Source organism: Schistocerca gregaria, chromosome 2 (assembly GCF_023897955.1).
Source record: "Schistocerca gregaria isolate iqSchGreg1 chromosome 2, iqSchGreg1.2, whole genome shotgun sequence".
In the NCBI taxonomy this organism is placed as follows: Eukaryota; Metazoa; Arthropoda; class Insecta; order Orthoptera; family Acrididae; genus Schistocerca; species Schistocerca gregaria.
The window spans coordinates 514,359,878-514,504,056 of record NC_064921.1 but is presented as its reverse complement, the minus strand read 5'-3'; the positions used below and the strand labels follow the sequence as shown (position 1 = coordinate 514,504,056).

The following is a 144,179-nucleotide window of genomic DNA, read 5'->3' as shown; positions in this document are numbered from 1 at the left end:
GCTCCAAGTCGGCCAGTTTGACTTCCCATCTCTATTAAAGAGAGAAGCAAAAGTAGCGTATAATTAACGACCTAGTAAAAAAATTAAAAAAATAATCTCAGAATGCTGGTAGGATACGAGGAAAGGTGAGAGTAGCCTCTAACAATACGTGCGGCGAAGACTGAACGTCAGGTAGTGAAAGTCCAGCGCTGACACATACATTTAGCAAGTCGCATAATATCGGCGCTGTAACGGGAAGTATCACTTTTTTTATTTTTCTTATCGTAGCTCGTAGCTTTACACTAACTAGACACGTGACTGTCGCGAACCATGTACCGTGTGGAAAGCAAACTCGCCAGGTCGACAGCTAAACCTCTGCAAGTAACGCGAGCCCAAATCATCACCGATGAACAAAGTGAAATTTTTCTTGCACTAGAGCACAGAATAAAATATAGTTTGTAATCAAAATTCTGGTCCTGAAAAGCGAGGCAACTGCTGTATTCAAGAATCGGCGTCACTAAAGCTTCGCTGTCCATATACGAATTGACAGTTCGCCCGTCTGGTTTGACATTTATTTTTTGAGCAGGAAACCCACTATCCACATATTACATGTGAGCAGCGACCATATGTATCAGCGATCCGTACGAACAGAATCGCTGCCACTCTCTGACTACGTCTCCACATCGCTGGAGTGATGGGTACTGGACTCTAGATTTTCAGAGCACACTTGCAAAATCAGCTACACTCGCAGAACCGCGTTGCAGTGAAAATACTCTGCCTCACAAGAAAGAGAAGAAATGAAAAGAGAGAAGCACCCAGAAGGAGTGGTCGGTTATCACCGCAACTTCGTACACGTTGCAACGTCGGCCGGTATTCAAGTGATGAGACTAGTAATTATCTGTGACACGCTATGACGGCCACCAGAGTGTACTAGTGTCGTTCGGTGTTTAGTGCTGCTACCAAAGCGTGGTAGAAATTATAGGGGCGTGGACAGTATTCATATGTTGAGTGACCACTGTGAAGGAAACGAAAGTGTACACGTGTGTGACAGCGTTATCAGAGATTAGCAGCAGCCGACTAGGTAATTACCGTCCCACGCGAATCAACACAACAACACAAATGGCTGCGTCTGGAGCGATGTTATGCCATGGAAGCATCGGCTGCTGGGGAACGGCGTTGCATTGTGTTCAATGCTGACTCTCGGTTCTGCAGTACCCTAGATGACCTTCGAATATTGGGGGTGACGTGCAGAAAGGTCCCACTCTCCCAATGTTTTGGAGAAGCACGGCGGTGTTACTGCTGATGTTATGGAGTGAGGAGCCATTAGGTATATGTGTGTGAATTCCTACGGGACGAAACTGCTGAGGTGATCCGTCCCTAGACTTATACACTGCTTAAACTAACTTAAACTACCTTACGCTAAGAACAACAAACACACTCATACCCGAGTAAGGACTCGAACCTACGCCGGGAGGAGCCGCGCAATCCGTGACATGGCGCCTCTAACCGTGCGGGCACTAAGCGCGTCTCCATCAGGCATGACTTCAGGTCATGTCTGATAGCGGTTAATGGAACGCTGACACCAGAGATGTACGTCACAGCCGTCGTACATCCTTTAGCGTTGGATCTAATGTGACACTATGGTGGTGCCATTTTTCAACATGGCAGTGTTCTTCCACATATGACACGTGTTCATGAAGTGACTGCGTGATGCTGAGGTACTCCCTTGACCAGCGAGAAAGACAGATCTGTCCTCAATATAAGTCAGTATTCTTGTGGAAGTGCACTCATGTTAATGGACAACGCATTATCATTAAATTTTGTTTAAACAGTTATTTATGCCTACTTGACAGAAGCGCCTTTTGGTACTCTTTACAATTGTGGAGTCTGCTAACACATGTGACTACTTTTAAATTACTAAGGTACGTAGTTCTTAACAGCATTTGCAATCAACATTTGAATAATGTTACTGGCAAAATAATAAACTGTCCATCAAATAAATACAAGTAAAACAAAATATGAGGTATTCATGCTATATTCATTTGTTGGGTAATTGTGGCTGACATGGTGTTCTGACAAACATTGCACAATGAAACATATAAACGACGTCATAAATCAATAAAGAAAATAGATACGGACGAGTGGGTTTCAGCTATGATAGCTACAGTTCAATGCTGTCATCTGATATATTGCGTGATGAAATAACATGACGTAATTAAAAGCTGTTGATTCAGAATAATTGTGTAAATGGTTATTTGCTGTGAAACATTAACTTCTGAAGTTTTAAAGGTATTGAAATTTTGTCGTATCATTGGGTGCGCTTCATTTTACTGGATCGCCGATGTACTTAGATTTGTATTAATAACTGGTTGTATATTATTATCGACTCTCAAAGAGCTGTGAGGAGCCACAAAGGCCATGCGAGCAACAGCCGCCCAAATTCTCATATTCGGGACTTGCCTCCTCGCCGGCCGCTGTGGCCAAGCGGTTCTAGGCTCTACAGTCTGAAACCACGCGATCAGTCATCGGTCGCAGGTTCGAATCCTGCCCCGGGCGTGGATGTGGCTCAAATGGTTCAAATGGCTCTGAGCACTATGGGACTTAACATCTATGGTCATCAGTCCCCTAGAACTTAGAACTACTTAAACCCAACTAACCTAAGGACAGCACACAACACTCAGCCATCACGAGGCAGAGAAAATCCTTGACGGGAATCGAACCCGGAAACCCGGGTGTGGGAAGCGAGAACGCTACCGCACGACCACGAGATGCGGGCGTGGATGTGTGTGATGTCCTTAGGTTAGTTAGGTTTAAGTAGTTCTACGTTCTAGGGGACTGATAACCTCAGATGTTAAGTCCCGCAGTGCTCAGAGCTATTTGAACAAAAATTTTAATGAGGGCTAATGACCTCCAAGTACCAAATTACATGCGAACTATATTTATGCCTTCCGTGCACTAAACTTTGCCTACATACTTCATCACTCGTATCTTAAATTTACCAAATTACTTCTTACACAAAATAGAAGTAATGCCCAAAATTCTTGAAAAAACTGTACATCAAATAGTCTTATTTAAACACTTATATTAATACACACCATGTTTTCCACTCAGAAGGTGCATTTCTCCCACTGTTACCGTTTATAACATTTTTCTCGTCAGTGTGAGTATGTTTTGAATCTAACTTTTTCCGCTTCTTCACCTGCTCAACTTCTAGCCCTCTTTCCTTGTTCAGCAACGGACTCTTCCGTTTATAGACTTTTAGATTACAGAAACGCGCACTTTCTTTCTTCAACAACACCGTTTATTTCTTTTGCAGGCTGCAAATTTTTAATTTCTATGTCTACAAATACATCTGCGTGATCACTCTGCTATTCAAAATAAAATGCCTGGCAGAGGCTTCAGTGAACCAACTTCAAGCTGTCTCTCTACCGTTCCACACTCGAACGGTGCGTGGAAAGAACAAGCACTTAAATCCTTTTGTGCGGGCCCTGATGTCTCTTATTTTATCGTGATGATCATTTCTCCCTATGTAGGTGTGTGCCAACAGAATGTTTTCCTGATCTGAGGAGAAAACTGATAATTGAAATTTCATGAGTAGACCCCGTCGCAGCGAAAAACTCCTTTGTTGTAATGATTGCCACCTCAATTCACGTATCATGTCTGTGGCACTATTTAGTGATAATACAAAACGAGCTGTCATTCTTTGTACTTTTTCGATGTCACCCTGACACAGATCCCACACCGCACAGCAGTATTCCAGAATAGGGCGGACAAGCGTTGTGTAAGCAGTCTCTTTGGTACACCTGTTGCACCTTCTAAGTGTTATGCCAATGAATCTCAGACTTTGGTTTGCTCCACCCTCAAAATTATCTATGTGATTGTTCAAATTTAGGTTATTTGTAACTGTAATCCACAAGTTGTTGTTGTTGTGGTCTTCAGTCCTGAAACTGGTTTGATGCAGCTCTCCATGCTACTATATCCTGTGCAAGCTTCTCCATCCCCCAGTACCTACTGCAACCTACATCCTTCTGAATCTGCTTAGTGTAGTCATCTCTTGGTCTCCCTCTATGATTTTTACCCTCCACGCTGCCCTCCAATACTAAATTGGTGATCCCTTGATGCCTCATAACATGTCCTACCAACCGATCCCTTCTTATGGTCAAGTTGTGCCACAAACTTCTCTTCTCACCAATCCGATTCAATACTTCCTCATTAGTTATGTGATCTACCCATCTGATCTTCAGCATTCTTCTGTAGCACCACATTTCGAAAGCTTCTATTCTCTTCTTGTCCAAATTATTTATCGTCCATGATTCACTTCCATACATGGCTACACTCCATACAAATACTTTCAGAAATGACTTCCTGACACTTAAATCTATACTCGATGTTAACAAATTTCTCTTCTTCAGAAACGCTTTTCTTGCCATTGCCAGTCTACATTTTATATCCTCTCTACTTCGACCATCATCAGTTATTTTGCTCCCCAAATAGCAAAACTCCTTTACTACTTTAAGTGTCTCACTTCCTAATCTAATTCCCTCAGCATCACCCGACTTAATTCGACTACATTCCATTATCCTCGTTTTGCTTTTGTTGATGGTCATCTTATATCCTCCTTTCAAGACACTATCCATTCCGTTCAACTGCTCTTCCAAGTCCTTTGCTGTCTCTGACAGAATTACGATGTCATCGGCGAACCTCAAAGTTTTTATTTCTTCTCCATGGACTTTAATACCTACTCCGAATTTTTCTTTTGTTTCCTTCACTGCTTGCTCAATATACAGATTGAATAACATCGGGGATAGACTACAGCCCTGTCTCACTCCCTTCCCCACCACTGCTTCCCTTTCATGTCCCTCGACTCTTATAACTGCCATCTGGTTTCTGTACAAATTGTAAATAGCCTTTCGCTCCCTGTATTTTACCCCTGCCACCTGCAGAATTTTAAAGAGAGTATTCCAGTCAACATTGTCAAAAGCTTTCTCTAAGTCTACAAATGCTAGAAACGTAGGTTTCCTCTTCCTTAATCTAGCTTCTAAGATAAGTCGTAGGGTCAGTATTGCCTCACCTGTTCCAACATTTCTACGGAATCCAAACTGATCTTCCCCGAGGTCGGCTTCTACTAGGTTTTCCATTCGTCTGTAAAGAACTCGCGTTAGTATTTTGCAGCTGTGACTTATTAAACTGATAGTTCGGTAATTTTCACATCTGTCAACACCTGCTTTCTTTGGGATTGGAATTATTATATTCTTCTTGAAGTCTGAGGGTATTTCGCCTGTCTCATACATCTTGCTCACCAGATGGTAGAGTTTTGTCAGGACTGGCTCTCCCAAGGCCGTCAGTAGTTCCAATGGAATGTTGTCTACTCCAGGGGCCTTGTTTCGACTCGGGTCTTTCAGTGCTCTGTCAAACTCTTCACGCAGTATCTTATCTCCCATTTCATCTTCATCTACATCCTCTTCCATTTCCATAATATTGTCCTCAAGTACATCGCCCTTGTATAGACCCTCTATATACTCCTTTCACCTTTCTGCTTTCCCTTCTTTGGTTAGAACTGGGTTTCCATCTGAGCTCTTAATATTCATACAAGTGGTCCTCTTTTCTCCAAAGGTCTGTTTAATTTTCCTGTAGGCAGTATCTATCTTACCCCTAGTGAGATAAGCCTCTACATCCTTACATTTGTCCTCTAGCCATCCCTGCTTAGGCATTTTGCACTTCCTGTCAATCTCATTTTTGAGACGTTTGTATTCCTTTTTGCCTGCTTCATTTACTGCATTTTTTATTTTCTCCTTTCATCAATTAAATTCAATATTTCTTCTGTTACCCAAGGATTTCTACTAGCCCTCGTCTTTTTACCTACTTGATCCTCTGCTGCCTTCACTACTTCATCCCTCAAAGCTACCCATTCTTCTTCTATTGTATTTCTTTCCCCCATTCCTGTCAATTGCTCCCTTATGCTCTCCTTGAAACTCCATACAACCTCTGGTTCTTTTAGTTTATCCAGGTCCCATCTCCTTAAATTCCCACCTTTTTGCAGTTTCTTCAGTTTTAATCTACAGGTCATAACCAACAGATTGTGGTCAGAGTCCACATCTGCCCCTGGAAATGTCTTACAATTTAAAACCTGGTTCCTAAATCTCTGTCTTACCATTATATAATCTATCTGATACCTTTTAGTATCTCCAGGGTTCTTCCATGTATACAGCCTTCTTTTATGATTCTTGAACCAAGTATTACCTATGATTACGTTTTGCTCTGTGCAAAATTCTACCAGGCGGCTTCCTCTTTCATTTCTTTGCCCCAGTCCATATTCACCTACTACGTTTCCTTCTCTCCCTTTTCATACTACCGAATTCCAGTCACCCATGACTATTAAATTTTCATCACCCTTCACTATCTGAATAATTTCTTTTATTTGATCATACATTTCTTCAATTTCTTCGTCATCTGCAGAGCTAGTTGGCATATAAACTTGTGCTACTATAGTAGGTGTGGGCTTCGTATCTATCTTGGCCACAATAATGCGTTCACTATGTTGTTTGTAGTAGCTTACCCTTACCATTTTCCTATTCATTATTAAACCTACTCCTGCATTACCCCTATTTGATTTTGTGTTTATAACCCCGTAGTCACCTGACCAGAAGTCTTGTTCCTCCTGCCACCGAACTTCACTAATTCCCACTATATCTAGCTTTAACCTATCCTTGAATTTACAGCCAGCGTGAGGGAGCGGTTCTATATAATTGCTAAATATGGAGCTATTGTATCAGCGTACTCTGAGGGGAACCTGACTGGTATACAAACTGGACCTTTATTAAGTGATTTAAGCTGCTTTGTTGCAAAAAATGGCTCTGAGCACTATGGGACTTAACATCTGAGGTCATCAGTCCCCCAGAACTTAGAACTACTTAAACCTAACTAACCTAAGGACATCACACACATCCATGCCCGAGGCAGGATTCGAACCTGCGACCGTAGCAGTCGCGCGGTTCCAGACTGTAGCGCCTAAAACTGCTTTGTTACACCGAGGATATCTACTTCTATGGCAGTTGTTCTTGATTCAGGGGTATTTACTTAGTCTTCTTTGGTGAAGGAGTTTCTGAAAACCGTGTTTAATAACTCTGCTTTAGTGGCACTGTCATCAGTGACTTCATCCTTGTTATCGGACAGTGAAGGTATTGACTGCGTCTTGCCACTGGCATGCTTTGTGTATGACCGGAATATCTGTGGGTTTTCTGCCAGATTTCGTGACAGAATTTCGTTGTGGAAATTATTGAATGCGTCTCGCATTAAAGTGCGGGCTACATTTCCAACTTCTGCAAAAGTTTGTCAGTCTTGGGGAGTTTGCGTTCTTTTAAGTTTGCATGCCTTTTTTTCGCTACTTCTGCAACCGCGATCGGAAACGTTTTGTGTACCATGGGGGATCAGTACCACCACTTATTAATTTATGTGGTATATATCTTTCAATTGCTGTCGATACTATCTGTCTGAAATCATTCCAAAATTTTTCTAAGCTCACATGATCAGATCGGAGGGAGTGAAGACAGTCTCTTAAAAAGGCGTTAAGACCAATTTTATCAGCTTTTTTAAATAGATGCACTGAGAACAGTGTTTCTTTTTTATGGCTGTAGGTGTTACGGTATTTAGTCTAGCAGCAACTGGCTTGTGATCGCTAATCCCTGTATTCGTCACAACATTCACTACTCGTCCAGGGTTATTTGTTGCTAAGAGATCAAGTATGCTTTCGCAATCATTTACCCTTCGGGTGGGCTCATGAACCACTGTTCAAAATAATTTTCGGAGAAAGCATTCAGTACAATTTTGGATGATGGTTTATACCTATCTCCGTCTTTAAACGTAGAATTTTTCCAGCATACTGAGGGTAGATTGAAGTCACCATCGACTATAACTGTATGAGTGGGGTACCTATTTGAAATGAGACTCATGTTTTCTTTGAACTGTTCTGCGAGTTCTGAGTCGGAGGGGTAAAAAAACGATCCAATTAATAGTTCAGTTGGATTGTCGGGTATAACCTCTACCCATACTATTTCGCAGGAACCATCTACTCCAATTTTACAAGGCAAACTGCTTCTGGCAGCAGTAAATACTCCGCCACCAGCTGCAAATTAATGTATCCTTTCTGAACACTGTTCGATCGTTTGAAAAAATTTCGGCTGAACTTATTTCCGGATTTAGCCAGCTTTCTGTACTATAACTATTTGAACTTCAGTGCTTTCAATTAGGGGTTGGAGCTCTGGTTCTTTCCCAACACAGCTACCACAATTTGGAACTACAGTACCGATAGTTTATGCAACTACCTTACTGTGTTTTACCTGCCCCTTTTAGACGGATGCCCTTTCTGTGGTTCCCTGAGACCCTCTAACCTAATAAAACCGCCCAGTCCCTTCCACACAGCCCCCGATACACGTACAGCAGCCTCCTGTGTGTAGTAGACTCCTGACCTATTAAGCGGAAACCGGAAACCCACCACCCGATGGCGCAAGTCAATGGGTCACAGGAACCGCCTGAGTCTCCGATTCAGATCTTCCACACGGCTGTACACCGAAGGACCACAGTCGGTTCTATCAACGATGCTGCAGATGGTGAGCTCCGCCTTAATCTCGGAAGCAAGACTGGCAGTCTTTAACATTTCCGCTAGCCGCCCGAAACCAGAGAGAATATCCTAGTATCCAAAGCGACACACGTCATTGCAACAGACATGAAAAAATGGTTCAAATGGCTCTGAGCACTATGGGACTCAACTGCTGTGGTCATTAGTCCCCTAGAACTTAGAACTACTTAAACCTAACTAACCTAAGGACATCACACACATCCATGCCCGAGGCAGGATTCGAACCTGCGACCGTAGCAGTCCCACGATTCCGGACTGCGCGCCTAGAACCGCGAGACCACCGCGGCCGGCACAACAGACATGAGTCACCACCTGCAGTTGGCTGCACCCTGTTCTCTTCATGGCATCCGGAAGCTCCTTTTCCACATCCAGAACGAATCTCCAAGATATGCACACGGAGTGCACACTGGCTTCCTTCCCTTCCTGGACAGCCATGTTCCTAAGGGGCCCCATTACGCGTCTAACGCTGGAGTCGCAGCTCCCAGCAAGCCCACCCTCTGCGAGTGCCCAGACCTTGCGGACTGAGAAACCTCCTCTGGAAGGGGGTGGACGACTTCATCCGGCTTAGAGACAGCGTCAGCCACAGACAAAGCCTCAAGCCTATTCGTCAAAGAAACTGGGGACGGCCTACGATCGGACCCACTCGACCACGGGTGAGAGGTCAACTTCAACGCAGGCAGCACCTGGCGCGGCCACAGCAGTGGGCCGATCGGGGGACACGTGCGCTGTGCTCGACGTCCCTCGCGTCGCCGTGTCCGACCCCCACAGTGATGCCCCTTGGCAACAGCCTCAAGCTGTGACGGAAGCCAGCTCAGCTGGCGCCTATACACAGCAATCACAGTTCCTATCCACTGCTGCAGTCGCTCCTGTTTGAAACTCGTAAAAATATGTAACAAACGAGCTGTCTTCTCGGCTTATTAAGAGCAGAAATTCGAAGTGCTCTCTCACCAACGGTCTAACCGACACTGAGCTACACTAACCAAAACAAACAAAAGCCTGTACGATACAGGAGTCGATAACATCGGCGGTACTGTACGCTACACTGTTATTAAAATACAAACAAAAGGTTGTGCCTAGTAAGCACTCGACCACGCAAGAAATTACAAAAATAAGCTAGTAACTACACAGGCATCTGTAAATAAGTCACTCCTGTTAGACGCTCGTAAAAATATATAACAAATAAACGGTGTCCTCGCCTTGTTAGCAGCAGGAACACAGGGTGCTCTGTCTCTGACGGTCTATCCGACCCCTTTCTAAACACATCGCCCTCAAATGATCAGTTTCAACGCCCCTTTCTTTTTCCACGATATTTATATGCCTGACTGCGGACAACATCCTATTGTAAATACCCCGGTAACCAGTCCTTGAGGGTATTGACACTTCCAGCGGACGATTTAAAAGCGTCAACACAGCGAGCTTACGCACACAAATATCCGCCATCGACCCACTTCCATGTTTCAAACTTGGTCCGTTCAGGAACTCATTCTGAAGTCGCGTTTGCTTCACATCAAAAAAATAGTTAAAATGGCTCTGAGCACTATGGGACTTAACAGCTGAGGCTATCAGTCACCTAGAATTCAGTACTACTTACACCTAAGGACATCACACACAGATTGCCAGAGGCAGGATTCGAACCTGCGACCGTAGCGGTCGCGCGGTTCCCGACTGAAGCGCCTAGAATCGCTCGGCCATACCTGCCGGCGCTTCATATCATTTCAGAATTTGGCTTCATGAAGCACTGAAACCTGTGCATTGCCTTCGAGATTTCCTTTAGCGAACTTAATTTATGTCTCTTCCGACATTCCTCTCACAAAATAATCTCCACATGTAGCAATAAAATCAGATGTGTGGTATTTCCCATCATCCCCATAACACTTTCTCATTGCTGAATTACCCCATGGAACGACTATCACAGTAGCAGTCTGATTCGTTGCTGAAGCATTTAATTCTGCCATACATCTTCATTCTGCTGTTGCCACTGCAAAATTTGGTTATTAATTTCTGCTTCCAACTTTTTCATATTTTTCACCACCTCTTTTCCTCACACTGTCACTCTATCAGACAAATTGTTAATAGAAATAGTGGTCACTTCCTCAAGTGCCTTTGGCCTCAGCACACAATCCTTAATATAATCATCCAGCTCGTAATATATCCATTCCAACTTGCTCCCTAAATGTTTTTCCGCTCTCTGAGGCCTACCTCAGAAATTTTGCCCCTATAGCTTCTAATTTACTATGAACCAATCATCACTTTTATAGCAGATTTAATTTTATTCACCTTAGCTTATACCCTTTCTGGTACACTAGTCTATACTTGTGATGTGGGTACTGTAAGATTGGTTGTTTTGGGGATGGAGACCAGACAGCGAGGTCATCGGTCTCATCGGATTAGGGAAGGACGGGGAATGAAGTCTGCCGTGCCCTTTGAAAGGAACCATCCCGGCATTTGCCTGAAGCGATTTAGGGAAATCACGGAAAACCTAAATCAGGATGGCCGGACGCGGGACTGAACCGTCGTCCTCCCGAATGCGAGTCCAGTGTCTAACCACTCGCTCGGTGCGTACTGTAAGACCTTCGGTACACACACCATCAGATTATTTGACTTGTCGCTCTAACGAAGTAGGCGAGTGTCAGCAATATGTCTCGTGGTCTTATCGTGGCGTGTTTATCTTCTGCCGTTAGGTCAAACGACAGAAATGCCACTTGCACGCTTAGAGTAGCACATTGACAGTGACCAACTTCAAACAGAATTTTATTAATTTTCACACGCATTTATTAAAATAATAACAAGCATAAAATTACTTGATTCTGGATGCTATTTACAATTGACAATCTGAAGTTCCTTTGGTCTTGGTACGTTAATCTTTTTGTCACATATCTTAATAGGCGCAGACTGAAACTTGACTATAGACTGGTACAGACTAATGCAGACTCGTACAGACTGGTGCAGACAAATGCAGACTGACTAATCGGAGGTCTGTACACTCATTATAATACCTCGTGCGTTCGGGTATCACTGCACGAGTGTGATCCGCGAGGAGAAAAGGTTCTATGTTAGGAGCAATCTTATTGGCTGTGTTATATATTAATACGCGGATCGGTGGAAGCAGAATTTGGTCCGTCTGTAAGGCAGTGCCATCTCGTAGTGCGGAGATGGACGAGCGCTGCGCCAGTACTGTTGTGCTTCGCGGGGCGCGCTCTAGTGGGAAAGTTGTCTATGCGCTGACTACGCGGAACTATGTACACAACACTACTAAACTTATTTCTCTTTTTATTGAATCTCTCAGTGTACCCAGTACCTCCATTTCAGAGTTCCAATTTTTCACAATTTCCCTCAACCACGTCACTGAACTCCACATCGCCCATTCTGATTCCGGACTATTTGCCCCTCTAGAATCATTCTGATTGCAGGTTCGAATCATGTCTCATCATGGATGCGTATGATGTCCTTAGGTTAGTTAGGTTTAAGTAGTTCTAAGTTCTAGGGGACTGACGACCTCAGAAGTTAAGTCCCATAGTGCTCAGAGCCATTTGAACCATTTTGAATCACCCCTATCAATATCTCCACATACAGAGTTTGGACTAACTGGCTGACTAACGTTATCTGAACTACACACGCTGGGTGACTGCTTAATTGTTCTAAGCTATATCAGTTATAACGACACTGCAGGTTCACATCATTTAACATTATCGGCACAAGTACTTAACTTATCTGTCACGCTGGGTGCTCCTACTCTACTGCTGCTGCCTGGACTGCCGATGCTGATAAACTCGAAGTCGCCGGCGGTGTCCCGCGTTGCCCTGGACGCCACTGTTGCTATGCCGCCGCCTAGGTCTGCGTAGCTGCTGGGCGCTGCAGACTCCCAATTCAGCACGCTTTGGGTAGATTTGGTGGTGAACCTCCCCACACCTAGCTTTGGTACTGATTCTCATGCATGCAACTGCTGCAAAATTTTATGCTTGGAGCCCCCACGCAAATTGCCTACCATGCGACAGATTTGGGAGCTGAATCACAGAATAATGTAACGTGTTGGAATTACAGCTGCAGTTCTAAAGGGATTAGACTCATATCCTGGAAGAGCCTCTAATTGCGACGTACCTAACAGTTACTGCGGAGTAGTTGCTCTGCCTAACAGCATCCCAAATGCGAAACCAGTGACGACTTTGCCTGACATTGCTCATACCTTAAGTATTTGGGCTGTGTACGACTATATTTAAAAAGAATAGCTCGATGTAGTCAGAGGGTCGAGCCGTACACATCTGCCTTCATGCTCCATAGCTAATTTGCGGCAAGTAATAACCTACTGATGTGAGTCTGCAGTCAAATAGCCTATGGAGTTGGCTAGAATTAGAAATTAACAAAATACACAGAAACACAAAATGAAAGTTAAATGATTAATTTAATAACAAGGGCTCCACTCAACTCCTGTATTTAATGTACATGACAGAGAACTATGCTAAGTAAATTTTATTCAAAAGAGGACATCTCATACAAATGGGAAGTGGTACTACGATATTCAGTTAAAATACAGACAGAAAATTCCATAATTAAAAACAGTAAACATACGTCCAGAATAATACGAGACTGGTAACAAAATTCCCAATCTAAATAGTCATGGAAGACTCACAAAAACTAAGTTCATTTCCTGACCACAACACATGAAAGATTTACCAGCTGAAAATAGGTCATAGTACAACACGATGCACAAATTAACGTACATGGTACGAAGAACAGTAACTCATTCTCTCTCTGTACTCAGTTATGTAAATCAAGCGGCAAAATTTAGTCTCGAAATATAAAGACCTTTCCAAGCGGCCGTTCAAGACTGAGAAACAATCATCTACATGACTGAATCATGCACTTTACTCTGGATAGGTCTGCATTCTTGCAGAACTCGACACGAAGTATCGCGAACCGCTCCCTTGAGCTCTTCTCTCGCAGTCTTCACTTGACTCCTGTAGTGTTCAGCTACTGTTTACTTTTCCATTGGCTGAAGGCCAACTCCACCAAAAATACATCCTTCTTACATGGTACACACATGATTTGGTTCATCTTTACCAGTTTCCCGCACTAAGCTAATATTTTACCACAATATTAAGTAAAGAAATGTTATAAATATTCGTTCACACTTAGCACATTCACAATAAATATAAATACTGGTTTTTCCATAAATAAGTAAGCCAGTATTCTTGCACAAGCGCATTCATGTTAAATGTCAAAGAATTGTCGTTAAATTTTGATAAAACAATTATTTATGCTTTCTTAACAGAAGTGTCTTTTGGTTCTCTTTTCAGTTCTGGTGTCTCCTAACAAACGCGATTGACCATTTTCAAATTAGCGCTGTTTTTAGAAAAAACTCAATTAATATCTAGATAAAGCTACTAACAAAGTTGTAAACTATTAATTAATTAAAGAACAAGCACGACAAAATGTGAGGTATTGATGCTGTATTCATTTGCTGTGTAATTGTAGCAGATATTATGTTCTGACATTTGCATAATGAAACGTATATAAATGACGTGGCAAATGAATAAATAAAGTAGATACAGATGAGTAGCTTTCAGCAATGATAGCTATAATGCAAGGTTATCATCTAAGGTATCGTATGTTGAACTTGCATGAAGCGATTAAAAGTTTTAATTAAGAGTTTTGCTGCGGATGTTAGCGGTGGAATATTAACTTGTGTAGTTTTAAAGATATCGAATTATTGTCGTGTCATTGGATGCGCCTCATTTTTTCTGGGATCGCCGATCTATTCAGATATGTATTACTATCTGGTTGTAAATTATTATGGACGCTCAAAGAGCTGTAAGGAGCCATCTTGTAGTTAGTCTCAGAGCCTGTCATTGCTGGAGAATTGTCTCCTGCACAAAGCCATGCGAGTGACAGCTGTCTAAATTCCCAGCTTTCGGACTTACCCGTTCCGGTGACGCTGCCCTTATCTGCACCTGGCCCGCCGCAACAGATCAACCAGCAGGGCTTGCCCCGGTCCGCTCTGTGTCATGGGCCCGCTAGCATTCAGCCATGCATCAGGCTCATCTCTCTTCAATACCACGGCTAGGTGTAGAAATAGCTCGCAGACATACTCGTAACGCTATATTCGGAATGGACTACTAGGGAGGCGATTGGTGGCCACAGAGTACTAGCTGTCGACCCAGATGTTGTGTTGCTTGACCTCTCTCTTGTTCGTCGACCTGAACTACAAAGACACCATTCTGCGGAGTGGGTCGGTGAGGCTCCTTGTTTTCACCTACTTTGGATGACGCTCATGAACAGCCTATGTTCCTGACTGCCGATGCTGTATTACCTCGTATTCGCTGTAAACATTGCTCCCAGCCTGAGGTTGCAGTGACTGGTGAACAGAAAAGAACCTACAGATTCCAGAAGACCTTGAAACACATTGATGACGTATTTAGGAAGATCAGCAGTTCGAATTTTGTTTCTCGTTGTTCAATTATTCAGGCTTATGCATTTCTTCCATCGAGTGTTAAACGGGTGGAATCGGAAATGCGGCTCGCCTAGCTGCGTTAATTTGTTTGTGAATCCTGTGTTGATGTAATCCTACAAGAAGTTCAGTTTACTTGCTTTTCACTTCCTGGTTTTTGCACTGTGTTTAATGTGGCTCCCAAATGTTCCACGCCAACTGCCTTGTTTTTTAGGTAAAGCATTCCCATTGGAGGGTTGAGGTTCTTTATAATGGTAGAGGAATAGGACGTACTTTTCTTCACCTGACCTTGATCTTCCTTTACACACAGACCAATTCCGAACGCACTTTAGACCCTTCCCGATTTTATAAGGAAATAGTTCTCGCAGAGCATTTTGACAGGTGATTTTCAAACAACTGCTACCGACAGGTGATGTACAAGGTTGATGGATCATTGGGACACGCAGTTTACCCGAAACATACACACACTGAATTGTATTTACAGGCCGATAGTTGATATCATCCGGCTCAGCGTGAAGGGGTACTTCGTACGTTGGTACACAGGGCACATGTCATTTCCGACACTGAGACTTTGCCGGCTGAGCTGGCCCATATTGAAGCTACATTTCGTCAAAATGGTTATAGTGAAAGACAGAGTGAACTTGCGTTGCGCTGTCGACAAACTGTGCATCGGGTGACTGGTGTTAATACTGAGTCGACATCTAAGTTTACTGCCTTTTTGCCTTACGCACGAACTACGTCCAACAAGATCGGTCGTATTTTACAGAAATACGATGTGAAATGTATTTTCCGACCTCCATCTAAAATTAGAGTGCTTATGGTTTGTGTTAAGAATGATCTCGCTTTGCGTAAGACGGGTGTACATCGCATTCCTTGTAGCTGTGGCAAAGCATACATTGGTCAGACTATCAGGACCGTGGAAGACCGAGGTACTATCTAAAAACGGCACACACGGTTACAGCAGCCATGTAGATCTACTATGACCTATCATTGTTCGGATACTGGTCACCCTATGTTATATAAAAATACCGAGATATTTGCATGCGCGTCCAGCTATTCGGACAGTGTTATTAAGGAAGCTGTTGAGATTAAATTAGCGAGCAACCTCTTAAACAGGGATGGCGGTTTTTGCTTAAACTCTGCTTGGAATCCTGCTCTCTCCCTTATCAGAAAATAGAGAGAGAGAGAGTCAATATTAGCTCACCTGCTGGTTCGTAGTCTTTCATTATCGATACCGCTGACTTTGGTCATCTTTGGCTTGAAAATGGCGGGGTGTGCTCCTGCCGAAATATCGGCGGTCGCTATAAATATTATCTGGCTAAATTCTCATAAGTTGTTTGAAAATTGCATACGCCAAGAGAAACTCAGGTCTCACATTGATAGGTGATGATTTTAAATGTTTGTTTCATCCTTGGGATCAGTCTCACAATTTTAATTTCTGTCAGGAAGTGCAAGATTTATTTCGTTGTTTGCAACTGCAAGACTTTCGGTCAGTGAGCAACTCTTGTCAAATTTACCGATTTTACTGCTATTTCTAGCAGCAGTCTTGGCAGATTTTATTTATCCGATTGTACGCGTAACAGGATTTTGGCCGTTGATGTCATCCCTGCCAGCTTCATGAACCACTGCTTACTGACTGTTACTTTAAATCAAGAGCGTCAGTCGATAAAATCGTTTCGATCGCCTTGGATGCTGAGTGTGATGCACCGTCGACAATCCTTACTAGATCAGCTGATCTGGGAAGTCTGAGATTGTTGTCTCCGTTCGACTGCGCGATACGCCTTCATTTTGGAATGGTGGATTCAACTGGCAAAGCCGAGGCTCCGACAAACGTTGATATGATTCTACAGCGATAGGGGAGCGGGAACTTCGGAGGACGCAATAATTATAATGTCCTCTCTCCTATGTGACCTTTACGATAGCGCTCATTAGGCTCCCTTACAGATTGCGGGCATCCGGAGTGTAAAGGCGCGATTGCTACAACTGAAGCAGCGTCAAACGGACGTGAACTGGTCGCGGCAGAGACAACATCCTCGAGAATTTGCTGGGCACCCACGTCAGCACGTTGTGCTCTGTGTGCTGTGTTCGCAGCCTTCCTCGCTACGACCGCTGGAAAGATCATTCAGTTGCAACACTTAACTCGAATAAGCCAAAGCTATTTCGATCGAGCGCAGAGCGTCAACTGGCCTTTACCACCGTTCTCCACGCTGTGCTATCCTGCAACCGTGAAAGTATCAGCGCAGGCACGTACAAAGATTGTATTATTCCTGTTCATAATTTTGTGTATACCTATGTGCTTTTTGCTTGAATTTTCATTAGCCCAATTGACGTGCAGCCATTTTGTACCACTATCATTTGGTACCGCTATTATTTAGTACTATAGAAACATTTCACTGTATTGGGAAGACAACTGTCCTAGGGGCAGCCTCCCCGTCACCCTTTCCTTGACCTTTGTGCTTGAGTCGCTGCCTGCTGCAAGCGGCTTATAATTATGGCACTAATGACATCCATTACGTTGGCGACCCACAATCTTCTTACCGTTCCCTCCGCAGACGTTGCTTCTGCAGAAGCGCCTAATAGACACTCGCTTATTAAGTTCTCAGAAAAGCCGCTACAGTACTCCACAGAAAACGAGATTCTCAAGCCCAAACGAGAGCACCAAGTATCTGAGCCATAAGCCGACAAACCAACGAGGAATACATGGAATCCGTATATCGGAAATTGAGGAAGGTACGTCATGTCTACTAGCTTTTGCCTGTTGCTGTAGTCAGCAGTCACGTTTTACCTATGGAAGAGCCAAGTCTCTTCCTATTTATGGATATCATAACCTCTTAAATATGTCAGAACCAGGAAACTGAGTGATTTCCACAGCAACCAAACCAAACTAAAATACGCTTTGTGGGTGTCGTCGCAGCAGGATCGCCACTGATTATTTCGGCAAGTAAATGTGGCTCTCAAATATCTTGGACATGGTGAAAGACAATTCTTCTTTAGGAAACAAAATCAATGTACGGGACCAATGAAATCTTCATCGATAGTGTTCTGAACAACATCCCTAGTAATCAGTCTGGACTTACATATGGGAAAGTTTCATTAGACTGAAACTTCTGGACTCTTATTACGTGGAAAAGGCGTGTCACATGTTCTTGCCGCTAACTGGAACAGTCCGGATCCCAATAACGCACTTTACGGTTTATAATTCTGACTTAATTGCGACAGTTAATACTACTGGAGAGTATACTTTTGTACCTCTGTTCTACTGCAGCACAAGATTATAATGGTCAAGGTAAAGATTTTCAGTACTGAGGTTCAATCGCGGGACGTACTAATATCGTTCGCTTGTTGACCTATTGGATCTGCAGCTCTTGTCCTTTCTTTCCGTATTTGCAGTTAAATTATAGAACATGGGTTCTGTCTTTTTGCAAAAAATACTTCTACTTACTCCGGGTTCGATTCCCGGCGTGGTCAGGGATTTTCTCTGCCTCGTGGTGACTGGGTGTTCTGTGCGGTCCTTACGTTAGTTAGGTTTAAGTAGTTCTAAGTTCTAGGGGACTGATGACCATAGATGTTAAGTCCCATAGTGCTCAGAGCCAGCCACTTCTTCTTACTCAAGCATATTTTAGCACCTATGTACCATCATCAGCGGGTTTTTTGTTTATTGAAAATCTGTAAGAAGTCAAAATATTTTAGGTTATAACTGATTTAACAAAGTGAGGCCTAAAGAAAATTTTGTTCGTTTTGATTCTTACCGTGGTTTTACCATATGTTATTTTGCAGGACCAAGACATCTGTGAACCAGATGATCTAAATGTAAATTTCATCGCCAGCTTAATACATCCCTTGATTTTTAAAAGAAGTGATTATTGGCTTGTCAAAATATTTTGCGTATGTATTTGTTACAGCTCATTTTTTTTGTGACTGGTCCTTCTTATTTTGGATTCTGAGAACACTGCACACACACACACACACACACACACACACACACACACACACACACGCACACACACACACACACAATAATGAAATTTATTTTTTTACAATCCCCTTTTTACTTCGCGAAATGGGGTAAGCATTATGTTGTGTTTCCTAGCCACGTCGGCGTTGTCCTGTTCCCGAGAGAGATTGGCGCCTACTTTGAATTTTATTTACTTCTTTCCTGTGTGTGTGTGTGTGTGTGTGTGTGTGTGTGTGTGTGTGTGTGTGTAAGCTCCTTTCGCTGTTTGTGTAGCATTTTTGGTAAAGTTTCTTTAATGAGTTGCACAATGTTCGTTTACAGAGTGTAGTATTTTTCATTTAAAACACGTTTGCCTTCTGCTACTGCCTTCTGTATATGGAAGTTGTCTTCTAATGTCAGTTTGTGGTGTAGGCTGTGGCTGGGTTTCAGTATTCTTAAATATGTTTCTGAAGTAGTATTTATATATGTATCCATTGTAATGATTATGGGCTATTAGGTGGTCAGCAAATGTTCTACGGACGCTGCCACTTCTTAGGCCTCTGAAGTTATCTGAGTATCTTGTTTTAAAGTTCATGTATGTTTGTCTTATGTACACTGACTGACAAGTGCTGCGTCTGAGTTCATATATTCCTGATCAGTTGTGGGTGTTTCCTGTGTTCTCAGCTGGGGTGTGTTATGTTGTTTGTCCCGTGTCTCCTTGAAGTCCCTGTTTCTTCAATATGTTGCCTATTCTGTGTACAATTTTGTTATTGTATGGGAGTATGTGCCGTTTTATTTTGTGTGTGTGTTGTCGAATTGTTGTGTCTTGCATATGTGTTCACTGTTTGTATGTTGTGTTGCTCTGTGTTGCGTGAGGTTTTGTGTGTGTGTTGTGCTTTCGTTCCCTTTCTGTTTACAAATTGGTTGGTTTAATTTCTCTATCAAATGTGGCTTGTAACCTTTTCCCTCTGTTATCTGTTTTAGTGTGTTTAGCTCGTGTGTGTAATTCAGTTTGCTTACGGCTGCTCTGTTCAATCTGTTGAGCATGAATCTGAAGCTTGCTTGCTTGTCACTGGGTGGTTTGACAGATTGAGAATTGTGGTGTTCGTGATTGTCGGTTTCCTGAATATTGTGAAATCGTGGGTGTCGTTCGTTTTTCGTATGGTGAGATCCAAGAAATTTATTGCGATGTTACATAACTTGTAGGAACATGAAACGTATTGACCTTGACGCTCTAACAGCCGATTGCTCAGAAATCTCATGGCATCAAATAATCAGAGAACCTGCAATCGATGGCAAAATTAATGAACTTGGTGATAAACTCACTGCCCTCTATGACAAACATGCACCTGTGCGCACAGTCCGTGTAAGAAAATCTCCTGCTCCATGGCTGACAGCTGAATTACGTCAAATGATGACTAATAGGGATGCTGCCCACAGGCGTTTTAAGGCAGATCCGAAACCCGAGCGTTTCGAAGAATATAGAAAGCTACGGAACAGAGTGAAACAATGCATTCGCAATGCCAAAATCAGGCACGCTCGCTCCCTTGTATGCAGCGATCTGACACCCACGACTCTATGGAAGAATCTCCGTAGCTTGGGGGTCGGAAAGGCAAAATCGGAAACTACTTTTCATGTGTCAGCTAACGAATTAAATGAATTCTTCTCTGCACCTCTGAATACCAGCACGGCTGATAATTACCGTCCACAAGAATCCCCAAACAGGATAACTAACAACGATACCTTCCATCTAAAACATGTAACAACAAATACGGCAAGAAAAGCAATAATGAGAATCTCTTCTGATGCAATAGGCAACGACAGTATCGGTATAACCATGAATAAGAATGTTGCTGATATCTTAGTACCTGTCTTAACTGACATATTTAATTTTTCCCTCGTGAACGGAATATACCCCACTGCATGGAAAAGAAGCATAATTCGACCCATCCCTAAGATCGAAAACCCGCAACTGCCTAGTGATTACCGACCAATTAGCATACTGCCTGCTGTTTCCAAAGCACTTGAATATATTGTTTATGACCAAATCACTGAACACTTGCATGAATTCAGTCTATATGACAAATTTCAATCCGGTTTCCGTAAACATCACAGCACAAACACTGCTCTAATTAAAGTAACTGATGACCTGAAATATGCCATCGACAATCGAAAGGCAACAATATTGACGCTACTGGACTTCAGCAAAGCTTTTGACACTGTCAACTTTGACATATTACTCAGAAAAATGCAACAGCTTAATTTCTCTGATAGTGCAATGAGCTGGTTTGAAAGCTACTTAAAAGACAGACAGCAATGTGTTGTCTTCGCAAATGAAAAATCTTCCTGGAAACATGTTTCTTCGGGAGTGCCACAAGGATCAGACTTAGGACCACTTTTGTTTTCTTTATATGTCAACGATATTTCGTCGGTTTTGTCCTCCTGTAAACATCATTTCTATGCCGACGACCTCCAGCTCTACCTAAGCGTCAAACCTGAAGACGTAAACACTGCAATCGCTCTGATGAATGATGATCTGTCTTCAGTAGTGACTTGGGCGAAAAACCTGGGGCTTAAATTAAATGCAAAAAAGACGCAAGTAATCTTAATAGCCCATCAGAAATTAATAAGTTCAGATTTCCGCGAACGGCTACCTCCTATTCTGCTCGAAGGTACTCCAATACCATATCAGAAAACAGTGAAGAACTTGGGTGTAACTTTGGACGAGCATCTCAACTGGGCGGAGAATACAGTCGCAGTGTGCCGAAAGACGTCTGCTTGTCTCTATGCTCTCAAAAAGTTTCGGAACATATTCCCACAGGACTTGAAACGCCAGCTCGTGCAAGCACTCGTTCTACCGAACCTCCACTATTGTGATGTGATTCAACAAGGCATGAGTAGTGAAAACAAAAGACGGCTAGAGCTAACCATGAATGCCTGTGTCCGTTACACCTGCAACATTCGCCGATATGATCATGTTAGTGCTTCATACTCCGAGCTAGGGTGGCTGCGGCCGGACAAACTGCGTGACTACCACACTCTATGTCTACTTCACCGACTCCTCATCGCGCAATCACCCCAGTATCTAGCCTCAGAGATTAAAAACCTGTCATGCCATCATAATCGAAACACGAGGTCACTCTTATCTGGTATCCTAACTGTGCCCACTCACAAAACAAAAACTTTTGCAAACTCCTTCTCAGTTGCCGCTGTCCGCCTCTGGAACAAACTGCCCGTTAACTTGAGGAAAATTCAATCTCCTGTTGCTTTTAAGAAGAAGTTGAAGCATTTCCTACTATCATCCGCATAAAATTCTCCACAAAGTTAATGTGCAAGGCCAATCCTCTCATCTGTCAAATAGCAAACCTAGCGTCTCCTATCTTGCTCCTGAGATGCCTTCCTCTTCATCTATCTCTATTAGCCACGCAGTCTCCTTTTCCTTTATATTTTCCTTAAGTATGTTTCATCATGTCTCTCTATTCTTCTCCTCCCTTCACCATGAGTCTCCCTCATACTCCCTGCTGCCAGCACTCCTATCTAAAATCTTTCTCTTCAATAATGTATTCTTCGAGGTGTACCTTTCTAATTGTTTATCTCACTTTTTGTATTAGATGTAGTTTAACATGCCTACTAAAACATATGACTGTAAAATAAGTAGAATGCCTGGTTAGATGTAAGAGAGGGCCTGATGGCCCTAATCTTGCCAGGTTAAATAAATAAATAAATAAATAAAATAAATAAATAAATAAATTCAAATGGCTCGGAGCACTATGGGACTTAACATCTGAGGTCATCAGCTGCCTAGAATTTAGAACTACGTAAACCTAACTAACCTAAGGACATCACAAACATCCATGCCCGAGGCAGGATTCGAACCCGCTATATTAGCGGTCGTGCAGTTCCAGACTGAAGCGCCTAGAACTCCTCGACCACAACGGTCGGCAGTGTGATGTTTGTTTCTGTTCCTGATGTGAGGTGAATTTTTGGGTCTTAGTTGTTTATTTCCTTGTGTAGCTGTTGCATATGTGTGAGTGGTTCATCAATTAATCATATTACGTCATCGACATAACGGTATCAGTATATGACTTTGCATTTTTTGTCTCATTATGTGTGTGAAGATCCTGTTCTCTAGGTGTCTCATTAATATGTTGGCTAGAGGCCACCAGTTGGTGACCCCATTGGCAGCCCTTCATATTGGGACTAAAATTGTTAGTTGAGCATAAAGTAACTTTGTGCTGTTATGGTCTTGAGTATGGTTGCTACTTCACTAATGTGAGAGACTGGTGTGTTTCCTTGTTGTTTTAGCCTATCTGTGGTGATGTTAATTATTTCATTAACTGGAATACAAGCGTGCGTTTTTGTGACATCAAATGATATGAGGCTTCCTGTATTTGTTATGTCTATGTTCTTTATTCCATCGACTAGTTGCATTCAGTTATCTAGGTTTCTGTTGTTTTCAAAAGCGTATGTGTTCTTTAGTAAATTGTGTGTATGATGGGCTAGGTGGTATAATGGAGCAATTCCGAAGTCGATGATGGGCCTTAATGGGGTATGTTTATTGTGTACCTTTGGTAAGGATTTTAGAGATGGTGCCTTTGGATTTTTTCGTTTTATCTGGCCTTTTGAGAATGTATTTTTGGTGTTTTTGTGTTTGTTGGATGTTTCTCTGATATCTTGCTGTTGGGTCACTGATCAGTTTGGTAATGTTGTTCGAATGTTTTATCTATGTATTCCTTTTCATTCATAATCACAATTATATTCTCTTTGTCTGCTTTTGTTGGTATGGCGTTGTTTTAGCTTGTTAGGTGTGATTCCTCTGGTGTTTTTTCGTTACAGAATACGGTGGATTTGCTGACCACCTAATAGCCCATAACGACCACCTAACTACAATAGAAACATATTTAAAAATACTGAGATCCAGCCACAGCATATAGCACAGACAGACAATACAAGAGAACTTACACATAGAGAAGGCAATAGCAGAAGGCAAACACGTTTTTAATGAAAAACACTACACTCTGCAAATGCACATTATTTAACAAGTTAAAGGAACTTTACAGAAAAGGCAACACAAACACCGAAAGGAGCTTACACACACACAAACACAAACACACACACACACACACACACACACACACACACACAGAGAGAGAGAGAGAGAGAGAGAGAGAGAGAGAGAGAGAGAGAGGAAAAGTAAACAAAATCCAAATTTGGTTCCAAATTATCTCGGGAACAAATGAACGCCCACAGGGTTTGCAAACACAACATAGTGCCCATCGCATATTGCGAAGTAAAAAGGCGTTTATACAGATATAAATTACACTAATATGTGTGTGCAGTGTCCTCGGAATCGAAAATAAGAAGGACCCGTCACAAAAATAAAACCATGAGTAAATGCGCAGAACATTTTCACACGCCAAAAATCACATTTTTAAAAATGAAGGGATGTGTTAAATTGCCGATAAAATTTATATTTGCATCATTTGGTTTTCAGACGACAAGCTATCACTGCGGGATACCAATGAGTTGATCCTGCAAAACGACATAATGTAAAATCAGTATCGGATGACAAACGAAAAAAAACTTTCGTTAGGCCTCACTTTGTTAAGTCAATTATAACCTAGAATATTTTAACTTTTTATAGTTTTTCAATAAACAATAAAAGCTACAGATGATGGCTCAGAGGTGCCGAAACAGCCGGCCGCGGTGGTCTTGCGGTTAAGGCGTTCAGTCCGGAACCGCGTGACTGCTACGGTCGCAGTTTCGAATCCTGCTTCGGGCATGGATGTGTGTGATGTCCTTAGGTTAGTTAGGTTTAAGTAGTTCTAAGTTCTAGGGGACTGATGACCTCAGATGATAAGTCCCATAGTGCTCAGAGCCATTTGAACCATTTTGCCGAAACATGTTAGGGTAAAAAAAAAAAAAAAGCAATCTGTTTGCCAAAAGGCGGAACCCATATCCTATAATCTTTCGGGTACTGAATGTGACTTTTTACCAGTTGCCAATAATCCACGCACATGAAACTTCCTACATTGCTCAATTGCTCGTATTCCTTTGCTCAATTGCTCGTAATCCTAATAAACTGTCCTATAAATATACTGGCGTGCAAAACATAAGGACGAAAGTAACTTCCAAGTGATGTGTCTCTGCCAAGAAACATTACTCGACGACCCTTGGCCTACGAATAGATAGGAGTGCTACAGTATAGTTCAGGTCGTAACTGAAATAAATACACAATGAGGAAGACTGAGATGACAATTTATTCTAGGACCATAATTACACGAAAGTCACCGTGATTTAAGATGGTTGCCTGAACATTACAGAAGGCTGGATATGGAGTAATACCCACGGACGCCAACGCGCTCCCACGCTGGCGCATGGTCGGTAAGGAGTTCCTGAGGCAGGGCCTCCCATTCCTCCGCCAGCATGGCTGACAACTCCTCGATGCTCGTTAGCTCTTGTGCACGTGCTGCAGTTTATCTCCCCAACACATCTAACATGTACTTGGCCGGCCGGAGTGGCCGCGCGGTTCTAGGCGCTACAGTCTGGAACCGCGAGACCGCTACGGTCGCAGGTTCGATTCCTGCCTCGGGCATGGATGTGTGTGATGTCTTTAGGTTGGCTCGAATGTACCCTCGAAGATATTCGCATGGGGGATTTCCGTCTGTGTCACGTCTGCTGTGCAGCGAGCTACGTTAATTTAGGTATTAACTGTATTTTTCTTACTTGTCACTTCTTCTTCCGTGTGTTTTTGTTTTTAATAAGCTTTAATTGTCGAGCGCTATTAATAGTGTTCCATAGATTTCGTGTTTGTTTTGAATACAGTCAGAGAGAGTCCCTTTAGTCAGCCATAGAGCCAGTAGTGCTAGTGTTTGTTTTGAATACAGTCCAGAGACAGGTAGTGCTATTTTCATTGTTTTCTACAACAAGTGTCTAGTAACCACAGTTTAGTCAACTGTCGGCCGCCTTTAGTGAATTAGCAGTCTAGTTAAAAGTTGATTAACTCTCTATAGTCAACTGATTTCTAGGGATGGATAGTAGGTGTGACTGCTGTGTACAGACGCAGGAGGAGCTGGCCACTGATCGTGAACATCTGAACGTGTGTTGGTAGAGGTCAGCCGTCTTCAGGCTGCTGCCTCGGAGTGTAGCGACAGCGGGGAGTCTGGTGCGTCGCATGGTACACCCAAGGTGTTACATTCTTCACCCACTGTCCCTGCTGTCGAGACATCTTCGCGGGTACCAGGCGCAGTTGGGCCACTCTCTCCCCAAGGAGAGTGGCGGGTTCAGCGGTGTTAGCGGCGCACGGGACGGAGGGTCAATGTGGAGGCTGGCCGTGTGGCATCGCCCGCTCTGCCTGTAAGTGGACATGTGACCGCTCCTTCAGTAAGGTCCGAGCAGGCACACGGGGGGAGGGGTTTATTAGTGATTGGGAGCTCCAACGTTAGGCGGGTGATGTAGCGCCTTAGGGAAATAGCGGTAAGGTCAGGGAAGAAGGCCAGTGTTCACTCTGTCGGCTTGCCGGGGGGTCTCATGCGAGATGTGGAGGAGGTCCTGCCGGCGGCGATGGAGAGCACTCGGTGCATCCGACTGCAAATGGTTGCTGATGTTGGCACCAGTGACTCCTGCCGTCTGGGTTCAGAGGTTATCTCAGTTCATACAGGCGGTTGGCGGAGTTGGTGAAGGCGGAAATCCTCGCTCGCGGGGTGGAATCAGAGCTAACTATTTGTAGTATCGTTCCCAGAACCGATCGTGGTCCTCTGGATTGGAGCGGAGTGGAAGGCTTAAACCAGAGGCTCAGATGATTCTGCGGAGATCTGAGGGTGCAAATTTCTCGACCTCCGCTATCGGGTGGAGAAAAGTAGGGTCCCCCTGAATACATCAGACGTGCACTACACGCAGGAAGCGGCTACAAGCATAGCGGAGTACGTGTGGAATGCACATGTGGGTTTTTTAGGTTAGAGAATTCTCTCCCTAGGCCCGAAAAGACGCCTCCTGAGACGCGGCAAGGTAGAAGTAGGGAAAACGCAACAGGGAATAACAACATTAATCTGCTAATAGTAAACTGCAGAAGCGTCTATAGAAAGGTCCCAGAACTGCACTCATTAATAAACGGTCACAATGCCCACATAGTACTAGGGACAGAAAGTTGGCTGAAACCAGATGTAAACAGTAATGAAATTCTAAACTCAGATTGGAATGTATACCGCAGAGACAGTATGGACAGTGAAGGGGCAGGCGTGTTTATAGCGATAAGAAGTGCGATAGTAACGAAGAAAATTGACGGAGATCCGAAATGTGAAATAATTTGGGTGAAGGTCACGGTTAAAGCAGGCTCAGACATGGTAATTAGATGTCTCTATAGCCCCCTGGCTCAGCAGCTGTTGTGGCTGAGCACCTGAAGGATAATTTGGAAAATATTTCGAGGAGATTTCTCCATCACGGTATAGTTCTGGGTGGAGATTTGAATTTGCCGGATATACCGGCTGATCAAAAAGTCAGTATAAATTTGAAAACTGAATAAATCACGGAATAATGTAGATAGAGAGGTACAAATTGACACACGTGATTGGAATGATATGGGGTTTTATTAGAACCGAAAAAATACAGACGTTTAAAAAATGTCTGACAGATGGCGCTTCATCTGATACGAATAGCAATAATTAGCATAACAAAGTAAAACAAAGCAAAGATGATGTTCTTTACAGGAAATGCTCAATATGTCCACCATCATTCCTCAACAATAGCTGTATTCGAGGAATAATGTTGTGAACAGCACTGTAAAGCATGTCCGGAGTTATGGTGAGGCATTGGCGTTGGGCGTTGTCTTTCAACATCCCTAGAGATGTCAGTCGATCATGATACACTTGCGACTTCAGGTAACCCCAAAGCCAATAATCACACGGACTGAGGTCTGGGGACCTGGGAGGCCAAGCCTGACGAAAGTGGTCGCTGAGCACATGATCATCACCAAACGACGCACGCAAGAGATCTTTCACGCGTCTAGCAATATGCGGTGGAGCGCCTGCTTTTAATAAAACCCCATGTCACTCCAAGCATGTGTGTCAATTTTTAACTCTCTATCTACATTATTCCGTGGTTTATTAAGTTTTCAAATTTATACTGACTTTTTGATCACCTGGTAGAGTGGGAGACTCAGACGTTCATAACGGGTGGCAGGGACAAATTTTTTTAAGTACTTTATCTGAAAACTACCTTGAACAGTTAAACAGAGAACCGACTCGTGGCGATAACATATTAGATCTTCTGGTGACAAACAGACCCAAACAATTTGAAACAGTTAACGCAGAACAGGGAATCAGCGATCATAAAGCGGTTACTGCATCGATGATTTCAGCAGTAAATAGAAATATTAAAAAAGGTAGGAAGATTTTTCTGTTTAGCAAAAGTGACAAAAAGCCCATTTCAGAGTACCTGATGGCTCAACACATAAGTTTAGTCTCAAGTACACTTAGTGTTGAGGATCAGTGGAAAAAGTTCAAAACCATCGTACAATATGTATTAGACGAGAATGTGCCAAGCAAGATCGTAAGAGATGGAAAAGAGCCACCGTGTTACAACAACCGAGTTAGAAAACTGCTGCGGAAGCAAAGGGAACTTCATAACAAACAAAAAGGTAGCCAAAGTCTTGCAGACAAACAAAAATTACGCGAAGCGAAATGAAGTGTGAGGAGGGCTATGCGAGAGGTGTTCACTGAAGTCGAAACTAAAGTTCTGTGTACTGACTTGGCAGAAAATCCTAAGAAATTTTTGTCTTATGTCAAAGCGGTAGGTGGATCAAAAGAAAATGTCCAGAGACTCTGTGACCAAAATGGTACTGAAACAGAGGTTGATAGACTAAAGACCGAAATACTAAATGTCTTTTTCCAAAGCTGTTTCACAGAGGAAGAATGCAGTGTATTTCCTTATCTAGATTGTCGCACAGATGACAAAATGGCAGATATCGAAATAGACGACAAAGGGATAGAGAAACAATTAAAATCGCTCAAAAGTGGAAAAGCCGCTGGACCTGATGGGATACCAGTTCGATTTTACACAGAGTACGCGAAGGAACTAGTCCCCCTTCTTGCACCGGTATACAGTAGGTCTCTAGAAGAGCGTAGCTTTCCAAAGGATTGGAAAAGGGCACAGGTCATCCCCGTTCTCAAGATGGGACGTCGAACAGATATTTTTAAAAAAATTTCGTGTAACCGATACATCGACATTTAAAGGTAGGTTATCGGCTCTCCACATATCGGGAAAATGTATTGATTAATCAATATATCGGCGGACAACGTATTGACGTACCAGCCCATAAAAATATTGGCTTCACATTGTAAATATACTAACAGGTTTAGAGCTGTACATTAAAGTATTGAGTTGTTATTAGATATTCCGTACGCCAAGAAACTAGCAGCCTGGCTATTCCCCTTAAAGCAAGAATTGAAAGTTAAACTATGTACGTTTACACTTGGAGATAACCACTTTGGTAACAATGGTAACTACATGAAAGTGGCACAGTTAAATGTGACCGATGGCTCCGTCGCTCGGTTTCGTCTCACCAGATTTGCCCGGCACACTTGACGTCGACTTCCCTGTTTTTTCATTTCTCCCAATGCCAGTGCCCTAGCAGCTGCAGTAGTGTAAAAATGGTGTGGTGAAGATAAACGTTGCAGTTTCTGTTGATAGTGAAATGCACCGATTAGGTCAACACTTACCCTCACACGTCTCCGCCCCCAGCAAAGCCCAGATTTGTCGTTTCGATTTTTGTTCATCATTTTCAGCAACTGATTTGAAAAATCTAATGTGAAGAAATAGCACATTAGTTGGCTTTTTCTTTTAACGCAACAAGCGTGATATTTCTTCACATCAGAAACTTGTTCTATTCACACCGGCACCCCCCAGCGCAATCGGACTTCTTTTTTGTGTCGAACATACTTGCTTACACCGTCAGAGAGAGAGAGAGAGAGAGAGAGAGAGACTGGACGTGATGAAAGCTCAGAAAGTAGTTAGACTCCATCGCACAGTGACAGTAAAATTATGTTCTTCTACAGTTTCAAGAGAACAACTTCAAATATGTACTGAAAATTGTAAAAAAAAGTAATGTAAAATGAAAATATCATTACTCAATAACGGCGTTTTTATATCGATACATCGATATATCGCCGAGGGAGCTACCAAAGATGTATATCGATATATTAAAAAAGAACATAGGTATATCGATAGAGCGATATTTTATCAATAGCCCTAACTCCAACATCTCGCCATATGAGGGTACGCAAAGCGCCCCAGAGGGAAAATGCAACCACATGTTTATTATTCCCAGTAAAGCGCGATGCAGGTACGACGGGTAACGGTGTTCCCTCAGAAGTGCCCAACTATGTTTTTTGGCGTATGCCGAGAACTAATTATGTTGTGTTACCTGTGCTGCCACCCTTTCCAAGTGAAAGACTGTCTGAGTCCACCGACGTGGAAGTAAGAAACGAGCAGTTACACATAGACAAGATGAAGCTAACGGAGTCTAAAAAGTATAGTGTGTATCTAGATTAGTTTCCCTAAACATCAACAGAAATAAATTATGTGAAGTAAGAGCTCTTGAAGCTCTTCTGACATAGATTCAGCGATTCCATTGAATATCAACGTTCGGATTGCAAACACCGGTGCTACATTAAGAACAGTGCTTCTTACAGGAACTAGTCAACGCACGCCGAACGGAAGAATCACTGGAGCCTCCATTCCAGAGCCTGAAGAACAGGAAATACATAAATCGCTTGGTGGAGTCATTGCTATCTAATTGCGACTATCTGCCCTCCTGCATTCGGCGTCGCCTTACACGCCTCAGCATGACATTTTATAGTTAGAATTAAATAGGCCTAACTTATTTCGTATTTCATTGTTTAACCCGTATGTAATGCGGCACACTGAATATTTCACATCTGCTTCCTAATTTCAATCTTCACTTGCACGATGTAAGAGGAAGACTAAACAAAGCAAACAAAATAATGAAACATTTAAACAAGAAGACAAGCAAAATCTGCAAATAAACACGATATCTCGATCTAACTTGTTACAATACTACACAACACTCTGGAAGAATGTGCAAGGTATAGGTCGTTCTGTCTGAACCAGTTAGCAACGTAGACTTAATAACGTTGTAGGAACTACATAATCAGTGGAGAAATGATAAAATATGAATCAAATATTTCAAAAATAGGAATACTTGATTTCATAAATATGTTCTGGCAAAGTGATTATATACCTGAAGAGTAGAATACAGCCCACATATGGCCAATTTTTAAGAAAGGGAACACACGAATGTCAGAACTATAGAGGCATTAGCCTTCTGAGTTCTTGTTAAAAATGCTTGCGAGAATTTTAACAAAACGACAATCGACAATCGCTGAAACTGTTTTATCTGATCCCCAACATGGTTTTCGTAAAGGCAAGTCATGATTGGACTGTGTTTCCACCGTGAGACCACTAATACAAAGACGTTGTGAATTAAATATACCAAATTTCTGGCCTTCATTGACTACGAAGAGGCCTTTGATAAATTAAATCGAAACAAACTGTGGGAATTTTAAGAAATAGAGGGACTCCATGGCATCTTATAAGAGCTGTACAGGGTTTACAAGGTAGTCAAAGGTGTACCTTCTCATCCATTCTTTAATGTATAACAACGATGTGACCACAGATTGGTTACAGCCAGTAAAACATTTTAAAATTAACGATGTGGATGTTCGTACACTACTTTTTGCTGATGACTAAGTAAGTGTTAGTCAGAATGAAAATTACATACAAGAAGCTGTCTTTAATTTAAATAAAATAGCTAGAGAATACAGTCTGAATGTTTCCATCACAAACACAAAATCAATGACATTTTTGGGGTACCTGCCCATATGAAATAAGACTCAAACTGATAAATGCAAACACCGTTTACACAGATGATACAAAAATGACACGTAGAGTATTTACATAGGAAATTATTACATTTTTGTTGCGCCAAGGTAATTACATTAACCAAACGGGAATCGAAGTGTTTCTGCCGAGGTACTTTCAACAATTGACGAAAATTAATTTTGAATTTGTAGTTGCACTCTGTCACTTGTAACTGAAAAATTTTTCAAAATTTGCCGATTATCTTTTATTAAAAAAACACTCTCATGATGCTGAATGTGAAGTTTCATATTTGTAAAGCAGAAAGATGACCCTGCTGTAAATACTGGAAACCAATGATCATATTACACAGAATGCCAGCTTATCATTAAATGATCAAATTCAGTTTCCTTTTTACCTCTTGTCAATTAAGTTTTAGTTACAAAGACTACTTTTAAATTGTAAATTGTACATTATTTACCTCTACAAAGAACTTTGTTTCCTTTTTTAGTTAACATAATTACTTTGTGTGACAAAAATGTAATACTTTCCTATGTTAGCACTCTAAAAGCCATCACACTACAATCTTCTACGTAAATAATATCTGTGTAAGTTGCACATAATTGTATCTGTGTTTGCACCATTGAGTTGTCAGTTGATGATGAGAGAAGGATGCCGAAAGTCAATTCCTGACCAAGCAAATATATTTTTGCCTAACAACAAGAAGTGTTACCTATTTCTAATAGTAATAAGTAGTTTCCACAATGCTGGGAAGTAACTTGGGGTAGAATGTCGAAGGCCTTGATGGATTAAGTGGTTGTGACTGGCTTCCCACTAAGGCGCATGGCATCAAACTCTAGGGGGTGGCAGCTCTCCTAAGGGAAATTATCCGAAAATGATTTTCCTGAACGGATCTCCTCTTGCCTTCGAACTGCATTTTTCTCTCATTAATGCTCAAACAATTTCTCCTTCTAAGAGCCTAAGCTACTGCCTGTCGATGAATCTGCTTGATTCCAGCCTCTACCTTTTATGAGGTCTGGAATCTTAATGTGGCTCTTTGATCTACTTAAGCACCAGTGAATGTTTATCCCTAATGATGGGAAACAGCAGAACCACTTCCTTCTTAAATTTTCAAAAACTGGTGCAACATATTCAGATAGTCACTGTGTGCTTCATCTCTGTATGAGCTGTAAGAGATCGACATTGCATCACTAATATCTGGCATGGGCACTCCGGCTAATCATCTACTGGTCTACTTCATTGGTCTCTCAGAGCTCAGACAAGCATGACAGTGATGCTCTCAAATTACAGTTAGTCAGATCATCTGAGTGTCAGTAGTAGGGGAAACTTCGTTTCAGCGCATTTCGTTAGTGTGGGTTGCCCATATCAGGGGCAAGTATACATTTAGGGGTAAACCTATTGTTCTCTTTAGACTGACAGGCCTTAACCTATTGTTCTGCTGAGTGGATTATGACCCCCTGGGGATAATCTGGCCTTCTGAGAAACCTTCCCCCACCCCCCACCTCTCCTACTCCCCTCCCAACCCCTAAGGAAACCACCAACCCCGGCCCCTTCCCCATGCTCATACAGATACACTTTCAGGCCTGACTTACTCAAATAGCCCTCTCCCACTCTATCAATTTGATTGTCTAAATAAATCATCGATCAATTAATTAATGTCCTTCTCCTTTGGTAAATTCTGCAATCCTCCGCTCCACCCACCCAAGCTGGAAATTGGTGGTTCTGTTCTGAAGAGGAAGGAAGTCACGACACGAAATCCAATTACGTAGCAGATAGTACATTGTTTATTTACAAAAATTCAATTTGCAGGGGTTATACCTCCCTTTCTCATCATATTCTGCTGTTTGGGAAGATACAGGTCTTGTAAAATACTTCGAAAACAAGTAATTAAATAGATCGCTTTTTTTTTAATTCTAAACATGCAAGGTATACTGTTATGAAACACCCTTCAGACGCAGTTACACTGTTAAGAATCATTAGATCGTGAAGCATGCCCCGTCCACCATTGGCTGTCTGCTCCCCCACACAGAGTACTGGCTTGCACCACTACACAATAAGGTTGCTCGGGGTCCCACAAAGTGATGTGTCCTTCAGCGGCCGCACCATGCACCAGTGTCCAAGAGGTGTCTGTTCAGGCCACATGACTGACAGACTGTCTTGGAAATAGTCCCCCGCTCTATCAGATAATAAGACGAGTAAATTAAATCAGTACCGTTTCTGTGGGACAATTTTTCCTTCCTTCCCATTTGTGGATACTGAGAATGGAATATTTGGCGGGATTCGATCCTACAACAAGTGGGTTTCCAAACCCTACTTGATCTTTATTCCCCCTGGCATCCTATCAGTGGGTAACAGCACAGTTAAGTCATTCAGTGGGAAATCCATCATGTTGGAGGTAACTGAAAATTTCAAATTTCAGCTCAGTTGCATGCCATGTCCTTAGAAAATTTATGTGAGGGGCTAAATGGATGCATGCTCAAGATACGTAAGTATCGAAAACAAAAAATTGATCATTTGGGAATTTAATGTAGGAATTGGGTTTTTAAGGCAACACAGTATCCCTAAATTGTTCCTCTCCCCTAAATTTGGAAGGAGGTGGAAGGGTCTAGCATGTGATGAAATAGTAACAATAACAAATAATCCTGCAAGACAGATGTGTACTCACAATACAACTATCAGAAACATTAAACTGAGCAATAAGGAATTTGACATTGTGATTGGATTCCTAAAGCTCTACAGAATTTCTAAATTGCTGCTCTCCACTACATTCAGAAGGAGGAGGAAGGGTCTACCACATGATGGAATAGTAGCAACAATAACAAATGCCTCTGCAAGACAAAGACCACTACGATGTGTTGAGAAGCATTAAAAATGACCAAATAAAACCATCCCATCCGTAGCAGTAGTTGCTGTGGCTAGGCCTCAAAGATCGCTATCAGTCGGGAATTTGACTTCGCAATTGGATTATTAAAGCACCGTAGAATTCCTATATTGGTTCTCTCTGCTACATCCAGAAGGAGGGTGAGGAGGTAGGATCTACTGCATGATAGGATAGAGACATCAGCCAAGACCATTGCAAGACAGAGTCCTCTACAATTTATTGAGAAGCACTAAACACAACGCACTTAAGCTACAATCCAGTGTGTAGCAGTATTTGCCGTGGGGTAGATGTCAGAGATCACTGAAAACACTCACACATTCCTTGCACTCGTGTCTTGACGTCCAGACACAGTGTACCAAACATCCTCCCATGAACTGTTTAAGGGCATAGCATGCAACTGAGTTGAAATTTGAAATTTTCAGTTACCTTCAGTGTGACGAACTTCCTACCAAATAATTAGCTGTGCTGGTACCCACTGATAGGAGGCAAGGGGGAAAAATCATGTAGGGTTTCGAAATCAGGCACTTACAGGATCGAATCCCACCAAATATTCCACTACTAGTATCCACCCATAGGAAGCAAGGAAAAATTGTCCAACACAAAGAATACTGATTTCATTAATTAGTCAATCAGTCTGGTAGAGTGACGGAATATTTACAAGACATCTACAGTTGGGGGTTTATCACATAAATACTGGTTTGCTTGCAGTTCAATACGACCTGCAGTGGCACGCTACAGGACGAGAAAGAGAGAGAACTGGTGTTCTGACAGGAATTTCTCGGGTATCAAATATCAAAGGGTTGCAACCACCTGACGCTTTTGTTCGTGCATTAGCGTGACATCCGGTCTGTCAGTCGCAAAGCTCGAGCTGACGCCTCTTGGACACCGGCACGTGGCATAGCTGCTGACAGACTCGTCACTTTGCGGTACTGCGAGCCGCCTGTGTGTGTGGCAGCGCAAGCTGGCGCTCTGTGCGGGCTGCTGGACAGCTGATGGTGGACAGTGCAATGCTTCGCGATTTAAAGACTTTTAACAGTCTAATTACGTGTTATGTGTGTCTCATGACAGTATTCCTGGTGCAATCGAAACAAAACAAAAAAGCTATTGATGTAATTACTTCTTTTCGATGTATTTTACAAAACTTGCATCTTCTGAAACAACAGACAGTGATGACCAAGAGAGATACAATACCTGCAAATTTAATTTTTTATAAATAAATAATATACCATCATCTGTATAATTGAATTTCCTGTTATGAGGTCCTTCCTCACCAGCAGAGAACCATCAACTTCCTATTGTGTGTGTGTGGGGGGGGGGGGGGCGGGGGTGAAGTTGGAGGGCCAGTAGTGGTATTTACCAGAAGCGAAGGGGTTAATTAATTGATAAATTAGTCAATCAAACTGATACAGTGGGAGGGGGCTACTCGAATAAACCAGGCCTCAAAGTGTATCTGTATCAGTGAGGGGGAGGGGGGCAGGGTTGAAGGTTTCCTAAGGCATTGGGAGGAGGAGGAAGGGGGGGGGGAAGAGGGACATGTGGGGGGAGATATGAGGAGATGTTTTCTCTGAAGCACAGATTACCCCAGGGGCCATAATCCAGAAAGCAGAACAGTATGTTCAAGACCAGTCAGTTAAAAGAGAACGATAGGTTTGCCTCTGAATGTAGGCCCCTGATATAGGCAACCCACACTAACGAAATGCGCTGAAACGAAGTTTGCCCTGCTACTGCTGTCAAGTGGAACCAGGCAAGTTGAACTTTCCCCATTCTTTTCAACTTGATACAAGACATGACGTTAGCCATTGTATAAAGAAATTTTAAAAATATATGGCTGAAGATTGTACCATCAGTCCTCACATACTGAACAGCCATCATCCCATTTCCCATAGAAGATATATGCAAAAGTTGATGTCAACCAAGCTGTTTGTTATGGAAGTGTATGAATAACGTGCAGAAAACCTTTACCAATGACCTTTAAGCAACCATTACAAATCTACAGAAGATAACTGGTGCCGTCATTTCAATATTTTGGAGTCTGTAGATAAATGCCAAAGCTCGAAGTGTGTGTCTCTTTTCTGGCCGCCTTTGGTCGGTACAGGACAGTGATTAATGAAACTTCCTCACCTTCTGCACTGTAAAAGTTGGTAATTTTTGGCTTTCGAAACAGAAGCTGCACAACCACACTTCGGAATTATTTTATTAACTTCATTTTTTTCGACTAGTTTCTGGGTCACAGAACCATTCTCACCACTCGTTACTGTGTACTGCTAGGATGTCGACCTGAACTTAATGTTCATAGAAGTGATCCCACATTACTATAAACGTGTAGTCTAACTGTACTAGTAATTGTGCCTGATTGCAGATCTACATCTTGGCTCTACACGTGAATGAGCGATAAGAAAGGAAGTGCGACCCCAAATCCGGTGTATATACAAAATCTAAAAATGAAGTAGTAGAGTTTTAGTTTCCAAAAGAAATAATTTATCAGATAAGGATCTGCAAATAGAATTGCTCGTCGAAAAAATCATGGAAGACATTACTATTCGTTAAAAGGCTTTGGTGACATTAGCAATTCCTCAACAGAGGAAAGTCCACTGGACCTGACGGGATACGAATTCGATTCTACACAGAGTACGCGAAAGAACTTGGCCCCCTTCTAACAGCCGTGTACCGCAAGTCTCTGGAGGAACGGAAGGTTCCAAATGATTCGAAAAGAGAACAGGTAGTCCCAGTCTTCAAGAAGGGCCGTCGAGCAGATGCCCAAAACTATAGACCTATATCTCTGACGTCGATCTGTTGCAGAATTTTAGAACATGTTTTCGGCTCGAGTATAATGTCGTTTTTGGAAACCCAGAATCTACTATGTAGGAATCAACATGGATTCCGGAAACAGCGATCGTGTGAGACCCAACTCGCTTTATTTGTTCATGAGACCCAGAAAATATTAGATACAGGCTCCCAGGTAGATGCTATTTTTCTTGACTTCCGGAAGGCGTTCGATACAGTTCCGCACTTTCGCCTGATAAACAAAGTAAGAGCCTACGGAATATCAGACCAGCTGTGTGGCTGGATTGAAGAGTTTTTAGCAAACAGAACACAGCATGTTGTTATCAATGGAGAGACATCTACAGACGTTAAAGTAACCTCTGGCGTGCCACAGGGGAGTGTTATGGGACCATTGCTTTTCACAATATATATAAATGACCTAGTAGATAGTGTCGGAAGTTCCATGCGGCTTTTCGCGGATGATGCTGTAGTATGCAGAGAAGTTGCAGCATTAGAAAATTGTAGCGAAATGCAGGAAGATCTTCAGCGGATAGACACTTGGTGCAGGGAGTGGCAACTGACTCTTAACATAGACAAATGTAATGTTGCGAATACATAGAAAGAAGGATCCTTTATTGTATGATTATATGATAGCGGAACAAACACAGGAATCAGTTACTTCTGTAAAATATCTGGGAGTATGCGTGCGGAACGATTTGAAGTGGAATGATCATATAAAATTAATTGTTGGTAAGGCGGGTACCAGGTTGAGATTCATTGGGAGAGTCGTTAGAAAAGTAGTCCATCAACAAAGGAGGTGGCTTACAAAACACTCGTTTATCAATACTTGAATATTGCTGATCAGTGTGGGATCCGTACCACATCGGGTTGACGGAGGAAAGATCCAAAGAAGAGCGGCGCGTTTCGTCACAGGGTTATTTGGTAACCGTGATAGCGTTACAGAAATGTTTAGCAAACTCAAGTGGCAGACTCTGCAAGAGAGGCGCTGTGCATCACGATGTAGCTTGTTCGCCAGGTTTCAAGAGGGTGCGTTTCTGAATGAGGTATCGAATATATTGCTTCCCCCTACTTATACCTCCCGAGGAGATCACGAATGTAAAATTAGAGAGATTAGAGCGCGCACAGCGGCTTTCAGGCAGTCGTTCTTCCCGCGAACCATACGCGACTGGAACAGGAAAGGGAGGTAATGACAGTGGCACGTAAAGTGCCCTCCGACACACACAGTTGGATGGCTTGCGGAGTATAAATGTAGATGTAGATGTAGATGTAGCCGCATTTCGACACTGAAATGTATCAATAACAGGTGAAATTTTGCGCTAGACAGGACTCGAAACAGTTTTTCGCACTGTATACAAGTGACAGCCTTAACCACTCTTCTTCTTCTTCTTCTTTTTCTCTCTTTCTCTGTCTCTCTCTCTCTCTTTCTGTCCATCTCTCTTTCTATCTTTTAACACTCATACCTTAGTGATCTTATGGTGCATTAAGGGAGCAGAGCGGTCAACTTTAGGCTGGTGGCTGCAGGGTGGGGAAGGGGGATGAAACCCGAGGACTGGCCACGATTCCTCCACCATCCCATCCCGTACTGCCCCCTCACATTGGCTTTTTTTCCCTTCGACTCCGAAATTTAGGATATAACTTTAATACGATGTATATCTCTTGTACAGTAGATACTGCTAAAAATTTGAATAACATAAAACCATGTCAATATCAAATAAAATTTTAACCCACTTGCTCGTGTGTCCATCTTCCAGAAGGTAGGTGATCTCAAAACATCTAAGAAATGAAATCAGAGAAATTGAAACTCCTACAGCTATATTTCTCACTCAACAACTTCACAATCGAAGGAAATCACAATAAAAATCTTTTACTTGCTAGATGCCTTATAGAAAATAAAGGCGAAATGAGTATGGCACGAAAATTGTATTTCATTCAGTTGTAGTCAGACGGTCCAAAAAGTAAAAATCCATCAAGCCATCCTACACACACGCTTCCCATATTAGAATTGTGCTCACTGGTACCAGGTCGATAACTATTTCTACTCGTGTCAAAATCCACGAAAGGGGTCGTCCCCTGCCTGGTACCGAGAGAGGTGGCGCAGTGGTTAGTGTAGTGGACTCGCATTCGAGAGGGCGACGGTTCAAACCCGTTTCCGGCCATCCTGATTTAGGTTTCCCGTGATTTCCCTAAATCACTTCAGGTAAATGTCGGGATGGTTCCTTTGAAAGGTCACGACCGACTTCCTTCCCCATCTTCCCCTAATCCGATGGCACCGATGACCTCGCTGTTTGGTTCCAATTCCCCAAACCAACCTAACAACCCCTGCCTGGTACTGGCCCAACTGTGAAGAGGGGGTGGGGGAGGGTTCACGAAGACACTGCAGAAATAATTTACAAACAGTTGTTGATACAGAGGATTGCACTCAAATGTTCTATGACTGTCTTGCAGGCCTTGTCAGTAGGCAAGAAAAATCTCCTCTTCATCCCAGAATAAATACTAAATTGACATACTTTTAAACAACGTGACAATGTGAGTATTCGCGGTAGTAAAGTAAGTATCTTCAGAGGACACTATGACCTGAGAAGGCAAGCAGCCAATATTCGGCGTTTAACACTCCTGGCATAATATCATGTGAGACACAGATGTGATCGAGACAACTGTCAGAGTGACTGGTGAGATACGTGTGGCGGGCACAGTCTCCTTGCAAAAATGGTTCAAATGGCTCTGAGCACTATGGGACTCAACTGCTGTGGTCATTAGTCCCCTAGAACTTAGAACTACTTAAACCTAACTAACCTAAGGACATCACACACATCCATGCCCGAGGCAGGATTCGAACCTGCGACCGTAGCAGTCGCACGGTTCCGGACAGTCTCCTTGCGTTTTCTACCAAGTATCAATGAGAAGCAGGTCCCACACCAATATCCGAAGTTCTTGGTAAGTCTAAAAGTGTGAGACCTGGTCTTTGGGGTAGGGCGCGCAGTTCAATTGTAAGTAGGCTGTTAAGGTTTTTATGTTGGTAACGCCACGTAGTGCTCTGTATGAAAATCACTGGCTGTGCTGTGTGCAGTCTGTGGCTAGTTTGCATTGTTGTCTGCCATTGTAGTGTTGGGCAGCTGGATGTTAACAGCGTGTAGCGTTGCGCAGTTGGGGGTGAGCCGCCAACAGTGGTGGATGTGGGGAGAGAAATGGCGGAGTTTTGAAATTTGTAACACTGGAGGTCATGAACTGCTATATATATTTTGACTTTTGATGATATTAAGGTAAATACATAGTTTGTTCCCTATGAAAATCTTTCATTTGCTAACTATGCCTATCAGTAGCTAGTGCCTTCCGTAGTTTGAATCTTTTATTTAGCTGGCAGTAGTGGCACTCGCTGTATTGCAGTAGTTCGAGTAACCAAGATTTTTGTGAGGTAAGTGATTTGTGAAAGGTATAGGTTAATGTTAGTCAGGGCCATTCTTTTGTAGGGTTTATTGAAAGTCAGATTGCGTTGCGCCAGGAAAATATTGTGTGTCAGTTTAAGAACAGTCATGTATAATTGTTCAAAGAGGACGTTTCAGAATTCGCCGCTGAAGAAATGCTGATGATATCGACCGAGAAAGAGGTGGGCAATTTCCTCCAAGTACAGCTGTGATCCCTCGTGACATTTGTCGGTTCCTGACTGGGTCATAGACGTTAATAATACATGTTCCCAGTGCTGTGATCGTCAGCGATCTGGCTGATGAGACTTGAGTCATTTCTTCAATTCCAATACTGTCACAATCTAGTATCACCTTACCACTGTCATTCTATTCGCTCAGTGTTATATATTTTGCATAACCATGTGTTTGTATGCTGTTCATGTATTCCAAATGTGACAGGAAGTCGTTTAATCATCTGATCCAGTTTTCTGGTCTGTTGTTCAGCCAAATAAACGCTTTGCCATCAGTGGAACTACTTAGATGGTGGTGGTGCACTAACACGCTGCTATGCTGTTAGCTGAGGAGGGGAAGGGGAAAGGGTTGTGATGGAATGGTAGCACACAGCATATGAAAGTTAGTTGTTGTGAGCCGGTCCACTTATTACAGACCTGAGGCAATGGACTGAAGGCTCCATCTTCAAATAGGTTGAAGGAAATCAAGGTCTGGTATGTGTAGTGTCAGAGACTTGGCCCAAGCACCAGGCACTTGGGTCCCGTGTGGATACTGACACATTCAGGGAGTATCACCAGAAATCCAAAACCATTTAAAATCGGCAGCCAGTACAACTCTGTCCACAGAGCTGTCTGTCAACACGTAAGCAGTAGTACTACTAAAGGAGAACGACATGACCTAAAGAAGAGAGATCTTTTTCGACCCAGTGAACATGTAAATAGTTGTTGAAAGATCTTAATGGCTTTAAACGCACTTGATCATTGATACGTATCAATGGTAGCAGCTGAACATTTATGCCAGACCGCGACTTGAACACTGATTTTGCCTTTTACCTAAGCAGTCACCTTAACTGCCTTGGTTATCCAGCAGTTCCCTGTTTCCGTAAGAGTTCCTTAATATTCTGCCGGACAGAACACACGTCACACATATATACTCGTACACGCTGTCCCTTTTATCTTACTCAAATAAAATAACTTTTTTTCTGATGCATTAAAAGAAAAACTTTCAACCAAGGATTTTTTTTAAATCATTGTGTAGTTCTTGCTGAGGGTATGCGTCTTACGTACCCCCACAGGTATACGAGATACAGTTCAGAGGTTGAACTTTTTAAAATCTAATCATGTACATTTTATTAAAGAATAGACTTACCCTCTCCAAGAGCTATTCACAGATGTATCACCCTATATCATTTTTGTTAGTAAAAAGTACATGTGCAAGCGATAATAAACACACAGATTTTAAAGAACCCGAGCTGTTTACTACCGTGATGGCACACATTATGTATCCAGTGCTATACTGTAATAGAGGTGTACGTTGTGTCTATGATTTCTGACTCATGTACACACAGGTAATCATCCCCCTCCCCCTTCCACACTCCCGCAACTCATTTGTTATTGCTGCTTTAACGTACAGCACACCGTACACCAGTGTAGTTGTCCGTCAGAGTAACTTTGTAATTACATGGTGGTAGTACACATTGTGAATACAGTTTTTGTTGTGTAAGGGTATATGATGTACACCTTCCTGTGTTCTCTCTGGTCCAGTCATCAACTCTTTTTTCAACGCTCGCTTCAACACCTTCCAGCCATCTACTCCTTGGTTTTCCTTTTGGTCGTTTCCATAGGAACTCCATTTCATGTATCTTCTTCAGAGTCCTCTTGTTTTCTATTCTCTTTAAGTGCCTATACCATTTTATCTCTGATATTTCTATCTAGCTTTCCAGGGGTTCCTCTTTCACTATTTCCCTTACCCTTTCATATCTCGTTCTATCATTCCTTGTTAATCCAATCCTTCTTCGGAGAAGGTTCATGTCACATACCTGTGATCTGCTTACATCTCTTTTTTTCCATTACTCACTTTTCAGATGCATAGATCAGTATTGGTATGTAGTAACTTCTATAACTTCTTTGTGTTTGTGAGAAACCTTTGTTCCAAACCAGGCTCCTAACATTTTGCAGGACTGCTTCAGCCGCGTTCAGTGATCTGTTTCTCATTTTTTCCATTTTCCTCTTTCACACTTCCCAAGTAGCTGACACTCTCCAACTCTTCAGTTGTTCAACCCAATTTTCATTCCGCTAGTTAATCTATGTTTCTCTCAAGCTGCAACCAGGATCTCACATTTGTGTACATTAAATTTCATTTCGTACTGTATCACAGTTTCTTCCCAAGTATCCAGCTGTTCCCCAATCTCGTCTTCCGTGTTTCCCCAAATGAGCAAGTCATCGGCGAACACTATTGCTTTCGTATACCTTTCCCAGTTGTTTTTTTTTCTGCCGTCTTAGTTATTATCTCATCCTAGAACACAAAGAAAAGGAGCGGTGAAAATGCACTGCACTGTTTCACACCATTTACGTGCTAGACCTCATCAATCGTTTTTTCCCTCTTTCGCACAACTCAGACTTCCACAGTACATCTACTCCACACTGGGGTCGATACCTGAAAAAGTGAAAAATCAGTCTGGATCAGGCTCCCAACATATTGCATGACGTTTAGAACGTGACAAAGGTCACTGTTTACTAGGTTCCGCGGATATGTTAATTCCGCACAAGAAACAAGTCACATGTTGCTTCATTGCCATATCAAATTTCGCCACATTTCTCTAACAGCACCTCTACCCCATATTCTCCCGACAGGGGCACCAGTGGATTGCTTCGGTGGATTGCTTCTGTTTTCTCTGATGAAGAAACCATTGCATGTCAGGGTCTTCCACAGTGAATTTTAGACAGAATACAAGTTGTAACCATAATGTTCACCAAGTCATCCATATTCACACCATAACTCGACACATTTTCCCCATTATCAAGTTTCATGGGCACAGCTTTGTATTTTCGAGGTGACAACTGAAATTCCCCCTTTTACTGACGTTTCAATATGGCTCCTAACGCCCGAACCGCTAATCTATTGCAACATTGGGGTTACACAACAGAGTCGCGGGGAAGAAGGATATCACCTACGCCGCTCACCAAACGAAGGGAGCCAACAGCATGCGGCGTTCCCAGGCGGTCACCCATCCAAGTTTTAACCGGGTCCAATGTTGCTTAATCACTATGATCGGACGAGAACCGGTGCATTCAACACGGTATAGCTGTTGGCGTCATTATACTGTAGCCGCACATCAGAAAGCGTGTTTGGCTCTCCTCTCAACAGATCTTCACAAGGCAAACTGCAATCCTTCCCGCCACAAAGACTAGTGTAACAACTCATTATCATAACTGCATTTTTTTGTGGAACCGTAAGCTCGTAGATTCGTTTAAATGACTTTGTCATCGACTGTACTGTTTGTTTACAATATCCTCTACTGGAATTCCATTATTGTTGCCTGTTGCTGTGTCCTCAGTACCTGTAACCACTTGAAAATCACCTGAGGTCGAAATTACAGTAGTGGTCGTTGTAAATAAATTGTAAGGGTTAGTGACGTAGGTGGAGGGTGGAGTACGTACACGTGAGGTTGCCTGGTCGTTGCTCCAATCTAGTGACCGATTTTCGACTCCCATGAAGGACCACACACTAGGGATCACCATAAGCAGTAGCCGGCATTTTATACTGTTTTTGTTGTTCTGAACATTTTGTACTATTTTGTTGTTTTGTGCAGCATTTGTAAATATTACGAGTTTTACATACAGTGCCGGAATTCAAATTTGATACACCCCTTCATTGGTATCCAATTCAAGCAAGATTTATTAATAGTGAATGTGGAGTGCATGAAATTTTTACATTTGCAGAACAATAGCATCAGCGATTCGATACCAGGTATCTGAAACGCCCGTATTACTACGTGGTGTAGCCTCCATGGGCGTCAGTGTAGGTGCTCGCTTGGTATCCAGTCGATGGTACAGATGGCGAATACTGTCTTGCAGTATCGTATCGCACACCTGCTCGACCTCTTCACTTAGTTCTGTAAGTGTCACTGGTCCACGAGTAGCACAAGTGACTTCTCCTCCCATCATATAGCAGACGTGCTCGATTGGAGACAAGTCAGCGGATTGCGCTTGCCAGGGATATTGCTGCACATCTTGCAGAGCACGTTGAGTTTCACAGACATTGTGTGTGAGCGTTATCGTGTTGGAATAGCACATAACCTTCCTGCTGCAGTAACGGCTAAACACTGCGCTGATGGGCGTCCCCTCCAGAAACACCAAACGTGAACGAGAGTTGTAGCTTATAGAAAAAAAGGTTCAAATGGCTCTGAGCACTATGGGACTTAACTTCTGAGGTCATCAGTCCCCTATAACGTTGGAACTACTTAAACCTAACTAACCTAAGGAAATCAGACACATCTACGCCTGAGGCAGGATTCGCACCTGCGACCTTGGCGGTGTATCTTGGTTGAATGCACTCGACGAGGCAGCGCTCACCACGTGTATATCGTACGCGCAAACGACCATCACCTGCGTGCAGGTAGAATCTGCCTTCATCGCTGAAGACAACGGCGTATTGTTCCGTCTCAAACGATCTTCTGACGGCACCAGTTGAGCCGTGTAAGTCGATGCTGTGGCATGAGTGGAAGACGGACCAGAAGTGTGCGTGCCCGTGATCCCATTGCTTATAACCGGTTCGCAACCGTTGGTTTTGACACGTCTGGGATCATAAGTCCTCTTTTCTATGATGTAATATCTGTACTATATGGCACTGCTGCCCTTACAATATGGCTACCCTGGTGGGCGTCTGTGATACGTGGACATCTACAGTTGTGAGAATGTTCATGTGACTATTGGTACCAGTAACGCTGCGCAACTGACGCAACACGTCGAACTCATATGGAAAGGACCATCCTGCCACTCGCAACGCCAAAATCTGACCCCTTCCAAACTCGCTCAGTTGGCTGTAAGAAGCAGGAGTGCATCTCCGTGGGTTGGTTGGCTGCTTGCTTCACAGGTTTGCTACCCATTGAGCCTTCCCTATTAAAGGGTAGACACAGATAGCGCTCTGGTAACTACACCACTACACTATCTGTTGGTGGACGACGTTGGAACCATTATCAGTACATCTCCTCGACCTCAGGTGGCAGATGAGGTCATCGAATGGAAATCGAGTTCGTCTTTGGAGGGGTACTAATTCATTTTCCGGCAGCGTATTTAAGTACTATGTAATATATTAAAGTTATCTTGACGATATTGTTTCCGGCTCGGGTGGCCGAGCGGTTCTAGGCACTACAGTCTGGAGCCGCGCCGCCGCTACGGTTACAGGTTCGAATCCTGCCTCGGGCATGGCTGTGTGTGATGTCCTTAGATTAGTTAGGTTTAAGTAGTTCTAATTTGTAGGGGACTGATGATCTTCGCAGTTAAGTCCCATAGTGCTCAGAGCCATTTGAACCATTTTGAGGATGTTGTTAATTCTTCAGTTAGAGTGCTTTAGTGTTAGTAAAATTCTGGATCTTTTTACGACTAGTTACGTAATGCATGGGCGGTTAATCTATACTTCGTCAGCTTGCAGCTTTAAACCGAAGGCCGTCGTCTAGCACGGAACACATTATACTTGTAAATGAACTGAGCTTCATTAATGTCTCAACGAATGTGCAGTCTGTAGAGAATAGGAAGTCATTTTAAAATACAGTAGTAATCTGAAGTTAGGCGCAATATGTAATAGAATTTGAGTAGCAGCAATGATGTCCAAGAGTATTTTTCGTCAGTTTTTTGCTATTCACTACGAAATTAGTAACAGTTGCTATCCTCCTAGCCTGAGTTTCGAATCACTGCCAGCCGTAGACGAACACAATATGCTTTACCTGTGTTTTCACCAAGCGTGATGATGTCATCGATCTAGCCGCCCACTGTGAACGCGCGATGCGGACACATCCACAAAACGGGCGATAATGGGATCGGTAACCGAAATCGCTACTCGCATTTCAAAGAGAGAGCTACGCTCAAGCCTAAATTGAAGCAAAGACTTTTGCTGCTGCTGCGATTAAAAGCAGAATCTGGCCGGCGGGATGGCTCTCCGGTGTTAGCCCGTGACAGAAAAAAAGGGCCGGCCGTTTTAGCGACGCGTAGGTGTGTGCGCGCAGCGCGTGTGGCGCGCTGGGGCCTGCGCACCTTTCATCCTGCCGGAGGCCGTCCATCCCGTCCCCCCAATCAGTGCGCAGCCGCTTTGTCGCCCGCCGTCAGCCGATTGGATTACCACGGCGGGCCGGCCTGGACAGCGCCGGTAATTGCGTTTTCTGACGGCTGTCGCGCGCGCTCGGGTATTTCCGGCTCCGTCCGCCGCTGGTGCGGCTGACGCGCCGGCCGCCAGCGAGTGGCGGGGACTCCCCCGCTCCCACGGATCTCCGGGTGCGTGTTGGTCGGCCTGAGGGAGAGGTGCCGATGCGTCCGGCCGTTGCCGGCGTGTGCCGGCACATCCCGCGGGTGCGTCCGTGTATGTGCGTGAGTGCGTGTGCCTGCCGGACCGTGTTGGGAGCGGCCGAGCGCCGCGCTGTCGTAACGAACTTGAGCTAATGTGGCCGTGTCGGTCCGCCCCGTGGGATGAGCAATGCCAGCGCGGACACGGCGGTGCTTGGCCTAACGGCCTCTGGCGCTGATCGCCTGTCGAGCCCAGAGGTCACACCGGGTCACGTGGGGGTCAACGCGTCAAAGGGCTGTCGCGGCACACTGTCCGAAATTTTCAAACCTGCTATAACTCTGATTCTCAGACCTTCTCGTATCGCGACCCGTGAATATCCTCCAATAACTTTTACCTTCTAAATTAAGCTCTAGATTGAACAAATCTGAACACCCACCATCTCAAATAACGACGTAGATCAGGAATATTTTCATTAACAACACGCAGTCTTCAGCGACAATATTTCACTTCGCTGTTCTAAAAATAGAAAAAAATATAAAAAAATCTTAACACCTTTTCTCAAATGATCACCTTCAGATTATGAATAAAACAGTAATAAGCATCTGTTTAAGCAGATTTAAAAAAAAAAATAGGTGTGAGCCCCTCCACGCTCGGATAAGCATGGTGGCCAACTCAAAAGGTCTACTGTCACCTCTGCATTGTTAGTGTTTAGAATCGAGGAGGTCGCAGGAGCGAGGAACTGCGAGGTTATCCGTACCTCTGGGTAGGGTTATCCATTAATACGGGCGCATCTGGGTGATAGATATAGTCGAAAAAGCTCGACAGAGTCAAACTTGAAAGAAGAGCGGTTTGAAGGGCAGAGGGAAAAAAGTGCCAAGGCAAGTGCCAAGGGAAGAAAACCTCTGCGACAGTGTCAACTTTGGTAGTAAGGGCTGTAGCGGTTTCTTGCTATCTGCGATAGATCGTGCAAGGTAAGGTTATGTTAGCGGTTGGGTATCATGCATCAGTACCATAGAAGCAATGCCAGATTGTCATCGAATGATCAGTCCTGTCGAGGAGGTGAGCGCTGCTGCTGCTGGGCCGACGATGCCTCCTGGGTCAGCTGCTGCTGCTGCTCCTGTAACATAGCCATGTCGTTGTAGGTTTGTCAGTTCGATGGTCCTGACGGAACTGGCAGTGTGATATGTGTTGGGGGTTTGTTTGTGAGTGGTGTATGGCTTCCCTGCGATTGCCAGTTCTCATGGCAGGGGCTCAGCTAGCAAGCTAGTCAGTGGCTGGTGTGCAGGGGCTCGCCTCATTGTGTCGTTGGCGTAGATGACGAAGTTTCCATAGATGGTTAGTCCCTAAGGAGTGTCTTTGGGCGCTTGTATTTCCATCTATGGTTGTGATCGTAGTTGCCCAGGTGTAGGATGTGAGGATTGTTGATTTCTTGTACAGTCGTGCGGCGAGTTTTTTGATTACCTCCTGGAGAGTCTCCAGTCGGTATTCTCGGTGAAGGTCCGCTGTCCGCGTGTAACGGGGAGCATTGCTTATGATACGTAATACCTTGTTCTGTATTTTCTGGAGGCGGTCCAGGTGTGTGGACGCTGCGTATCCCCAGACAGGAGCTGCGTATGTCATCAGCATTCTAATCAGTGTCATGTATAATGTCCTAGACACCCTCCTATTGAGTCTACTATTCCTGTTGAACATACGATATAGAGGGAACATATTTAAAACTACACCAGCTGCTTGACCACTGCTTCGCCCGCGTGTGCGTGGGTCACTTATGTTTCACACACATATGGCTCAAATGGCTCTGAGCACTATGGGACTTAACTACTGTGGTCATCAGTCCCCTAGAACTTAGAACTACTTAAACCTAACTAACCTAAGGACATCACACACATCCATGCCCGAGGCAGGATTCGAACCTGCAACCGCAGCAGTCCCGCGGTTCCGGACTGCGCGCCTAGAACCGCTAGACCACCGCGGCCGGCCCACACACATACCTTTATCGTACGAGGGTGTGCTGAAAAATAATGCATCCGAATATTTTATATGCAAACTCATACAGCTTTTTAAATAAAATAAACGTTAACATTCTGACATTCTGCATCTTTATTCTTCATGTCTACATAATTATTTGTCAGCATATCACCCTGGCGACCAGGACATTAATCCCAACGAGAGAGAATTTGTGAAACCGTCTGAAGGATCTTTCTGCATCTACATCTACATCTACATCCCTACTGCGCAAGCCACCTGGCGGTGTGTGATGGAGGGTACCTTGAGTACCTCTATCGGTTCTCCCTTCTATTCCAGTCTCGTATTGTTCGTGGAAAGAAGGATTGTCGGTATGCTCTGTGTGGGCTCTAATCTCTCTGATTTTATCCTCATGGTCTCTTCGCTAGATATACGTAGGAGGGAGCCATATACTGCTTGACTTCTCGGTGAAGGTATGTTCTCGAAACTTCAACAAAAGCGCGTACCGAGCTACTGACCGTTTCTCTAGCAGAGTCTTCCACTAGAGTTTATCTATCATCTCCGTAACGCTTTCGCGATTACTAAATGATTCTGTAACAAAGCGCGCTGCTCTCCGTGGGATCTTCTCTATCTCTTCTATCAACCGTATCTCGTACGGATCCCACACCGGTGAGCAGCTTTCAAGCAGTGGGCGAACAAGTGTACTGTAACCTACTACCTTTATTGTCGGACTGCGTTTCCTTAGGATTCTTCCAATGAATCTCAGCCAGGCATCTGCTTTACCGACGATTAATTTTATATAATCATTCCATTTTAAATCACTCCTAACGCCTAGCCCAGATAATTTATGGAATTAACTGCTTCCAGTTGCTGACCTGCTATTTTGTAGCTAAATGATAAGGGATATTTGTTTCTATGTATTCGCAGCACATTACACTTGTCTACATTGAGATTCAATTGACATTCCCTGCACCATGCGTCAATTCGTTGCAGATACTCCTGCATTTCAGTACAATTTTCCATTTTTACAACCTCCCGGTATACTATAGCTTCATCCGCAAAAAGCCTCAGTGAACTTCCAATGTTATCCACAAGGTCATCTTTGACTTTGTTGACGGAGCCAAAACCTAACCAGTACTTGCACCATTTCACACTATCGAAGAGAAGTTCTCGAAGGTGTTCGGTAGGTTTTGGGGACAAATGAAACTCAGATGGTGCCAAGTCGGGATTGTATAGAGGATGCTTATGATAGTGAACCCAAGGCGTCAGATTGTTGCAGATGTCGCAACGCTCATGTGTGGTCTGCATTGTCATGCTGAAGGAGAGGTACTCCATGTGTGAAGGAACTCCTCGAATTCGAAATTCGATTACAGCACGCTATTTCTCTCGCACCAACATAGTTATATCACACACCGCCATTTTACACGCTACAATTCGAAGCCATCTAGTGACAAGAGGGCTGTAAATTTGTGGACACGAAGACTAAAGATGTAGAATGGTAATGACATCCGTTTTATTTAAAAAGCTTTAAGAAGTTTCATATAAAAATTTAGGGAGCATCGCAATTTCAGTACGCCCTCAATTCTCACACGTATATATGCACATATTCATCCGTATCTCTAGCGAGTTTTGCTCAAACGTTTTATCTTAATTCTGAGTAAACTCGTAATTCGACCAGTAACTGGCTCTCGTCTCGAGGTAAAGAACCGTCACTGGTAACTGTCTGATTCTCCGCTGTCTTACACTGTGGAACTCTTAGAGACAACGTTAATATATTTGTAGTATAGCGCCATGCGACATGATCTTCTCCAATTTATGTACGATAACGCTGGAAGCTGAAGAAGCGAACTAAAATTTGTGCTGCGGCCGAGACTCGAACATGATCTTCGACACTGAAACACGCTGGCAACATTATTGGCTCGCTACAATGCTCATTTTAACATGGGGTTGATGCACTGAACTACGTAAATAATGTACAGACGGCGCTTCATCTTTCTAAAGTGTTCCAAGTCAACTAATTATAAGATACAAATACCAACAGCGGGTTTTCGGACGTTCCTACATTTCACTCCTCATCATCCTATCCCTTTCCTTAGCAGTATTGCAGATATCTTACTCCCACAGTATTTCTATACAAGTAATGACACACGTTTAATACAAATTTTGGTTGAAATTTTTCCAGGCGCTCCTGAGCTATGCTTTCATATCACCCGTTTCACACCCAACCCTCAGCCGTAGGAGTACTAGGTGTGTCTCATGTCGCAGTATTTTTTCTTCAAGCGGTAGAGATATATGCTGATATGTCACTGTCTTTGTACCCCCACCCCCCCACCCCTCTCCCCCACGTTCACCTCCACCTCTACCCCCAATTCTATGGGCGGAACATCATCTGGCGGTCAGCAAGGATGCAGTGATCCCAAAAACTATGGATTTGATACTAATATAGGTCATCATTTAATATTTTTACATTTCACACCATCTCACCCCATCCCACCTTCGGACGGGGTGGGGTAGGCATATATTATACTCACGACATTTTTATATAAATAATTATATATCTGCTCAGGGAGTGGGTGTTGTGTTGTCCTAATCATCGTCATTTCATCCCCATCGACGCGCAAGTCGCCGAAGTGGCGTCAAATCGAAACACTTGCACCCGCCGAACGGTCTACCCGACGGGAGGCCCTAGTCACACGACAACACAAGCTGTGAAAAGTTAAAGGTCTTTTTTGTAAAAGATCTCAGTCATAAACTGTAGATCAATAACAATATCTTTGTACCAGACTTCTAATAGCATTCAGTAATCTCCCACGTATTACTAATCCCACTTTGTGTCGTGCAAATGCATGAGTCAGGAATGATGGGTAAGATGAATGGGGTAAATGGTAGGTGGAATGGGGAATAGCTAGACAACTAATAATGCGCGGTTTTATACCAACACGCTTGAGACCTATAGCTCCATTCTCAAGGACTACATCGGCGTTTTTTGACCGTTACATCTGCTCCAGTTTATCACCTACATTATGTCACGAAATTTTTATTTGCATAAGTGGAAAATTTCCACTTTTGCTCTTATAATTCGAGTAATGTAATATGTTTATGGCTGTATAGCTATAACAGCTTCATATAGTGTAAAGTGTTACTGTTGTACTTGTGAAATACAATATTTGTCTCTTTATTCACACAAATTAATGGCTGCTATCGACAGACGATCTCATGTCGATGTCATACATCTAAATTTCCAGAACGCCTTGGTCACAATTCCTGAGAACAGTATTTCTAATCACATTGCCTGTCTACGGAATAGGGCCTCAGCTGAGCACCCGGCTTCTTAATGATCAGCGGGAAAGCTCAAAGGTCGTTGTTGTTGTTGTTGTTGTTGTTGTTGTGGTCTCCAGTCCTGAAACTGGTTTGATGCATCTTTCCATGCTACTCTATCCTGTGCAAGCTTCTTCATCTCCCAGTACCTACTGCAACCTACATCCTTCTGAATCTGCTTAGTGTAGTCATCTCTTGGTCTCCCTCTACGATTTTTACCCTCCACGCTGCCCTCCAATACTAAATTGGTGATCCCTTGATGCCTCAGAACATGTCCTACCAACCGATCCCTTCTTCTGGTCAAGTTGTGCCACAAACTTCTCTTCTCCCCAATCCGATTCAATACTTCCTCATTAGTTATGTGATCTACCCATCTAATCTTCAGCATTCTTCTGTAGCACCACATTTCGAAAGCTTCTATTCTCTTCTTGTCCAAACTATTTATCGTCTATGATTCACTTCCATACATGGCTACACTCCAAACAAATACTTTCAGAAATGACTTCCTGACACTTAAATCTATACTCGATGTTAACAAACTTCTCTTCTTCAGAAACGCTTTTCTTGCCATTGCCAGTCTATATTTTATATCCTCTCTACTTCGACCATCATCAGTTATTTTGCTCCCCAAATAGCAAAACTCCTTTACTACTTTAAGTGTCTCACTTCCTAATCTAATTCCCTCAGCATCACCCGACTTAATTCGACTACATTCCATTATCCTCGTTTTGCTTTTGTTGATGGTCATCTTATATCCTCCTTTCAAGACACTATCCATTCCATTCAACTGCTCTTCCAAGTCCTTTGCTGTCTCTGACAGAATTACGATGTCATCGGCGAAGCTCAAAGTTTTTATTTCTTCTCCATGGACTTTAATACCTACTCCAAATTTTTCTTTTGTTTCCTTCACTGCTTGCTCAATATACAGATTGAATAACATCGGGGATAGACTACAGCCCTGTCTCACTCCCTTCCCCACCACTGCTACCCTTTCATGTCCCTCGACTCTTATAACTGCCATCTGGTTTCTGTACAAATTGTAAATAGCCTTTCGCTCCCTGTATTTTACCCCTGCCACCTGCAGAATTTTAAAGAGAGTATTCCAGTCAACATTGTCAAAAGCTTTCTCTAAGTCTACAAATGCTAGAAACGTAGGTTTGCCCTTCCTTAATCTAGCTTCTAAGATAAGTCGTAGGGTCAGTATTGCCTCACGTGTTCCAACATTTCTACTGAATCCAAACTGATCTTCACCGAGGTCGGCTTCTACTAGTTTTTCCATTCGTCTGTAAAAAACTCGCGTTAGTACTTTGCAGCTGTGACTTATTAAACTGATAGTTCGGTAATTTTCACATCTGTCAACACCTGCTTTCTTTGGGATTGGAATTATTATATTCTTCTTGAAGTCTGAGGGTATTTCGCCTGTCCCATACATCTTGCTCACCAGATGGTAGAGTTTTGTCAGGACTGGCTCTCCCAAGGCCGTCAGTAGTTCCAATGGAATGTTGTCTACTCCAGGGGCCTTGTTTCGACTCAGGTCTTTCAGTGCTCTGTCAAACTCTTCACGCAGTAGCGTATCTCCCATTTCATCTTCATCTACCTCCTCTTCCATTTTCGTAATATTGTCCTCAAGTACATCCCCCTTGTATAGACCCTCTATATACTCCTTCCACCTTTCTGCTTTCCCTTCTTTGGTTAGAACTGGGTTTCCATCTGAGCTCTTAATATTCATACAAGTGGTCCTCTTTTCTCCAAATGTCTCTTTAATTTTCCTGTAGGCAGTATCTATCTTACCCCTAGTGAGATAAGCCTCTACATCCTTACATTTGTCCTCTAGCCATCCCTGCTTAGCCATTTTGCACTTCCTGTCGATATCATTTCTGAGACGTTTGTATTCCTTTTTGCCTGCTTCATTTGCTGCATTTCTATATTTTCTCCTTTCATCAATTAAATTCAATATTTCTTCTGTTACCCAAGGATTTCTACTAGCCCTCGTCTTTTTACCTACTTGATCCTCTGCTGCCTTCACTACTTCATCCCTCAAAGCTATCCATTCTTCTTCTATTGTATTTCTTTCCCCCATTCCCGTCAATTGCTCCCTTATGCTCTCCTTGAAACTCCGTACAACCTCTGGTTCTTTTAGTTTATCCAGGTCCCATCTCCTTAAATTCCCACCTTTTTGCAGTTTCTTCAGTTTTAATCTACAGGTCATAACCAACAGATTGTGGTCAGAGTCCACATCTGCCCCTGGAAATGTCTTACAATTTAAAACCTGGTTCCTAAATCTCTGTCTTACCATTATATAATCTATCTGATACCTTTTAGTATCTCCAGGGTTCTTCCATGTATACAGCCTTCTTTTATGATTCTTGAACCAAGTGTTACCTATGATTAAGTTGTGCTCTGTGCAAAATTCTACCAGGCGGCTTCCTCTTTCATTTCTTTGCCCCAGTCCATATTCACCTACTACGTTTCCTTCTCTCCCTTTTCCTACTACCGAATTCCAGTCACCCATGACTATTAAATTTTCGTCACCCTTCACTATCTGAATAATTTCTTTTATTTGATCATACATTTCTTCAATTTCTTCGTCATCTGCAGAGCTAGTTGGCATATAAACTTGTACTACTGTAGTAGGTGTGGGCTTCGTATCTATCTTGGCCACAATAATGCCTTCACTATGTTGTTTGTAGTAGCTTACCCGCATTCCTATTTTCCTATTCATGATTAAACCTACTCCTGCATTACCCCTATTTGATTTTATGTTTATAACCCTGTAGTCACCTGACCAGAAGTCTTGTACCTCCTGCCACCGAACTTCACTAATTCCCACTATATCTAACTTTAACCTATCCATTTCCCTTTTTAAATTTTCTAACCTACCTGCCCGATTAAGGGATCTGACATTCCACGCTCCGACCCGTAGAACGCCAGTTTTCTTTCTCATGATAACGACATCCTCTTGAGTAGTCCCCGCCCGGAGATCCGAATGGGGGACTATTTTACCTCCGGAATATTTTATCCAAGAGGATGCCATCATCATTTAATCATACAGTAAAGGTTCATGCCCTCGGGAAAAATTACGGCCGTAGTTTCCCCTTGCTTTCAGCCGTTCGCAGTACCAGCACAGCGAGGCCGTTTTGATTATTGTTACAAGGCCAGATCAGTCAATCATCCAGACTGTTGCCCCTGCAACTACTGAAAAGGCTGCTGCCCCTCTTCAGGAACCACACGTTTGTCTGGCTTCTCAACAGATACCGCTCCGTTGTGGTTGCACCTACGGTACGGCTATCTGTATCGCTGAGGCACGCAAGCCTCCCCACCAGCGGCAAGGTCCATGGTTCATGGGGGGGAAGGTCGTAGTAACCGACAGAAAGTCATCTTATGCCAATGAAGTTCTATCTAGTGTTACCCAAGGAAGCATTATGGGACCTCTGCTGTTCTAGGATTAGATTAGATGTAATTAGATTGGCTGCAGATAATGTCGTCCTTTACTGTCTACTAAAGCTATCAGAAGATCAAAATAAAGCATAAAATTTATTAGACAAGGTACCTATATGGTGGTAAAAGTGACAGTTAGCTCTGAACTACAAATAGTGCAAGATACTTCACATGAATGCTAAGAAATTGCACAAATTATACAAATTTAGAAGTTGTCGTTTCAATTAAATATCTAAAGATTACGGCTTCGAATAAAATAAATTTTAACCATCAGATAAATGCTGTGGTAATGTGAACCAAAGACGGTCTGTTGGCCGGACATTTGAGAACTTTCAATAAATGTGCTAAGGTGACTTCTAGCTTCAGGCTCACCCGTGTACTTTTGGAGTGCTACAGCACGGCATGCGGAAGAAAACTAGAAATAGTACACGGAGAACATCGAAAAAATTCAAAGAAGGAAATTTCGTTTCATAATAACGAGAAACAGAGGAGAGAGCTTCACACATTTGAAGAGAGATATGGAATAGCAGTTATTAAATAAAAAGTGTTTATCGTTGCTGCGAAATCCTTACGCGAACTTTCAAACACCAACTTTTCCCTCTGAATGCCAAAATATTTTTTTGATTCCCAGCAATACAGTGAAAAACCACCAGTTTGATAAAGTAAGAGAAACCAGAGCTCACATGGAAAGATGTAGATGTTGTTCGAGAGTGGGGCGGTAAACAAATAATCTAAAAGTGATTCTGTGCATACCTTGCCGATAAATTAAATATGGAAGTGGGCTGGTTGTGAATATCTTAATACACTTCAAGTCTTTTTATGAAGTAAGTTCAACTCGATTTCTAAACTAAACGAAACATTTCACGGCACTCGTTTCAGAACTGCTACAAATTCGTCAGGCAGTAGACGGCGCCCCTCGAACTGTCAACACAACTGGAACTGCTAAGAGTATCCTACGCCACATCGCTGGCAAACGAGTTATACACAATGCTGGTGACTACTTTGAAGGTCCGTAAAACTTTGAAAAACGTATCTATTTTGACGAGCTGTATATAAACAGTGGCCACTACTAAAATTCCAACCCTCGTGTGTACTTTCCAGACAGACATTCGGGGACATAGACATAATCAGAGCTGTCTGGCCGGCCGTTGTGGCCGAGCTGTTCTAGGCGCTTCAATCTGGAACCGCGCGACCGCTACGGTCGCAGGTTCGAATGCTGCCTCGGGCATGGATGTGTGTGATGTCCTTAGGTTAGTTAGGTTTAAGGTAGTTCTAAGTTCTAGGGGACTGATGACCTTAGATGTTAAGACCCATAGTGCTCAGAGCCATTTTTTAGAGCCGTCTGCTGTGTACACCTACGTCAGTCCACATGCCTGATGTATAAAATCTTCGTGGCGGTTAAAAATGATGTGGATCTCTACAGTACTGAGATCATCATTTGTACTTATTATAAAGGCGAAACGTTAAACGCCCCAGTTCCTGGTCATGTCAGACACATCGAATTGGTGTTGAGTAAACATGCTGCTATTACCAAAGATTGAATGACTGTTTGATCATATTTTGCATGCATTTTGTTATTAATGAAACAAGTATTCTTGGAATATAAACAAAGGGGACGCCATCGGAATCGTCTGTTTAGAAAACAAAAGCACATGACATCATACGCAGAGAATCTCTCTCCGGAATACTGGCTGAATATGGATTAGATCCGAGGAAAATACACATCATAAATAAAACAGTCGCAGAAGTTTTGAAACGTAAAATTTATGGGAGAACAGAGCAACTAATATGAAATAGACAGAGCACGACGGCAGGATGGCCTGTCTCCATCGGTATTCAGCTACGCCCGCATAAATATTGTTAAAGAATCGAGAAACGCAGGTGGACCAAAACATCGTCCAGAAGCTAAACTCAAAGGTTTGGAATAGAAAATCTAGAATTTGCTGACACCATTGCAATAATGATCAAATACGTCACAGCTTATCTAAAATAATTATTTTTGTTATAGAGGCATACACAGAGAAATGGACAACTACCATCCGAAAAAGTGTTTTTGACGGATATCTTAACAGCTCCGAGTGAATTTAAAATTGGCAATAAAGTATTCCATGCCAAAAACTGTACTATTACTGAAAAATGTAACGACACTACATCCATTGAAATCAGACTTCCAAAATTAGAAACCACGTTTTGTTTAACAAAAAAATGTATTCGTAACATAAAACTAATCTCCTGAAACTATAAAATCAGACATTATACAGTATACAATACCAATGAAAACAGAAACACCTTACGCATCAGAGACATGAGAGCAATGAGAGGTAAAATTATACAAAATTTACGGTATATATCTGAAGATAAGGAATGAAAGATGGAAAACGTCAATATCCAATTATAAAGCTTGAAGCAAATTATACTTTCACGGTTACAATACAATACTGCGGAAGGCATATAAAGGACGGATCCAAACAACTTAATCCGTCAGATTCACGAGCTTTTGAATAACAGGAATCGTAGACGCAGCTGGAATAACAAATCGAAGAGAACTGTAAGGAATAAAGCTCACGAAACCTACACGCTGGAGTGAGGACAGTCAAGTTGCGGAGGTATTCAGCTAAGATAGTAGGAAGAAACACCAGAGAAAACACGTTCAATCGTTGCGTGTGGTGAGTATCGGCCTAAACGGAAGACCAGCAAGTAGTAATTTCACTCGGTTCTAAGCAGGGCATTAGCAAAAGAAGAAACAAGCTTTCGACTGTGGCGAAGTTTTGAAGAAATTTGCATTGCTATCTTCTAATACGTCACTTAGGAAACTGTGTTAATGCACTGCAGTGCTGATGACTCTTCTAATTGTTCATATAAACCCATTTAATGTTCCTAGTCCATTTTCTTTATATACGAAAATCGTGTTTTATTGTGGGTGATTCACAGTGGGCAGCTATGTCTGATTGTGAGTAGTTACGCTTCAATAGGAACTGATGTGCTCACAGCGCTGTTTGTGAAAATATAGCGCTACTCCTGCTTGAGGTACACTCAGAGATTAACAGAGGCCATAAATATTTATGCGCACTCTACGACAAAGAATAAATAATATAAAAGTAATAAAAACTTATCAAGAAGATATCATCCGAATGGGATGGAGATCGGTAAGCGCTATGTACCTGCACAGTCAGACAAATGATTACAATTTCAAAATCCGGCCGCGGTGGCCAAGCGGTTCTAGGCGATACAGTCCAGAACCGCGCGACTGCTACGGTCGCAGGTTCGAATCCTGCCTCGGGCATGGATGTGTGTGATGTCCTTAGGTTAGGTAGGTTTAAGTAGTTCTAAGTTCTATGGGACTGATGATCTCATATGTTAAGCCTCATAGTGCTCAGAGCCATTTAAACCAATTTGAACAATTTCAAAAATTGGATGATTTAATCAAAAGAAAGAGCTTCACAGATTGAACAAGTCAATAAAGCGTTGACCCACCTCTCGTTCCTGTACGAGATGTTATTCTACTTGGCTCTGATTGACAGAGTTGTTGGATGTCCTCCTGAGGGTACCATGCCACATTCTGTCCAACTGGCACGTTAGATCGTCGAAAGCCCGAAGTGGTTGGAGGTCCCTGCTTTTAATCTTCCAAACATTTTCAACCGGGAGGGATCCGGCGATCTTTCCGGCCAGGGTACGGTCTGGCAAGCACGAAGACAAGTAGTAGAACCTCTCACCGGGCGCGAGTGGGAATTGTCTTGCTGAAATGTAAGCCTAGGATGGCTTGCCATGTAGGGCAACAAAACGGGGCTTAAAATATCGTCGAGGCACCGCAGCGCTGTAAGGGTGATACGGTTGACAACCAAAGGGGTAATGCTCTCAGATCATGACTCGTGGTTGTCGGACCATATGACGGACGAGAGTTACGTTGGTATCCCACAGCAGACCGGGGCGTCTTCACTGGTGGCCCAGTTCAAAGTAAGGCTCATCACTAGAGACAGTTCTACTACAGTCAATGAGATTTCAGGCTGACGACGTGTCTGGAGAGCCCCGAACGCTGGTGGGATACCAACTTTACTGTCTCCTGCCATATGGCACATCAAACAGGAGTGTTGGTCTGAGGTGCCATTTATTTTCACAGCAGCATCCCTTTTGGTGTTATCCGCGGCATGTTACAGCACAGCGGTACGTCGACGATTATCGACGACTCGTTCTGTTGCCCTTCATGGCAAATCACCCTGCGCTTACATTCCAGGAAGATATTGGCCGTCGGCAGGTGGTGAGAGTTTGTATTACTTGCTTTCGTGCTTGGCAAACCCTACCCTGGCAGAAAAAGTCACCGGATTTCTTCCTAACCCAATCAGCTCGGGATTTTCACAGTATAGCGTACCATTGGACATAATTGGACACGATAGCCCTCATCAGACATACAACCAATCTATCAATCAACTGCAAGCCGAATAGTTTCCCGAGCTGGCCCAACATTTCACTGACTTGCTTATCTTGTGAATCTCCATTGGATAAATCATTCAGCTTTATCTTACACTGTAACCATTTGTGTGTACATGTACACCACAAGGTACACCATCAGGGACGAAAAAAAAAAAAACATAACACGGTAAATATTTCAGTCCGTTACCGAAATGAAATTAACGTTACAATCAACCAAAAAGTCAAGAATCATGTGGGTGAGTTCATCCAGAATAAACCGAATGAAAAAATACAAGAAACACAAAACTGAACAGAATACCTATACCATTCAAACGAAGAAAGTGATATCAAGCACCTTTGCATAAAAGTAAGACACAAACAGAAAATAAAATACAGAAATTTTTCAGAGAATAGACCGATCGAAAGAATTCAAAAAACGCATAGAGAGAATCGAATATTTCGCTTGACATAAATAGTTCAAACGAAGGCAGCAATACAAAAAGCCCATACACAATCATAAAAATCAGTAGTGCAGTTTTACATATAGATATGTCAGTGGCACATAGACATCCACACCCCCCCCCCCCCCTTCCCTTCAAATTGAACAAACGAAACACAACTCTGAAAACCCTCACGTCAAAAGCACTTTCTTTCAACAAAGTAAAATCTCACAAAAAATGAAGAAGCTCATGAAATGTACTGAGCAACCATAGACAACTCCAAATTAATCAAAGCTAGCCAAAAAACGTACTACACACACACAAGGGCGCGCACACACTCACTCATACACACACACACACACACACACACACACACACACACACACACAAATGGTTCAAATGAGTCTGATCACTATGGGACTTAACATCGGTGGTCATCAGTCCCCTAGAACTTAGAACTACTTAAACCTAACTAACCTAAGGACGACCGTAGCAGATGCACGGTTCCGGACTGAAGCGGCTAGAACAGCTCGGCGACCGCAGCCGGCCACACACACACACACACAAAAGCAAACAAATTCAATATAGAAAACAACAAAACATTCAAACATAACACTAAATCAAATAAACACAAACATTCAGTATTAAAAAAAAAAAAAAAAAACAAGAAACTGATGAAAACCACCAGAACAAAAACCAGAAACAAGTAAATAGGCAATAACTGCCAAATATTCAATTCTGTTCAGCTGAACCATTATCACGAAGTCACAAAAACGAACATCCATCACAAGAGATAGCTCCCGTTAAAATCATTACCCCTAAAACACGGTCCATTTCATATACGCCGCAGCTCCATGACGTCACATTCGAAAAAAAAAACAGTCAAATATCTTTGAGAACCAAGGTTATAAATACGATCAGTACGCTTTTCGTTCGCAGCCATTTGAACTGTACACTTGGGTTCCTGTCTAACCTAACCCTCAATAAACGTGACACATTTCAAAAACGACCAAATAGCTGTAATAAAAAAGATTATAATCTCAATCACTAATCCTTTTTCGCAACAATTTAAACTGTGCTCCTAGACTCCTGAGCAACCTTACCGTCGGAAATCGCGCCAAAACAGGAAAGAAACACCGAAATAGGCTTTTTGTGACAAACACAATTAAAATTATTATCGCTACTACTTTCTCCAGCAACAATTACGTCAGTTGTGCTCTCAGGTTCCACCATTGCCACACCTTCGTAAATCACGACATATTTCGAATGAACTGCATAGTTTATAAATATCACAGTTTACATCGGTGTCTGAGACAGCAAAATGTCACATTTAGTGAAAGGGCGCTTACATACTTACGCATCGTAAACTCATGAAGTCACACAGGACGTCATAGGTCAAATCAGTCGGATAGAATCGGACCGTGCGCTTGAACGAAAAATGCCGCACTATGAGCGGATTAGGAGCTACGTATTACATGAAAACGTAGAACTCGTAACAGCTGTATTTGAGCTGCTGAATGATAGTAGTGCTGTGTCTAGAATCGTCATTACTTAGTAAACACTAACCACCAGCCATCGCTTCGTGGAATAGCACTATCTGCGGCCAGATAACTTGTCTCGCATAAACGTAATAGATTACATACACCTTCCTAGTCAAGCATTCCATCTAATAGTGAAAACTGTATCAGATTCCTTCAGTAGTTCTTGAAATTAGCCTTTTACTTACAGATACAAAAACGCGGTAGTGGACTTTAATTTGTAATATATGTAGCTTTTTGACCTACCGAAATGGTTCCGATAAGAATAATTCCCGTCTTGAATAAATTTCAGTGATGTCATATTATGGGTCTCGCTGGAAAAATCATACCTTCTAGGAATTTAATTAGGTAATTTCCAAGAATTTTTGTCTATCGAAGCCACGGACTCCAAACGATAGATATCGAACGTGCGAATGTAAATCGATCACGCGACTGTGATGCGGGGGTTATGAGCATGTTTAGAGTGGTCACTACAACAAAGACAAAAGAAGAGCGTTACTAAAATACTTGTAATTACAAAGGAAACGACTTACCTCACTCGTCGTTGATGTTGTCATGAGAAAGTCCATTTGATGTGTACACTACGGGAAGCATTCCCTTTTTGCCGTAACCTGGGCAAACTCTGCCAATGTCACGTAAAAATATTCGTAGAGTGTCACATGCGTCAACTTTTCCTTGCAAATGCAAGTTATGGAAATGGAGGTAGTGAAACAAGTAGAGTTCGTCTCTTTCTCCTCGATGCCCTTCTCTTTTAATGGAAGACTTCACAGATTTCCACAACCGATTGATGTTCTGTATGGGCATACTGGGGTCATCGGAAGACACGAACTCTTCAGAGTGGTTGACGAACTCGTGGTGGAATCCTTCCGCTTTCAGTATTTTTTAGAACTGAAAGTCGTCTGTAATGACTTTACTACCGGGCCGTATGAAGTGCTTTATGAAACCGACTTAAGTTCCCTTGTCTCTGGACAACAATCTCACAATAAAACACTTCCGAGACTCTCGTTCTATGCCACCGAGTATATTTGATTTCATTCTTTGAATGTCGTCTTCTCTGATTTTTTCCTTCTTGCTATGTGCGTTTCGTCCACTTCAACAACTTTACTTGATCCACCGGTCGGTGCACTGTCGTTCGTCAGTATTACATAACACACTTCTTTGCAAAGCCGAAATAGTCGCACATGGTATAAGTAAAGAAGTCAGTTTCCGATGCTGTTGCCTGCAGGGTGTAGTCCCTAATCCACCAAGATGGAAGAACTGCGCTGGTCTGGATGGATAATAATAGTCAAACCATGTTTTCTTCCTGACAGTGGTTTGTTTTCCACACTTTCCGCAATGAAATTTCAACGGTATTTCAGTGTCAGAACTCTTTTTACGAAGCTTTACACACTTTCGCCCCACAGCAGTCTACACAGTCCCTCCTTTTCTCATCCAGTATTAGTCCATGTTTGTGACAAAAAGTCAAACAATATTCTACATTGTATAAGCATGCAATTAGATTCTTCCACGTAAGGTAATCGGCCGAAGAAACGTCAACAACGCCAAACATCCCACTCACTACCAACGTAAACCGTTTGGGTTTCCCTTGCATTTCACAAATAATTTATCATAACGCCCGCCAACACAATCGCCTGATCGATTTACAATATCACGTTCGATATCTATCATTTGGAGCCCGCGATAGGCAAACATTCAGGGAAATTACCTTTACTTACCTGCGTCTCAGAGTCTATCATGTAGTCCAAAGGAGTGCACGTTGTTATGGTCCCTGCCGCCAGTAGCGTACTGGTCCACGCTTGCTCCGTGGCCTTTGACGACCAGCAACTGCACATCGCTCGACAACCGCGGAACAGATTGGCACCATTGTTGTACCAACGCTGTGCACGTCCGCACCGAACCAGGTGCCGCAGTGGTCTGCACGCTTACCTCGCATTTGGGAGGACGACGATTCCAACCTGCGTCCGGCCATCCAGATGATTTTCCAAAATCGCTCCTAGCAAATGGTGGGATGGTTCCTTTGAAAGGGCACGGTCGATTTCCTTTCTGCTCCTTGACACAATACAAGCTTGTGCTCCGTCTCTAATGACTTCGACGTCAACGGGACGTTAAACCCCGTCTTCTTTCCTTTTGCGATATACGTCCGAGCAAAACAATTTCCTCAAAAATTGCGCTACTAGCAGGGGTACGGCCCGCCAGTTTCGCCCTCAAACCTCATCATTGTGCTGCCCTCATCCGGTGATGTAGCGAAATACGCAATTCGAGGGATGGATAGTATAACTGTTTGTATAGTGGTTAGAGTAATTTTTTGCCGTGACCTGCTACTGTGTCTACCAGAGGAGTGGGAACTACCGGAGAACATTCTGGCGGCGACATCCAAGACTCTCTCTGAGTAGGATTGTGTCGGAAGGCAAAGCCTGCAATGACTGTACGTCGCTGGTGAATGGTAAGCTGTCATAGAACAATGTTGGAGTTTTCGCCGTTCCTCACGACCCTTTGTTTATATCTTATTACGAACTCATTTTGGCTTAATCGTATTATGATGGTGTAAGCCCTTTTCTCTTTTATACAAGTACGATTCATCATGTTTTTTTAAATTGATACTTGTACATAGACCAGTAAACCTCGACTCATTAAAAAACCTGCCTCCCATGAACAAAACAGCTTCAAACGTCTGAGTCTACAAATGGGTTAATGTGTTAAATATTTGACGCTAAACAAGAAGGTGACAGCAGGTTTAGAAAATCCAGAATGAGATTTTCACTCTGCAGCGGAGTGTACGCTGCAGAGTGAAAATCTCGTTCTGGAAACATCCCACTTGCTGTGGCTAAGCCATGTCTCCGTATCTTTTCTGCCAGGAGTGCTAGTTCTGCAAGTTTCGCAGGAGAGTTCCTGTGAAGTTTGGAAGGTAGGAGACGAGGTAATGGCAGAAGTAAAGCTGCGAGGAGGAGGCGTGACTCGTGCTTGCGTAGCTCAGACGGCGCCGGCACGGTAACTCAGCGTGTTCCGTCAGAGTTAGCTACCTTCTGTAACAAAAAACTGAGTTAATGGATCAACGACGAACGGAAACGGGTGTATTGCGACGTCAGCACCGAACAGATAAAAAAAATAATAAAAAAAACGGTAGAGCGCTTTCTCGCAAAAGGCAAAGGTCCCGATTTCCATTCTCAGTTTTGCACACAGTTTTAATCTCCCAGGGAGTTAGAAAATGTTTGAAATTATGGATAATGTTTGTTGGTAGTAGGTAAGATTATGAAACACTGGATGAATATAGTCTAGATCATTTGCGCTCCATTTTAAGAAAAAGGAAGTTTTTTACGCATTCAGTGTTTTTGGTGCGCTCAATTTAAAGCAGAATATGTATCGTATAATGATATTATTTTGCTACTACATTCAGTGATATATGTAGATACTTTCGGCAAAGTGTGTTGCGAAAAGAGCTAGAAGAACTGATAAATTAAAGCGTCATGCCTAATAGTGAAGTTTTACTGCGCTCAGTTTAAAGCAGAATCTAGTTTTTCACGCATATAAATATCTATGTCTTATCTCCTGAACTATGTATTGTACGTTGATATAATTTTGAGGGTGAATTCAGTGGTATGTGTTAATACTGTCTCCAAACAGTACTGTGGATTGAGTAAGTAGTCTGACGCTGAAGCAGTACTGCATCAATCGTAAGTGATAATTTTTGTTTCCTTTCATCATTTTAAGTGCTGTGTGTGTGTGGTGGGGTGGGGGGGGTTAGGTGGGGGGGGGGGGCAGTGGGCTCTAAAATACAAAATAAACAAAACCTTCTATTTGCGCTCCACCAGTTAAGTTTCCTCAAGACGAAAATACAGTTTGTAACTGTGATGCTTGTGTCATCTTAATGATTAAATAATAACAATATTGTAAATTACTAAATTCGGTCAGTAACTTAGCGAAATATATAAAATCAAATCTTTCTTACCCCATTAGACAGGCAGATTCCAGGATATTTGATTAGTGATACATATAATGTATGAAAGTGGCATCACTTCGATATTTTATTTACGCGATGTATGATGTTGAGCAGTTGTATTTGTTTTCCTCTTTTCTGAAAGATCTGAAAATGGTCATTATGGACCAAAATCTGTATTGCAACGTCTGTGTATTGTTTGTGATAACCTACAGGAATTAAAGAACAGTATACGATTCTTTCAGAGCATCACTCGGTTCATTCACTTACCAGTACTGCGAAGGGTTCTCCAAACGAACAGTGCGCTAATGTAGTTACTTCTCACTGTATCCACGGCACACTCCGAAAGAAATTCGTGAACTCTCCAGGTCACTGTAGCCAAATACGTAACATCCCTTAAACATTTGAAAGACTAGGTGAGAGTTGCGACATGAAACTTCGATTATTACATATTTATTCTTCATACAAGATGCACACAAGAACTGGCTACCTTATGCTTACTGTAGCAGTACAGATTTTCGATGTGGTTAGATTCTAGATCGATTTATGTGCGTGTTTCAGTGTATAATTTCGAAATCCATTGTGTGAATTAAATGCCGTCAGCAAACTAATAGGTTTGATTAACTGTCTGTCTTTATTTTCATTTTGTTTTTAACAGTTGAAACATTCTAGATTACTTCTTCTTGATGACTTTGCGAAAATTGTGGAGGAAAACATTTCGAACATTTAGAATGATGGTAGTTTCACATAACATTGAAGAGTTTTTAGGGTGTCCCGTAAACTGCGCGCAGTGAAATCTGCACCCACTGGAATTTGTGTTCAGAAAGAGTGAATGAAAGATTCATTAATCCCCCCGTCCGAACTGCACAGCCTGCTCGGGAGATATAAGAGCTGAGGTTACTTATGTGGTGTTAACTTCATAAACTACTGATGAAGAGGGCTGGAGCTGCTCATGGAGAAGTGTAATGCCAAAATATTTATGATAGAAAGTGACTTAAATCATACTATTTTCTTTCTGAAGCTGATGTCGAAATTTCGTTGGAAACTTTGGAAGCAAAAGAAGAAGCAGGAAATAATTCTGACAGTTCTGTGAATTGGGGCTCGAACAATGATTATTGTGCTAATTTAAGTCCGTAGCAAAAACAGAGTAGCTTCCATGCCGAAAGAAAACGTGTACAGTAATAGCTTTCAGATTCAAAGAAAGAGCTGTAAATTTTTTGCAGCAACGAAGAAGAAGAAATGTCTAAAACATAACCAGTGTGGAAAGCAAGTTTCGTTTCATAAAATCTGAACATGAGTTCTGTAAATGGACGAAAAATTTACAGAAAGTGCAAAATATGCGCCAAACTTAAACTCGCAAAAGTGTGAAAGAAAAATTATCTGAAAGATTTTCAACCGCTTGTAAGAGTCAGTGCACAGCTATCAAGGATGATCTACGAGACCGAGTCCTCTGAATTGCAAGTGAAATGAACATTACTGATACCCTGGCTTCTTCCACTTGGTTAAAGAGATACAGGAAACTTCATGGAAAAGGAAGTCACACAGTTACGAACTTTATCTGAAGAAAACGTGTGGGGAAGACGTCTATAAAAGGTAAAGCTGTAGAGAAATTCGTAGCTGACATACAGGCAAAGCTTGAACCTATCCCATAAAAGCTGCGTACAAATGCAGTCAGTCAAGTTTCGTGGGAACCACACTTCATCATTTCGATCGAAAAAAAGGAAGAGTCGATTTGGCAGCCGTTGCATACTACAAGATTAAAAATTAATGCTAGTACTTATTATCAATAGATTACTGTTCCTGCAACTTCATCATTGTCTTCAGAAACAACACAGCAAATCAGAAGCAAAACTTTAAAAAAAGTACTGATTACTTGCAAAAGTCTTGTAACTGATATAGCAAAATCTGTATAAAAGGGTGAGAAAAATTTTCAATGTTACATGTGAAACGTCTTCTTTTCATTTGCAGAGAAGAATTCATTTCTTTTCTTCAACTCATGGTTTGGAGGACAATGAAAAGACCATTGTCATAATCCGGTTTCCACTCAGAACACTGCTGTCAAGAAAAAGAATCCTTCAACAGTGTAAAGCATATTCTGATAATTGTCAGACAGTATAATTTCCTGTTAGTGTTTGTCGTTTCAGGCTGATCAGTGGAACAGTATCGATAAACGTCAGTTGTTGCTGTACTGCTACTTTGTATCACTGCAGTTTACGTATTAGATCAAGTATGCCTAGCACGCAGCACAATATGCAGAGAAACGGCCACCATCATTTATTACTCCATTCTAATTCTCTCTAAATTACTGGGAAGTACCTGAATGATTTTTTTTTTTTTTTTTTTTTTTTTTTTTTTTTTTTGTGGGGTGTGCCTGTTGTAAGGAAAATACACTATTGGCCATTAAAATTGCTACACCAAGAAAATTCAGATGATTAACAGGTATTCAGTGGACAAATATGTTATACTAGAACTGACATGTGATTACATTTTCACGGTATTTGGGTGCATAGATCCTGAGAAATCAGTACCCAGAACACCACCCCTGGAAGTAATAACGGCCTTGATACGCCTGGCCATTGAGTCAAACACATCTTCGATGGCATGTACAGGTACAGCTGCCCATGCAGCTTCAACACGATACCACAGTTCATCAAGAGTAGTGACTGGCGTATTGTGACGAGCCATTTGCTCTGCCACCATTGACCAGACGTTTTCAATTGGTGAGAGATCTGGAGAATATGCTGGCCAGGGCAGCAGTCCAACATTTTCTGTATCCAGGAAGGCCCGTACAGGACCTGAAACATGCGGTCGTGCATTATCCTGCTGAAAAGTAGGGTTTCGCAGGGATCGAATGAAGGGTAGAGCCACGGATCGTAACACATCTGAAATGTAACGTCCAATGTTCAAAGTACCGTCAACGCAAACAAGAGGTGACCGAGACGTGTAACCAATGGCACCCCATACCATGATGAATACACACTTCTAATGTGCGTTCTCCGAGATGTCGCCAAACACGGATGCGACCATCATAATGCTGTAAACAGAACCTGGATTCATCCGAAAAAATGACGTTTTGCCATTCGTGAACCCAGGTTTTTCGTTGAGTACACCATCGCTGGCGCCCCTGTCTGTGATGCAGCGTCAATGGTAACCGCAGCCATGGTCTCCGAGCTGATAGTTCATGCTGCTGCATACGTCGTCGAACTGTTCGTGCAGATGGTTGTAGTCTTGCAAACGACCCCATCTGTTGACTCAGAGATCGAGATGTGGCTGCACGATCCGTTACAACCATGCAGATAAGATGCCGGTCATCTCGACTGCTAGTGATACGAGGGCGTTTGGATCCTGCACGGCGTTCCGTATTACCCTCTTGAACCCCCCGATTCCATATTCTGCTAAGAGTCATTGGATCTCGACCAATGCGAGAAGCAATGTCGCGATACGATAAACCACAATCGCGATAGGGTACAATCCGACCTTTATCAAAGTCGGAAAAGTGATGGTACGCATTTCTCCTCCTTACACGAGGCATCACAACAATGTTGCACAAGGCAACGCCGGCCAACCGCAGTTTGTGTATGAGAAGTCGGTTGGAAACTTTCCTCATGTCAGCGCGTTGTAGGTGTCGCCATCGGCGCCAGCTTTGTATGAATTGTTTGATTGTTAGCGAAACACAAATTATCCAAAAATTATCGTAAGAAGTGTGGTACAAGAACTGTCATAAAATATTTAATATCAACAAATTAAAGTCCTAAGATCATACACTACCTTGAATCTTTTCGCTTTGCTAGTCGCTTTTTTAGCAATTAAATCTGCAACAGTTTAGCTGCCGATATGAACTGTTAGTTACCGAAAAAAATTATCAGATGAGAAAGTTTTGGGGCGGTTTAAGTGCTTAAAATGCACGTGTGTGCAATTTGGCCTTCGTGCTATGCGGCGCTGCGTCCTCTTTTCACGGCTACGTCTGTTTATTCGCTGATTCTAGCGCTAGGCAGCAACTTCTGTACAAATTACTGTGAAACGTCCCCTTAGAACAATTAATACACGACTGGTCTATATGAAACGTCCCCTTAGAACAATTATACAAGATTGGTCTATATGAAACGTACCCTTAGAAAAATTTTACACGACTGTGCTTAAACTGACACACAATATTTTTAGCGCAACGCATTCTGACTTCCAAAAATCCCTACGAAAGAATGGCCCTGACTAACATTAACCTATACGTTTCACAAATCACTTACCTCACAAAAATCTTCCTTACTCAAGCTACTGCAATACAGCGCTGAGGCACAGTTAGCAAATGAAAGGTTTTAATAGAGAACAAACAATGTATTTACCTTAATAGTCATAATATATATATCAGTTCATGACACCAATTCTTACAAATTTCAAAACTCCGCCATCTCTCTCCCCACGTCCACCACTACTGGCGGCTCACCTCCAACTGCCAACGCTATGCGCTGTTAGCATCTAGCTGCCGCTGGCCAACAATACAATGGCGAGTATTACAACAATGCCAACCAGCCACAGACTGTACACGGTACAGCCAGTGATTTTCATACAGAGTGCTACGTGACGGCGGCGTTAGCAATATAAGAACCTAACCAGCCTACTTACATAGCCCCCATGCTCCCCACAAAAAAATTTGCAAATTGTTTTGGGCAGTGGCCAATACAGATTTGAAAATTTTTTTCAAAATTACAATAACAAAGAAATGAAATGCACACACTTATCGATACAATGTTGGTCAAAAGCTAAAATTTTCTCACAGTCCATAAAGACAGTCCTGATCATTCATCACAGTAAAATTGCAGTGTTTTTTTTTCAAAGTCTGAGCAATAAAAGAAATTGCACTTGGAAGCAGCGGATTTCTAAGCAGTCTTGAAGAAGTAGTGTTGTCCTTCCAACGAAAGACAGTGCTGACTCTTGACATGCAGACAGGTAATGGGCCACAGCAGAGTCACGACGTTGAAGACTATCGGTAGGTAGGTCATCACAGAGCAGACCCACTGTAGTCCTGGTAGAGATTACTATTGGTGGGCCATCAGAGGTGCAGACCCACTGCAGTCCTTATAGAAATAATGGTATTGGTGGGTCATCAAAGGTGTAGACCCACTGTAGTCCTTATAGAGATGGCCAGCAGCCATCTGTTTGACTGTGCAGGCGCACAATCACCATTGAAGAGTCTTGAGGATAATATAACAAGTCCATAACCACCACTTGTGCATTCAGAAAAATTGTTTTTGAAATGTCCTTAGAACCAGCAATGCTGTTATCCAGTCCCTTACTGAGTTATCAACACATGTGCAAACACTATCATCCCTACTTCTCACATATTGTCCATATACTATGACCAACAGAAACGTGTGCAGTGAAATGTAATTTACAAGTTACTTAATTTGATGAACTGGTGTCAATTACAGTTTTATAACATAAGAATGCAATAACAAAGGTACAAAATACATCTTTAAAGAACATAACACTACAGATAACATTTGCAGTAGTACAAGCTTTACAAAAGAATCGAAATAGCAAATACATCAGTGTTACAAAAATTACGACATAAGTACATACATAAAAGATCAGAATAACTTTTGAAACATCAACTTCACACATGAGCATTAGAACAAAATAGAATAAATAATGTCTAAACATCTTTACAAAGTAAATAACATATTATTGATGCAAATTATATTTGAGGATAACAGTATTCCTCATCATAGTGAATGTAGCTTAGTATTAGAACAGAAAAAAATCTATGAAACAGTACACGGAGACAGGAAGAAAATAAATACGCAAGGGTACACAAACACATAGTGGGATACACAAAAGGAAAGGACAGCGTTTGTTTTCAGGGTAACATTTGGTACTGGAGTCCAACCGAAAACATCATTCCATAGATCGCCCCTCTTATTTCAACATTTGCTCCAGCCAAAAAAAATTCTATCCATGCATGCTTTCTGCATTCTGTTCTCATCCTCTTTCAAAAATAGTTTTTCTCCACTGTACACTACTTTTTTGGCCAAACCATTTTCTTATAGCTTCTCAATGCTTTTCTTCCAATTCATCACAGTTTCTTATATAGTCTACCCCCTCTTAAGCTAACTTAAATCTACTGAGCTCAGATGCTTAACTTAGGGACGAGGCAATGCAGCAGCACAAAACAATTAATACAAATAGCAATGATAAAAAAAATGCAAGTAAGCAAAGCAAGCAGCAATAAATGTAATAACTTATACCTAAACAAGACAAACCCACAAGCAGAAAAAAATAGTACACTAAAGACAACAATGCAGATAAGGGAAATGTATATTCACATCTTAATGTCTACATAATTAAAGTGGTGCACCACAAAAACTAATGCTACAACAAATTACCAAGTACTTGAAAAGAAAATTATATATACAGTTACTGTTAGTAGTCGCTTCTTATTGCTCTTTCCATTCCAAGAGCTCCTTTTTCGAAGAATGTGGATCATGAAATAATTATTTAATAGATCTGTTGACAGAAAGTGTTCACATTAGCAAATGCATTTAATTTTATTTTATAAAACCAATGCTGCAACACAGCTGGAAACCAGATATCAAATGAAATTAGCAACTATGAAAGGCAAAGCATAAAAATATCATTCAATAGTCATGTGACATTTCATAAGTTAGTAGAATTCTCTCAACTCTCGTAGAAAGACGTTTGTTACAATCAGGTGTCAGATGTAAGTATCTTTCTCAGTAATGAGCGTGTCGTATTTGCGGTGCTTTCTACAAAGGAATGTCAATAGCGATTATAATGGCCTCCCTTTTTTTTCTTGTTCCTCTGAAAGGCACACACTAATGGCTCGTTTCCTGGTGGCTGTCGCCCAGCTGGGCGCCCACGACGCATTATGTGCAGGTGGTCACTTAACTTTCTTACCGAAATATTTACGACACCAGTTTCTGCTACAGTGGCAGTCTCATATAAAAAATTTCACAGGTTGAGAATTTGCGTTATTCATCTGTAGAAACAAAATTCTATTGATATAACAGAGTCCAAAAAATTTTCGTCGTCATTGTAATACATTCACGCATTTACATACATTTCATAACTCTTAAAGTACGATTCTTGGTTTCTAACAACCTTTTTCACAAACCAGAGTTCCTAACCACTACTCACTATTCCTTACCTTATTACATACATACATATTCGTCGACACTTCTTCAATATTTCATCATAACAGATACATAGCATAATAAAATAACTCATATAGCATCAGCTTATTGATCATAAACATACCGCAACAGCATAATACACATAGTCATCGTAATAGTAACATCATAACACCTCAGTCAAATTCTCAAAATCGTCGTAGCTTCCTCCAATAATTTCAAAACCTAAAAAAAAATTCTCTGCTCATGTCAAAAGTGTCATCTGCCTCAAACGTACTTTAAAAATCATGATCCCATACCAAATACATCATTCAAACCTCTCATAGTATCACAATGGTTCCGAAAAAATATGAACATTTCACAAAGTACAGACAAAATACAATTTCATAAGTGTGAAGTTATCCAACGGTGCAATTACGTAAACATTTGTCACTGATGTAGTAAAATAAATGTTTGTCTCTCTCAGTTAAATGATCAGATAGCTGTGTAATTTATGTGTTGGAGAAATATGGTACCGATGTGTAAAGTTGTATAAGCAAATACCATATTAGCTAGGGCTCCTTGTGCTTGCCAGACACATGGTACACAAAGTAAGCGTGTACCCCCTGAGGATTAATGTAATTATATCCTCAGGTGTTACAGATTACAGCAATAGAATGAAATGTATCACGGAAAACTTTCTTTGTAATTCAAATATGTTGAAAAATAAATAGTTTAATGCGTGTCCTGTAGCGCTAAATGTGCGTCTTGCTGTAAGACAATCACTGTGGAAGTGTCGTAGTTATTGTCCTCCGAGAGCTAAGTTCTGCAGAAGTCAATGTACTTACATCATGATAAACGAAATTGAAATGCTTTGCGTATAGATATCTTAGTTATTACGCTTATTGCCGTGATGAAGTAAGTACTGTACTGTACGTATTGTTGTGCTACAGAAAAGGCTGTCTCATTGTAGCTATACCACAAACGTTACTACTAAAACATGTTTTACTTTCCAGAATAATACAGAAAAACTGTGCAGATATAAAACAGATACAGTGCAACAGCAACATTGTAAATTGTGACTCATTAGTAGCGTCGTGATAAAGTCGTGTAGCTGTCACATAAACTAACCACTGAGTCATCTGGTATGTCACAGAAAGTACTTTAAATCCAGAATTTATTTTTAAGTAAACCAAAATGTTGCATTAAAATCTCATTAGCAGTACTGGTAACTGTTCTAAGTATGTCAGCCTTATATTCGTTACGTAATCGTGCAACTAACAAGCTAGAATGTACACGCACTATAACACTGTAATGTCTGTTCACTATAAAAATGCATTCGTAATTTCTGTTAAAATAAGTTCTCTTGGTTCTTGACTGGGTATTTAACTTCAAACGTTGTTGCATGTTAACAGTTTCTCAGTGTGGCAAATTGTACTAGCAGCGTGAAGTGAAAAATTTTATGGCAAAGACTAAGTTAAAAAGCAGATTATGTCTCAATAAATGGTTTTACATGTGAAATGTGGTGCAATCTTTTACCCTTCCTAGTGCTCAGAGTTAACTTGAACGCAATTATCATGCGGTATACGTCGGTAAGGACTGCTAAAAGTTTTCTCAAGGTTAGCTTATGTTATTTTTCTCTGAGCCAGCCGGCGCACGCGGCTGCCTGCGGTGCGAGTCATTGTCTGTCTCTTTGTTGGCGCGCGCCGTTATTGGGATTAGCAGACCTAACTTCTACCAATTCACCTTGCCGAGAGGGCCCTGTCCTGTAGGAATCCCGCCAGTTCTGATGCAATTCAGGTCTGTCATTTTGTCGGTAGATTCCATAGTTTCTTTCTTGTCGGCCACGTGGTGGAGAATTTCTCCCTGAATCGTAACTGCGCGCTGGACCGTTGCGTCTGAAGTTATTCTGTCTCCCGTGATAATAATTATTTTGGTTCCCATATTGTCTGTTTCTCTGATTGTGTCTGTGATAGTCATTACTACGGAAATGCGATCTTTCTCTGTAACTATTGTTACTCCGCCAGTGGTTGTCATATGGGTGGTGTCTGTTTTGGTCACGATTTGCGTTGTAAGAATAGACTTGTCGTGTCCAGTTATTGTTTCTGTCGTCACGGAATTGTGACGGATGTGAACTGTAGTGATTGTTTTCCTGTTTTCGCATCCCGCGACTGACTGTGTCAATTTCTAATTCTTGTGAGAGTCCCTGAAAAGCTTCAGTGTCGTCTTTGCAACGCCATGCCAAAATAATATTCCTTAAATGTTCAGGCACTTTCATTATGCAAATGCGGATGAGTTCTGAAGGGCTATATGGGTTTGACAGGTACTGATTCTTGTGCAAAATGTCTTCAAAATATTTCACAAGACTGGAAAATTCAGATTGTTCGAAATGTTTCATCATCATGATGCCATGTTTTACTCGGTCTTGTGTGGCTTGGGACCAATATGCTGAGAGGAAGGCATGGTAAAATTCTCCTTTACTGTGGCAATCGTGAATGACCGATCGCATTCTTACAGCTGGTTCTTTCTCTAAGTAGCCACACACAAATTCTAATCTGTGCTCTAGTGACCAGTTGGGAGGAAAACAATGACAGAATTGATGGAGCCACGCTTGTGGATGAATGTCGTTGCCAGAATTCTTAAATGTTTTGAATTTACGTGTAGTAATGAACAGCTTATAGTCAAAATCATCGTGTCGGCGGTTCGCATATCGGTCATTGTTACGTCGTTTCGGCGGTTCCATCTCAAAATTCGGTGTACTTTGCCAATTTCTTTCATAATCTCCAAAGTGCCCTGTGTTGTTATTTTGTGGCAGTTCCGTATTTTTATGTCCCTCTTCCCGTATTGGAGTGCGAGTGTCCTCTGAAATACGTAATTCTTGTATTACCTGTGTCAACTGATCTTGTACTTCCCGGATTTCTCTTTGGTGTTGCGTATTAATTTGATTCTGATTTTGTTTGAATTTCCTAATTTGTTCGAACTCTTCTGTGTCATTAAAGACTACCGGTTTTGTGTCATTCAGATTATCATCTACCTTCGTAGATAAATTATTTAGCTAATCCGAAAGTTCAGCTACTTTCTCTGATAATGAACTAATGTCCTCCATGTGTCTTTCTGAACCAATTTTCAGAGTATCTACTGTGTCCTTTAAGTTGTCTTGAGTTTTTGCAAGTTGTGTAACCGAATCGGTAGATGCAACTGAGTCAATTTTAGCTTGCAAGCTCTCATGATTTTCATGAACAATTGTTTGCAATTCTTTTATGGCTGCTTCGTGATTCTGTAATGCATTTTCATGCCGCGATAAAATAGGTTGGAAATGCTCACAAAATTGTGTTTTTACGTCATTACAGACTTTTTGACATTCCATTCGATTTTATGTAATTCAGTAGTTAAATCTTCACGTGTTTGTTCAAGGGTATGTTCCACTGAGTCTAACTTTTGAAGCTTTTGCTCCTTTGCGTCTAACTTTTGCTGTGTTTGTCTCAGATTTTGTTCCATTGTGTCTAACTTTTGAAGATTTTGTTCCATTGTGTCTAACTTTTGAAAATTTTGTTGCATTGTGTCTGATTTTTGAAGCTTTTGTCCCATTTGTTTCTGATTTTGTTTCATTTGTTGCATTAATTGCAATAATAATGTATTAGTGTCTGGAATCTGTTTTTCTATGCTTTTTGGCAGTGCATTTTCACCGACAATATTTACATTTTGACAGTCAGAAAATGTGTCTTGACTCATTTGAGAAAACGGTGAGGACCCATAACCTAAGTCTACAGGATTTGCAATATTGTGTTCTGTCATTTCGGAATCCTGAGGCGAGCTGTTGCCGACTGATCGATCGATAATTGTTCCCTGTTCACTAATAGTTTCATTGTCTACACCATTATTTGCCGCCCGCTCCATTTCCCTATGCACAATTACCAAATTACTACTTCGAATGTCTGGTAATTCATTATACAGTGGTGCTGATAAGCGACGCTCGTCGTCACTATTATTTCTCAGTTTACTTTGGAGCCTAGTGTTACATTTTTCACACGCCATTATTGTCGCAATATTTCACACTATAACACATAAAAGCACAATTTGAAGAGCAAAAATAAAAGAACACATTAACATAGCACTGAAAATAATATCTAGTTAGTTGCAAGCGAAGCTGCGAAATACTTGGTGCAAATCTACATGAATGCCACAACTGTTTTACTGTACAACAATGAAAGACTGCAACTACAAAGGAAATTCTCTCTATGATTACGCGCTAGCAATAAACAAAGGCTACACTAACTACACAAACTACAAGAAAAAATCAGAAGATTCCAGTGAGGTATCCTTGGCTAAGGGTCGACATATGAAACGTCCCCTTAAAAAAATTAATACACGACTGGTCTATATGAAACGTTCCCTTACAACAATTATACAAGATTGGTCTATATGAAACGTCCCCTTAGAACAATTTTACACGACTGTGCTTAAACTGACACACAATATTTTTAGCGCAACGCAATCTGACTTCCAAAAATCCCTACGAAAGAATGGCCCTGACTAACATTAACCTATACGTTTCACAAATCACTTACCTCACAAAAATCTTTGTTACTCAAGCTACTGCAATACAGCGAGCGCCACTACTGCCAACTAAATAAAAGATTCAAACTACGGAAGTCACTAACTACTGAGGCACAGTTAGCAAATGAAGGGTTTTAATAGAGAACAAACAATGTATTTACCTTAATAGTCATAATATATATATTAGTTCATGACACCAATTCTTACAATTTTCAAAACTCCGCCATCTCTCTCCCCACGTCCACCACTGCTGGCGGCTCACCTCCAACTGCCAACGCTACGCGCTGTTAGCATCCAGCTGCCGCTAGCCAACAATACAATGGCGAGTATTACAACAATGCCAACCAGCCACAGGCTGCACAGCCAGTGATTTTCATACAGAGTGCTACGTGGCGGCGGCGTTAGCAATATAAGAACCTAACCAGCCTACTTACAACTGTTATAAACGTTTTCAGAAATAATTTTAACATTTTTTAAAACTTACTTGCACTACGCCTTTTGACACTGCATTTGCTTTTCGGTGTATTCCATTTGCGTAAAAGTTTCGGAATAGGTTTCGGCATGTCGGATTGGAATATTCCCTTGTAAGGTGTACCGTCATGTAAAGTGAATGATAATGTCTGTATACAGGTGACATAAGCTGTGCATAGCCTCTCCTTTGATTCCTAGCGTTACATATTAGTGTAATATACTATGTAAGAGAGCATATCGTAGAACGTCCACTGGAGTGAACAAGAACTTTCAGAGTGCAGCCAAGTCACGACTTATCCGCCAGGTTAGCCTAGAGCGCTTCCTGGAGTCGGTTAGGTGCGCCGGCCACGGATCGAACCCGCCCGGCCGAGTATGGACGTCGGCCAGTGTACCAGCCAGCCTGGATGTAGTTTTTAAGCGATTTTCCATATCCCTTTTGGTGAGTACGGTGCTGGTCCCCTCGTTCCGCCTCGTAGATTATACTAGAAGCATACAGCTGGGCCGGCCGCGGTGGTGTCGCGGTTCTAGGCGCGCAGTCCGGAACCGTGCGACTGCTACGGTCGCAGGTTCGAATCCTGCCTCGGGCATGGATGTGTGTGTCATCTCCTTAGGTTAGTTAGGTTTAAGTAGTTCTAAGTTCTAGGGGACTGCTGACCACAGCAGTTGAGTCCCATAGTGCTCAGAGCCATTTGAACCATACAGCTAGGGTGCACTAATTCCGTCCGGGGCATACAGGGTGGTGGCAGGAGAGGCATCCAGCCACCCCATAAAATTAACCTTCAAAATCCGATCCTAACCATACCGATCCTGCGCAACCGCGGGACAAGGCAGGAGCGAAAGAAAGAAAGTAGGTCACAACTTACTGAGCAGGTAGTTTCCAGGAACACTGGGCACAGTTTTGATCTATCTAAGGTAAGGAGAAATTCGTGTTTCTGTATGCGGTACCGTGCCGCAGATGCTTAGAGAGAGGGTAGGAAGGCTGAAGGCAGGACGCAGGTTGATAGCTGAGTGCAGCGCACGAAGGCAACTGGCGCAGAGGTCCCTGCATTTTACGGCGCGGTGCGGCCTTGGTGGGGGAAGGCGCTATCGCGCAGTTCTCGGAATGCAGCTGGGCCGGCTTTTACTGCGCCTGTGGGCTGCGGTTGTGTGGGGCAGCCAGGCCTGGCGACGAGGGCAGGGGGCAGGGTTGGGGGTGGGGGTGGGCACCAAGTCTGAAGGCACCGGACTGCCGTGAGCCCCTGACAGCTGTGGCTCTGAAGTCAGAAGTTGTCGGTGGGCGTAGGTAAGCTGGCTGTAACTTCAAGTAAAGGTGTTTGGAAACATACAAACAGGAAAAAGAAAATTGTCACGTCTGAGTTGTAGCAGTGTAGGAATAGGTGGAAAATTAAATGCACTGAGAAGACAGGAAATGAGGAACTTCTCTGCAGGACTGAAGAACAAGAAAATATGTGGAATATGGCTTACAGGAGGGATAAGGTAACGGAGGATGTGTTAAGACATCACAGAATAGTTGGAGACGAACGCAACAAGCCATAAATACAGGTACTTTTAAAGAGCTTTACCATAATGCAATTACTGGTTTTGGGCTATCGTGCTGGTATTGAAATGGCATATTCATGTATTCGTCACTAGCATCTCGTCCACTTCTGTACTGTATATGAATAATTGAGTATTTAGCACTAATTCTTAAGATGTTTGGATATCAAACACATTCTAATGTTCCTGTATTCGATTGCATATAACGTGAAACAGTTTTATGCTCTTACGTATGTTCCGTTGTCCACCCCCCTCAGTAGCTGAATGGTCAGTGTGACGAATTGTCAATCCTCTGGGCCCGGGTTCGATTCCCGGCTGGGTCGGGGAATTTTCTCCGCGAAGGGACTGGGTGTTGTGCTCTCCTCATCATCATCCTATCATTCTCATCGACTGCAGTCCGCCGAAGTGGCGTCGGATTTAAAGATCGGCACTCGGCGAACGGCCTGCCCGATGACGTTTCGTGTTGCTCTGGACCGAATACTTTTTCAGGACGATGCATGAAACGTTGCAGTGCAGACAACACACATATAATAAACCACTAGGGCACGCCAACACTTCACAATAACCGGCCACTGTGGCCGAGCGGTTCTAGGCGCTTCAGTCTGGAACCGCCCGACCGCTACGGTCGCAGGTTCGAATCCAGCCTCGGACATGGATGTGTGTGCTGTCCTTCGGTTAGTTACGTTTAAGTAGTTCTAAGTTCTTGGGGACTGACGACCTCAGATGTTAAGTCCCATAGTGCTCAGAGCCATTTGAACTTCATGATATTCTTCGTATTAGTTTCAACCTAACACAGGTGATTCACATTTAGTGATTCTATTTATAGCGGTCTCGCGGTGCCAGACTGAAGCGCCTAGAACCGCACGGCCACACCGGCCGTCAGTCGTGTGTCAAAATAACTTTGTACACGTACACACGATCGCTGTGAGGACTGTAAAGGACAGGTGGAGATACTGCGTACATGTTTGAGGCAGCGTTATCAGCACCTGACAAGAGTTTTAAATTAGTGTCATCGTACGTCTCCATTTGGTTGGTTGGTCGAATAGCACAATATCCAGCTTTGAGGGAATTTGGGAGTGACAGTTCGCGAATTTTGGACTTCTTGGGACGTGAGGGCGGGACTGCTAGACGTCAAGATTCCAGCCGACCACTTCTGACAGCCGCGAAGGAGGACGGCCATACTGTGTACCAAGGAAATCGTAACACCTTCACATCTGCACCTGCCATCCAAGAACAAATAAAAAATTCTGTCCAACATACTGTGCCATCCCACACCATTAGTAGGAGACTAGCAGGAACTAGACTAGGGATTTGCCACCCAATGTATAGGCTGCCGATAACACCACAAAACAAACGGCTGCGTTTGGAGCAGCTATCAGGAAGCATAGACTGCTAATGAATGGCGTCGCAGTGAATCTCGGTTCTGCATTACTACGTATGATGATCGTCGGCAACTATGGCAGGGACCTGGAAAGAGGTCCCATTCTTCCAATATTGAGGCGCAGCGATGTTACTGCTGGCGTGATGGTGTGGGGAGGCATCAGGTATGGCTTCAAATTAGGGCTGGTAGCGACTGAGGGAACTATGACGGCATAAAGGTATGTCATCGACATCGTGTCACTTTATATGTTACCTCTCATGTGATAATATCGTGGTGCCATTTTTTGAGAGGAAAATGCTCCTCAATATATAGGACGTGTCTCGTTAAACGTCTGAATGATGTAGAGGTACTCCTGTGGCCATCAAGATTCCCAAATCTGTCTACGATAGAAGATTCGTGGAACCAGCTCGGACATCAAGCCCGCCCAACCGTCAATATCCAGAATACTAAGGACCAGTTACAACAGCTGTAGGCCACCTTGCTTCTGAAGAGGGTACAAAGGCTTCGTGACACCCTTACCAACCCAATGGGCGCAGGCATCCAGGTCAGAGGGGCGGGGGGCTGTCCAACATGACACTGATAAGTAGGCTCACATTGTGGATGTGGGGGAAGAGCCACAAATTTGCTGTGTGAGAGTTTAATATTAACTTTAGACTGATATCATAAACAGTTTAATTATAATAGAAATTTATGCAAGGTACAGGAAAAATTAAACATGAGTTGTTGTGGGCCTACCCTAAGTGTCTGTCTTGCTCATTGATTTTGGTCTCTGTTCCTTTTCTGTTACAGAACTTCTTTGGGTGTTAACAAATACAGGTGTTTTCGAAGTAAAGTTATTCCTCTTCAGACAATTGGGAGACTATGGTGTGTCTAATTTTTGCAAATAATCTAAGGAAAAAATAGAAATTATCTCCTAGTTATCTCCAATACATGCAGAATGTATTGGTTAGAACTGATGGCGTGAAAGTGTGGGTCTAGTTCGTCTAAAAAGTCCGTTTACCTGCTCCTCACAGTGGTGTGCAGTATCTTAAGTTGTCATTAATGTCAGAAATTGAGTGTCCATGTTGATCCATCGGAGTGACAATTGCAGATTTACTCAAATTTTTAGTCTTAATGCATCCAGGATTCATAAAATAACTTCAGAGCATAAGCTGCATCGTATTAGAGTGAGTTGTAAAGGGAGAGTACTGTGACAGAACGCAGAGATTGAAATATATACCACAAACAATCCAGGAAGTTGAGTCTAAGTGCTTCTCTGAGTTGAACAGGATGACACAATTGAAGGAGTTACGGCCCCGCAACATCAGACATGTCCGAAGAGTAACGAGCCACCTAATCTCCCCCTTCCATTCAATCCCACGCACACAAACATAAAAATCGTGATTTTCAGATAACAGTGTGAGTAAGAATGCATTCTGTCTGCTGGAGAGAATTATTCCTAATGTCTTAATGTCAGTTACAATGACGTTTAAATACATCCGAATCCATGCTCTGCTAATCGCTTCCCTTGTAAGTAACACGAATTAGAGACAGTGCTCCAGTACTTATGAGGAATGAAACAATTCGCACCCGGGCCCCAGCCTGATAGTGATAACCTTCCGGTCTTCGATTCTTCTAAAGGTCCCAAGTGAAATTAAAAGCACTCGGTAGTCACGTAGTTTGTTGCGTGAAGAACTGGCATACAGCTAAACGGGGGAAGTTTAAGAGCAGTGGCTGTGTGTCTAGTACCCACACCATGTCTTAGTACAATTCCACTATTGGTCCAGTTTAATAGATAATAGGGTGGCCCGGTTTGTATTTAATAATTAGCTAGGAGCCCTTGCGACTACAGCTGCCGCGCGGAGTGGCCGCACGGTTTGAGGCGCTATGTCACGGACTGCGCCGCCGCTCCCACCGGTTGTGGACACTGATTTCGCTTTCTTCACTAATATTAAATATAGCTTTGTTCCACTACAGATATGCTTACCACAACTCGCAACGTGACCTATTGCTCCTCGATTACCAAACGCAAGCGCTATCAAATTGTAGAGCTCTCATTATCAGCCCGACAATGATCAAGGAATGTCCGTCTCACACACAGCCTGGCCCTCTCACATAGTCGGGCTCAGGCTGGGTTAGACGCTTTATACCAGCGCCTCTGATCACCCGCGGGTTGTGGGTGCACGACGACGCCCGTGATGCCGCTTCACCGAGACCTCGAAGTCACTGTGCTCTGCACGTGACGCCATTGAAGGTCCGCACCACGTTTGCACTGTCTGATCAAAAGCATCCGAACACCCTTATGTAAAACGGAATTGACAATTAGATGCCATGATAGGCGGACGCTCTAGTATGTAGGAAGACGGGGTCTATTCTGTAGTCAATAGAGAAGCGGTAACAGCAGAATGGATCGGTCTGGAGAGCTGAGTGACTCCGAACCTGGACTGGTAGCTGGATGCCACCTTTGTAACATATTCTTAAGAGACATTTCAGCCTTTAAAACCTGCCCAAGTCGTTTGCTGATGATGTAGTAGTGCAGTGGAAACGCGAGGGCTAAACCACAGCTAAACCATGACCATGAGAATTCCTGTACTGACGGACAGGGGATGTCCAGCATAGCGGAGGGTGGTTATTAAAAATCGCATGAATTCAGCCGAAGGAGGCACTCGTGGGTTTCAGAGTGCTGACAGCAGGCCAGCTATCACAGTGACTGTGCGTAGGAAGTTAAAAAGAATGGGGTACGGTTCCTTACACACCACAAATGGGAATGGAAATGAGCGTTTGGTGTCATTGGCCAGGAGGCCCCTTGCGGGGTGGGTCCGGCCACCTTGGTGCAGGTCTGATTACATTCGACGCCAAAGTGGGCGAACTGCGCGCCGGGTGGGGATGAAATGATGCTGAAGACAGCACAACACCCAGTCTCTGAGCTGAGAAAATCCCCAACGGAGCAGGGAATCGAATCCGTCACGCTAACTTCTCAGCTATAGGGGCGGACACGAACTTGTGTAGTCATAAAGCAGGTTTGTGAGGCAATGATCTGTAGAAGTGGACTGGTCTGACCAGAGTCCCCACCTGACGTCAATGGAATTCTTTGGCAGATGTCAGAATGTCGACTTCTTTCCAGATCCCAGAGTCCAACATATTCTCTGATTTCGGCTCGTCAAGAAGAACGGGCTGCCATTCCTCCACAGATATCCAGGCAACTCATTGTACGTGTCTGCAGCAGTGTGCGAGTCGACATAAAGGCGAAGAATGGACCCTGCTGTTATTAATATCCACTGATACGTGTCTGGAAACTTTTCACCAGATAGTGTACCTTGATTCGTGGAAATCTACTACTTTCAAATCCAACTGCCGTGAGCAAGGAAGTATTAATGAGAGGTGTCGTCGACTACTGTGAGTTTCCATTCGCACCAAAGAAAGTTAGTCGACATTTAGATGTTGGACAGTAACTGCTGAGTAACTGTATTTTCCATAACCGCTGAGACGTGGGACACACGCTCAAGGGTACTTCAGCTCAATAAAGAGAAGTGTGCTTCCTGCCGCCGTTGGATAAGCAGCTGTCAGCAGCAAGTCGTATACTCCTAGCTCACTTATTTGTTACATAGTTTCGTATAGGAGGTGTAATTTCGAGTTTTAGTTACTGTAATAGTAAATTCAGGCAGATTGTAGAGCAGTCGTTAGGCATTTTTACACTTTAGTTCATACATTCTTTGCGTGTTTCCCTTGTGTTATCTAGGCACGGACTCGTGTTTCAGTAACTGTTGTTCAACATCGATTAGAATGGACAGGGACTGTGATTGCTGTGTACGGATGAGGGCTGAGATGACATCCCTTCGCTCACAGCTGCAGGCGGCGCTGACTTCGGTCGTGCAGCTTGAGGCTGTTGCCAATGGGCACCACTGTGGGAAGCCGGACTTGGGTATCATGGGGATGTCAACCTCGTCCCATCTGTCCCCAGATCGGTCTGCCGCTGTGGTCGCCCCGGTTGCTGCCCGCAGTAGGGCTGAGCCCTCGCCTGTGGTTGATTGGGAGGCCGTTCCAAGGAGTGGCAGGCAGCGAAAGACGTCGCCAGAGGCTGATCAGGAAGCCTCCCCGGTGCGTCTGACAAACAGGTTTCAGGTGCTGTCTCTGGCTGAGCTTGATGCAGCTGCCTGCCCTGTTTCTGAGAATGATTCTCAGCCTTCAAGGTCTGGGCAATCGCAGAGGGTGGGCTTATTGGTAGTTGGGAGCTCCTATGTCAGGCATGTAATGGGGCGCCTTAGAGATGTGGTGGCTACGGAGGGGAAGAAATCCAGTATGCACTCCGTGTGCATTCCGGGTCTCCGTCATTCCTGATGTGGAAAGGGTCCTTCCGGATGCCTCGAAGGGCACAGGCTGCAGCCAGCTGCAGGTGGTGGCACATGTCGGCACTAATGACGTGTGTCGCTTTGGATCTGAGGAAATTCTCTCTGGATTCCAGCGTCTATCTGATTTGGTGAAGGCTGCCGGTCTTATTTACGAGATGAAGGCAGAGCTCATCATCTGCAGCATCGTTGACAGAACCGACTGCGGACCTTTGGTGCAGAACCGGGTGGAGGGTCTGGATCAGACGGTTTTGCGACCGTGTTGGCTGCAGATTCCTCGACTTGCGCCATAGGGTGGTGGGGTTTCGGGTTCCGCTGAATAGGTCAGGAGTTCACTACACTCAGCTGGCGGCTACACGGGTAGCGGAGGCTGTGTGGCGTGGACTGGGCGGTTTTTTAGGTTAGAAGACCTCGGGGTGCAATCTCAAAGGGTGCATGGCAAATACAGGACGTGCTTAGATCAAGGAACAGTCGGAATTGTAGTTGTAAATTGTTGTAGTTGTGCTGGGAAAGTCCCTGAGCTCCAAGAGCTAATAGAAAGCACAGAACCTGTAATCGTTATAGGTACAGAAAGCTGGCTAAAGCCGGAAATAAGTTCTGCAGAAATTTTTACGAAGTCTCAGACGGTGTTCAGGAAAGATAGATTAGGCAGAATTGGTGGTTCAGTGTTTGTGTCCCTCAGTAGTGGTTTATCTTGTAGTGAAGTCCGTGCGAATTGGTATGGGTGGAGGTTATACTTAACAGCCGAACCAAGTTAATAATTGGCTCCTTCTACCGACCCCCAGTCTCCGATGATATAGTTGCTGAACAGTTCAGTGAAAATTTGAGTCTCGTAACAAATAAATACCCCACTCATATGGTTATAGTTGGTGGGGACTTCAACCTTCCCTTGACCTCTTAGCCACAAATAATCCAGAGCTAATAGAGAGCATCATGACTGATACAGGGATTAGTGATCACAAGGTCGTTGTAGCTAGGCTCAATACCGTTTCTTCCAAATCCACCAGAAACAAACGCAAAATAATTTTATTTAAAAAAGCGGATAAAGTGACACTAGAAGCCTTCCTAAGAGACAATCTCCATTTCTTCCGAACTGCAAATATAGACAAGATGTGGCTCAAATTCAAAGATATAGTAGCAACAGCAATAGAGAGATTAATACCTCATAAACTGGTAAGAGATGGAACTGATCCCCCGTGGTCCACAAAACAGGTCCGAACGCTGTTGCAGAGGCAACGGAAAAAGCACGCGAAATTCAGAAGAATGCGAAATCCCGAAAATGGGCTAAAATTTACAGACGCACGAAATTTATCACGGACTACAATGCGAGATGCCTTTAATAGGTTCCACAACGAAACATTGTCTCGAAATTAGGTAGAAAATCCGAAGAAATTTTGGTCGTATGTAAAGTACACAAGCGGCAAGACGCAGTCAATACCTTCGCTGCGCAGTGCCGATGGTACTGTTACCGACGACTGTGCCGCTAAAGCGGAGTTATTGAACGCAGTTTTCCGGAATTCCTTCACCAAGGAAGACGAATGGAATATTCCAGAATTTGAAACACGAACAGCTGCTAGCATGAGTTTCTTAGAAGTAGATACCTTAGGGGTTGCGAAGCAACTCAAATCGCTTGATACGGGCAAATCTTCAGGTCCAGATTGCATACCGATTAGGTTCGTTTCATATTACACTGATACAATAGCTCCCTACTTAACAATTATACACAACCGCTCGCTCACCGATAGATCTGTACCTGCAGATTGGAAAATTGCGCAGGTCGCACCAGTGTTTAAGACGGGTAGCAGGAGTAATCCATCTAACAACAGACCTATGTCATTGACGTCGGTTTGCAGTAGGGTTTTGGAGCATATACTGTATTCAAACATTATGAATCACCTCGAAGGGAACGATCTATTGATACGTAATCAGCATGGTTTGAGAAAACATCGTTCTTGTGCAACGCAGCTAGCTCTTTATTCGCACGAGGTAATAGCCGCTATCGACAGGAGATCTGAAGTTGATTCAGTATTTCTAGATTTCCGGAAAGCTTTTGACACCGTTCCTCACAAGCGACTTCTAATCAAGCTGCGGGCCTACGGGGTATCGTCTCAGTTGTGCGACTGGAATCGTGATTTCCTGTCACGAAGGTCGCAGTTCGTAGTAATAGACGGCAAATCATCATGTAAAACTGAAGTGATATCAGGTGGTCCACAGGGAAGAGTCTTGGGACCTATGCTGTTCCTGGGCTATATAAATGGCCTGGGTGACAATCTGAGCAGTTCTCTTAGGTTGTTCGCAGATGAAGCTGTAATTTACCGTCTAGTAAGGTCATCCTAAGACCAGTATCAGTTGCAAAGCGATTTAGAAAAGATTGCTGTATGGTGTGGCAGGTGGCAGTTGACGCTAAATAACGAAAAGAGTGAGGTGATCCACATGAGTTCCAAAAGAAATCCGTTGGAATTCGATTACTCGATAAATAGTACAATTCTCGAGGCTGTCAATTCAACTAAGTACCTGGGTGTTAAAATTACGAACAACTTCAGCTGGAAAGACCACATAGATAATATTGTGGGGAAATCGAGTCAATGGTTGCGTTTCATTAGCAGGATACTTAGAAGATGCAACAAGTCCACTAAAGAGACAGCTTATACTACAATCGTTCGTCTCCTGTTAGAATATTGCTGCGCGGTGTGGGATCCTTACTAGGTGGGATTGACGGAGGACATCGAAAGGGTGCAAAAAAGGGCAGCTCGTTTTGTATTATCACGTAAAAGGGGAGAAAGTGTGGCAGATATGATACGCGAGTTGGGATGGAAGTCATTAAAGCAAAGACGTTTTTCGTCGCGGCGAGATCTGTTTACGAAATTTCAGTCACCAACTTTCTCTTCCGAATGCGAAAATATTTTGTTGTGCACAACCTACATAGGTAGGAATGATCATCAAAATGAAATTAGAGAAATCAGAGTTCGAACAGAAAGGCTTAGGTGTTCGTTTTTCCCGCGCGCTTTTCGGGAGTAGAATAGTACGGGGATACTATGATTGTGGTTCGATGAACCCTCTGCCAACCACTTAAATGTGAATTTCGGAGTAATCATGTAGATGTAGATGTAGATAATTACGAAACACAAACTCTGGTTTATAATTTACAACAGAATTTCATTTAACAATTACGTGACAACAAAAAGTTGCTGTTACCACAGAATAATACACATAACTGTCCTAGAATTTGAAACGTTGCTAAAGAGACAAAATGTCATGGGCGCCAAAGCTCACCCTAAAAAAAAGGAAAAATTAAAACCCTCTGTACATAAATCTTGAGAACCTTAAAAAGGATAAATGGTTTACTGAGAAAAACTTCAACAGAGTCAGGACAATTTTCAAGATATAACAGCAGAAACAACTCATAATTTCTCTTTCTGAATATTCGTAAGATGTTAAAAACCCAGTGCAATGAAAGGAATCTATAAGGTATAGCAAAATCTCTGTGGCACGAAAGGGGTGCGCGGAAACTACAACTCTGATCGAGCCTTGATGAAAGCTGAAAGGAACGGTGAAAAGGACAGACGGACATCTCGAAGTCACCAGGAACAAATAAAAAAACACTAACTTAAATTCGCCGAGGAACCGGTGTCTACTGATACACACAGCGACAGCACTGTCGCTTACAATTCAAACTGGCAGCCTGCAAGGATTCGTCCGCCAGTTAAACGACCAGTTACAACGGACGACGCGCTTCGCTGATTATACCACTGAAACAAAAAACCACACAGCAACTGGGTAGTATCCTGACTAACACAACTCTTAAAGTATTACAAAAATTACAAAACAGGAATACGGCCACAAGGGATCCACAATATTTCTAATTTTTCAACTAAATCCACATTGAAACAGTGCACCAGATAGCCGGCCGCGGTAGTCTCGCGGTTCTAGGCGCTCAGTCCGGAACCCCGGGACTGCTACGGTCGCAGGTTCGAATCCTGCCTCGGTCATGGATGTGTGTGATGTCCTTAAGTTAGTTAGGTTTAAGTAGTTCTAAATTCTAGGAGACTGATGACCTAAGATGTTAAGTCCCATAGTACTCAGAGCCATTTGAACCAACCAGTGCACCAGATGCAAAACATTATCATGCAATGAACTTTTTGTAGAAGAAGACAGTCTCTTTCTCACAAACAGCTTAATTTATTCCTGCTCCTCTCCCATCGTCTCCATGCTATCACCTGCTCATCCTGCACCTTCCTGACGCTAGCTATGTTCTCAATATACTCAGTGGGAAGAATTTCCACTTGCTCCAAATTTGATGTCGGCGTGGCACAAGTAGCCACTCTCCAGTCCTCTGAAAATCCACATTTTCAGACAGGTAGCCACTGTTCAATAAAATGTGCACCAGCAGTCAATACGATACAGATAACATGGACGTCGAAACACTGGGAGAGCCGTTAAACACGTTCACATCGTTTACCAGCACAGACGAGACCATTGCCCTCTCAGTCTCCGTCGGCAGCCCCACTGCCCACGTGACAAAAAGAGGCAGAGCGTGCGCAGAGGGCGACAGTCGACAACCAGAGTGCACACGGGAGCGTTAACCAGGCGACCAAAACCCGCCCTCTCCCCACAGAGTCGTGCTCTTCATTAGCCGAAAAACGACCAAAGAGGAAAACGGCGGCCACACGACAGAGTCGATCGCAGAGATCTTAAGCGACAGGCACCAACAACGCCACGTATCAACAGCCTCCTTGAAACTGGATACAGGGCATTCTGCCTCACCTACGCACCTGTGCCAAACTTCACAGGGCGCATCATTAGTGCAAGAGTATCAACATTTTGACACTCTCGACGCTACTAAGAAAGGGAATCTTCCTGGTGGATACGAGACGTCTTCCAGTGCGGCGGATTTTCATAGGGGATGAAATAGACGTTCGACAAGTCTGGCATCGTCATTCTCAGTTGAACGATACAGCAACCCTATAGGAACCTTCGTCTGTCGATGCTGAGAATATAATTGGTGATATGGAATTTAGTTGCCATATTCACCTTACAATTCTGAGTATGCCACTATCATGATAAAATGTGAAACTAGTTCTACAATCATTTTTCTATTATTAAACACTGATCTACATAATTTTTCGTGACATAGACAACTCGAACTTAAACTTATTTATTTATAACCCACAGTATACAAACCCAACGAAATCTTACTGCTATACTTCCAATAATTAACACAAAAGAATGGTCCTGAATTTCAAGAAACCCTAACAATAATAGAAATCTAAAAAATATAAAATTAAAGAAATATGAAACTATCTCCAACTCTGTTAATTGACTAAACTCATTTCATCGTACAGATCTTAAATTATATTTACTCTGAGACATGTAAGTCTCTAATGTATCTACGATAACGTTGGAAGCAGAGGAAGTGAAATAAAATTTGTGCTGTGGCCAGGCCACGAACCCGGGTCTTCTTACTTTGGTAATAGTGACAGTATAAGGGGAGATGTGATTTGGAGTTTGTGGGGGGGGGGGGGGGGGGGTAACGGACATGGGTAGTTCGTGCAGCTATGTTGACAATAATGCTACGGTGGAGTAATGGTCAGCATATCTACCTAGAAATCCAGAAGACTTGGGTTCGAGTCCCGACCACAGTACAAATTTTAAGTCATTTCTTCAGCTTCCGACGTTATCGTTAACTCATCTCAATGACGAATTCCCCATTCCCTTTCATAAGCCGTTTACCTCACAGAAAATCTTCATAACACGAACTACAGCAAGTAGCAACAACAACTAGCTAAATAAAATGATTCTAACTACTATAGACTCTACTTACTACGAGGCATATGGTTAGCAAAAGAAAGATTTTGTTGAAGACAAATAATGATTTAGAAAATTTTACCTTATTCATGTGACATCCGGTCCCAAAAATTATATAGTTGTCAATAATTCCACTACCCAAACATTGTTAACAACATTCATCCTCATACATGTCCTTGCTTATTGCACCTCACCTCACTTTACATTGCACATCCTACCAACACAGAGTATCCACTAAGAAACATCAAGCTCATAGACTTTCCTATCCACTCGCTAAGTGCTAGTTCGTCTAACCACAGAATCTCTTGCCGAGGGCGCAGAGCGCTGTCAGCGATATTAACACGGTCTACAGCTCTGCCAACATGCAAACAGGTTACTTACATATGTAATGGAAGGTTTAGAGCTGATGTGTGCAATAAACTGCAATAAAAGATGCAAAGTTAAAGCTGAAGAATGAATTCTTCAACTAACGTAGATGAAATGAATGCCTTATTTCTCGTGGGCTTTCATCAGGAACAAATTGTAACAATAATCCTTGGGATTGTAAGCAAATATAAACCTGGTGTTAAGACTGGATGGTTCCTCGTAACTCACACCATCGATTGTGAAATGCTGTTCACTAACATAGCAATGTAACAGCGTGACAGCATGATTAATGAGGCACAACTGCACTCAAACACTTCATACAAATAGTTAGGAGTCACAGTTCATCTACGAAAGGGATTGCTTAACAAACTACTTATATGTAATATAGAAAAATACTGATAAATGCCTGGAATCAATATTAGTTAGAGCTAAGAAATAACATAGGCCTTATACAAAAAGAGTGACAGTGAATTATTACAGACTTATCTACTGACGTCTTTGTCCAAGTGCCTGCTATTTTACAGTGCGCTGTTCTCCCGCCAGTCGTACAAGTCTGTAAAAACTCCCTCTATTTTTTCTGTACTATATACTGCAAAATAAAAGATAAAAATTTCACGGCTAATTTTGTACATATTTGAATTCTAAATTTTATGGCGTCCTAACCAATGTTGTGGCGTAGCCATTTTCATAAGGTAACTGGGTTGGAAACTAATTTTCACGTTAGGTCTTCTGAGGAAGTTCCCAGTTTTTGTGAAGTTTTACCATTTACGTCCAACATATAAAAGAACACTGTTTAACGAGCTAAAAGAAATTAAAATGGTCAACAGCAAGAGGAAACACTCTGACCGTATTCTAAACGAACAAAGTGAATTTAATGTTATTGTGACATCTCTGGAAAGCTGAATATTTGACAAAGTTTTCGGTGCGAACGTACGTGAAACATGGAAACCGGAAAATACGCGTAGGAAGCATGGCCTAGTGTAGTGAATGTGTCTGTTGATAAGTGGGTGTGTTAGATGAAGCACACATAAAGAAATGCCGGACTATACTGCGTCGTTAATCCTTCGCGACAATCGCATTTCGATCGTGCCCTTTCTTCCTCATAGTAGACTATCGCCTTGAAATTTAACCAGTTGTGATCGTTCCTGGTGATTCATTCCTATTATTAATGACTTCTGCCACCCCAGCGTCAATGTCGCTGAAATTCACATTTCTCACTCACAATTCACATTTCTTACTGATAGTGTTTTGATTACACAGAATCACTGTAAATTTAAGGAATATAACCAACAAGCCATGTGCCACGAGTAGACGTTGGAGCAGGTCTTGGAAGCTTCCTGAATAGTTCAGAGCACTTGAATATTTTACCGTCTGTAAGCTTGTATAATCTAGTAAGGAACCGATTCTTTGAGCATACTTCTATTGTGCAAAATAAGCATGAGCGCTATGAAGGAGAGAAAGAGGACTATCAATGAACCAGTTGCGCCACAAGCTGCACTTCCAGTGTCCACTAGTAATTACTTCGGTATGTGGAAGGTCCTTTGAAACAACATTCAGTTTATTCAGTCCTATATAACCCGACAATTACGACCGTGAATCGTAGCAGGACTACTGAGAACGAGGAGGAGGAAGTTACTGCAGTGCAGTCGGATGAGCCGTGATTCGTACCTGATACTCGTAGTTTATATAGGTAGGTGTATTGCTCTCGAAATTGTATCTCAGGAAGCCAATGCGGCACTGAATTTTAAACTGACTGGTGCTCCTCTCAGCAGGCATTAAAATGCAATACACCAATGTACAAAATTATGTTCAGTAGCATGCAAATTCATAGGAATTTTTATGTACCTAACAGGACAACACGTGTTCTTACTGGAGTCAGTCTACGCACAGATAAGTACTCAGTTGAAAGATTGCATTGCCACTGGCATTAGAGTTCTAGGGAGGCAAATGTTTCGTAATCGATTCTCGATCGTATCTACACTCCTGGAAATTGAAATAAGAACACCGTGAATTCATTGTCCCAGGAAGGGGAAACTTTATTGACACATTCCTGGGGTCAGATACTACACATGATCACACTGACAGAACCACAGGCACATAGGCACAGGCAACAGAGCATGCACAATGTCGGCACTAGTACAGTGTATATCCACCTTTCGCAGCAATGCAGGCTGCTATTCTCCCATGGAGACGATCGTAGAGATGCTGGATGTAGTCCTGTGGAACGGCTTGCCATGCCATTTCCACCTGGCGCCTCAGTTGGACCAGCGTTCGTGCTGGACGTGCAGACCGCGTGAGACGACGCTTCATCCAGTCCCAAACATGCTCAATGGGGGACAGATCCGGAGATCTTGCTGGCCAGGGTAGTTGACTTACACCTTCTAGAGCACGTTGGGTGGCACGGGATACATGCGGACGTGCATTGTCCTGTTGGAAGAGCAAGTTCCCTTGCCGGTCTAGGAATGGTAGAACGATGGGTTTGATGACGGTTTGGATGTACCGCGCACTATTCAGTGTCCCCTCGACGATCACCAGAGGTGTACGGCCAGTGTAGGAGATCGCTCCCCACACCATGATGCCGGGTGTTGGTCATGTGTGCCTCGGTCGTATGCAGTCCTGATTGTGGCGCTCACCTGCACGGCGCCAAACACGCATACGACCATCTTTGGCACCAAGGCAGAAGCGACTCTCATCGCTGAAGACGACACGTCTCCATTCGTCCCTCCATTCACGCCTGTCGCGACAGCACTGGAGGCGGGCTGCACGATGTTGGGGCGTGAGCGGAAGACGGCCTAACGGTGTGCGGGACCGTAGCCTAGCTTCCTGGAGACAGTTGCGAATGGTCCTCGCCGATACCCCAGGAGCAACAGTGTCCCTAATTTGCTGGGAAGTGGCGGTGCAGTCCCTTACGGCACTGCGTAGGATCCTACGGTCTTGGCGTGCATCCGTGCGTCGCTGCGGTCCGGTCCCAGGTCGACGGGCACGTGCACCTTCCGCCGACCACTGGCGACAACATCGATGTACTGTGGAGACCTCACGCCCCACGTGTTGAGCAATTCGGCGGTACGTCCACCCGGCTTCCCGCATGCCCACTATACGCCCTCGCTCAAAGTCCGTCAACTGCACATACGGTTCACGTCCACGCTGTCGCGGCATGCTACCAATGTTAAAGACTGCGATGGAGCTCCGTATGCCACGGCAAACTGGCTGACACTGACGGCGGCGGTGCACAAATGTTGCGCAGCTAGCGCCATTCGACGGCCAACACCGCGGTTCCTGGTGTGTCCGCTGTGCTGTGCGTGTGATCATTGCTTGTACAGTTCTCTCGCAGTGTCCGGAGGAAGTATGGTGGGTCTGACACACCGGTGTCAATGTGTTCTTTTTTCCATTTCCAGGAGTGTATTTTGAGTGTGAAGACGCACATAATTATAGACCTATATCGTTAACGTCAATCTGTCGTACAGTTACGGACCATGTATTGTATTAACGAATTATGACTTTTTGATGAAGGACAATTTCCTCCATAAAAAAATCAACATGAATTCCGCCATCTTCCGAAGTTCAGCTCGTTCTGTTTTCCATAACATTCACAGCACTGTACACAACGACGGTCAGAGTGATACCGGTTTCCTTGACTTCAGGTAGGCATTTGACACCGATCAGAACTGCCCTTTAGTGAAAAAAATACGAGTTTACCGAATACTGGCCACGATTTGTCACTGATTTCAAGACTTCCTTACAGTCAGAACTCAACAGGTCGATCTTAACAGAACAAATCGACAGATGTAAACGTACTCTCCGGAGTACCCCAAAGAAGTGTGATACGACTGTCACTCAGTTACTGTTTAGAGTGTATGTATAGCACCTAGCAGAAATCGTCTGAAGCCCTTTAAGAGTGTTCGCAGTTGATGCGGTTATCTAAATGAAAGCAGCAACGCCAGAAGACACTATCGATTTGCAGGATGAGCTGCAGAGGATTGATGAATGATGCAGGGTCTGGCAGTCAGTCTTGAACGCAAATAAATGTAAGATATCGCGCATACACAGGAAAATAAATCCACTATTGCACAACTACGCTATTGACGACAAATTTCTGGAAACAGTGTCTATCGCAAAATATCTAGGTACAATATATCGAGAGCGACCTTAAGTGGAATAACCACATAACAGTAGTAAAAGCAGATGACAGAGAGATTCACGGAAAGAATCTGTGATCCTCACAAGATAGGACTGATGGACGATATAGAGTAGACTGTCATCCACCCCTTTCTTCTTTGTTGTTGTTACTCTCCACTATAGTAAAGTCTTTTCAGAAGATTTGAGAGAAGTAAGATTTACAATAAACCCTTTACTTATTTTTTCTTGAACAGTTGGGTTCAGTTCTTTATGTCTAGGGGTCTGATTCTTGAAGCTGACATTCTCACATTTTAGGTTCTCTTGGTTCAATTGATCTAAATAATTTTGAAGAATGTCGTTGCAGAATTTTTGTTCTTATGATGATTTATTGTATCACATTTTACTATATCACACTTTCTTTTGAATTTACACCTTAACAAAGCCGAAATTACGTTGTTCGCCCAAAATACAAAAATACATCTTACCACATCAGAGGCTAATTACAACTACCCCACTCTGCGGTACTAACAATATTTCAGAGGATTTACAATTCCTCTTGACAAATGAATTTCTAGTATTTTAGATTATTATTGTATTAATGAATCCAGAAATAGACATAAGAAACGGTACTAGATTGCGTAATTAATAATATAAATTTTAAGTGTGCCAAATAATTCTTAATTTTCAAATGTTTTTAAAAGAAACAATTTCAACTGTACGTTTGGAGCTAGTGCATATCGATTGTAACAGTATTTCCGTTTCATAAGTTTTAGCTTCAAATTGAACATATTATGTACAAAATTATACGAAACTTTCGGAAAAGCAGCTTAGATAATACTGACCTTTCCGAAATTCGAAAATAATTCAGGTATCGACTACTACAGTTGAGGAAAAGTAATGCTAGAGGAGGATGTCCCTTTACAAAGTCCAACGAACAACGGCTCGTTTCGTCACGGGATTGTCTTGTCGGCACGAGAGACTTACAGAGATGCTCAACAAACACCAGTGGCAGTCGCTATAAGAGAGGCGGTGTGCATCAGATGGAAGTTTACTATCGAAAGTTCGAGGGAGCACATCCCGTGAAGAGTCGAAAAACATATTACTTCCTCCCAAATACATCTCGCGAAAGGACCTCAACAGGAAAATTCGAGAAACTAAAGCCAATACAGAGGCTTACCGACAAGCATTCTTCACACGAGCCATTCGCGAGTGGAACGGGGAAGGAGGTATCAGTTAGTGGTACCATAATTACTTTCCGGCACACACCGTGTGATGCGAATGCAGAAATTTTCCCATAACAGGAGAAAACTAGCGACGTAAATGTCTGTAAATCCGTCATTGACCGACCAAGGAGGGCGCTCTTTCGTGCGGTCCGCCGTGCCTGCCCTCGTCTTCCCTGCTCTGGGTGGTGGCTTCGTAGGATTCGCCTGCAGAGGAGGTCGGCTGCCGCTTTAAACAGCTATGTTTCATTCAGCAGACGGGAGGCGCTACACAAGTCTTCCATTAGGTTTACAGCGTTTTCATCCGTTAACTCCAACTTTCCTCGCACTTTCTTCCTCCGCCCCTGCTTGAGATTCACTCGGTCGAGTACCCCGGCTTTCAAGGGTGCGGCCGAGCTTTCCTGAGTTACGGCACCCCTGGAACACTTGTCTTGCGGCGAATGAGGTGAGCCTGATGTTTAAAAGAGAACAGGATCAGTGGCGTCCGGGCATTAGGGAGCTAATCCCGTCACGGTTTATCGATGAGCTAATCCCATCTTCCAGTTGGAAGGACGCCGGCTTATAACTATTTGGTGAGACTGAGACAAAAATAACTCTGCGACCGCTGCAATTTCATTTATTGAACGAAATTTTAAATCTATAAATAATTTAGGATCTAAATTGATCTCAGGGGTGAAATTAATTTCTCACAACTGTGTCTTCTTTTTTCTATCCGATGGACAAATAAATGTGTCTAGTGGTGACGCAAAAGCGTAAATGTATCAATTAGAAGTAATGGACCCTGGTATGCGTAAGGCGCCCACCCCTTCTATTAGTTGATTTGTACTTCATTTTTAGTTGCTGTGTTATGGCGGCTGGCCGGAAAATTTGGCATCGAACATCGATAAATAGCCAGTTTTAGAGTGCGAACTTACGCCCAAGGTACATGCACAGATAACATGCTCTGACCGTGAGCCTACGACACATGAGCTATTAATTCCCGTGCATTGATAAGTAACTCACTGCCTTCCAAAAATGCTAACAAGATAAAAGAGGTTGTAATATGAGAACTTTCTTGTACGACACGGTTAACCTATTTCACTTTAAAATCAAGTATTACATCCCCACTTGTTCTAATCACACTTTCATTGCAATTACAGTCATTAATCTATCACAAGCTTGTATGAGTTTACCATAACCGATTTCTTACCCTACGATTGCCTTTGAATTATATGACAACTCTCCCGATACGAAATTGATCCAGAGCTTCAAAATTATAATTTTCACCATGATATCTTCCCTCACACGCATACGCTTCCTACTCGCGTGATGGTCCTGACGCGACTGACACATTCGCTCACGACAGACGGTCTCCAGGCGCCAGCCTGCCTCTTGTAGAGCTGTCGGGCATCCCCGTCTGCGATGCCGAATCCGCTGTAGCAAAAAAAATTAAGGGTCAGAGCGATACGGAAAGTACAGGATCGATATATATACCCTTCCATCCGGGAACAACCCGGTCTAAAGCTATAAGCGAAAATGGTTAGGATACCAGTGGAATAAACGTATCGGTACTGTTCTTTCTAAAATTGTGCTATAGGCAATCAACGATGTAGATCCAACATGATGGAGCACCACTTCACTTTGCACTGAGATTTCCTGAACAGCTTGATCAGACATAGGAGGTCCTGTTGGTGACCTGCACATTCACGTGATCTCATCCTGTTGATTTGTTCGTGTGGGGTCACGTGTACGGGATGCTTCTAGAGATTGGACAGGATATCTTGGCAAGTATTCTCGCTGCGTGCGACAACAACACCGGAGATATTAGAGCGGGTCCGACAGAGCTTTATGCAACGATGCCATGCTTGAATTGACGTCGGGAGAAGTCTTTTTGAACAAATATTGTAATTGCAGCAACAGGTAAATGGAATTCCTTATTACTGTACTTTAGACTTACGACATTTGGTCTCTCTAACAGCCGGTAGGAATGGCCGTGCGGTACTAGGCGCTACAGTCTGGAGCCAAGTGACCGCTCCGGTCGCAGGTTCGAATCCTGCCTCGGGCATGGATGTATGTGATGTCCTTAGGTTATTTAGGTTTAATTAGTTCTAAGTTCTAGGCGACTGATGACCTCAGAAGTTAAGTCGCATAGTGCTCAGAACCATTTGAACCATCTCTCTAACAGAGTCCATCAACAGAGGAAATGTGTGATGGCATGGGAAATCTGGACATTATTATTAGGATTCCGAAATTGCAGCACTTAGTTCGAGCTCGGCGAGGCTAGTGCCGAACTTGAGTAGATTTACGGTTATATCTTTAGAATCGGTCGTTTCCAGACTAGCGTCCCTTGATGTACTTATTCATCTCTATTATCCCTACAAGTTTGTAACTTAATCACGGACTCACCTAGTACTAACATGTTTTGTGTATATGAACTAGCACCTCCATTTGTTCTTATTATAAGACAAATGCCACATAATGTAGCTAAGAAACGTTTCTCAAGTTCTAAGTAGGGATTTAGGGTACAAAAATTACGTAAGATAAAAAAGCATATATTTGAAAGAATTCCAGCTTTTGGTGCGATCGTAGCCGATCGGTTCTAGGCGCTACAGTCTGGAACCGCGCGACCGCTACGGTCACAGGATCGAATCCTTCCTCGGACATGGATGTGTGTGATGTCCTTAGGTTATTTAGGTTTAAGTAGTTCTAAGGTTTAGGGGACTGATGACCACAGATGTTAAGTCCTATAGTGCTCAGAGCTATTTGAAGGGCGTTTTTTTTTTTTTTTTTTTTTTTTTTAAAAAAAAATCTCACGGCACGGCATGCCACGCAGAGATTCTATCAGCAGTAGCCGAGAGATCTGGAGTAGTGGAGTAGTACCTAGTGGACAGGGCAAAACTCCGACACACTCTTTTCGAAATAAGCGAGGAGAGCACGGACAATATGAGGTCTTGTGTTTTGTTGAAAGATTACGTCACCACTGTAACAAGGTTCTGGAGTTGTGGTACTCACACTGCTTAAAGATGCGATCATCGGAGAGGAAAATATCAAGGGTGAAAGCACGCACGTGGTCCATAGCAACACTCATGTAGTCAAAACCTGTCATGGTTTCTTCGATTACTACCACAGGTCCATGTTCAAATGTTTGTGAAATCTTATGGCACTTAACTGCTAAGGTCGCCAGACCCCAAGATTACATACTACTTAATCTAAATTATCCTACGGACAAACACACACACCCATGCCCGAGGGAGGACTCGAACCTCCGCCAGGACCAGTCCCTGACTGCAGCGGCTCAGACCGCTCGGCCCACAGGCCCATGGAAGACGAGGTGAATGTCCCTGGCAGCTTAATACTGGCCCTGTTATCCTGTGACCGTGGCGCGGTGAATGCTTCAATCAGCCATTCCCCTGGTTCACGGCGTATCGGGACATGCCCACCCACATGGTGTAAAAAGGAACGTGATTCGACTGACAAAGTATCACATTTCCATTGACCCAAAGTCCAAGCCTAGTGATTCTGAGTCCACTGCAATTCTAATTGACCATATCGTTGGGTCAACATGCTAACACGTGCGGATCGAGCGTTCGACAGTGTACGTCGAACGGTGTTCTCTCAAAATACTTTGCCTGCACCAGCAGTTCGCTCTATTGTCAGGTCCACCTAAGATCGTTGCCGGCCGCTGTGGCCGTGCGGTTCTGGCGCTGCAGTCCGGAATCGCGGGGCTGCTACGGTTCGAATCCTGCCTCGGGCATGGGTGTGTGTGATGTCCTTAGGTTAGTTAGGTTTAAGTAGTTCTAAGTTCTAGGGGACTTATGACCTAGGATGTTGAGTCCCATAGTGCTCAGAGCCATTTTTGAACCTAAGATCGTTGTCTGTCTTGCTTTATAGAATAGGTCAGCCTCAGACCTCCACGTTCTCTGATGATGCGTGGACTTCAACACCTACTCGTTGTGTTACCGTCCTTCAACTATTTTCCACAGAGAGCCACTCGGGAGCACAGCTTCACCGTTTCTCTGATGCCCGTTCCCAGGCGCCGAGCCTTAACAATCTGTCAAAGTCGCTTATGTCGGTGGGCTTGGGCGTACATTTTAGATTTAATGATTCCCTATTCGTCTCTGCGCTGCTTGAATGATTTTCATTGAATGGCCAGAGCGTAAACAGGTACCATTCAGCCTTGTAGTAGGCAGCGGCTTGGTTCACAAGCGTACTTCCCTCCTGATGAGGTACACAGAACTGTTAGAGGAGGAGGACGTGGTGCCACTGCCGTGTCCAATAGTGCCGTTGGGCGCACCACCGTTGGCTCGCCTCTCTCTGCTGCCGTTACAAGAGCTGCTGCAATAATGTCCGCAGTGCTGTCGATCTGTGGTGCTTTATACATCGTAGCGCAGACCACGTGTATCCTTGTCTTTCTGCAAAACAAGTCCGTTTCCTAACTCAGTGTAACGTCTCCGCACGATTCTGCACGGCCGAGTGAGCAATGTATCTTCCCTTTCTGGCGCTAGACGCGTGAGGCCGTTGAGACCCTTTATGGTATTGAATATGGACTTCCTGAGCTTTTCGAATTCCTAATCACTTGACCGTTCTAGGATCGCACCCAAAGCGAGCAGCAATACCATGGAACGATAAGGAGTTGTCTCCACACGCCACGATCAGGGCGCTGGTAAATGTTTTTCCTTCTTACATGACGATGACATGCAAACGGACTATCTGAACGAGAAGCCCGCTGCGTAACATTCCTTGACACCATATAAGTAATGCACATGGCGTTACCTTTGTGGGATTTTTTTTTTCAAGTGCACTGAATTGGTGATGATTTGCATTATTCAGCATGTAGTACAAATCACGGATATTTGACGTTTAACTAAAGGGAAATGTTTATGACTCAGCCGCTTTGGACGTTGGAAGAATTCAAAAGCTGTACTTCAAAATTAGTGCCCGGATTGGAAATCAAACCCGGATTCTCCACTTCTCTCGAACCATCGCATTGACCGCATCGGCCATCTGGACACGCTTCCCGTCTGACTCAAATTTCCAAGTGCTGCTCACCAACGACGAACCGTGGTATCCTTCCACACTGATATAGCCGTGTGCCAGTCGAGGCATATCTATACGATTACACGTGTGGTGTCTCTTCTTTCAGAAACGTCAAGAGCAAGGCGACCAGTTCCGACAAGCAGAGAATCCGGGTTCGAGTCTTGGTCTGGTCACAAATTTTCATGTGTAGCTGTCGGATTCATTCAAAGCCCATAGCAGATAAGTCATAAAAATTACCCTTTAGTTATGAATATAGAGTCTCTTCTGAAAGAAGAGACACATCTCATTGTATACAGGGTGGTCCATTGATCGTGACCGATCCAAATATCTTACGGTATAAACGTCAAACCAAAAAACTAGAAAGAACGAAACTTGTCTAGCTTCGTGTAGTACGTAAAGAAATATGAATTTCTTAGTTGGACAACATTTTTTGCTTTGTGATACATGGAGCTGTAATAGTCACAAACATGTGGTTCACAATTTTAGACGAAGTGTTGGTAACAGGTAGGTTTTTTTAAATTAAAACACACAACGTACGTACGTTTGAACATTTTATTGGGGTTGTTCCAATGTGATACACGTACCTTTGTGAATTTATCATTTCTGAGAACGCATGCTGTTACAGCGTGATTACCAGTAAATACAACATTGATGCAATAAATGCTCAAAATGATGTTGTCATCCTCAGTGCATTTGGCAATACATGTTACGAATTCCTCTGAAGAGCGAGTAGTTAGTCTTCCGTAATTTTCTCACATGCATTGACAATGCCCTGACGCATCTTGTCAGGCGTTGTCGGTGGATCACCATAAAAAATATCCTTCAACTTTCCCCATAGAAAGAAATCCGGGTACATCAGATCCGGTGAACGTGCGGGCCATGGTATGGTGCTTCGACGACCAGTCCACCTGTCATGAAATATGCTAATCAACACCGCTTCACCCGCACGCGAGCTATGTGCCGGACATCCATCATGTTGGAAGTACATCGTCATTCTGTTATGCAGTGAAACATCTTGTGGTATCATCGGTAGAACATTACGTAGGAAATCAGTATACATTGCACCATCTACACTGCCATCGATAAAATGGGGGCCAACTATCTTTCCTCCCATAATGCCGCACCATAGATTAACCCGCCAAGGTCGCTGATGTTCCATTTGTCGCTGCCAACGTGGATTTTATGTTGCCCAGTAGTGCATATTATGCCGGTTTACGTTACAGCTGTTGATGATTGACGATCCGTCGCTCAATAGAACGCGTGCAAAACATCTGTCATCGTCTCGTAATTTCTCTTGTGCCCAGTGGCAGAACTGTACACGACGTTCAAAGTCGTCGCCCTACAATTCCAGGTGCATAGAAATATGGTACGGGTGCAATCGATGTTGATGTAGCATTCTCAACACCGAAGTTTTTGAGATTCCCAATTCTCGCACAATTTGTGTGCTACTGATGTGCGGATTAGCCGCAACAGCAGCTGAAACACCTACTTGGGCATCATCATTTGTTGCAGGTCGTGGTTGACGTTTCACATGTTTCTTTAAATAACGTAACTATCCGGCGAACGGTCCGGACACTTGGATGATGTCGTCCAGGATACCGAGTAGCATACATAGCACATCCCCTTTGGACATTTTGATCACAATAGCCATACATCAACACGACATCGACCTTTTACGCAATTGGTAAACGGTCCATTTTAACACGGGTAATGTATCACGAAGCAAATACCGTATGCACTGGCGGACTGTTGCGTGATACCACATACTTATACGTTTGTGACTATTACAGCGCGATCTACCACAAAGCGAAAAAAGTGGATCAACTAAAACATTGATATTTCTTTACATACTACACGAATCTGTAATGAAAAATGGCTGTTGCTATTTAAAAAAAAAAAAAAAAAAAAAAACGCAGCTGTGTCTGCTTGACCTAAGGCAGCGCCATCTAGCAGGCCAACCATAGCGCCATCTGATTTGCCCCTTCAAGCTAGATGAGTTTCGTTCTTTGTAGTTTTTTCGTTTCATGTTTATTTCGTGAGAAATTTGGCCAGGTCACTATCAATGGACCACCCTGTATATGCCCCTTGACGGGCACATGGCTGTTTCATTGCAGATGCATACCATCGTTCGTCTTTTTGTGGAAATACAGTGAGGCTGGGAGCAAAGGGAAAACGAATGTGGTCACAACATCAATGACGAGTAGCACTCGAAAATTTGAGTCAGAAAGGAAGCGTTTCAACGACCAATGCAGCTAAGTCATACAAATTTCCCCTTATAAATATGGGGTGTTCAAAAAGTCTCACCGCAGTGCCGTATGATTATTCGCCTGCCTGGGTTACTTCCCTTCAAGTGGACTCTCCCAACATTCCACATACAGCCAGTAGTGTCGTAGGTACGTGTCGTTATGTGTTGACGTGAACGTTTAAATTTAGTTCCCTTGTTCGTTTGTTTCGTTTTTGTCACTGTTAAAATGCCAACCATTGAAGATCGTGTGTTTTTAGTCGAACAACTGTTCAAAGCTGGCGGTAAATACAGTCTCAGTTTGTCAAACATTTAATTCAGTTTTCTCTGCACAACACTCCCACATCGCGGTATGTGCGAGATCCGGTTAACAAATTTCGAAGTTCGGGTTCAGTGACAGAAGCACCGAGAAGTGGTCGTCTAGTGTTTGGTCTGAGGATAAACTACTCCATATTTCCGATAAAATGTCCATGAGTCCGAATAAGTCAGTAAGAAAACTATCCAAGGGAATCGGTGTTAGTTTTGGAACGGCCCACACAGCTGTAAGGAAAAATTAGAGCTTTTCCCACAGAAAGTGACAGTCGTGTAAGAACTGAAAAATACTGATCATGGCAAGAGACGGCACTATTATCAATGGTTCAAAAATTCCCTTCAACAAAATGGAGGGAATATTCTGAATGAAACGTTTATCACTGATGAGGAGTGGTTTCATTTAACCGTGTACATGAACTCGCAAAATTCTCGTCTGTGGAGTACTGCAAATCCTTTGTGTATTCATGAGGAACCACTCCATTCTGTGTAAACAGGAGTTTGAATTGCATTTTCTGGACGTCGTATTGTAGCTCCCATATTTTTCAGCGAACAAGAAACGGACAACGATGCTGCAGTGATTTTCTGTACCCATTCATAGGAGTACTTGTTTTAAGAAATACTGAACGGTTATTTTCAACAAGATGGTGCAACAGCGCATACAGCTAGCGTTTCAATGTCACTTCTTGCTGATGTTTTTAGTGATCGCATAAATTCACAGGGACTTTGGCCTCCACGATCGCCTGACCTAACACCACCTGACTTTTTCTTCTGGGGTGAAGCGAAAGCGACTGTCTATAAAAAACCGCCCAATATCCATCGACGAACTGAAAACTGCAATATCCACTTTCACTGTTTCTGTTACAGAAGAAATGTTACAACTTGTGTTTGGATACACGATTAGACGAATTGAATTGTGTATTCAACAACAGGGGGGACACTTTCGACATTTAATGTGAAAATTTGTGAGTAAAAATGAATATTCAATAAATTAATAACCTGTATTTCACTGAGCTTCATTTCGGTATTTTCACTACGGCATACGGCACGCGTGGCTAACAATCATACGGTACTGCGGAGAGACTTCTTGAACACCCGTATAGAGGCTGCGTAAGTCGATCGTTGGTGTCTGTGCTTTCGGACATGCCCGAAAGAACAGAACCACACATGTAATTGTAAACTGACGCCTGTTGCATGCCGCCTGGAGGGCGTTGGAATTTAAATCGCTAAGTGTAACTATAAGATAATGTGAAGAGTAGTCAGCAAAAGAGACATGATTATGATAACGTCATTTGTTTACCAAAATTAATTAAAATTCCAGAAAATGCGCTTGTAATGTCGTTTGTAGACTAGAGAAATCTTTTCGTAAAACGATGAATACCGTCAAACAGTCTGGGTGAAGAAGTTAACAACTCAATTTCAATGATGCGGTATCGATCTAAAACACGTGGATAGCGGTCCTTTTCTACCGGGCAGTGATAGCTGGTTTTCTGTTAACAAGAGGGAAATCCGGAAGAATCTCGGTGCTGTGTACTGTAATGAAATGTTTAGATTTGAGTGTTCAGTGTGTGATAGTTTATATATTAAGAAAAATTACATCAGTGTAGTTCCAAATGGCAACGGCCTTGCCGCAGTGGCTACACCGGTTCCCGTGAGATTACCGAAGTTAAGCGCTGTCGGGCGTGGTCGGCACTTCGATGGGAGACCTTCCGGGCCGCCATGCGCTGTTGCCATTTTTCGGGGTGCACTCAGCCTCGTGATGCCAATTGAGGAGCTACTCGACCGAACAGCAGCGGCTTCGGTCAAGAATACCATCATAACGACCGGGAGAGCGGTGTGCTGACCCCACGCCCCTTCTATACGCATCCTCCCCTGAGGATGACAAGGCGGTCGGATTGTCCCGATGGGCCACTTGTGGCCTGTAGACGGAGTGTATTATATAGTTTTAAATGGCGAGACCGAAAGTAAACCAAGAATGTCATGACATGATCGCACTCAGAGCGGAACTACAACATAAGCGGCCATTAAAACAAGTCGAGCATCTTAAGCTCAGTATTTTGAGATCACGAACCAACTGCCGGAAATGAATAGTCGAGGCGCTACGAAGTCTTCAGTGGGGAACGCGCGTGACGCACATGTTTGCAGTGTAGTTTTGTTTCACAATGATCTACGGCCTGTCCCATGGGCGCTGATGGCGCTATTTAGAAACAGTGCAGACTCACTTGCAACGTGTACGTGGGGAAGTTATAAACTATTTTCCATTCACGACTGGTTGTCGAAGATGAAGCACCACTCTTTATAGGAAGTGCAGAGGTGAATCTAAAAATCTGGGTCTGTAGGACGTGGCGCACGAAAACCAGAACAAATGTATAGAGGAAAATTTCGCAGTCAGTCAGTCCCATACTCAGGAAATGCGCGTTCGGACGGATGTGGGATATTCGAGCTGGATTCCTATGCAAGTCCCTAATGGATATGGTTTACGGTGGCCACGCTACGACCGTTACGAAGTGTCAGGAGTGTATCTGTGTTGTGTGGATGACTGTGATGATGCTTCTAAGCTGTGGTATTATGTTTAGTTTCCGTTATTACGGATGAATGGAAGGCAGATAGTGGTAACCCGTGCTTGAAGAGAGCCTGCTCCTTTCGATTACCACCAAACGTGTCTCCGAAATGAAAGTTTCCATCAAAGAAAAGCATCACGAACACAGCATCATATGCCTACACTCCATCAGACACGGCGGACAGGTTTTGAAATTAACCTAGGACGATGGTGCAAAGTCTGGTCGTCAGAAATCTGACGTCATCACTTCTCTTTCTATTATCAAGTAAAGATTGCTAGTAGATATTTGTTTTGTCACCAATGTGGATATCGGCTACGTCTGAGATGAAGGCTACTGCGCAACCATGCATTAACTACATCGCTTAAAAAGGCGGCCATATCCAGCAGGCGTCAATGTCATTGGGGGAAACTGATTTCTGTGGACAGAAACTTACAAGAAACTGTGTCGTTTAAAACCGCATCTGAGCCGACTATCGACTATTAACTAAAAGGCGGAAACAATACACCAATAACCAGCTGTCAACTTGCCTGTAATATGCACATTTCAAAGAATACCGTGTGGAGGGCAGCAGTGAAACAGTACTTACACAACTCTGATAAATAACATATGTAAGGAATGCGACCCAATGACTCTGTACCTAGGATTCAGATCTGCCAACAGCTTACGTTGTACTGCATCTGTCGGAGCACCCCCCGTGGAGAATAGTACCCGACACAAAGTCCAGTTACTTACTTAAATAAAAATTTAGTACTATTTTCTGTTGTTAGTTGCTTATGTCAAGGTAATTAATTTACAATTCTCTGCCATTTGAATGATTTTCAGGCGAAAGACTTGAGATACCATGCAAATCACATAAAAATGAAATATTTTGGGAAAATCGTTCCAACAAAAGATTGTAGAACATCAAGAAGAAAGAATATTCGGTTATTAAAAGTACAGTAAAACAATTTTATCAATATGAAATAATTACGACTATAACAAATGTAATGTAATAGAATGTAATCGAATTAAATCAGATGATGCTGACAAGATTAGTAAATGATTTACTAAAATAGTTATTTGAGTTTTGTTCTTTGGGAAGCAAAATAAAAACGAGGAGTAGGAAAAACAAACCTTTAATGTTTTAATACAGCATTAGCAATGAGCTGCTTGATCGAGTCCCGTTGATTATACATCTAGGTTTAAGGCTGCATAGCGATATGAAAGGGAATGAGCAAGATTGATAGTCCTGAAGTCGAATGATTGACTTCGTTTCTTGGAGAAAATTTGGGGAAAGTGTTGCTCATCTGTAAAGGAGACTCTATTGTGATCAATTCTTATGTACTGTTTGTGTGTTTGGAATCCCAATAAGGTCGGATTAAAGGAAGACATCGATGCAAATCAGAGATGTGCTGCTGGATTTGTTTTCTATAGGTTCGATCAGCACGCAATTATTACGGATATGCTTCGTGAATTCAAATGGGAATTCCTGGAGGGAAAACGACGCTGTTTTAGCGAGGCACTATTGAGGAAATATAGAGAACCGACGTCTGAGGCCGATTACAGAACGATTCTACCGCCATCAACGTACATTTGGCGTAAGGACCATAAAAATAATACGAGAAAAAATTGGGCTCTTACGGAGGCTTACAGATAGTCGTTTCTCCGTCGCTCTATTTGCGAGTGGATCAGCAAAGCAAATACTAGTAATGGTTCGTGGTACCGTTCGTCGTGCACCGGACGGTGGCTTGCGGAATATGTATTTAAATGTTGCTGTAGAAGTGACTATGGTATATGTGTATAATGTGCAACCTGGCAATAGGAAAAAAAAAACATATCTGAAAAGGAGAAATTTATTAAAATGTAATACAAATATAAATGTTAGATACTGTTTTCTGAGAGCATTTGTATAGAAATTTACAGATATGAGATGTGAACGATAAATAGCACAGACAACGGGATAACTTGAAATATGGTGCTACATTAAGAATGCTGAAAATTATGTTGCTAGACGGAATAGCTGATGAGGAGGTACCGAAGTGAACTGGAGAAGAAATCTGCGGCACAGTTTAACTAAGGGAATGGATAGATTGATAGGACACATCCTGAGTCACCAAGAAATAATCAATCTGACAAAGGAAGGAAGTTTAAGAGGTAAAAATTGTTGTGGGAGATAATGGTTTAAGTATAGCGAGCAGTTTCAGATGTATATACGTTGCGGTAGATGTGAAGAGGCTTGCACACGATAAGTTAACGAGGGGATGTGCATCAATCCGGTCTGGGCTCTGAAGACCACAACTACAGCAATTTACAGTAGATTTAAATTTTAGAAATACAGAGTGATTATAATTAAACTTTCAAAACGCTTTAGAAATAGCACCACTAGTCAGAATGACGTCAAATTGCAGCGGAATATTATCGGAGAAGGGAGAAAACGTATGACAGAAGAAAAAAAATAGTGTGAAACTTGATCACTAGATGGTGTTTTATGTGTCAGAAAACGAAAAGGAAAACATCTGTCCCGCGCACGACCCATTGAAATGGTATAAACAAGCCGGGTATATGGCTTTCCCTCCTTCCGCGTCTGCGACATTTGTCATGACTGTCTCAATGCAGGATCGCTCTCAGCTTGTAAAGCTGTATTACAAGAATGATGACTGTGCACACGTCGCTCTGCAGCAGTTCCGGACACAAGGGTTTCAAAAAAAGGCGTTGGTCCGATGACCGCCGTGAGTCTGGAGAAAATGATTCGGAAATTCGCAAAGGTGGGTTCTTTTGGTGTGCAACCTGGTAGAGGGAGGAAACAAATTGATTGGACGTCAGTGGAAGCAGTGGCCATAGCGATGCAGGAGGATACAAGCGGTGGTGTGCAAACGTGTAGTGCACGGAGAATTGCCCGAACAATGGACATACCAGTGAGCGCGGTGCGTAAAATCCTACGAAACATCCTTCTTTGTTATCCATTCAAAATTACCCATGTGCACGAGTTGCTTCCTGATGAGCTGCTAGCAAGAGAGACCTTTACTTAAGAATTTCTTCCTCGCATGGAAATGGACAATGATTGGCCATTGAAGATATTGTGGACAGACGAAGCCCACTTCTATCTGACAGAATATGTCAATACACAGAATTGACGAATATGGGCAATGGTAAATCCACACGCAAATCAACGTGTACCACTTCATTCTGAAAAGCTCACTGTGTGGTGCGGGTTTATGGCACCATTTATCATAGAGCCATACTTTTTCGAAAAAACGGGTGCTTCCGGTCCTGTTACCTGTACCTGGTAAGCGCTATGAGTGTCTTTTGCGCAACCACGTCGTTCCAGCTCTCCAACAGCGATGGTGTGTGAATGGCATCATTTTTATGTAAGAGGGCGCTCCTTCACACATTGCAAATCCAGTTAAACAGCTGCTGAAGCACCGTTTCTGAAATGCTGGAATTATCAGTCGCCATTTCCCTACAGCCTGGCCGTCCCGATCACCTGATCCTAATCCGTGTGACTTATGGCTGTGGGGCCATCTGAAATATGTTGCGTTCAGTGTTCCGATTGCAAACGTAGCTACACTAAAGGCACACATTGCGCAACATATTCTAAACGTGACCGTGGAAACACTTCGATCAGTTGTGGAACATGCTGTTTCTCGATTTCAACTTATTGCAGAAAACGGTGGACAGCGTAGTGAACATGTTTTGCGCCAATCAGGCGGAAATTAATAATCCGATTTGATTGTTATTGGTACTTTTCATGCGGTTATTGGCCTCAGGACAATTAAAAATCGATTTTCCCAACCTTATGTGATATGAGCTTTCTGTGTATTTAACGTCAGACGTACAAGTTAGGCATTGTTGTATGATTTATTTGTCATTTGTAGTCGATCACTATTAAATCATGATGCTTACAGCGCAATCTGGTGCTACATTTTGTAACTATTTATTTTTCTTCTCCATATGTTTTCTCCCTTCTCCGATAATATTCCGTTCCAATTTGACATCATTCTGAACAGTGGTGTTATTTCTACAGTGATTTGGAAGTCTAACTTTAATTATAATCACCCTGTACGTGTCATTTGAATAACCAATGTATGTAATAGCAGATACGAATGTATTTAGTAAAAAGTTTTAAATTTCTGTTACGAAAGTTAGATGCTGTAACGCCCAACACCCTTATATGCTCCATCTGTCCGTCTACACCTCACAACGTACTATATATTTTCTTTTACGAAGCGCAAGTATGTGGACCTAGCACGCCGTTTCCTCTTGTTATGTGCATTATGGAGGCAGAACAAGTTTTGAGAACCAGGAGTTCTTCTGCAGCAGAGGGGACCTGAGTGCTACTAGCTTGGAGTGCGATCCGTAGCGGCGTACGTACCAAGGGCGCGGCGTCGCTCGGGAAGCGGCCGGAATAATTTCCGGTACACTGTGCGCGTGGTCGCATTATAAATGCTACGTCCAACTGAGTCGGCGCAACAGGTTTCATATGCGCATGCATTAGGCCTATTGTCTGCGGGAAGCTCATCAGAATACAAGCGGCGTCTGGCCGCCGTCTGGACGACAACAAAACGAGTCGCGCGCGGCCGGTCGATGCAGGCGCGCGTTCGCGCTCTCTGCACTCACAACCACTCGGCGCGTGTCTTTCGCCTGCCAGTAGCTTTGGGCTCTTTGCTCCTTAAATGCGTAGAAGGCGGAGGAAACAATGGACATGTGTGCTACTGAGAACATTGTAGTTACCTCTGACAGTGCAGAATCTACATCTGCATCTGTAGTCTACATACAGTGTATAACGTACGGATGACCTGACAGTACCACTGCTGTTCAAGCCGTTGTGGCTACTGTCACCTTTACGTTAGAGAGAGAGAGAGAGAGAAAGGGAGAGCGAGAGTGAGAGCGGGAGGGAGGGAGGGAGGGAGGGAGGGAATATGTGTGTGTGTGTGTGAGAGAGAGAGAGAGAGAGAGACAGAGACAGAGAGAGAGGGGGGGGAGGAGGGGGGCCAGGGAAGGGCTCTTTTCAACTTGGTATCAGCTAGGTGCAGTACGCTATCAAAAGTTACAAGAGGAACAGTTACAGGATGTAGAGGGACTGTGTAAAACCAGGCTGGTGTTTTGGTGTGTGGGGTCCTTAGCGGATAGGTTCGATAAAGCTGACTCGTTTCGAGGTATGAGAGTGCCACGAATACGAATCTTCAGTAGCTGTAATCATTAAAAGACATCTCCACAGGATTCAACGCAAGTATGTGGTTCAGTGGAGAGACTTGACTCCAAGTTGCGGACAGCATTTCTACCAGACAGCGTAACACTATATATCTGAAAAGCCAGTGTACTGGTCACAGGTTGTACATTTCTTACAAGCTCACTCAACGCTGCATTTTTAAGTGATTAGTCATATGGCACGCTATTTATTGTATCTGGTCATTCTTAAGCAACCATCAGCCTACCTCGCCCACGACCCTGTGGATGTTTCGCAAAACATGTGTAACACTGTCTGTATGGCATAGAGGTAGAATATGTAATAAACATTGTTTTTAGCGTGGGAAATATCTAGCAGTGGTAAGAGAGGGTGGCTCCTTAGCTGAATCACTTTCTAGCTTCGGCGATAAATATTATTTTATTACGAGCTTACACCGCTGTGCTTTTGGTTTCTTAATACACATCCCAGGAATCACCGTCTACATTCAATGTCACGATATTTCTGTGGAAGACCACTACATTCGGAGGCAATACCATACTTAAATCTATAAAACATGCACAGTTTTTAACATGGATATCGTTAGTGATACTTTTGCGTGCCTGTAGAATCAAGACCTATTTTTATGCAGGGTGTAGTAACATAGTCGTTGTGATTGTGTTCCTAACATTTGGTCGCTTATAAGACGATTACATCTCTCTTCCTAAGACGCACTGGCACCATTCACAAGAAAAACGAATGAGCCATGTCCATTCACCGCGGATTTTCGATCAGTATTGTTTGGTGCCACCAGCATTCTGTTATTGGCGAAGCATTACACTTAGTAGGGGATGTGTGATAGGTTTTCTGTGATCATTGTTCCATGCAATCATTGTTCCGAAATGTGCAAAGAAAATGACTATGTCCTGTCGTAAGGTAGGTATGGATGAAAATGGGAGATAACGATTTCAGCTCTCTGATTGCCGTAAGAAAATTATGTCCAGCCATAAGGAGGATATCGATACTGATATTTCACGAGTCACAACCGTTAGAAAGTATTTTAAATATTTCGCTCATTTTCCGAATGTCATCACACTGGTGCTGCATTCGTAATATTTAATTGTAATTACAGTGATAAATATGTGTTTGGTTTCCTAGGACGACACCGCTTGGCGTGCGGGACATATGGCAGAGGTAAACAGTGATTGGACGAAGTGACACTTGCGGCTTAAGGTAAAATCAAATGTTCAAAATGTTCAAATGTGTGTTAATTCCTAACGGAATTAAGGTCATCCGTCCCTAGACTTCCACAGTAATTAAACTAACTTGTGCTAACAATAACAAAGACACTAATGCCCGAGGGAGGGGCCGCGCAGTGCGTGACATGAAGCCTCAAACGGCGCGGCCATTCTGCAAGGCCCCTCCCATGCAAAATGACCGGCTGACTCCTTGTACTGTCATTCGACATATTTCCCTTCTTTATTTGGTCGAGAGAACATCGACTGTTATATGTGCTTTTTGCATATAGATGGTGAAAAACAGAAGGAAGAGACATTTGCTGGTTCTCTAGACATAAGAAACACATACGATTGAATGTATTAAAGGCTTTGTTGATGTTGTACACAGATGATCTGGAATCTGTTATATCATTGACGCCGGCATTTGTTACAAAGTACAAGTGGAACTACGGGTTACCTCTATTGTCGAGTTTTCACGTTAAGATCTTCGCAGACGAGATTAGTTCTTGGTTACTCGCTGGTATGCAGCACGTCCCACATAAAACGTCGCCAAAGTTTCGGGCTCCTAGAGATATGATTTCTACCATTTCTCTTCCGAATTATGCTGTGCAAGCGATCGGTAGCATACTGCTATGCGATTGATATCGAGAACTATCGTGTAAATAGTATCATATTCTGTCAAACCATATGAAAATACATACGCTCTTGTAATTCCAGAGTCTGAAGGTGATAGCAGCGCACTGCAGAAACCATGGTACCAAGCAGGCCAGACCAGACACATGACTGCTAGCAGCAGCCCTTGTGCCGAAGAACCAGCACCGCCTTCGCGCACCAATTTGCAGAGTGGGTGCTGTCCACGAAGGGCGCTGTTATCGCACATCAGGTCAGTGTGTGTGGAGGTCGTTGCCTCTTGACCATTCGCCGTGGTGGGTGACTGACCGACCCCGCAAGACATATCTAGTGCTGCGACTATGTACGTTGCATGTACTTATGTGTTTTAGGATCTGCCTGTCTTCGTGGTATATGTACAAGAGCCTGGTGGTCGATAACTGTATGTAGGATAAAGAAATGTTTTTTTTTCTTTTTTGGCGCAGGATACGAATGGTATTTACTATATCGATGTTGTATGGTGGTGCAGTCATCTGTGGTGACATAGCCCGGTTGGAGATCTAAAAAAATGGTTCTGAGCACTATGGGACTAAACATCTGTGGTCATCAGTCCCCTAGAACTTAGAACTACTTAAACCTAACTAACCTAAGGACATCACACACATCCATGCCCGAGGCAGGATTCGAACCAGCGACCGTAGCGGTCACGCGGTTCCAAACTGAAGCACCCAGAACCGCACGGCCACAACGGCCGGCGGTTGGAGATCTGTTTCACGCCGAAAAATTCAAGCTTTTCTCGACAGTAGCAGAGCAGTGCAAGTGAGAAATTGCCTTTGGGGATAGTTCCTGTATTTCATGATCTGCAGACCATTTTTGCAGGGTTTAACTTCAGTGCAATATGACTGTCCTATGTTTTCCGATCTGCCCGCGAAAGGCAAAGGTCCCGAGCTAGAGTCTCGGTCCGGCACACAGTTTTAATCTGTCAGGAAGTTTCATATCAGTTAAAATCTCTTTCTGGAGCCACCACTTTGTCAGGTTGAGTCGTCCCTTCCTCGCAAACGGCCCATTAGGCAGCGACAACCCACGCGTGCCACGACACATAAACAATTCTCTAAACAGGCGAACAGAATTAAGTTATGTCCTTCGTACTATTCACCGCACAAGTACCAAGACTGCCTGTCCAGACATTCACAGTGCTGAACATTCCAAGCATGCTGCAGGCATTAGCAACACTAACAAGAAAACAGTTTCTTCAGTGCTACGCCAGTCCAACAAACTTTTTATTCATTTTCATATAAGCGGAAAAGTATGAAATTTCAACTGGACACAGGTGCATCTATTACACAGCTGAACAATCATATATGTGAACTGTTAAGCTCCCCACATCTATGTAAGACTAGCATGTAGCTGATGGCTTATAACGGACAAGACATTCTCGCTCTCGGAAAATGTACTTTCCCTGCCATGTATCGCTCACATGCACAAACTGTGCAATTGTGAGAATGTATTTGGCGTTCATTCATTTGATTTGTTTGGCTTTCAAATTCAGGACAATGTGTTTTCAGTGACTGCATTCAGTGGCAAAGACAGTGCAGCTAGTTTGCTGAAAGAATTCCCTGAACTATGTTCTGAAGGTTTAGACGTAGCTAACAATTTTTTTTGCACATATTGCTATGAAAGACGATGTTGAGCGAAGTTTTCCGGGTCAGAACTGTTCTCATTGCATTACGGGACAAAGTCGCTGCTGAACTTAAGGAATTGGAAGATAGCGTAGCTACGGCGCCTATACAAGCTAGTCAATGGGCAAGTCCTCTGGTTTTGCCCCCCCCCCCCCCAAACGTTCACGACGCCTTTGCCTCTGTACTGATTTTGTCTACAGTCAAACCACAAACTGTGACTGAGATTTACCTAATGCAACGCCAAGAGGAGGATCTCATGGACAGATTAGGTGATGGTCGTTACTTTTCAGAAATTGATTTGCGCGACACATATCTTCAAATACCACTAGATGAAGAATCTCAAAAAGTTTGTGTTGTGAACACTCATTTGGTTTGGTCTTCTCCGTCAGCACTGCGCTGCAGCACAGTGAATATGTGAGATGTATTTGACGATCTGTAGAGCACTTCTTGTAGGGTTTAATTGTCACTGCAATATGGCGAACTGTACACAATAGTTTTTTGCCACTGGAAGTCCCATGTGCAGAAAAAAGGTTGACAGTACTTCCACACTGGCAGCAGCGGCTGTTTGACAGGTAAGAGACAGGCTGTCCCATTAGGATTATAAGGAAGAATGCATTAGATGTTATTCTGGCTATTTTCGTAAACAGGTCCTGTTTGGACAAGAATTTCAGTGCACGTAAATGATACATCAAGAAAGCTCTTACAAAAGTGATCATTAACTACTTCTGCAGAACTTTACATTTTCTGGTAGGTCGACTTGGCTCTTATTTTCATAGCCATGTGATGTCAGTACATGTCAGTACAGCAATGAGAACCTTCTTGATGCAGCTGCAGTGGTGAGACACTACGCTAACATAACGTGGTGGTGCGACAGCCATGTTGGGCAGGTAAACACAAGTGCGCAGCTAGATGCTGCTCGCATGTCCCATTAGGATCGCAAGGAACAATACACCCTGAGCAATTCTGGAAAGCATTGAACAGATTTCCCACAGATCTGCATTATTGCACCAGCAACAGTGATTAGGTGAACACGTACTTCGACAGGTATTTCTCAGGTGTCATCTATGAAAGGGATGCTGCCACCTCATCCTTGCGGGACCCGAACTGATACCGGCATGGTTCGGCAGCTGACGGCCGAGACGTCACTACACGGGGCCCGACGGTTCATCCCATCTCCAGGGAGCATGTGTAGTAGTGTACCGTCCTCTTCAGTCCAGTGGACAGGGGATGGCAGGCGGTGCGTGATTCGCTATCGAAAGATTTTTAACTATGTACAATGATGTGTGATGTGTGTTTCATGATGGCAATCGGAATAAAAAAGGAAATGAGAAAGATGTAATTACTTCTCACAAGACCTGCATCTTTCCAAACAGCAGAGAATGATGAGCAAGTGAAATCCAAGCCCCGCAAATTGCTTTTTTTTTTATAAAAAGCAATATATCATTGAATTTCCCTTCGTGGGGTCCTTCGTCTCCACTGCAGGGCCGCCAATTTCCAGGTAGATGAGAGGAGTTGAAAAGCAGAGTTGGGCGAGGGGGGCAGGGGTGGGGTGGGGGATTGACGAGCGATTTCCCGAAAAATTCTTTAAATAAATAATTAAGCTATATTCCATACACTGCCTTGCATCCCATAAATTGCTTAAATAAACAATATTACACACATTGCCCAAAGTGTTTAAACAATATTCCATACACAGCAATCGATTTCTGGATAAATTCCTTAACCAAATAAATATACTATATTCCACACACTTCCATGACTAATTAAACAATATTCAATACATTGTCTAAATTGTTGAAACAATATTCAATACTCTACAATCGAATTCCTTCCAAATGACCGATCAGCTGGGTATTTTTCACCCAAATTTCAGGAAGGAAGGGTGGCAGACGAGAGGGTTTACCAGAGGTTAATTAATTTATGAATTTAATTAAGTAGTCAATCAAATTGATAAGTGTGAGAGGGGCTAATCCAGTAACTCAGATCTGAAAGTGTACCTGTAGCAACAAGGGGAGATTACTTGAGGGGTCGTGGGAATGGGGAAGGGGTAGGGGAACAATAGTTTGAGGACCTGTCAATCAAAGCAGAACAATAGTTTGAGGACCTGTCAATCAATGCAGAACAATAGGTTAATGACCTGTCAATCAAAGCAGAACAATGGGTTTGTCCATAAGTTCACACCTGCCCCTGATGTAGGCAACCTGCACTTACCAAATTCACTGAAACACAGTTTGTCCCACTACTAATGGCTGCTTGAAATATGTATGTTGCCACTGATGCAATTGCTGTGGGCCAGTGTTATGCTATGGGCGATTTATACATGAGCTTCCACGGCACCTGTGATATTAATGGAAGGCTCCCTGACAGCTGTGAACATTACTGCAGGACACTTGCATCCCTTCATCCATATTGTCTTCCGCAATGGCGATAGTATTTCTAGCAGGACAACTGTCCATGCTGCAAGGCCAGAATCGTGCCACAGTGGTTTCAAGAGAATGATAGTGGATTTACATTGATCTCTTTTCTTGTGTAAAAATTTCGTCTGGTTTAAACTAGAGGAAACACGTCTGGGACGTTATCGGGCGACGTGTTTGCGTCCGTAATTTACGTGAATTACCTGTCGTGTAGGTAGTTTTGTGGTGGCACACATCTCTGGATAACTGCCAAGGACTTGTGGAACCCACGCCACGCTAACTGCTGCTGTATTGAGCTCCAAACGTAGACCACAATTATGTCAACCAGGTGATTATAATGTTTTGGTTATCAGTGAGTTTACGTTGGTATTCTCTTACACATTCGATGTTGAAGCTCCAGTAGATATAATCGAGTTTGTGTGACGGAGTTGCCGCTCGGCTACAGGCGCCATGTCACGGATTGTGCAGCCCCTCCCGCGGGAGGTTCGAGTCCTCCCTCAGGCGTGGGTGTGTGAATTGTTCTTTAGTTTAAGTAGTGTGTAAGTCTAGGCACCGATGACCTCAGCAGTTTGGCCCCACAGGAATTCAAACACATTTGTGACTGCAAAAACACAAGTAGAGCTTACAAATTATTTTCAGTGTTCACACCGTTCTGCTGTTATTTTCCTTGCACTTGATTTGTGTGACAATCTTCTTCACCTATAACGGTAGAAGTGTTTTCCATCGATTCATTCGCGGATAATAACTACGATTTAGTCCATTTTACGTTAACGGACCGTCATTAAATGAGTCATTGTGTAATCATCACATTCACATGTAGACAACGCCAATTGAAACAGCAGCCACTACTTAAGCATATCTGGCCTTATTGTCCTTCGTCGTTATCTTTTCTTATTTTTTATTTTTTTATTTTTTAATGGTCGTCGCTAAACTAAATGAGATAACAAAATCGCAGGGGCTATCCGTGGAGGCTTTTTCTCAGCCAGCTCTTTTGACACTGCGAACCCCACAAACAAGCGAACTGAAAAGAATAGATTCGACGTGAATGCGGCTTTATAATATCACGAGATCAGTCTTAGTCTCCAGCACGACTGGCACGGTGGATGGATTTGTGAGGTTGCGCTTAGTGCAACAGTACAATTCTTCCATTCCCTGTTTTCTTCGCTCTAATGATGCCTATGAATACGTCTCTGTGTAAGTCTACAATTCTATAATTTTTATGTCACGCTCATTGCAAAAGTATACATAGAATAAAGAAAAGCGTTTCTTCACTCGTACTGAAAGGTGCGCTTTTGGGATTATAAAAGTAGGCTTTTCCGCGACTTTAATTGCAATGCTTTCTCTCTGTCACGATGATGTCGTGCACTATGTCAGGTATTCCATAAGTGTCGGAACGATGGCACAGCGGTGAAGAGTGTTTGATCCAGTCGTCTGTAGTAACTATGCTGTCTTACATCTGGTATCAACCAACATATTTACAGACAAGTTTCTTACCAGAAATACTTTTAATAGGTCACAGCTGTAGTACTTGCACCACCAGCGATTATTTTGAGACGCTCACATAACAGGCAGCGCGCTGCCAACCTGTGTGGACAGCTCAGTCCTCGGTTGTGGCAATGTAGGGTGTATCGACAAAAATTCCTCGCTGTTTCCACAACCATGTTGTACAGCAGTGATACCTCGAGTACTCTGAGCATTAGTAATGAAGCTAATAACATAGAGACATTGTAAGGTGACCATATCGTCTGACACCTCGCATGTCACCTCACATTTTCATTAACACAAGTATAATTAATTTTTAGTAAACAAATTAATATCTGAATTAGATCCCGTCCTCAGTACACCTTTCTTTTAGTTATCTTCTTACAAAAGTACTGTGAGAAAAGGAATCGCTCAGGAAAGTGACGCGCTCTTGAGACTGTCACGTGAGGAACGCATGTTCTGCTACTGTGTTAACTCACGTGGTTTTCACGTGACAGAGGCAGAGTTAGATGGGCACACCATGCTAAAGGGACGCCAGTGGAGCAGTGGGAAAGTGGTGACCGTCGCAGATGGGCGGAAGGGATGGAGAGGGAGAGAGAGAGGTGACAGCGAATGGAGGATGGTCACGATATGTGCTCAGAACTGATAAAAATTAACGATTGTAAAAGACCATGTTGATAATACTGGAAACCCGCCAGTACCACGAGTGAATGATAGGGGAAGTATTGTGCTCAATTCTATATTTGCTGAAGTGTCTAACGTGATAGAGGAAGATGGTGCAATCAGTGCAGTGACAAAGTACGTACCAAGAATCTAAGTGATTAATAATAATTCGTAACTTAAAAACTAACTGATTACAGGCTCCTTATCTAACATAATAACCATTCCACGAATATTACGCCACAGGTGACAGTGAAGTTACCGTGATGAGAGCGACGTGCTCCACGGGTGTTTGTCGCCGTGACAGCGGAAAGACAGAGCACGTTATTGGCATGCTCCAGAAGCCTTCACTTCAGGTGTAGAGCACACATCAAGATACACTTTCAGCATGACCACTTCGGGATCCGGTATTCAAGAACGGGCATTAAAGAATAGGTATTAAACTCGACGCGACACAGATTACCGCTCACACACATAAGAATGCACCATACTACTCAACCACTCTGCTCTTTTTGAGTCAGTTTTGAGCTTTACATCTAGTTCATGTGCGCATAGATTCGCTCTTGTCTGCTTAGGAGGTGGCAGAGGAGCGTGCTACTTAGACTATTTGGGGCATTCCGCACCATATGAATCGCCGGCCGGTGTGGCCGAGCGGGTCTAGGCGCTTCAGTCTGCAACCACGCGACCGCTACGTTCGCAGGTTCAAATCCTGCCTCGGGCATGGATGTGAGTGATGTCCTTAGGTTAGGTAGGTTTAAGTAGTTCTAAGTTCTAGGGGACTGATGACCTCAGATGTTGAGTCCCATAGTGCTCAGAGCCATTTGAACCACCACATGAATCGATACGCTGTATTTGGTGCTTGGAATACAGCGGAAGGCTATAACCATCAGATATCGAACGAAAAATTCTGGCTGAAGAAGGGTAGGCCAGAAATTGGGTAGCAGAACAATGGGCAGCAGATACAAGATAGACTAATGGTTCATTTCGTGACTGGACGCAGCCCATATCTCACGCACTTGCAGTGCCTCTCCCTTTCAGAAAGCACCCCCAGCTACACACGCGGAGATAATGGTACTTCAGGACACTTCCTTCTGAAATGCATTGCCTGGGTTGGGGTGGGTTGTTTTGGGGAAGGAGACCAGACAGCGAGGTCATCGGTCTCATCGGATTAGGGAAGGATGGGGAAGGAAGTCGTCCGTGCCCTTTCAAAGGACGCATCCCGGCATTTGCCTGGAGCGATTTTAGGGAAATCACGGAAAACCTAAATCAGGATGGGCAGACGCGGGATTGAACCGTCGTCCTCCCGAATGCGAGTGCAGTATCTAACCACTGCGCCACCTCGCTTGGTAAATGCATTACCTATAATCACTCAACATAACAACATTTAAAACAGAACGTAAACTACGCTATACGAAACACTGAGGAGCACAGACTCATAGACACAATTGAACACTATCGTTAACATGACATATGTAAAGAGACCCATCAACACAGAAGGCGCAGAAGACGAAGCCAGTGTGACATATGTTCAGTCATGTTCTTCAAAAACAGAATACCTTGAACGACTATTCACAGGACATTTACATTAGTATGTTCTGCAGAAACGATTTGCATTTGAACCTTGTCGGCCAGCAGGCTCAAGGACAACATTGATATCAAATGTTCCAATGTGTGTTAATTCCGAAGGGACCAAACTGCTTAGGTCATCGGCCCCTAGCCTTACACACTACTCAAACTAACTTATATCCAACTGAGGAATCGAACCTCCGGCGGGAGGGGCGCCCAATCCGTGACGTGGCGCCCTAGACCACGTGGCCACTCATCGCGGCCAACATCGATATCGCGGCGCAACACCACCTACCAGCAAAATACGCCTGCGGCTCTCGTTGTCGATATAAACCGAAGGTAATGGATCATTGTCTCATGAGCATATGTGCAATATGCCTCGTAGACGAATGCGCGAACCGTACCGTCAAATCAGCGAGTTTGAAACAGGGCGCATTATTGGCATTAGAGAATGTGGTTCATCTATCCGAAATATTGCTGCTTGTAATGGACAAAGTGTTTCCGCAGTGCAACGGGTGTACGCAGAATGGCTCATAGAACGCCGTAGAACACAACTAGATGGGTCAGGTTGCACCATTCAGACAACCACCGAGAAGATCGACACCTCATCGGAATAGCATTGCAAGATACATCTATGTCCACCTCGGCTCTGGCGCAAGAGATGACCAGTGTAACGCGTCGGACATCTTGGGTAACAATCCGTCACCGTTTATTACGGCATGGGTTGCGCGCAGGTCGTCCACTTCTCCGCCTTTGACAAACGTGCAGAATCATGCTAGGCGGCAGTGATGTATGGAGCAACACCATTGAGACAGGAGTGGCATCGGATAATGTTTTCGGACGAATCGACGTTCTAGTTTTCAGAAAATGACCACACTTTTGTTGGCCGCAGACAGGGGGAGTGGCATCGCAGTGACTGCATTCGAGCAAGACATACAGTGCCAACTCAAGGCTTTATGGTGTAGTGTGCTGTTGGATACAACCACAAATAGCAGCTGGTGCGTGTACAGGGCATTGTAGCCAGTGTGACCTACGTGAATGATATTCTCCGACCCGTAGCCTTACCCTTTCTGCACAACACTCCAGATACCATTTTGCAGCAAGACAATACACTACCGTACGTTGTTGCACAGACTCGTGCCTTCTTGGATGTTACCCTTTTGCCTTGGCCTGCCAGATCACAAGAGTTGTTGCCAATCAAAAATGTGTGTGATATGGTGAAACGATGGATACAGTACTGTGACACAATGCCAGTAACCACGGATGAAGATTAGAACCAGGTGAATGCAGCATGAATGGCTATACCACAGGACATCATTCACTACCTACTCGCGTTGATGGCATCAGACATGGAACAAGTTATCGTGGCCCATGGGGGACCTTGTGTCTACCAGACCACAGGACACATGCTGACTGAAATGCTAATCATTTCTGCAGAACATACTAACGTACATATCCTGTGAATATGAACATTCTATCTCTAGTCGCCGAAGGTTTTCTGTTTTTTGCTGAACATAAGTGTAATTTTAATAGCTCCAGCACTGAAGATGAAACGAGTGACAGCGACAACACAGACACAAAAAAAAAAAACCACTCGCATCATAAAACACATCAAGCATATAGAACAAGAATCATGAGCATTAGTCAAAGATCGCAATTTATATTTCGTTATGCATGAATTTAATTGAAAGTAGAAGTAATTAGAATAGGCTATGGATAGATGTTGTTCTAGAATCCACGTTAAATATGTACACAACATTCTGAAGTTCACATCACTGTAAATATAATAATACGAATGTAATATAATTAGGTTAGTTGACGCTTACTATTTCCTTCTACCGACACATAAGATCTGCGTATAACTTGATAACATTACACTGTGGCAGGATATTCTTCCGAAGCCAAATATAATCTGTTTTCTTACTAACCTAGTAGTACTTAGTAGTAATTGTTGTTGTTTTGTAACCTAATAAATATTCATTCACATAGCACACTAACAAACAACACTAACGTACACACATCAAAACAAGTTTTGCATCACCTCAGTTCCGACAGTTCCGGAACCTGTACAGAAAATTGGAATAGAGATCAACATAAACATCATTTCCGCCCTTTTTATTGCTCATACAAACCACACATTTCATGTTCTATCACCATACAGCGAGACCTTCAGAGGTGGTGGTCCAGATTGCTTTACACGCTAATACCTCTTTAATTGAAACATGCCTGTATTCGTCGTGGAATACTATCCAAAAGTTCATCAAGGCACTGTTGGTCCAGATTGACTCATTCCTCACTGGCGGTTCGGCATAGATTCCTCAAAGTGGTTGGTGGGTCACGTCGTCCATAAACAGCCCTTTTCAATCTATCACAGGCATGTTCGGTAGGGTTCCTGTCTGGAGAACATGCTGATCACTCTAGTCGAGCAATGTTGTTATCGTGAAGGAAGTCATTCACAAGATGTGCACGATGGGGGCGCGAATTGTCGTTCATGAAAAAAAAAAAATTGTTCAAATGGCTCTGAGCACTATGGGACTCAACTTCTGAGGTCATCAATCCCCTCGAACTTAGAACTACTTAAACCTAACTAACCTAAGGACATCACACACATTCATGCCCGAGGCAGGATTCGAACCTGCGACCGTAGCGGTCACGCGATTCCAGACTGTAGCACCTAGAACCGCTCGGCCACCCCGGGCGGCTGTCGTCCATGAAGACGAATGCATCGCCAATATACTGCCGATATGGTTGCACTATCGGTCGGAGGATGGCATTCACGTATAGTACAGCCGTTACGGCATCTTCCATGACCACCAGCGGCGTACGTCGGCCACATATAATGCTACCCCAAAACAGCAGGGAACCTCCACCTTTCTGCATTCGATGGACAGTGTGTCTAAGGCATTCAGCCTGACCGGTTTGCCTCCAAGCACGTCTCCGGCTATTGTCTAGTTGAAGGCATATGCGAGAACGTGATGCCAATCCTGAGCGCTCCATTCGGCCTGTTGTTGGGCCCATTTGTACCGCACTGCATGGTGTCGCGGTTGCATAGATGGACCTCGCCACGGACGTTGGGAGTGAAGTTGCGCATCAAGCAGCCTTTTGCGCACAGTTTCAGTCGGAACACGATGCCCCGTGGCTGCACGAAAGCAGTATATAATATGGCGACTTTGCTGTCAGAGTTTCTCCGATCCATAATCCGTAGGTAGCGCTGAGCCACTGCCGTAGTAGCCCTTGAGGGGCCTTAGCGAGACATATCATCGACTGTTCCTTTCTCTCTGTATCTTCTCCATGTCCGAACAACATCGCTTTCGTTCACTCCGAGAGGCATTCTCTTGTTGAGAGCGCTTCCTGGCCCACAGTAACTATGCGGACGTGATCGAACCGCGGTACTGACCGTCTAGGCATGGCTGAACTACAGACAACACAATCTGTGTACCTCCTTCCTGGTCGAATGACTGGAATTGATCGGGTGTCGGACATCCTCCGTCTAATGGGCACTGCTCATGCATGGTTGTTTACATCTTTTGGCGGGTTTAGCGACGTCTCTGAACAGTCGAAGGGACTGTGCTGTGATACAATATCCACAGTCAACGCCTATAGTCAGGAGTTCTGGGAACTGGGGTGATGAAAGACTTTTTTGATGTTTGTATATTATATTAGATGCACATCGACGGAGCAAAATCGAGTTTTCTTGAGAAGCACCACACGGGGACGTTCAAGATCAATACCTGGTCTCCCTTTGCCAAGTGGTGTTGTTGGAGGGACAGAAGCACTCTTTCCTGACTTCTTCTTGTTCTCTTCTTGAAATATGCTACACATTTATAATTTTATACTTCCGAATTCATGCATTCAAATAAAAATATATAATTTGTACAAGCAAATAAAATATGATACCAAAGAACAGGCAAAACCTCCACACAGCCCCACCTCCTCGTAGTGCTGCGCACCTGCAGCTTGTGGTAGGAGCCGTCTGTGTCGAACACTACGGCCTGTGCAAAGTAATAAGATGACAGCCCGTGGTAATTATAAAGCAAGTTGAAAAAAATGAAATAAAAAAAGAGTAGACGCTGCTGTCACAGTTTCTCTTATTATTACTGCAAAGTAGGACAGTGATAAAATAAAGCAGTTGCGCAAGTAAGCTTTAAATAACAGTTACTTTGTCATAAACAGTAATACGATACTTTTGTACTACACTCCTGGAAATGGAAAAAAAGAACACATTGACACCGGTGTGTCAGACCCACCATTCTTCCTCCGGACACTGCGAGAGGGCTGTACAAGCAATGATCACACGCACGGCACAGCGGACACACCAGGAACCGCGGTGTTGGCCGTCGAATGGCGCTAGCTGCGCAGCATTTGTGCACCGCCGCCGTCAGTGTCAGCCAGTTTGCCGTGGCATACGGAGCTCCATCGCAGTCTTTAACACTGGTAGCATGCCGCGACAGCGTGGACGTGAACCGTATGTGCAGTTGACGGACTTTGAGCGAGGGCGTATAGTGGGCATGCGGGAGGCCGGGTGGACGTACCGCCGAATTGCTCAACACCTGGGGCGTGAGGTCTCCACAGTACATCGATGTTGTCGCCAGTGGTCGGCGGAAGGTGCACGTGCCCGTCGACCTGGGACCGGACCGCAGCGACGCACGGATGCACGCCAAGACCGTAGGATCCTACGCAGTGCCGTAGGGGACCGCACCGCCACTTTCCAGCAAATTAGGGACACTGTTGCTCCTGGGGTATCGGCGAGGACCATTCACAACCGTCTCCATGAAGCTGGGCTACGGTCCCGCACACCGTTAGGCCGTCTTCCACTCACGCCCCAACATCGTGCAGCCCGCCTCCAGTGGTGTCGCGACAGGCGTGAATGGAGGGACGAATGGAGACGTGTCATCTTCAGCGATGAGAGTCGCTTCTGCCTTGGTGCCAATGATGGTCGTATGCATGTTTGGCGCCGTGCAGGTGAGCGCCACAATCAGGACTGCATACGACCGAGGCACACAGGGCCAACACCCGGCATCATGGTGTGGGGAGCGATCTCCTACACTGGCCGTAGACCTCTGGTGATCGTCGAGGGGACACTGAATAGTGCACGGTACATCCAAACCGTCATCGAACCCATCGTTCTACCATTCCTAGACCGGCAAGGGAACTTGCTGTTCCAACAGGACAATGCACGTCCGCATGTATCCCGTGCCACCCAACGTGCTCTAGAAGGTGTAAGTCAACTACCCTGGCCAGCAAGATCTCCGGATCTGTCCCCATTGAGCATGTTTGGGACTGGATGAAGCGTCGTCTCACGCGGTCTGCACGTCCAGCACGAACGCTGGTCCAACTGAGGCGCCAGGTGGAAATGGCATGGCAAGCCGTTCCACAGGACTACATCCAGCTTCTCTACGATCGTCTCCATGGGAGAATAGCAGCCTGCATTGCTGCGAAAGGTGGATATACACTGTACTAGTGCCGACATGTGCATGCTCTCTTGCCTGTGTCTATATGCCTGTGGTTCTGTCAGTGTGATCATATGATGTATCTGACCCCAGGAATGTGTCAATAAAGTTTCCCCTTCCTGGGACAATGAATTCACGATGTTCTTATTTCAATTTCCAGGAGTGTACAAATAAAATATTCAGTATCACCACGGTTGATTTGTACTCGGCTTTCGACTCCAGAACAAAACGAACAATTTCATTTCAACCCCAGTTACCTATTAGCTGTAGTCGAACTTTTATGGGCTTTGTGGCTCCTTACCTCGTAAACCGCAGTAGGCACTTGTTCAACAGTAGGTGCTGTAAACAAAGCGTCGAGGAATGTGGAAAGCTGTACGCGAAGTTAGCAGACAACAGAGGTACTGATTGCACTAATTCCTCTCCAAAGGTAGAGAATCGATTTCATTGCGCTTCAGGAACTTCCACATGTTTTAACAAACACGGATAATCAAACTGAAAAGCAAAGCTAGAGTGGACGGCAAAATAGGGGGATATTGCGGACAAGCGCTAACAGTACAGTAAGAGCGATGCACCGGGGACTCCAAACGCTCGGTTTGATTGCGGCCAGGGCTGCCACCGTTTGGGGCTCGCTCACAGCTGTCGCCGCTGTCTGCCGTGCGAGTGGCGTCGTAATTAGACAGGCAGGCGCCACGGCCGGCGTCGCTTTGTGGCTCTGCACGATCGCCCGACAGGCCGCCTAATTTTCAATCACTGTGCAAATCCGCGAGAGCTCGAGGGCTGTACAATTACAGCGGCTGTGGAAACGCGATACTTGGGAACGGCTGCTATGCTCTCTGGTGAGTGAGTCACGTGTGAGCGGCAGCCCTACGCCCTGAAAACAAGCGGTGGGGATCGAAGCCGGGGCTCCGGGTCGTACAGCGGCAGATGGCCGTCAAAGCAGACGCATCGAACAAAAAGCACAGGCTCAGATTTCGCTCTGATGACAGAGCTACGAACTGAATGAGCTGCAAAGCAAGCAACTTTCATTTTCTGCCTCGCGTTATCACTTGATTCGGAGGTGCTCTTGGCAATACCTACTAAGGGCTTGTGAATTTGGGTTTAGCTATGCATAGAGTAAGTCTATTTGAAACAACCAAGACACCGTAAAAGTAGGAAATGAGGATTAATTTAAAGAAGATTTTCTTTGGATATATTTTATAACAGGCCATATCATTTTGTTTTTCCTGGCATTCAGATGTTCAAGTTACATATATTCACTATTCTCTGTTGATCTTCTATGCCTAAAACGAACCTGAAGAACCAAACTTTTGTGATCTGAATTCCTTCGAAATCCTGTACCTGTAATATCGTTTTACAGTCCTCTCTCTCTCTCTCTCTCTCTCTCTCTCTCTCTCTCTCTCTCTCTCTCTCCTGTCTCTCTTTAGTCATTTTGTGGGTTCAGACTCTCCGCTACCGAGTGAACTGAAGCACGCCAGTTTCTTCTGTCCTACACTGTCTCTCGAAGACTTCACTGTTTATCATACGTCAGTCCTGTGCTGCCCTCAGTCCATCACATCCTTCGCTGCCCTGTCCTCCAAGTGCCCTCGATCTTCCCCAGGTTCAAGTTCTTTTACAGGGAATCATGTCTTCTTATGATATGTCCAAAGTATGTTACTGCTTATTTCCGTATCAGATCTTAGGACAGGTAATCTAGTTTTATTTATCGTAATACCAATCCATTCCTTCTCTCAACATGAAATTCTAACACTCTTCCTCCAACAACGTAATTCAAAGGAGTCCATTCTATGGCCTGCAGTTTTCCTTTTGGTCCGGATCTCACATCCATATATCAAAACTAAAAATACACTCCTGGAAATGGAAAAAAGAACACATTGACACCGGTGTGTCAGACCCACCATACTTGCTCCGAACACTGCGAGAGGGCTGTACAAGCAATGATCACACGCACGGCACAGCGGACACACCAGGAACCGCGGTGTTGGCCGTCGAATGGCGCTAGCTGCGCAGCATTTGTGCACCGCCGCCGTCAGTGTCAGCCAGTTTGCCGTGGCATACGGAGCTCCATCGCAGTCTTTAACACTGGTAGCATGCCGCGACAGCGTGGACGTGAACCGTATGTGCAGTTGACGGACTTTGAGCGAGGGCGTATAGTGGGCATGCGGGAGGCCGGGTGGACGTACCGCCGAATTGCTCAACACGTGGGCCGTGAGGTCTCCACAGTACATCGATGTTGTCGCCAGTGGTCGGCGGAAGGTGCACGTGCCCGTCGACCTGGGACCGGACCGCAGCGACGCACGGATGCACGCCAAGACCGTGGGATCCTACGCAGTACCGTAGGGGACCGCACCGCCACTTCCCAGCAAATTAGGGACACTGTTGCTCCTGGAGTATCGGCGAGGACCATTCCCAACCGTCTCCATGAAGCTGGGCTATGAGAGTCGCTTCTGCCTTGGTTCCAATGATGGTCGTATGTGTGTTTGGCGCCGTGCAGGTGAGCGCCACAGTCAGGACTGCATACGACCGAGGCACACAGGGCCAACACCCGGCATCATGGTGTGGGGAGCGATCTCCTACACTGGCCGTACACCTCTGGTGATCGTCGAGGGGACACTGAATAGTGAACGGTACATCCAAACCGTCATCGAACCCATCGTTCTACCATTCCTAGACCGGCTAGGGAACTTGCTGTTCCAACAGGACAATGCACGTCCGCATGTATCCTGTGCCACCCAACGTGCTCTAGAAGGTGTAAGTCAACTACCCTGGCCAGCAAGATCTCCGGATCTGTCCCCCATTGAGCATGTTTGGGACTGGATGAAGCGTCGTCTCACGCGGTCTGCACGTCCAGCACGAACGCTGGTCCAACTGAGGCGCCAGGTGGAAATGGCATGGCAAGCCGTTCCACAGGACTACATCCAGCATCTCTACGATCGTCTCCATGGGAGAATAGCAGCCTGCATTGCTGCGAAAGGTGGATATACACTGTACTAGTGCCGACATTGTGCATGCTCTGTTGCCTGTGCCTATGTGCCTGTGGTTCTGTCAGTGTGATCATGTGTAGTATCTGACCCCAGGAATGTGTCAATAAAGTTTCCCCTTCCTGGGACAATGAATTCACGGTGTTCTTATTTCAATTTCCAGGAGTGTATATTAACCCTTACTACATAAATTTTTGCTGTTAAAGATATTTCTCTACTCCTGCACCCTGACTTTCTACAAAGAAATAAGCGTCTCTTGATTTTGTGCCGGTATTCACCATCAGCCGATCCTTGGAGCCAAGATAGTTTAGAAAAGAAACTACCTACTTTGTTTCTCCTCCTGCATGCCTTGAAATCGTAAATGTAGTTGTCATAATTTTTGTTTCCTTAATATTCGGCATTAATCTATGCGCTGCAATTTTTTCATTTACTTTCGGTAAGAGGTTCTTTAACTCCCTCCACCAGAATGGTGTCGTTTGCATGTCTAAGATTATTTATGTTTATTAAAGCTGTTTTAATTCCCGTTTATTTTTCATGTATCTCGGCATTCCCCTTAATTCCCCTTAATGTTCTCTGCATACAGACTGAATTGAAAGAGGACAACCTCACCATATTCCTCTCTGAATCTTGAACCCCTTAGTTGCTCTATACAGGGTTGTCATTGAGGCTTCTTGGTCAAAGATGTTTATGTTGTTGTTGTTGTTGTTGTGGTCTTCAGTCCTGAGACAGGTTTGATGCAGCTCTCCATGCTACACTATCCTGTGCAAGCTGCTTCATCTCCCAGTACGTGCTGCAGCCTACATCCTTCTGAATCTGCTTAGTGTATTCATCTCTTGGTCTCCCTCTACGATTTTTTCCCTCCGCGCTGTCCTCTAACACTAAATAGGTGATCCCTCGATGCCTCAGAACATGTCCTACCAACCGATCCCTTCTTCTGGTCAAGTTGTGCCACAAACTTCTCTTCTCCCCAATCCGATTCGATACTTCCTCATTAGTTATGTGATCTACCCATCTAATCTTCAGCATTCTTCTGTAGCACCACATTTTGAAAGCTTCTATTCTCTTCTTGTCCAAACTGTTTATCGTCCATGATTCACTTCCATACATGGCTACACTCCATACAAATACTTTCAGAAATGACTTCCTGACACTTAAATCTATACTAGATGTTAACATACTTCTCTTCTTCAGAAACGCTTTCCTTGCCATTGCCAGTCTACATTTTATATCCTCTCTACTTCGACCATCATCAGTTATTTTGCTCCCCAAATAGCAAAACTTCTTTACTACTTTAAGTGTCTCATTTCCTAATCTCATACCCTCAGCATCACCCGACTTAATTCGACTACATTCCCTTACCCTCCGTTTTGCTTTTGTTGATGTTCATCTTATACCCTCGCTTCAAGACACCGTCCACTCCGTTCAACTGCTCTTCCAAGTCCTTTGCCATCTCTGACAGAACCTCAAAGTTTTTATTTCTTCTCCATGGATTTTAATACCGACTCGGAACTTTTCTTTTGTTTCCTTTACTGCTTGCTCAATATATAGATTGAATAACATCAGGGAGAGGCTACAACCCTGTCTCACTCCCTCCCCAACCACTGCTTCCCTTTCATGTCCCTCGACTCTTATAACTGCCATCTGATTTCTGTACAAATTGTAAATAGCCTTTCGCTCTCTGTATTTCACCCCTGCCACCTTCAGAATTTGAAAGAATGTATTCCAGTCAACATTGTCAAAAGCTTTCTCTAAGTCTACAAATACTAGAAACGTAGGTTTGTCTTTGCTTAATCTTGCTTCTAAGATAAGTCGTAGGGTCAGTACTGCCTCACGTGTTCCAACGTTTCTACGGAATCCAAACTGATCTTCCCCGAGGTCGGCTTCACCAGTTTTTCCATTCGTCTGTAAAGAATTCGCGTTAGTATTTTGCACCTGTGACTTATTAAACTGATAGTTCGGTAATTTTCACATCTGTCAACACCTGCTTTCTTTCGGATTCGAATTATTATATTCTTCTTGAAGTCTGAGGGAATTTCGTCTGTCTCATACATGTGCTCACCTGATGGTAGGGTTTTGACAGGACTGGCTCTCCCAAGGCTGTCAGTAGTTCTAACGGAATGTTGTCTACTCCCGGAGCCTTATTTCGACTCAGGTCTTTCAGTGCTATGTCAAATTCTTCACGCAGTATCATATTTCCCATTTCATCTTCACTACCCCCTTTACCATTTCCATAACATTGTCCTCAAGAACATCGCCCTTGTATAGACCCTCTATATACTCCTTCCACCTTTCTGCGTTCCCTTCTTTGCTTAGAACTGGGTTTCCATCCGAGCTCTTGATATTCATGGAATTAATTAAATTCATGCAATTAATTAAATTCATGCAATTAATTAAATTCAGTATCTCTTATGTTACCCAAGGATTTCTATTAGCCCTCGTCTTCTTACCTACTTGATCCTCTGCTGCCTTCACTATTTCATTCCTCAAAGCTACCCAATTCTTCTTCTACTGTATTTCTTTCCCCCATTACTGCCACTTGTTCCCTTATGCGCTCCCTGAAACACTGTACAACCTCTGGTTCTTTCAGTTTATCCAGGCCCCATCTCCTTAAATTCCCACCTCTTTGCAATTTCTTTAGTTTTAATCTACAGTTCATAACCAATAGATTGTTATCAGAGTCCACATCTGCCCCTGTAAATGTCCTACAATTTAAAACCTGGTTCCTAAATCTCTGTCTTACCATTACATAATCTATCTGAAACCTTTTAATATCTCCAGGGTTCTTCCATGTATAGAACCTTCTTTCATGCTTCTTGAACCAAGTGTTAGCTATGGTTAAGTTATGCTCTGTGCAAAATTCTACCAGACGACTTTCTCTTTCATTTCTTAGCCCGAATCCATATTCACCTGCTACGTTTCCTTCTCTTCCTTTTCCTACTGCTGAATTCCAGTCACCCATGACTATTAAATTTTCGTCTCCCTTCACTAACTGAATAATTTCTTGGTCAAAGTATAAATGCAGTATGAGGTAAATGATATGATCTGGTACGCCCACGTTAATAAGTGCTTCCCCTATTATTGTGGTCGACATAGTTAAATGCTAACATAATCAGTAACACAGATACACATCATTATGGAATTCTCTTGTCTTCTCCCAAATCCATTGGATGTTTTTTCTTGTCCTTGTTTCTTTACAAAACACTGCTTGTTCTTCAGGTAGCTGTCGGTCTATATGCTGGTAGACTTACATCGACATTATTTCATTGTCTACATCTACATCTAAATGCATACTCCGCAATCCACCATACGGTGCGTGGCGGAGGGTACCTCGTACAACAACTAGCGTTCCACTCCAAAACAGAACGAGGGAAAAATGACTGCCTATATGCCTCTGTACGAGCCCTAATCGCTCATATCTTATCTTTGTGGTCTTTTCGCGAAATGTAAGTTGGCTGCAGTAAAATTATACTGCAGTCAGTCTCAAATGCTGTTTCTGTAAATTTCCATAGTAGCGATTCAAGAAAAGAACGCCTCCTTTCCTCTAAAGACTACGAGTTCCTGAAGCATTTCCGTAACACTCGCGTGATGATCAAACCTACCAGTCACAAATCTAGCAGCTCGCCTCTGAATTGCTTCTATGTCCTCCCTCAATCCGACCTGATAGGGATCTCCTTTATAGATAAACCGCATTTTCCCTAAATTCTACCAATGAATCGAAGACGACTATCCGCCTTCCCAACAACTGCCATTACATGCTTGTCCCACTTCATATCGCTCTGCAGTGTTACGCCCAAATATTTAATCGATGTGACTGTGTCTAGCGCCACACTACTACTGAAGTATTCAAACATTACAGGATTCTTTTTCCTATTCGTCTGCATTAATTTACATTTATCTATATTTAGAGTTACCTGCCATTCTTTACACCAATCACAAATCCTGTCCAAGTCATCTTGTATTCTCCTACAGTCACTCAATGACGACGTCTTCCCGTACACCACAGCAAACTTCTTTTTCCGTTTTTCTGAAGTTTATTTCGTTGTTTCACACATACCACTACAAAATTTTCGGACGTTTAATTGTTCCACACACAATGCTACATACTTCTCTGTACATACCGTATTTTCTCTTGAATGAAATCTAACATCCCAGGACTGGCCAGTTAGATCATTCGGTACGATTACATGTAAGGCTTCATCAACAATAGCGTCATCAGAAGTGGATTAGAAATTCACATCCGCCGCGGATGAGGATCGGAAACCTGTCGTACATTTATCTACGCCATCGTTCCAGTATTGGCTTAACCATTTTAAGCAAACGTGGAATTCCAAATCTGTGTGACTAGACGAGGATATAAGCCCTGGCGTAGTATCTGTTCTGACTGCTATTACTTCCCGGTTGTCGTTTGTTCGGAGTTAGTTCGGATCTGTCAGCGAGTTGGGAGGCGCTAGCAGTACATTTCGGACCTGGAAGTGTTTGACTTAGGACGCGCGAGAAGTTCAGTCGGGGCGCGGCTGCAGTGAGGTCCGGATAGCCATGACTCTCCCATCGGTTGCCGATACGTACCACTTGGGTGCGAACCACCTTGGTTGGTCGTCAGTCGGTTGTCTTGTCGGACGACGTGTATGTTGGCCGATGATCGCTTATAGGTTGCCTGCGTGTGCGTCCTTGTTTTTGCACAGTCGCTACCGTTACTATTGTCTAGTCTTCCGTGCAAGTGTTCGTGAAACTGTGTGTAGTTTGTGGTGTCGACTGCTCAGTATTTTAGCGCTGTCTCCATGTTGATGTGCGGCAGTCTGTCGGTTGCTGTGCATCAGCCAGGAAATCTAGCGTGGCGCAGTGGGCCGGGCCCGCTGGCGGTATTTACGAAGTGTCTGAGTGTGTGGGACTTGTTACGATTGCTACGAGGTTCGTGGCTCACCGACCCACGGCATCAAAATCGAGTGGTGATGTAATTACCGAATCCAGTCTGTTCACAACTTGCCGTTGGTTTTCATGGTTGGCTGTTGGGGGTATTCCCGTGAGCAACAGCGAGTGTTCGAGTTGGCGAATGTTTGGCCACCATCCGGTGAAGTTTAACTGTATTTTGGTTGTTTGAAGTCCAAGTGCACCAGCGGAATTATCTGCCTTGTGGCCTGCACGTCAGAATATTGACCTTCCTTGGCACAAGTATTGTTTCCACAAAAGGGTTTACTTGCTTTTGGTTTGTTATTTTCCGCAGATCTGATATTCTGTGAGAATGTGAGACCCTTTTGTCAAACGCCTTTATACTTTCACTTCTCAAGGAAAAAGTAGTCAACGAAATATCTTTCGAGATTTGTATATTTTCTCAAGATTGAAAAGACTACCAAAGCAAGTCTATGAAAATGAGATTAGCCCAGCTCTGCTCACCCAGGGTGATTTCTTTCCAGTCCGAATGTTTCAGTTTTTTACAGGAACACTTGGAGATTTGATGTGACTAGTGCTAAGACATCTGGCTCTCGACAATGTGTTCTAATTCACAGCAATAAATGAAAACTTTCACTAGTTCTTTTTCCTTTTTTTACTATATGATCTCAGAGACTCAGGATGAAAATGTCACTCAAATTTAACAACGGGAAAAAGGATGTCATTAATTTATCAGAAGAATCTTAAAGAAGTATTATAATTCGTACTTAAATGAGATTGTTAGTTAAATTTTGAAAGCGGTCTGTTGTAAACGACTTTCACCTTTTATATCAATATATGATTTTCGAGGCTCTTGTACCGGGTGGTTACAATTAAAGTGCATCTACTCACATAGGTCAAATGTAGCCTGTAAATATGGTATAGCAGCGAAACTTGTTAGATTTGCTGATACGTTGATTTCGGAACCGATTTACGCTCGAAAAAAATGGTTCCAATTTTGCTACCAGGTGGAAATCTGGTACTGTGAGTGGTGGGCAGAAAAGGTTATTAATAACTATGACTTACCCAATCTGTTCAAAACGAGCATCGGATGCTGCACCCTCAAACGACTCGATCAGCAATTGCTCGCATCAGTTTCGGTAGAATCTTAGCAACGTATTCCTCTATACTGGCCTGCAGATCAGCTAGAGACCGAACGCGTCCCTGGTAAACGCATTCTTTCAGATATCCCCAGAGCGAAAAGTCAAATAGATTCAGACCATGTCATCTTGCAGGTCATGCATCTGGAAAACTTCTGGAGATAATAGGTTCGTGAAAGGTACCTGTAAGCAGAACTTTTATTGGAAGAGCAACGCTAGGTGCTGCCCATTCAAGGATGAAAACTGTGGTTTCTATAGAGTTGTGGGCTTCGAACGCAGGAATCACATATTGTATGAGAAAGACTCGATAATGTGCAGAGGGTACCGTGCACTTGATAGGAAACCTGCGTGTTTCTCTTCATATGAGAACGGACTGAGGATAAAGGTGCTTGTGAGTCCACACAACACAGTCACATACGTCGAGTGTAGCGGCTCTTTGTGCGTAATACGTGGTTTAACAACACCCCAGACTTGGCAGTTCTCTGTAGTCACTGCACCCTGTAATTTAAAAGGCGTCTCGTCACTCCACAGGATATTGCTGCACCGTCTGGATGTTGTATAGGTGCGAGAGTAACATAAACCGCAAACCTTCCCGTACTATTGATCATGGGATGGACAACTCTCGTGACACTCTACAAGCGGTAGCACTATCCGTGGCACGTGCTGCAGGGTCAGTTACAGCAGCAGCAACCTCGTCAATAACTCCCACCAGTACAGAAAGCCTTCCTTTCCAGGTGGTACACCAAGCTCAACTGTGTTTCCGCAGTTCATTATTGTGTTCTTTAAACCGTTTAATGACATTTGGCCTATCCTCAGACCTTTCAGCCCTGCCGTTCACATAAAACAGTTTCACGAACAGAGCACGGTCTCTTTCTCGATAGCCATGCTGCCCACTTACGTTATGGTTTGTCAAATGACATCGTGTATGCCACATCGTCATACAAACAGTGTAGAGCGTCTGATTTGCAGCTGGCGGCCGACATTGGAACTAATTAGTGTTCTAGCGTACATCGGTTCCGCATTGACGCATTGGCGTATCTACCAAGTTTCAATGACACACAATAACGTTTGCCCACATCGGGTCTCCATGAACAGCTGCGCTTTAACGATAACTACTCGTTATGACTCACGTCATGATTTAATCTGTTAGACTACCCTTATCTTTGGCTGAGTCTTCAGTCAGCACTATTGACACGGAGTCTTTCGGATTGCGATCAATTACTTTGCTTGACGCTGAGTTTTGAGTTCGGCAGGGCAGCATAGACGGGCGGCGGACGCAGCGCTCTTTAACTTAGGCCCAAAGCTGTGAACATCGCTCTGCCTACTGCGGACTTGTGAAGGCAGACCGTTGTCTTGTGGTACTCAGATGGGCCTTTTGAAGGTACGTAGTCCAAGGTTATTCGTGAGACGGATACATACTGGCGTTCTGCACATTATTTCCCCCACTCTAAACAATACTACCGAGATTATCATAAATATGCCACAATTTCTCTTTCTTTTGTAATTGTGTGGTTCTGTACATCCACGAAGTTCGTCGTAAGTGGACATTTATACATCTTATTTGTGAGCTTTTGAATCTACTTTCTAAACAATTATTGAATTTACATTCAAATCTCTCATGATTTATTTTCCTCATGAAAACATTTTTCAGTTCTCTGACTTCTAATGTTAATTTGCACGTGTACTCGTTTCAGCTTTCTTCATGAATGTAACACGTTCACGTGGAATATGTTTCAAATATTTATTAATCTTCCATCAGCAGAGACATCATATCGAGAAACTCCCCATTTATAAGCAGTTTTGGGCTAACCTGCTTTTGAGATAAATGCGATTCGCAGTAATCTTCAGGACAACATTCGCAGCGAAGAATTCTTCGAGATTTTGCTTTAAAGTGAGTTATTTTCTGTTTATTAGACATTGGAATGTACAATGTGCACTTAAATCGGCATTGCACGTATCTCTGCTATAAGGATTGTGAGGAATGCTTCAAGCTTAAATATTTTCGTGAAGCGATCTGGAGCTCGCACACTCTGGGGATCATTCGTCAGTCCTCATGGTGTAACGGTAGCAGGTTGTGTGCCCGCTGTGGCCGGTCTGAGTTTTAAAGTGGGTAACATTTCTGTTGTCTGGAGTTCTTGGTCCTTCACAATCAGATACAGACAGCCTGTAAGGCATTCAGAAGTGCATATCTGTCTGGGGGCCTGGATTTCTACCAACCAAACCCTTCTTTTAGTCAGATTATGCCACAAAATTCTCTTCTCCCCAAATCTCTTCCGTACCTCCTCATTAGTTACGTTATTTACACGTCTACTCTTCTGTAGCAAACAGTAAAACAGCAAACAGTAAAACTCATTTCATATCCTAATCTAATTCTCTGCGCATCATCTGATTTATTTAGACTACATTCCATTATCCTCGTTATGCTTTTATTGATGTTCATCTTATAACCTCCTTTCAAGGTACTGTCAATTCCGTTCAACTGGTCTTCCAGATCCTTTGCTGTCTCTGATAGTATTACAATGACATAGGCAAACGTAAAGGTTTTTGTTTCTTCCCCTTGGATTTTAATTCTTACTCTAAATTTTTCTTTTCTTTCCTTTACTGCTTGCTCAATACACAGACTGAATAACATCGAGGATAGGCTACAACCCTGTCTCACTCCCTTCTCAACCACTACTTCCCTTTCGTGCCCCTCGACTATTATAACAGCCATCTGGTGCTGTACAAACTATAAATAGCCTTTCGCTCCCCGTATTTTACCTCTGCCGTCTTTAGAATTTGATAGAGAGTATTCCAGTCAACATTTTCTAAAGCTTTCTCCAACATATTTTTTATGAGAACTCGTAGATCCAGTATTGCCTCGCGTGTTCCTACATTACTTAGGAGTCTAAACTCATCTTCCCCTCGCTCCGCTTCTACCAGTTACTTTCCATTCTTCTGTAAAGTATTCACGTTAGTATTTTGCAGCCAAGACCTATTAAACTGGTAGTTCGGTAATTTTTACACCTGTCAACACCTGCTTACTTTGTAATTGAACTTATTACAACCTTCTTGAAGGCTCAGGGTGTTTCGCCTGTCTCATACATCTTACTCACCTAAATGGTTCAAATGGCTCTGAGATCATCAGTCCCCTATAACTTAGAACTACTTAAACCTAACTAACCTAAGGACATCACACACATCCATGGCCGAGGCAGGATTCTAACCTGCGACCGTAGCAGTCGCGAGGTTCCAGACTGTAGCGCCTAGAACCGCTCGACCACCCCGGCCGGCTCATACTCACCTGATAGAAGAGTTTTGTCATGGCTGACTCTTCCAAAGCTATCAGTAGCTCTGATGGAATGTTGTCTACTCCCGGGCAGTGCTTTATCAAATTCTTCACGCAGTGTGAGATCTCCCTTCTTATCTTCGTCTATGTCTCCTTCCATTTCCGTAATATTGCCCTTAGGTGCATCTCATTGTACAGACCTTCTATATACTCCTTCACCTTTTTGCTTTCCCTTCTTTGCTTAGATTGGTTTTCCCTCTGAGCTCTTGATATTCATACATGTTGTTATCTTATCTCCGAAGGTGTCTTTAATTTTCCTGTAGGCAGTATCTGTCTTACTCCTAGTGATATGTGGTTCTTCATCCTTCCATTTGTCCTTTTGCCATTCTTGTTTAGCCACTTTGCACTTCCTGACGATCTCATTTTTTAGACTTTTGTATTTCCTTTCACCTGCTTCATTTATTGCACTTTTATATTCTCTCCTTTCATCGATTAAATTCATTATGTATTTTACTACCCAAGGATTTCTACCAGCCCATGTCTTTTTACCTACTTGTACCTATGCTGCCTCCACTATTTCAACTCTCTAAACTACCCATTCTTTTCTGCGGTATTCCTTTTCTCTGTTCCTGTCAATCGTTCCGTAATGCTCCCTCTGAAACAGTCTACAACCTCTGGTTCTTATCGAGATGCCATCTTCTTACAGTACTGCATTTTTGCAGTTTCTTCTGTTTTAAGCTGCAGTTCATTAATAATAAATTGTGGCCAGCCCCTGGAAATGTCTTACAATTTAAAATCTGGTTCCGAAATCTCTTTCCAACCATTATATTATCAGTCTGAATCCTTCCGATGTCTCCAGGTCTCTTCCACGTATAAAACATTGTCTCATGAGTTTTAAACTAATTATTAGCTATGGTTAAATTAGACTCTGTGCAAAATTCTGACAGGTGGCTTCCTCTTTCATTCCTTTCCCCCAGTCCATATTCACCTACTTCTTTTCTTTTTCTTCCTATTCCTACTATCGAATTTCAGTCCCCCATGACTATTAAATTCTCGGTTCCGTTAACTATCTGAATTATTTATTTTATATCATCATACATTTCATCAATCTCCTCCTCACCTGCGGAGCGAGCTGGCATATAAACTTGTACTACTGTGGTGGGTCTATCTTGGCCACAATACTGCGTTCAGTATGCTGTTCATAGTAGTTTATCCGCGTTCCCAATGTTTTATTGATTATTAAACGTACTCCTGCGTTGCCCCTGTTTGACTTTTTATTTATAACCCTGTAATCACCTGACGAGTTGTCCTGTTCCTCATGCCACCGAACTTCACTAACTCCCACTATACCTAACTTTAATGTAACCGTTTCCCTTTTTTAATTTGCTAACCTACCTGTCCGATTAAGGGATCTGACATTTGACGCTCCGATCCGTAGAACACCAGTTTTGTTTCTCTTGGTGACGATGTCCTCCTGAGTAGTCTCAGCCCGAAGATCCGAATGGGGGACTATTTTACCTCTGGAGTCGGTGGATGACGTTTCGGTACATGGGTTCCTATGTAAAACTTGATCTACTAAGACCGCTCTACATCCTCTAGAAATGTGTAGCTAGGATTGTGAAACCCTGTGCAAGTGCTTGATACACTTAGACATTCTAATTTTTTTGCTGTAATTATTGTTCTAGAAGTCCAAACGTTTGTTTTCGGACCAACAAAAAAATACCATGTGTAGTATGCGAATAAATAAATAACTGATATATCAGTTGACATGTGACAATAATTTTGAAGACGAGCATAAATTCATATCAGTAGACCACTGAAACAAACTACTTTCCGCAATCTAATCAAAGTCAGTGAATGACATCAGCTACAGGGGGAGAGGGGGGGGATGGTATACTTTGCCTGAGATTACCGTCTTGACAGTGGTAGAGACAACGTGTCTTACACGAAAATCTGTATGTCGCACGAACTTACTCAAGTGGACTGATAGACATTAAAAATTTATATATATAGCGACTAACTATACGCTGCTTCCAAATTTATACCCTCCTGTGCCAAATATAGCTAATAAAAATTTTAAAGGCGCTTCTGATACAAAGCAAGAACCTTACCAGGCCATGGGATGGAACGGTACCCGAACGCAGGTAATTAGCAAATTCTGTCGTGGCTCACCTACCCTGCTTGAAGTTGCTGGTGACTAACCAAGGCCACTAGCTGCATTCCAGACGGATTCGCTGGAACACGCCAGCAGCGTCAGAGCGACCGTTAGCCGCAGCTGCTGACGCACCACATCGCGCGGCAGGGCACTGACTCTGGAAGCTGTCCTCGATTCCGCAAAACGCAGCGCCTCTCGTACCACTGGTTTTGGTTTCAGTTGCCGTGAGTTCCTCCAAGAATGCGTTACTGTACAAGGGATTATCTGTGTCATCGTCCGTAGGACAGAATGTTGGTCTCACCGGAAAAGTGAATGAATAGCACAAATCGTGCAACCATACTCATAGTTTTATAAAAAGTATTGAGTAAGATCTTGTAATTGTGTTCTAGGAAGTCAGGGCTCCAGTTGCGCTTCCGACAAATTGATTTAGATGTCCAAAGTTTTCCTGGCGTGGTTCATGACCTTTGTCTTTTAAGAGGAAACCTTTGTTCTCGATTCCGTTTTGCCGCGTGGGATTAGCCGAGCGGTCTAAGGCGCTGCAGTTGTGGACTGGTCCCAGCGGAGGTTCGAGTCCTCCCTCGGGCATGGGTGTGTGTGTTTGTCCTTAGGATACTTTAGCTTAAGTAGTGTGTAAGCTTAGGGACTGGTGATCTTAGCAGTTAAGTCCCATAAGATTTCACACACGTTTGAACATTTGATTTCGTTTTTGTGCATCGTCTGTTGACAACTATGCTATTGGGGGGGGGGGGGGGGGGGGCGCAAAGATTGAGAAGACGAACCAAGAACGTATGGAAATATGGCAGGCTACATCATTTCAGATGTTAACGACAGTGTAGGTCTCCGGAAACATGGTGTTTACTGCTTCCTGAGCCTATGAGAACTATCAAGGAGATTTGCCAAGAGCATCAGCCCGAATAACGTTTACATTGTTCACAGCTGCCTCAGTGTCGCGCCTGTAATTATTACTACAGGCCCCACGGGAGCCCAGATGAAGGTCCTTCGTTGTAAAAGTACTGCCCTGACTTTCCTTATCCGTGGCAGGGTGCATATTTCGATCGAAAATGAAAGACAGGTAACTGTCCCCGAACACTGGACGAAGTTAATCATCAAAAAACCTCGATGAGACGTGTAAAGTGATTTGTCCTCCAAAGTTCGTAGTAACAGTGTAGGACAATCGAACTAACGATGTCTGAGAACCTACTAGTTAGAGATGATGTATTCAATTCAGGCTAAGCTCCGGGTTCAAGTAGAGGCTACAAGAAACGATTAAGATCACGTCTTTCCACGTCAGTCGTCAGAGACGAGGTACGTTTTGGGTTGTGCGTTTTACAGAATGCATACGGCGATGTGCCCCTGGGGTCGAATTCAGGTATAAAAATCGGCAGACAGTCCCTCAATATTTACATTAAATCGCTCGACGAACAACTACCTGAAATTGTTACATGCATAAACGTTATCATAAACACACTGGGCTTCCGAAATTCTATAAACGAAAACCAGATCCAATATCTACGAGCTCCCTACAGTTTGTGGAGGTTTCCAGTGGCTACAATGCAAATTCTGGAACTGGAAATTCTCCCACATACATTCCCAGTCGAGAACTTCTCTGCCCTAATCTCAGTACACTAAGATTTGCCTAAAAAGAACAGAGTTCTCGTAGGATCTCAAATGATAGCCTCTTTTTTAGAAAAACAGATGAAAGGAATAAAATTGGTCAGGTGTGAGTAGAGCTTGCCCGCCGAGGGCTCGAACAAACTTAATTATGTATATAGACAGTTCATCCATTCTGAAGCACACAGTTCAGTACACGTTGTTGAACATGGGATTCCAAACTAGACGTGTTCCTAGGCTGACTCAACGAGATCGTCAGTTACGATTGCAATGGATACGAGTTCGACGATGTAAGACAAAGGGTCAGTGGAAACGTGGCAGATCGTTGCATGAACGGGAAGGAAACAAAATTAGGGTCAACGTTCCCT

General features: G+C 43.3%; 1 pseudogene; it reads left to right on the top strand.

Moving 5' to 3' along the window:
• Window positions 1–106,586: 106,586 nt before the first annotated feature.
• On the top strand, window positions 106,587–106,704 carry LOC126337262 (5S ribosomal RNA; annotated as a pseudogene).
• Window positions 106,705–144,179: the final 37,475 nt, after the last annotated feature.